This window comes from Oncorhynchus kisutch, linkage group LG18 (assembly GCF_002021735.2).
Source record: "Oncorhynchus kisutch isolate 150728-3 linkage group LG18, Okis_V2, whole genome shotgun sequence".
NCBI classification, from domain to species: Eukaryota; Metazoa; Chordata; class Actinopteri; order Salmoniformes; family Salmonidae; genus Oncorhynchus; species Oncorhynchus kisutch.
Genome location: NC_034191.2, coordinates 27,566,953 through 27,711,131, shown reverse-complemented (window position 1 = coordinate 27,711,131; position 144,179 = coordinate 27,566,953). Strand labels below are relative to the sequence as shown.

Sequence of the window (144,179 nt, the reverse complement as noted above, 5' to 3'; positions counted from 1 at the left end):
TGGAGATGGACCAATGCAGAGAACCCAGATGAGAACACATTTGATGCTTGTCTAAATGTGAGTCTAATTTGTGCACTCAGCCATGGCAAATTCTTCTGATTATCTCAACATAGGTATGCAAAAATATGGAAACCGTCTTCAGACTAAAAAATAAATCTGTATAATTCCTAATTAAAGATAATTTGTTGAATATAATTCCACATTAGGCAAAGTAAGGGTTTTCTTCTACCACAGCAATGTGAAGACAATGTTTTGTCATATTCTACAACATCAGATCAGTAGAGCTTTCAGTGGTATTGCTGTGATGTACATGAGAGTCTGGAGGGATATTGGCACTTGAAATCTTTAACACTCATCATTCTGTCTGCTCAGTCTTTGGTCAGTCTGACTTCCAACAGGCTCCATTGTTTTCTGTTTAACCCATGGCAGTCTAATGGGGCCTTTCTTTTGAACAGAACAGAATTCCTCAACTAAATATTGGGAACACTTTGTGTCGATACTCTAGAACACAACCCTAAACTTTATTTTCTTCCTAGTCACTATTTTTATTATTTTATCTTGACACATTTTATCACATGACCGTCTTCTAGCTCTACATCTACAGTTCAGCCCATCTCCAGAATCTATTAGGACAGTGAGTGGTGCCTAACTCAGGTGTCACCTTCGAGGCTAGATCACGGAATAATGAACTATCCTGAAGGACAGATGTTTTCTGTGAACATGCATTTTTAACTTGTGTGACATGAGCAACAGTGACACGTTGGCATGCTTAAGGGACTTTTTAATATATCCAGCCAGCCCATCCAGTCAGTCAGTCTTCCTACCTCAGTCAGCACACTTTCACTAAGCTGATTTGTGCCTGGCAGAGATGTGTTGGAAACATTGTAAATAAAGTACCCCGCTGCAGCGAGGACCAGAAACTAGCACACCATTCATATATTCACTAGTCATACAGGTAATCTTTTAACAGCAATTGTTTGAACAGGGGATTTAAAAAGCTAAACAACCCAATAAAATACATGTGTTACACTAAACTGTGCTAGAGGGCTCTACTTTCCTCAGAAACGGGTATTGCAGTCATCTGCAAACTGACATTTATGCGGGCCATGCAGCATACTTCACTGAACAAAAATATAAACGCAACATTTAAAGTGTCCCATGTTACATGAGCTGAAATAAAAGATCACAGAAATGTTCCATACGCACAAAAAGTCTATTTCTCTCAAATGTTGTGCACAAATTTGTTTATATGCCTGTTAGCAAGCACTTCTCCTTTACCAAGATAATCCATCAAACTGACAGGTGTGGCATATCAAGAAGCTGATTAAACAACATGATCATTACACAGGTGCACCTTGTGCTTTGGACAATAAAAGGCCACTCTAAAATGTGCAGTTTTGTCACACAACACAATGCCACAGATGTCTCAAGTTTTGAGGGACCATGCAATTGGCATGCTGACTGCAGGAATGTCCACCAGAGCTACTGCCAGAGAATGTAATGTTAATTTCTCTACCATAAGCTGCCTCGAATGTTGTTTTAGAGAATTTGGCAGTACGTCCAACCGGCCTCACAACCGCAGACCATGTGTAACTACACCAGTCCAGGACTTCCACATCCAGCTTCTTCACCTGCAGGATGGTCTGAGACCAGCCACCCGGAGGAGTACTTCTGTCTGTAATAAAGCCTTTTTGTAGGTTACGATTAGCTGGGCCCAAGTGGGTGGGCCTGGCTGCCAAGTGGGTGGGCCTATGCCCTCCCAAGCCCACCCATGGCTGCGCTGCTGCCCAGTCATGTGAAATCCATAGATTAGGGCCTAATTTATTTATTTCAACTGACCAATTTCCTTATATGAACTGTAACTCATGAACTGTATGAACTGTATGAACTGTAATATGAACTGTATGAACTGTAATATGAACTGTATGAACTGTAATATGAACTGTATGAACTGTATGAACTGTAATATGAACTGTATGAACTGTAATATGAACTGTATGAACTGTATGAACTGTAATATGAACTGTATGAACTGTAATATGAACTGTATGAACTGTAATATGAACTGTATGAACTGTATGAACTGTAATATGAACTGTATGAACTGTAATATGAACTGTATGAACTGTAATATGAACTGTATGAACTGTAATATGAACTGTATGAACTGTAATATGAACTGTATGAACTGTAATATGAACTGTATGAACTGTAATATGAACTGTATGAACTGTAATATGAACTGTATGAACTGTATGAACTGTAATATGAACTGTAATATGAACTGTATGAACTGTATGAACTGTAATATGAACTGTATGAACTGTATGAACTGTAATATGAACTGTAATATGAACTGTATGAACTGTAATATGAACTGTAATATGAACTGTATGAACTGTATGAACTGTAATATGAACTGTATGAACTGTAATATGAACTGTAATATGAACTGTATGAACTGTATGAACTGTAATATGAACTGTATGAACTGTATGAACTGTAATATGAACTGTATGAACTGTAATATGAACTGTATGAACTGTATGAACTGTAATATGAACTGTATGAACTGTAATATGAACTGTATGAACTGTAATATTTGACATTGTTGCATGTGGCTTTTATATTTTTCTTCAGTATAGATGTGAAGCGTGATCCAGGAAGTGTGTGAGCTGGAGAGGGTTGAAGCATTTGGTTTGGTTCTCCTTGAGAGTTTACACCTGTTAGCTGGGTGTCGTGGTTGAAGAGGCCTCAGAGAGCAGTTTGGCAAATACCAACTGTAGGAATCCGCCAAAAGCAGGAGCAACACCCAGAACTACGCAAACACACACACATACACACACTTTCACACACACACACACACACACACACACACAGTGCACCTGTAGCCACATCATCCCAGCTGCTCTTCCACACAGCACCAATAGCTATTCCAAACCTGTGGTGTAAAGTACTTAAGAAGAAATACTTTAAAGTACCACTTAAGTCGTTTTTTCATGTCTCTGTACATTACTATTTTTAAAATATATAAATTTTTCCCCTTTTTTTTCCCCAATTTCATGGTATCCAATTTGTAGTTACAGTCTTGTCTCATCGCTGCAACTCCTGTATGGACCCAGGAGAGGAGAAGGTCAAGAGCCATGCATCCTCCGAAACACAACCCAACCTGCTTCTTGACACAATGCCCACTTAACCTGGGATGCCAGCCACACCAATGTGTCACCAGGTGCACAGAAAACAGCATGCAAGGCACCCAGCCCATCACAGGAGTCACTAGTGCACAAGGACATCCCTGCCAGCCAAACCCTCCCATACCCTCCCATAATCAGGACGACACTGGGCCAATTGTGCGCTACCCCATGGGTCTCCCGGTCACGCCCGCCTGCAACAAAGCCTGGACTCGAACCCAGATACTCTAGTGGCACAGTAAGCACTGGGATGCAGTGTCTTAGACCACTGCACCACTCGGGAGGCTACTATTTATATTTTAGACAACATACTTTTACTCCACTAAATTCCTAAAGAAAATAATGTACTTTTTACAACATACATTTTCCCTGACTCCCAAAAGTACTCGCTACATTTTTAATGTCCAATTTACGGACTTATCAAGAGAACATCCCTGGTCATCCCTACTGCCTCTTATTTGATGGACTCATTAAACAGAGAACACCCCTGCTCTTCCCTACTGCCTCTGATACAATGGACTCATTAAACAAAGAACATCCCTGCTCATCCCTTGCCTCTGATCTGATGGACTCACTAAACAGAGAACATCCCTGCTCCTCCATTGCCTCTGATCTGATGGACTCACTAAACAGAGAACATCCCTGCTCATCACTTGCCTCTGATCTGATGGACTCACTAAACAGAGAACATCCCTGCTCCTCCCTTGCCTCTGATCTGATGGACTCACTAAACAGAGAACATCCCTGCTCATCCCTACTGCCTCTTATCTGATGGACTCACTAAACAGAGAACATCCCTGATCATCCCTTGCCTCTGATCTGATGGACTCACTAAACAGAGAACATCCCTGCTCATCCCTTGCCTCTGATCTGATGGATTCACTAAATACAAATGCTTAATTTGTAAATTATGTGTTGGAGTGTGCCAAAAAATAAATACAATTGTGCTGTCTGGTTTGCCTAATATAAGGAATTTGAAATTCTTTAAACTTTTGATACTTAAATATATTTAAAAGGCCACTCTACTTTTAGACATTTACTCAAGAAGTATTTTACTGGGTGACTTTCACTTTTACTTGAGACATTTTCTGTTAAGGTAACTATACATTTACTCAAGTATCACAATTTGGTACATTTTCCACCACTGTTTCAATCAATAGGATGATTGTGCCATCATCACATGGTTTCATGAGCCTTCTCCATAGCCCAGCAATGTGCTGCTGAGTGTCTGGGTAATGTGTGCTCTATGCAGTCACAAATAAACCCACTGTTTTAGTCTGCTGTGATGGAACCAGTCTATAAGTGGGAAAAATGTACAGTACCAGTCACAAGTTTGGACACACCTACTCATTCAAGGGTTTTCCTTCATTTGGACTATTTTCTACATTGTAGAATAATAGTGAAGACATCAAAACTATGAAATAACACATATGCAATCATGTAGTAAGCAAAAAAGTGTTAAACAAAAAATATAATTTATATTTGAGATTCTTCACAGTAGCCACCCTATGCCTTGATGACAGCTTTGCACACAACTGGCATTCTCTAAACCAGCTTCATGATGTTGTCACCTGGAATGCATTTCAATTAACAGGTGTGCTTTGTTAAAAGTTAATTTGTGGAATTTATTTCCTTCTTAATGTGTTTGAGCCAATCAGTTGTCGGGCCGCCCCCAGGTGGTGAGGGTAGGCAACAACATCTCCACCCCGCTGATCCTCAACACTGGGGCCCCACAAGGGTGCGTTCTGAGCCCTCTCCTGTACTCCCTGTTCACCCACGACTGCGTGGCCACGCACGCCTCCAACTCACTCATCAAGTTTGCGGACGACACAACAGTGGTAGGCTTGATTACCAACAACGACGAGACGGCCTACAGGGAGGAGGTGAGGGCCCTCGGAGTGTGGTGTCAGGAAAATATCCTCACACTCAACGTCAACAAAACTAAGGAGATGATTGTGGACTTCAGGAAACAGCAGAGAGAACACCCCCCTATCCACATTGATGGAACAGTAGTGGAGAGGGTAGTAAGTTTTAAGTTCCTAGGCGTACACATCACAGACAAACTGAATTGGTCCACCCACACAGACAGCATCGTGAAGAAGGCGCAGCAGCGCCTCTTCAACCTCAGGAGGCTGAAGACATTCGGCTTGTCACCAAAAGCACTCACAAACTTCTACAGATGCACAACCGAGAGCATCCTGTCGGGCTGTATCACCGCCTGGTACGGCAACTGCTCCGCCCACAACCGTAAGGCTCTCCAGAGGGTAGTGAGGTCTGCACAACGCATCACCGGGGGCAAACTACCTGCCCTCCAGGACACCTATACCACCCGATGTCACAGGAAGGCCATAAAGATCATCAAGGACAACAACCACCCGAGCCACTGCCTGTTCACCCCGCTATCATCCAGAAGGCGAGGCCATCAGACTGTTAAACAGCCACCACTAACATTGAGTGGCTGCTGCCAACACACTGACTCAACTCCAGCCACTTTAATAATGGGAATTGATGGGAAATGATGTAAAATATGTCACTAGCCACTTTAAACAATGCTACCTAATATAATGTTTACATACCCTACATTATTAATCTCATATGTATATGTATATACTGTACTCTATATCATCTACTGCATCTTTATGTAATACATGTATCACTAGCCACTTTAACTATGCCACTTTGTTTACATACTCATCTCATATGTATATACGGCACTCAATACCATCTACTGTATCTTGCCTATGCCGCTCTGTACCATCACTCACTCATATATCTTTATGTACATATTCTTTATCCCCTTACACTTGTGTCTATAAGGTAGTAGTTTTGGAATTGTTAGCTAGATTACTTGTTGGTTATTACTGCATTGTCGGAACTAGAAGCACAAGCATTTCGCTACACTCGCATTAACATCTGCTAACCATGTGTATGTGACAAATAAAATTTGATTTGATTTGTGTTGTGACAAGGTAGTGCTGGTATACAGAAGATAGCTTTATTTGGTAAATGACCAAGTCCGTATTAAGGCAGGAACAGCTCAAATAAGCATAAAGAAATGACAGTCCATCATTACTTTAAGACATGAAGGTCAGTCAATGTGTAACATTTCAAGAACTTTGAACGTTTCTTCAAGTGCCGTTGGAAAACCCATCAAGTGCTATGATGAAACTGGCTCTCAAGAGGACCGCCACAGGAAAGGAAGACCCAGGGTTACCTCTGCTGCAGAGGATAAGTTCATTAGAGTTACCAGCCTCAGATATTGCAGCCCAAATAATTTCTTCACGGAGTTCAAGTAACAGACACATCTCAACATCAATTGTTCAGAGGAGACTGCATGAATCAGGCCTTCATGGTCGATTTGCTGCAAAGAAACCACTACTCAAGGACACGAATAATAAGAAGAGACTTGCTTGGCCCAAGAAACACGAGCAATGGATATTAGACAAGTAGAAATCTGTCCTTTGGTCTGATTTGTCCAAATTTGCGATTTTTGGTTCCAACCGCCGTGTCTTTGTGAGACGCAGAGTAGGTGAACCGATGATCTCTGCATGTGTGCATGTGTGGTTCCCACCATGAAGCTTTTCACAGCATTCTACAGTGATACGCAATCCCATCTGATTTGCATTTAGTGGGACTATCATTTGTTTTTCAACAGGACAATAACCCAACACACCTCCAGGCAGTGTAAGGGCTATTTGACCAAGAAAGAGAGTGATGGAGTGCTACATCAGATGACCTGGTCTCCAAAATCACCCAACCTCAACCCAATTGAGATGGTTTGGGAGGAGTTGGACTGCAAAGTGAAGGAAAAGAGCCATCAAGTGCTCAGCATATATGGGAACTACTTCAATACTGTTGGTAAAGCATTGCCAAGAGTGTGTAAAGCTGTTATCAAGGCAAAGGGTGGCTACTTTGAAGAATCTCAAATATAAAATATATTTTGATTTGTTTTACACTTTGTTGGTTACTACATGAGTCCATCCATATGTGTTATTTCGTAGTTTGAAGTCTTCACTATTAGTCTACAATGTAGAAAATAGTAAAAAATAAATAAAAATCCTTGATTGAGTAGGTATCCAAACTTTTGACTGGTACTGTATATATATATATATCTTATCTTTTGGAGTGGCGGCAACAATTTAGCAATGGCAGCCCGCCGCTGCTAAATACATATAGGGGAAACACTGATCTGCCCCGAAGGGGGTTCATCAAAGTTTCTTTGTTGCTCTCTCTCTCTCTCTCTCTCTCACACACACTGCGATAATGGTCCTATCTGTCTAACTAGAGTGCTTCACTGATGAATGGTAGGTGACGTTCACCAACAATGCTTTCCATTGATTGGAGCTGAAGGTGATGGACTGTGTGTCATCTTTGCTATATGACCAGCTGCTAAGCTGTATCGATCTACAGGCTTTATATATTGACTAAAGCGAGATATCGTACTGGGCTAGTTTCAACTTGATGTCTTGGTATATTGGGACTGTTATAAATGTTGTTGTTTCCATACAAGCGTAGCAGTCAAGTCCTTTTTAAATTCACAAATAAGAATAGCCCACTAGATTATATATTATTTATGTTTTATTTAGGTAGGCAAGTCAGTTGAGAAAAATGTCTTATTTCCTACACCAGCCAAACCCGGACGATGCTGGGCCAATTGTGAACCGCCCTATGGGACTCCCAATCACGGCTGGTTGTTATACAGCCTGGAATCGAAACCAGGGTGTCTGTAGTGACAACTCTAGTTTTGAGATGCAGTGCCTTAGACCGCTGCGCCACTCGGGAGTCCCAAGATATGTACAGCTACAAACTGGATGAATCATTATTGTCTGTTCACAAGCTATTCGCCCAGAACCTTCCGGCAGTGAGCAAGAGAAGAGAAACGTAAATAATGTAGTTATTTGAGATAGAACCTTGGCTTGGAAAGTGATGGGAGAAAAAAACACACACCTTGCAACCAAGTTCTCCTCTGCTGTTACTCATTTTTAACTATGAAACATTCATCCTCTCTCAAGCTGTCCCCATAACGCCACACCTCTACTTCCTCGTCATGCATGACAGAGCTCCGTGTCTGTGTGTCTGCATGACTGTTTCATGTGCATGTGTTTTAAGTGTGTGTCTGTGTCTGTGTGTGTGTTAAAGCCTAAGTGCATTTTGTGTGTCTGGGTGATGGAGCTCTTTCCCAAAGGAAGGCTAGTTTCATTCTCTCTGTGAAATATAGAGTACACCAGCAATCCCAGGGGTCACTGCACTTCCTGTGTCTCTTATCAATGACAACTCCAGTGCACTAAAGCCACTAATCATTGAGTCACCCTCGCTCACTCTCTCTCTCTCCTCATTATCCCCCCTCTTAATCACCCAGTGAACACTACCATCATCACAGCCCCCTCTTCTCTCTCTCTTTATATCTCCCTCTCTCTCCCTCTCTCTCTCTCACTTTGTACTTGCTTTGTTCAAAACTGTCCCTGACAATGTCACTAAATCTATTAACTTTGCCTCCTTCACACCGCAAACACCCTTCTCTGCAAGAGATTGAGGTATCATAGAAAGACATTTGGTTTCAAATGTCATGGTATTGGGAGCCATAAGGAAGCTAAACTAGCATCTTCTAAAGTCAAACATATATACGTATATTCTCCAGGGAGCTTGTGATGTAGGTAGATTTGATTTAACCCTATTTACAGTAAACCATCACCTTCCAAACATCACCAACACACCTTTTCATCTTCAAAGGGTGATACATCAGGCCTAGCCCCTTTCCCACGGTGACAGGTAGCTGGGTTAAGTACAGTCAAACCCCAGGTAAGGAGGTGGTCTCAGGGAAGAGGCAGAGGTTGCGTCCCAAATGGCACCCTCTTTCCTACATAGTGCACTACAATATATAGTGAATAGGGTACCATTTGGGATGCATATATAGCCTTTGGATCCTGTGATTGTGGCGGGTGATATTGGACAGGTCCCGCTAATCCTGCGATTGTGGGTGGTGTGATTGGCTGGCTCCTACTGATCCTGTGATTGTGGCTGGTGTGATTGGCTGGCTCCTACTGATCCTGTGCCACAGTGGGAACATGACTCTGGAGGCTCCATGTGTAGCTAACTCACAGCGACGGTTAACCTCCCGATCCATCAGGCCTTAGTAGCAGGCATGACACAGAGAACCTACTTCTTCCATTAGAGCTCTGACAGAGCCTAATGCCTGTCCTTGCAGTAACTCTCTCCCTCCATCTCTCCCTCTCTCTCTGTTTCACTCCTTCTCTTTGTCTATCTCTCTCTTGCCATTTCTCGATCTTGCTCGCTTGCTCGGGCTCTCTCCCTCTCTCAGCTCTCTCTTTCGCCTGTCTCGTCTCCACTCACCACAATAACAAACCTTTTTTTTCTTCCTCTACACTGACAGCACAGAATGTACACAACAAAAAAAGTTATACAAATCTTTTTTGTTACCATCCTACGAATGTGCTCTTCTTTGTTCATCCCTCGCTCCTCTTCTCTGTGAGATGGAGAGAGAGGGGACTCACAACACACAGGGTGGTAAGAACTAGCACAACACAGGTTCTTATTAAGGCCGTAACGTACGAGCGCTCCCCTGGGAATCTAGATGTGTAAATGAGACGATGCTCCAACACCAAGTGCTGCTGTCTTTTTTGGGCTGTTGTTTTGCTCTTTTAAATAATTGACAAGACTGTGCTAGTGAAGACAGGGACAAATCTGCTGAACTAACATCCAAGCCAGAAGTGCTTGAGCACCAAACTGCTATCAATCCCCCAGCTATATAGAATCATTACGGCTCCACACTTCATAAATCTTATGCAACCCCCACTCGGCTCAGCGATATAACATTCTGTCCACATGTTCTGTTTATTGTTTCTGCGTACAGGCAACAGAAGATTACTTTTGCTGTATTTACCCTCTATATGAAGTTACATTTACAAACTACACTTTAATGTCAGGCCTGTGAATCACGGCTCAGGGCATATTAGCCTGCTTTCTGAGGAAGATGGATCTGTGGCTGTGGCTAACTGCCATGGTGGGAGTTATAATAAAGAGACTTGTATTTTAGTCAGAGTTCAAGCTGTTAACGCTGTCAGGCGTGGCTCTATAGTGACTGTGATCCTATATTGGGGGTGTTGGGGCAGAGCTGTGTAGTTGCAGTGTGTTTTGTCAGACTGTTGACTTCTCTGGGTGCGTCCCAAAAAGAACCCTACTCCATATACAGTGCACTACCTTTGACCAGACACTATGGGCCTTAGTCAAAAGTAGTGCACTATATAGGAAATTGGGTGCCACTTGGGACACAGACTGTGTTCTCCTCTCCTTTCCTCTCCTCCCCTCCCCTCCCCTCCCCCCTCCTCTCTCCTCTCCTCTCCTCCCCTCCCCTCCCCCCTCCTCTCCTCTCCTCTCCTCTCCTCTCCTCTCCTCTCCTCTCCTCTCCTCTCCTCTCCTCTCCTCTCCTCTCCTCTCCTCCCCTCCCCCCTCCTCTCCACTCTCCTCTCCTCTCCTCTCCTCTCCTCTCCTCTCCTCTCCTCTCCTCTCCTCTCCTCTCCTCTCCTCTCCTCTCCTCTCCTCTCCTCTCCTCTCCTCTCCTCTCCTCTCCTCTCCTCTCCTCTCCTCTCCTCTCCTCTCCTCTCCTCTCCTCTCCCCGGGGGAACAGAGGACTGTGTGATTGAGACGTTGACTGGGAGCAGCAGCTAGGAGATGGAGACTGCATGCCACTGACTATCTATTAACCTGACACTTATTTTTTCTCACTTGTCTATACCGTTTTTGAATGGAAGCAAGTCGGGATGCAGCCCTTTTTTTACGGTCCCCTGCTGCCAGCATCCTGGTGCTGTAGATGGGCAGAAGAAATAAGAACAGCTCAGAGCTGCCCCCCCCCCCCATTAAAACGCCAACCAAAACCCTGCTCCGCACTAGATACCCAAAGAAAAAATCTGTCTTTCCCTTTCAGAGATGCCTTTGCCTTCCCTCCCCTCCCCTCCAAGACCACAGTGCTGTGATGTCTGTCTATTCATCACATACACTGTGTACAAGACATTAGGAATACCTGCTCTCTCCATTAAATAGATTGGTGAATCCAGGTGAAAGTTATGATCCCTCATTGATGTCTCTTGTTAAATCCACTTCAATCAGTGTAGATGAAGGGGAGGAGACAGGTTAAATAAGGATTTTTAAGCCATGAGACAATTGAGACATGGATTGTGTATGTGTGTCATTCAGAGGGTGAATGGGCAAGGTCAAAGATTTAAGTGCCTTTGAAGGGGGTATGGTAGTAGGTTCCAGGACCACCGGTTTGTGTCAAGAACTGCAACACTGCTGGTCCACCACCCAAATTACATCTAGCCAACTGTGGGAAGCATTAGAGTCAACATGGGCCAGCATCCCTGTGGAACGCTTTCGACACCTTGTAAAGTCCATGCCCCGACGAATTGAGGCTGTTCTGAGGGCAAAAGGGGGTGCAACTGAATATTAGGAAGGTGTTCCTAATGTTTTGTACACTCAGCGTACAGTATGTTACCTAGCGATGGCCTTGTATCTAACATAACCCCTATAGATGATATAGCTGGGAGGAAATGCTTATCTTATCTTTACAAGGCAGTTTTATCTGCACGGGAAGGTAGCTGTGTCTTTACAAGAGTGTGGACCTGGCCTAGTGCACTGGAAGGCAATTCATTATAATGCACAACGGCTGCCTTAGGACTTAGGTGATCGGAATGTAAAACAGTTAGATTACTACGGTACTCCTCTCTCTCTCCCACACGACAGCAGGGGTAGAGAGAGAGAGAGAGAGAGAGAGAGAGAGAGAGAGAGAGAGAGAGAGAGAGAGAGAGAGAGAGAGAGGGAGACAGAGAGAGAGACAGAGAGAGAGAGAGACAAAGAGAGAGAGAAAGAGAGAAAGAGAAAGAGAAAGACAAAGACAAAGACAAAGAGAGAGAGTGCATCATCAGTACAGTACAGGTGCATGACACATCACTCGTACAGCCACTACCCCATCACAGTCTGACTCTGTGGCAGGCATACCAGCCACATCCCAGCCACATCCCAGTAAGCCCATCCCAGGTAGCCCATCTCAGCCACATCCCAGTAAGCCCATCCCAGGTAGCCCATCTCAGCCACATCACAGCCTATCCCATGTCAGCCACATCCAGCTCAGCCACATCCCAGCCTATCCCATCTCATCCACATCCCAGCCTATCCCATCTCAGCCACATCCCAGCCTATCCCATCTCAGCCACATCCCAGCTTATCCCATCTCAGCCACATCAGAGCCTATCCCATCTCAGCCACATCCCAGCCACATCTCAGCCATATCCCGCTCAGCCACATCCCAGCCACATCCCAGCCTATCCCATCTCAGCCACATCCCAGCCACATCCCAGCCACATCCCAGCCTATCCCATCTCAGCCACATCCCAGCCTATCCCATCTCAGCCACATCAGAGCCTATCCCATCTCAGCCACATCCCAGCCACATCTCAGCCACATCCCAGCCTATCCCATCTCAGCCACATCAGAGCCTATCCCATATCAGCCACATCCCAGCCACATCTCAGCCACATCTCAGCCTATCCCATCTCAGCCACATCCCAGCCTATCCCATCTCAGCCACATCTCAGCCTATCCCATCTCAGCCACATCAGAGCCTATCCCATCTCAGCCACATCCCAGCCACATCTCAGCCACATCTCAGCCATATCCCGCTCAGCCACATCCCAGCCTATCCCATATCAGCCACATCCCAGCCTATCCCATCTCAACCACATCCCAGCCACATCTCAGCCACATCCAGCTCAGCCACATCCCAGCCTATCCCATCTCAGCCACATCCCAGCCTATCCCATCTCAGCCACATCCCAGCCTATCCCATCTCAGCCACATCTCAGCCACATCCCAGCCTATCCCATCTCAGCCACATCCCAGCCTATCCCATCTCAGCCACATCCCGGCCTATCCCATCTCAGCCACATCCCAGACTATCCCATCCCAGCCTATCCCATCTCAGCCACATCCCAGCCTATACCACATCCCAGCCACATCCCAGCCTATACCACATCCCAGCCTATACCACATCCCAGCCACATCTCAGCCACATCCCAGCCACATCCCAGCCACATATCAGCCACATCCCAGCCACATCCCAGCCATGGCTCCTGTGTTCTTTACCAAGTACAGGTCTAATTAACACTTCAGCTGCACAAAACAGCACCTGGCACCTCCATTGTGTGTGTGTGCCACCCAGTGTTGGTGATGCCAAGGTCTTAATCAACCACTCTCAAACAGGCTCCTATTGGACCAATGTTAGTGCCTGCCAGCACTGAAGAGCAAGGCTTGTTGGAAGAGGAAAACATGGGCAAATGTCAAGGACCCAATTCTCATTCAGAGTATACACGCATGCAGAGAGTCTCTGTGCCAGAAATAGATTTAACTCCAATGTTGGATGACTTAAAAGCATATTGAGAGGTGATCGAAACTAGCAACCCACATTCTGTGTGATACCGGCCAGACGTGAGAATATGGGTTGAGGTCAGTAATTCCATGTCATTCTGTCTCCATAGTCTGAGCTTTATTAAGGTTAACAAAGACATTGTACTTGGGTAAATGACTGAACCTAAGACCTGCTCTAAAACAATAGAGGGGTCTTTAAATACAGAAATGCTTGGGTCTAGAGAGAACAGACTGGCCCATATTCTGTAATGACTACTATTCCATCAGCCCCAATGTCCTGTCCTTAACATACGACTGATTCCTCTCCCTAGTTAACGCTCTGATGTACAACTACAAACAATCCACTTGTCCTCCTCAAGCCATTATGCAAGACAGCATCTGGAGCCAGTATCTCATCCTTCCTCTCTTCAAATATTAACCACAAGAAAACACTGTTCTGCTGCAGTCCAAGAACATTCATTCTATTCTGTACCTGAGATCAAACCACACTCTCTTTAAACAAACCTGTCAACTCATTTAGTTTTAGTCATAGAACCGGACAGGATTCAAATTGACATCCCACAATTAATCATCTCTTGTCATTTTGGTGCCCATTCTCCCAGTTGGAGGTTTGAGTGGGAGTGCGTGTTGGGAGAGAGAGTGCTGTATAACAGCAATATCATAAGCTCTGTGAATATATTACAGCACCACTGTTAATCTGCACAGGCTGGGGCCCTTTGTTGAGCTGAACACCCATCGGCCCCTCACAGCCACAGCCGGGGCCCCGGAAGAGGTAAGAGCACATATAACATTCCACCTAACATATCCACTCCGCACTTTACAGCCACGCCTGTCACAGCACCCTGCCTCATTAAGGGAAGGGAAGTACGGGGGAGACGAGAGCTATTTGAGTTATAGAGTAGGAGGTGGGCTTAGTCAGAGAGAGGGATAGGAAAGGAAAGGAGAGGAGAGAGTAGTTCCTGCATTTAGAAGATTGGTTTGTGTTTTTCATGGTTCGAATTCCCTGCGGACTGTTTTTAATTTAGCAGAGAATCCAAGTATAGAAGCTATAATTTTGGAGCAATCGTGAAATTGCATTACTGCATCCAATACGGTAGCCTACAACTGGAGACTTAATTAGCCCATTGTTTTCAAGTCAACCATCTTGGGATATATGAGGTCTGTATGTGACATGGATGGAGTGGGAGATTAAACTGGGGCATAATAAACAAGATTAATAGTTAAAAGGAGTCACAATCAGTACACAGGGAATGTAACACACTATACAAGACTGTATATCTCAGTGAATTTGTGTGTCCTTGCTTGTGTGTGTTTGTGTGCATATCTGCACGTGTGTGGTTTGTAATATGTGTGTATTATATAAGCATTCTACATGTCTGTATCTTGTCACTATAGGCTTCAAACACCGGTGAATCCAAACCCCACACCTCCTCATCTTTCCCTGGTGATGAGCCTTTTCATCTTGTTATGGAAGTGCTAACTCTCAATGCCAAAAGGGCAGACTGGTCGGAGGGGAGTTACTGTGCCTGAATCTCTGTCCTCAGCACACAAAGGTGATGTCGCCTGGGGAATATGGCTCAGGAAGAGCTGTCAGAGTAACAGGAGAACACCTGGGATTACTGTCAACTGGACTGTCTTCTCCTTTTCCTATGTCCCTCCCTTCTCTCTTATCTATCTACCTCCCCTCCTCTCCCCTCCCCTCCTCTCATAAGATCTATGGCATTCCCATTGACATGACCTTTAAACTCCAATTAGCCACTTAATCAGACATTAATTATTCATATTACAAAAACCAACAGGGCTTAGGTTGTTTGTCTCTTTCACCTCATTATCATCCGGTAATGCCTGGCCCTGCATCACATTTCCATTACAAAGGCAGGAAGATGATGTTTACTGAAGACTCAGGTGAATCTAAAGGGTAAACTGAGATAAGGGAGAATTTTGTAGATTTATTTTCCGCTTCTGCGCCCAGTTAAAATGTACTGTGTATTAAATCATTCAAGATAACTCTATAGACTGCATGAATAGGAGAGTGTTTGACCTTATACTGTAGGAAGAGAACATCCACTTTTGGAAGCCATGCAGAGCCGTCTGCCCTAATTTGGTGTGAAATGGTTGACAGGGAAGCGTGAAAATGGCTTCCAGAGTATCAGCAGTTCATGAAATAAGTGACATGCATACCAGTCAGAGCTGCTATCGTCTCACCCACACCCACACCGACACACACACCCACCCACACCCACACCCATACACACACCCACACACACCCACACACACACCCATACACACACCCACAACCACTCACGTTCTCTCTCTGCAATTATTTGTCATCCTCTGTTGAGTATCATGTTGTTGAATAGTGCCAGAGGCTTCCATGGTAACACCATCATGTATCGGCCACTCAGTAACTGGCCCTATGATTGGATGAATCTCCTTCAACTAAATGAGGTGTTTGGCATGCACTGCCCGCGTCAGAGGTATGTAGGATAGCAGTCTAATGATTAAGCCTCAGCTCTCCAATGAGAAGTAGTACTCAGTCAACTACCTGAGATGATGTCTCATATGGACAGGGTCAGAGAGGCTACAAATAGACAAATCAGTCTGCTCAAAAGTTTTGTATTGCCCTACCCTGATTTGTATTAGAGGGTATGCTAAAAATGGGAGATTAGAGAATCGATATGTGTGTGTTTGAGTGTGCATGGGCAAGTGTGTGTGGTTGTGTGTGTGTGTCTGTTCGTGTGTGTGTGTGTGTGTGTGTGTGTGTGTGTGTGTGTGTGTGTGTGTGTGTGTGTGTGTGTGTGTGTGTGTGTGTGTGTGTGTGTGTGTGTGTGTGTGCATGCGTGTGTGTGTGTGTGTTCTTTTTTTGTTATCAAAAGAGACAGGAAGTGAGTCTTAAAATAGACATTTTTAAACAAGCGTCAGATTAGGATTGGCAACACTGTTCTCACCCTGGATTCACTTTCTGTTTTTCAGGGAGCTTAGAAAGATTTAAGGGATCAGGCTGAGGTTTATGTTTTTGCTCCACTCTATATTCTCCTCTTCACATCCCCCCTACACTCCTGTCTACATAGCCCTAAACCCACAGCACCCCTCATACCCAGCCCTAAACCCACAGCACCCCTCATACCCAGCCCTAAACCCACAGCACCCGCAAACCCAGCCCTAAACCCACAGCACCCCTCATACCCAGCCCTAAACCCACAGCACCCCTCATACCCAGCCCTAAACCCACAGCACCCCTCATACCCAACCCTAAACCCACAACACCCCTCATACCCAGCCCTAAACCCACAGCACCCCTCATACCAGCCCTAAACCCACAGCACCCCTCATACCCAACCCTAAACCCACAACACCCCTCATACCTAGCCCTAAACCCACAGCACCCCTCATACCCAGCCCTAAACCCACAGCACACCTCATACCCAACCCTAAACCCACAACACCCCTCATACCCAGCCCTAAACCCACAGCACCCCTCATACCCAACCCTAAACCCACAACACCCCTCATACCCAGCCCTAAACCCACAGCACCCCTCATACCCAGCCCTAAACCCACAGCACCCCTCATACCCAACCCTAAACCCACAACACCCCTCATACCTAGCCCTAAACCCACAACACCCCTCATACTCAGCCCTAAACCCACAGCACCCCTCATACCCAGCCCTAAACCCACAACACCCCTCATACCCAGCCCTAAACCCACAGCACCCCTCATACCCAACCCTAAACCCACAACACCCCTCATACCCAGCCCTAAACCCACAACACCCCTCATACCCAACCCTAAACACCCCTCATACCTAGCCCTAAACCCACAGCACCCCTCATACCCAGCCCTAAACCCACAGCACCCATCATACCCAACCCTAAACCCACAACACCCCTCATACCTAGCCCACAATCTACAACCACAGGAATACTTTGCATCACAATAAGCTGTAGTGCAATCATGACATCATGTTAGGAGATTATTATGTTCTATTCAAATGGCCTCTTTAAATATAAGTCACAGAACAAGTTCCCTCATTTGGTCTGGCTGTCTGAATGTTCTCCACCCATAAAGTGACAGATGGGTATTTAGAGTCAGATACTGTGCTGTGTAAATCCATGGTGATATCAAATCATTGTTCTGAGGAGGCTTTGCCTCAGGGTACTGTCTATGTGATTTCAGCTCTGGCCAGACTGCTGTTTGTCCTTCAGTGACAAAGATAGATGTAAATTCCCCCTGACTGTGAGTCTAGACCTCTGCTGAAGGTATCTAGAATGGTGACTGGTGACGTCTAGGAGATGATATTATCTCTCTAGACAGGGACACGTCTCTGGGTGAAAAACCATCTCTGACAGACAGATAGTCATGGAGGGCCTCTTGATGCCTGAGAGGTTGATAGTTGGTTATTTGATCAGCTTGTCTCCCTGGTGCTGCTGAGAGCTGACTGACTGAGAGCTGACTGAGTGGGAGCTGTGAGGCTGAGCTGAGTTCCCTAGGACCCACTCAGTGAACCCTGGGAGTAGGCAGGGCAGGAGATTGAGAGCTGACTGACTGGGGCCACAGGTGTTTTCCTTAGTCCTTTACATTGTGTTCTACTGGGCTCATTATTGGTAAATCCTCTCTGTTGTCCCCACCACCATGTACTGCCTGTAATGGAAAACAACAGGGCCAACTCAATAGGCAATGTGCTACTACTCTGGCACGTAATTAGAGATGATTTACAGAGCGTGATTACTCTATGCTACTAAATTTGATTGCTCAAACAATTATCTCTGTATATTCTGTGGCGATGGAGCTGAATGATGAAGGAAGCGTTGGGCTTTTGTTCATCTTAGATGCTGTATTAGAGAGGGAGAACTATCCCAATTTTCAAATAATTAGCATTCATTCAACATCAGAGTACAGTTAGGCTGCACAAGCTGACATCTTGCTAGATTTGCAATGTTTTGTTCTCTCAAAGTACATTCATTAGATTATAGGAGTCTGAGCAGTGCTTTATGTTGATCAGACACATTTCCCAATAAGATATTTTGTAAAAACCTTGTCAATCTGAATGTCTGCTTTATGCAGAGGATGAACACAAATGAAAAGCACAAACTAACACTGTGGGTATAGTGCTTACAGAATGTCAATGGACAAGTGTGTATGTGTGTGTGTGTGTTTGTGTGTGTGGGGGGGGGGGGGGGGTGCAGGTGAGTGTGTAAGATCGTGAATGTGTAGAGACAGGAAAGTCTCAAAATGGCCAAGGAAAGCCTGTATCCAGCCCCCCTATAAACCTGAGTGACATGCACCAGCAATTATAGCACATCACAGCAGGGTATATACAGTGAACATCACACCTCCCTCTATCTATCGCAGCACTACTCTGACACATCTCTCCAGTGTCTGTTCCATGGATGACTGGGTATGGAGAGCGAGAGAGAGACAGAGAGAGACAGACCGACAGAAAGAGAGAGAGAGAGAGAGAGAAAGAAAGAGAGAGAGAGAGAGAGAGAGAGAGAGAGAGAGAGAGAGAGAGAGAGATGGTATAACCTGCATAGAATAATAAAACCTTGAGTTGGCACACAACCAGATAAAATTATTTAGTGTAGAGGTGCTGACTAAGGACGAATAAACTGTAAGCTATACAAATAAATAAAGAGTCGCTCTACATACATAAACTCCCAGTAATTTATTGGGTAAAACACCATCGTTTCGGCATCACTGATCACTGGGTCACCCTGAAGAAGGCACAGTGATGCCAAAACGTTGACAGTTTAACCAATAAATTACTGGGAGTTTATATATGTTTACTTTTATAACCTGCATAGTAATCAGATCCCATCAGCTGTGACACTGCAACCCAGGGAAGCAGAGAAGGGTAACAGACCACTAGCACTGAGCAAGAGGGCCACACACACAGGGATTAGTGATAGGGACAGAAACCAAAAAACAGGGACAGCAGACTCAGACACACATGCTGTTCACACACAGATAGGACTGGCATGGCACACCTGCATCACGTTGCATACATAGACAATGTACTGCACGCCTAGACAGAGAACATTTCCACATCATGTCGGCTTATTGACCAGACTTACTTTGGATTCCATACAACATCAACAAAACTCAGATCAGGTTGGTAGGCTTACTACTCTGGTACAGCTACATACAAATCATCCATTGGGTGACAAAACATGTGTAATGCCAATACCCATGATGCCATGTTCAGCTCCAGTCCATTACTTGGTATTCTCACGGCGTCATCCTTTCAAATCTCGTCTTGTTGACTCAACTATTGGAACAGAACGTGAGAAGCCAGGGTTTCCGAGACTAATCACATGGTAATGATTACACAGATAGTCATGACTTCTCTTGTCAACCTGAGTAGTGCTTCTGCTGTCATGCCACACTCTCAGTAACTCAATTTGAAAGGGAAATGTGTCACTCACCAAATGTCAGGCCGGATGCATTAGCCAGTCTCCCCACAACATGTTGTTCAGGGCGTATACTGTACGTCTAACTCACCAAACATCTTCTGACTTGTTCCTGCTAAAACTGGCTGATGCCTTATCAACAGTCTATTCTGATTGGAGGGATTTTTGGCATACTGAGTTTCTTTTTTTTAATGTCTTGTTTAATGTCTTTTTCTCCCCAATTTTGTGGTATCTAATTGGTAGTTACAGTCTTGTCCCATCGCTGCAACTTCCGTACGGACTCGGGAGAGGTGAAGTTCGAGAGCCATGCGTCCTCCGAAACACGACCCTGCCAAGCCACACTGCTTCTTGACACACTGCTCGCTTAACCCGGAAACCAACCTCACCAATGTCTCGGAAGGAAACACCGTCCAGTTGGCAACCGAAGTCAGGCGCCGGACCCTCCACAAGGAGTTGCTACGGGACAACGACATCGCGGCCGGCCAAACCCTCCCCGAACCTGTACGACGCTGGGTCAATTGTGCGCGGTCACGGCCGGCTGACTTCAAAAGCAAGAAAGCACATTCAAGAGTACCAACACAACTTTCAAATTAATCATTTGAATTGTCATGACATTTTATTGCAAATATGTTAGTACATTTGCAATAAAATAATTGTATGTTTCTTGGCCAAACAAACACTTTTTTTATAGCCATCCTGACTATCTTGGTCACGCCATGCATGTGATTTGAAGTGTTCTCATTGTGGGTTAGTATCCTGCACAGCAAATACAACTATAAAGTGTACCACAATAATAGCCATACAATGACCATGACCATGAGCAGCATTTAGCGGCACTAGGTAGCCTAGTGATTAGAGAGTTGAACTTATAACCGAAAGGTTGCAAGATCAAATCCCCAAGCTGACAAGGTAAAAATATGTCATTCTGCCCCTGAGCAAGGCAGTTAACCCACTGTTCCTAGACTGTCATTGAAAAAAATAATTTGTTCTTAACTGACTTGCATAGTTAAATAGAGGTCAAATGAATTAAATTTACATGACCATGAAAACAGCAGCTGACAGACAGTATGCAGAGTGGCCTGGAATTCAGTCATACATTATGCACTAAAACACTCTAACTTCTAACTCACTCAAACAACATATGTAGGATCTTAATTTGATCACCCTGTTGCAGGAGAACTTTCCTGCAATGCAGGAAATGTAAAACGTGTAGTGTATTTGAGGTTTAAAAAGGCTTCTGAAGTTTGTTTTCCAGACTTGATTTTCCCTTACAAAAAATGTATCAACCCCTACAAAAATGAAATTAATTATAATGCACATAATAATTAACATTTTCTTTGCTGCAGGATTATTTTCCTGTAGAAATCTGGCTGAAATTAAGATCCTACATCTGTAACCTCCTGTTTTAAGTGGATGGGGTACTCCATCTCCAGACTCAACAGTGAGTTCCTAGCTAACTTGATTCTAAGTTAGTCTGTTCAGTTGACATAATGATCAGGGTCCTTGAAGCACAGACAGTTAGTTACTGGCTATGTGAGTTCATCATAGAGACGTCACATCTTCAACCCTGGATCAATAATCAATCTGATGATGACTGTCAGGGAGAGCTACACTAGTGCTGCATGCATTAAAGGAGTTGACAGCAGGCAGTGACACATAGTTGAAAGCCAAACAGTGGCCTTCTATTGATGCTGGGCGAAATGAGGGGAACCATTTTGTCAGAAGTAAAATGATGAAAGATTTTAGAAATTGTTTGTCTTCAATGATATAATCTTCATATTGAAACAATCAAAGGAGTCAAATAATCAAGGGAGCAAAATATCAGAAAGATCGCATCAAAACCAGCAGACCAATTACAATGGTATTACTAAGGCATTAAGAATTCTTTGACCATTTCTACTCAGGGTTAAATAATATGACTGTTCTCTTCCGCAACAAATTCAATGAGAACATGGAAATCGTGTGTGCGTGTGGAATGTCATGGGGATAGACGGGGTTAATGTATGTTCATGTGTGGTCAGGAGTGGTTCAGGTCGTGACATTGTCAGCATAAATCAATGTTTGAATTCTATATAAAGTCAGGAGCAACTGTCAATTTAAAAGGAAAATATTTTATTCTGGTTACTGACCACCCAAATATATCCTTCATAAAGCATTATGCCGCGCCTGTCTTGTCCATATCACCTAGCCAGCCCTAGATTAATGCCCAAGAATGCTATAATTACAACGCACATAATGCTTATCCGAGAGACAGAGACTGGACACAACTCATAAACTGCACTGCGGCATAAGCCGTTAATATCAAATATAGTATTCGTGGTAGGCCTATGTCTGAATATTTCATTCCGCCAGGCTCGCGCACACAGGGCTTAATGTTGTGCAAATCTGGAAACCATTTCATCGTCGCAATAATCTGCCACCTTCTCGCCCATTACCTGCAAGAATCATTAGCCTATCGTGCTGGTGTACTGTATCATCATAACATATTTTTCATCACCCATAGCAGCAGACATGATAACATAACACCTTGTAGTCAACTAAGCACTATTCATTGAAGGAAAATACTGAACAACTACAGGGTGTTTTGGGCATAATAATAACTCAGTCGGACTGACGATGATAAAAAGTTAAAGTACACTTACCACCTTTGAACATGGTGGAAGATTTATGTCGTCCTCTGTCTTTTGAGAATCATCTATTCTTGTATTCCAGACTAAACGTGCGCTCTCTATTTTCTAAGTTATCAAAATAAAAGTTGTAAATGTTTCTTTGTTTTTTGATGCGTCTAATGTAGCTCCTCTTGTCGCGGTTGCCGTCCAGCCAACACATTCAGTTGTGATGTATAAAATAGTCAACGAACGTTAGTCTCCTCTCATCCCGTTGAGTAGGCTAGTCTATGGGACAGACCTTTTCAAGCAGGATTTGGAAAACACGCAAGAGTAACGTTACGCATTGCGAACAAATGCATTGAAAATATCATTTCAAAAGCAAAACACCCTACTGTTCGGCTTGTGAGACGTACCGTAGAGCTCGTTTCAATCGCTGATAACCATCATTTTTACACTCACGTCAAATGAATGCAAAACAGCTATTACAATTTTTGGGGCAAAACGACTGCGCTCACAGCCTATCTCCAAATAGAGAGTTAATAATTTTTAAAGTGCAATCTAAATTCCTTCTCGAACGAAGTCGGATGGATCATATCATATTCGTTCCAACTCTTTCCTTATCACAATAAGTTATTTAGATTCAAATTTCGTCTCTGAAGTCGGATAAGGCGCTGGGTCCTCAAATCTTCATTAAAAACGTGGATTTTGATGCGTTTCGATCCGTATAAATAATCCAATAATATATTCCCGCGCTTTCCCGTAGTGTTTGGGAGCTGCAGTAAAATTCCTGCCTTTCTCCGGTCTTATCTGTGAAGACCTTTCAATTTACGCCACTTCCTCAGCGAATGTAGACTTTCGCCATCCTGCCCTTAAGGTAGATTAATGAAAGTAGCGCAGTGGGTCCGCTCTGTCTCATCATTGCACCCTCTCCGTCCGTCTCTGAGTAGGCTTGCTCCGTTTTCTCCGGTGTTTGCTGGCAAAGTCTGAATGTTCAGCCCTCCACTTGAAGGAAAATTGTACACTTATCTTATTATCACCTACATTCCAATTCCGTGTATAGAGGGCAGTATTATTCACACAAATTAAAAGTGCCAAATAAAAGACAACTTATGTAACTCAATGTAATATCTTGTTTTCTTCGCATGTTAGCCTTATCATCAAGATCTTTATTTTTTTCAGGCTCTGGGAGATGCTGGAATTTAGTTTAGAAATGTGGTTGGTACCGTTACATGCATGATTGACACATGACAATGATCACTAGTCAAATCAAATTGTATTAGTCACACACATACAACAACTGTAGACCTTACAGTGAAATGCTTACTTACGAGCCCCTAAATAACAACGCAGTTAAAAAAAAATACGGATAAGACTAAGAAATAAAAGTAACAAGTAATTAAAGAGCAGCAGTAAAATAACAATAGCGAGACTATATACAGGGGGGTACAGGTACAGAGTCAATGTGCGGGTCCACCAGTTAGTTGAGGTAATATGTACATGTAGGTAGAGTTATTAAAGTTACTAAAAATACATGATAAAAACATATAGTAGCAGCGGTGTAAAAGATGGGGGGGGGGGGGGGGGGGACATTGCAAATAGTCGAGAAGTCCCAGTTAGGGGCCGGGATCAATGTGGGCGGAGTCAAACGCGTTTAACCCTTCCCTTCTCCTTCAAGGTCACCCAACTTGAGGCTCACGTCGAAGGTAGCAACGTCAACGAAAGCGAATCTTAAACGAACCTAACCTACATGGATAAAAAATATTGGACAATATGTGTCAGTAAATGTAGTTTTTCCTTTGTTATTGATTGTTTACTGTAAAATGACGTTGCTCGTTTCCTGATCTTATTCTTTGCTAGAATTACAATGCTTTTTCAGTACACACCCTACAACTTTAATGTTATAGGTTTGACAGTTGTATGTCAAAATGTGTCTGTTTGTATTTGAACACTTTTAACAGATACTGAGGCCACAAGCTAGTGAGATTCTCTTTCTAGATCCTGCCATGGCATGGCACTGGCTGAAGAGATGAAAGTCGCACCCGGTTTCATCCCATCTGGATAGTGGTAGTTCAGTTTTAGACCACTTGTCCATTTTATTTTATTTTGATCTGTGGCTCTGTTTTATTTAAAGTAATATGTACTTACATACATGTATGATACATCATTTCCCATTCGGTGCATTAAACAGATGGAAACAGAACCATAGATAACATTATCAGTGGGGCAGTGGGAACCCATTAACCCCCCCCCCCCCCCCCTCTTCCTTTTTCTTCAAGGAAGCAGATGTTCTTCTAAGGGACACCCTAGAGGCAGCAAGGTGATGTGAACTCCAAACATTTAAAGGCACTGTTCCCCTCTCTAGTGTAATTGGGATGGAAGGGGAAGACCACAATACATCCCTTAAAGAACTACAGTTGTATGATGGCCTGGATGAAGAGAGAAATGTTCTCCTCAAGGAACCATTCATGTTACAGAGAGATTATAAGTTGTTCTATTTGGAGGCAGTTGACAACAAGAAAATGACTGTCTTTGTCTCTTTAGAGGAGCAGGAGTGAAGTGGTCAAATCTTATTTTGTCTGCTGTGTTAATTGTTTCAATTGTTAATTGTGTTATGTTTAGTAAAGATGACGTAGAAGTCACCCGAGTCTCTGATCTCTTCACTGGAGCTGGTATAACTTAATGTACAAAGCACATTCAGCTTGTCAGTATGTCTATATGGTATAGTCTGTCTCCATTCTCATGAGGAAAGTAAATAACATTATAAATCAGGATAGGTAGTAACTGTGTATGCTCAATGAAATAATGTAATTACAAAGTTATAACATTTATCAACACAATTTTAACAGTACATGACATACATAACAAGTCACTACAACAATATCAGTAGCTATATCAGTAGCTATCAGTCTCAAATATAGCATGAAGTAAAAAGTGTTACAACACATGTGCTGGTACCACTTTATATAATATTTCTTACGATCTTCAAAAATGAAATAGGTTTGTATTGAACGTGTACCTTACACAAACTTGTGTGTTTGTATTCAGTGTGCGACTGTCAAACCTGACCAAAAAAAAGATGGGTGGGGTCAAGAGTGGGCGGGGTCAAACATTTGACACCGCCCACATCGAGGCCGACAAATAAACTGGTGAGCGGGGTCAAACATAAGACTCCGCCCACACTGAGCACTGCCCCTGCAGTGCAGTAGCAGAGAGAACAGTTTATAACTAGGTTGGCTGGAGTCTTTGATCATTTTTAGGGTCTTCCTCTGACACCGCCTTGTATAGAGGTCCTGGATGGCAGGAAACTTGGCCCTAGTGATGTACTGGGCCGTTCACACTACCCTCTGTAGTGCCTTGTGGTTGGAGGCCAAACAGGTGCCATACCAGGCAGTGATGCAAACGGTCAGGATGCTCTCGATGGTGCAGCTGTAGAACCTTTACGAGTGATGTGTCATGCACCTGTACTGTACTGATGATGCACTCTCTCTTTGTCTTTCTCTCTTTCTCTCTCTCTCTCTCTCTCTCTCTCTCTCTCTCTCTCTCTCAGGGAAAAATATGTAGCTTATGTTTTTATGTTTTGGTAAAAACACAGTGTAGAAATACTTAGCCTTTAATGGTGATGGTTGTTTATCTGCCATCCAATTGGGCCAGAGCACACTAGTCCTAAATCAGATAGGGACTGATTGGTGATTACTGAAAACATGATGAATTGATGGGGATCAAGGTTTTCATCAAGGATCTGTCTGTACTTTGCGCCGTTCATCTTTCCCTTGATCCTGACTAGTCTCCTAGTCCCTGCCACTGAAAAACATCCCCACAGCATGATACTGCCACCACCATGCTTCACTGTAGGGATGGTGCCAAGCTTCTTCCAGACATGATGCTTCATCCAGACATGATGCATTCAGGCCAAGATGTTCCATCTTGGTTTAATCAGACCAGAGAATCTTGTTTCTCATGGTCTGAGAGTCCTTTAGGTGCCTTTTGGCAAAAAGTGACCATCGGGTTCTTGGTCATCTCCTTGACCAAGGCTCTTCTCCCCCAATATCTCAGTTTGGCCGGGAGGCCAGCTCTATGTAGAGTCTTGTTGGTTCCAAACTTCTTCCATTTAAGAATGATGGCCACTGTGTTCTTGGGGACCTTCAATGCTGCAGACATTTTTGGTACCCTTCCCCAGATCTGTGCCTCGACGCAATCCTGTATCGGAGCTTTACGGATAATTCCTTTGACCTCGTGGCTTGGTTCTTGCTTGACAGGTGTGTGCCTTTCCAAATCATGTCCAATCAATCTATTTTACCACAGGTGGACTCCAATCAAGGGTGATCAATGGAAACAGGATGTACCTGAGCTCAATTTCGAGTCTCATAGCAATGGGTCTGAATGCTTATGTAAATAAGGTATTTCTGTTTTTTATTTTTAATACATTTGCAAAAATGTAAAAAAAAGAAATATATGTTTTCGCTTTATTTGATACATTTTTGAATAACGATGTAACGTAACAAGATCTGGAAAAAGTCAAGGGGTCTGAGTACTTTCCGGAGGCACTGTACAATTAGAATGATCCTTTGGTACCAGCTGATAGATCTTGGAGGCTGGAGGCCTGTTACTGTGCTGCTGGTGCCCTGTACCATAGTGTGACTTTGACTGTAGTTTTCCCAGGAGGAGAAACTTTCACAGCCAATTAGTCTCAATGATTATGGTTGAAATGGTAAGAGAACTCATAACAATTGTTGCAGATAGAAGATAACTCTGTTTCCATGATCATGAGCCTTTCCACTGGCCACACACTGGTTGAATGAACATTGTTCAAAGAAATTACGTTGAACCAAGGTGGAATCGACGTTGAATTGACGTCTGTGCCCAGTGGGTTGTGACCCTACTTACAATTACAACTGTGCAACATAATTAATGGAAGACTTCAATAGCAGACACCATCGTCTTAAACATTTTCTTTCAAGAAAGGTAGCTTGCTATAGGCCTATTCTACATACTGTAAGAAAGAAATAAGCAGCAGGGAACCTCAGAAATGTTGTTGCTAAATAAGGCAGTCATTTTCACTTTAGCTATCTCAATTCTTGTAGGCATGACATTTTGTGAGTCATTTCTGTCCCTTCCTTGTCTCATTCATAGCCAGATTCTCACTGAACATCAATGGCACAGACAGGAGGTGAAAATTACTGGGCTCTATTCATACAGATGTAGGATCTTAATTTGATCACCTTTTTGTTGCTATTAAACTAGACAAGTCAGTTAAGAACAAATTCTTATTTACAATGACGGCCTACCCTGGCCAATCCTGGACAACGCAGGGCCAATTGTGCACCACCCTATTGGACTCCCAATCACGGCCAGATGTGATACAGTCTGGATTTGAACCAGGGACTGTTTGTTTTAGTTTTAAATGAGCGTCTGACGTTTGTAATTTCCACTTTGAAATTTCAGTCTCGATTTGCTGGAACTACAAATGAATCAACCCATACACAAATGTCCATTAATTATTATCCACATAATAATTCACATTTCCTGTTGCTGCAAGATTATTTTCCTGCTGCAGTACACTGGCTCAAATTAAGATCATACATCTGTAACTTGTGATGGGGCAAGAGAAGATAACAGTAGGCCTACTAAGTTTGATTTGATAATGTTACTAAAAATAAAGCTTACTGTCAATGAAATAAAAAAGCATATATTTTCTATTCCATTCTGAACAAATGCAACATTTTCTATGATTTCGTGTCAATAGAAATTCACATCGATTGTTCCGCCTGCAACGATGGCTTCCGCATTAGATTACTGCTGCCTTTCTGGTTCCCACATGCACCGGAAATATGGCGGCGCCCACGGTCGAAACGCAAGTCGTACCAGCTAAAAAACCAACCGGTGAATATGAGTCTCCGTTATAAAAATGCTACCACACGAGAAATAACCAAGAACGTGGTGTATGGGACATGCTTGAAAAAACTGTGTAATAAATTGCCACCATGAATAAAGAATTATGACGCAGATAAAGCTAGCGACCAGCTAATGCTAATAACAAGGAAAACTGACTCAAATGGTTTGAAAGAGTGATTAGCTAGCTAACTTACTTGATACTTATCTACAAGAACGAAATATATGAAAATTATAGAACATGTTTTAAAATATTTTTAAGGTCCTGGGTCTAACTTTCGTCATCTGATTAGAAAACATGGGAGACCAGTTGGGGGACCCTGCTAAACAGTAGGCTGCACCAATTTATGCTGTAATAAACTACAACAGCATTGTATTCACGTTTTGTTATGTCTGGATTATAATTGTTTATGGAGTTGTGGTTTTTATAATTAGGCCTGTACAGGAATAGGGACTGTGGAATTTCAAAGCACTTACCAAAACAATATGTAACAACTCATGTAAATGATTACCAATAATCATATGAGACTCTGCTCCTACACCGTATTTAATCTGAAGCCTCCTGTCTTGTCTGTGTTTGACAACTATCTCCTACAGTAAAATGATTTGATTCTTCCCAAAGTACGAGGACCACGGCGGGTGGCCAATCAAATTCCTGATGAAATCCTGCAAGACCCAGAGTTACAGGAGGCTATCCGTGCTTTGCCTTCAAATTACAACTTTGAGATCCACAAGACAGTCTGGCGGGTGAGACAGGCCACGTCTAAGAGAGGTAAGCTCAGAATAGGCCTATTCATGACTTTTCTACTATCTATAGTGCTTGGATAAAGTATTTACCACAGGTGGACTCCTTACTGGAAAAGACTAATAAGGTGTGTCTATCAGTTCCTGGCTAAGGATAACCTTAAACCTGGAGAACCTCAGAATAGCTAGTGTTGCTATATAGAAAGTTTACTTGCTATCTGAATACTTGAATATGCTTTATCATGCTGTTTTAATGTCTATCTATATCAGACACCATTAGTGAATGAGAGATCCAATAACAAAAATAAATAGGTAATGGTATGTTTCTCGAAGGTTATTGTTCTGGTAACTTGTGTTTTTGTGGTATTTACCAGGAAGGCCTAGCTCTTACTATAGAACGTAGGAGTACCATGTTCAATTACTGCCTATCAACGTTATTGTCAGCAGTTATCTCACAGCTAGAGGACGTCAAACTAAACCATGAACCTTAGGACATTCACAAGTTGGAGTCTGCTAGAGCAGCGTTTCCCAAACTCGGTCCCGAGGCCCCCCTGGGTGCACTTTTAGGTTTTTGCCTGAGCACTACACAGCTGATTGAAATAACAAACTTATCATCAAGCTTTTATTATTTGAATCAGCTGTGTAGTGCTCAGGCAAAAACCTAAAAGTGCACCCAGGGGTGGGCCCCAGGACAGAACCTTGTGAAGTGTTATTGGGTTGTGATGGTGATGAGAGGGTGAGGTGTTATTGGGTTGTGATTGTGATGAGAGGGTGAGGTGTTACTAGGTTGTGATGGTGATGAGAGGGTGAGGTGTTACTGGGTTGTGATGGTGATGAGAGGGGTTATTAGGTTGTGATGGTGATGAGAAGGGTTATTTGGTTGTGATGGTGATGAGAGGGGTTATTAGGTTGTGATGGTGATGAGGTGTTACTGGGTTGTGGTGGTGATGAGAGGGAGAGGTGTTATTGGGTTGTGATGGTGATGAGAGGCGTTATTAGGTTGTGATGGTGATGAGAAGGGTTATTTGGTTGTGATGGTGATGAGAGGGGTTATTAGGTTGTGATGGTGATGAGAGGGGTTATTAGGTTGTGATGGTGATGAGGTGTTATTGGTTGAGGTGTAATTGGGTTGTGATGGTGATGAGGTGTTATGGGTTGTGATGATGAGGTGTTATTGGGTTGTGATGGTGATGTGAGGGTTGAGGTGTTATTGGGTTGTGATGGTGATGAGAGGGGTTATTAGGTTGTGATGTTGATGAGAGGGGTTATTGGGTTGTGATGCTAGTGAGGGGTTATTGGTTGGGATGGTGATGAGAGGGGTTATTGGGTTGTGATGGTGGTGAGGGCTGAGGGGTTATTAGGTTGTGATGGTGATGAGGGTTGAGGGGTTATTTGGTTGTGATGGTGATGAGAGGGGTGAGATGTTATTGGGTTGTGATGGTGATGAGAGGGGTTAATAGGTTGTGATGGTGATGAGAGGGTTGAGGTGATATTGGTTGTGATGGTGATGTGAGAGTTGAGGTGTTATTGGGTTGTGATGGTGAAGCGAGGGGTTATTGGGCTGTGATTGTGATGAGAGGGTTTTTTAGGTTGTGATGGTGAAAAGAGAGGGTTACCAGGTTGTGATGGTGATGAGAGAGGGGTTGTGATGGTGATGAGGGATTATTGGGTTGTGATGGTGATGAGGGCTGAGGTGTTATTGGGTTGTGATAGTGATGAGAGGGGTTATTGGGTTGTGATGGTGATGAGAGGGGTTAGTGGGTTGTGATGGTGATGTGAGAGTTGAGGTGTTATTGGGTTGTGATGGTGATGCAAGGGGTTATTGGGCTGTGATTGTGATGAGAGGGTTTTTTAGGTTGTGATGGTGATGAGAGGGTTACCAGGTTGTGATGGTGATGAGAGAGGGGTTGTGATGGTGATGAGGGATTATTGGGTTGTGATGGTGATGAGGGCTGAGGTGTTATTGGGTTGTGATAGTGATGAGAGGGGTTATTGGGTTGTGATGGTGATGAGAGGGATTATTAGGTTGTGATGGTGCTGAGGGGTTATTAGGTTGTGATGGTGATGAGAGGGGTTAATAGGTTGTGATGGTGATGAGAGGGGTTAATAGGTTGTGATGGTGATGAGAGGGTTATCAGGTTGTGATGGTGATGTGAAAGTTGAGGTGTTATTGGGTTGTGGTGGTGATGAGGGCTGAGGGGTTATTAGGTTGTGATTAGAGGTCGACTGATTAATCGGAATGGCCGATTAATTAGGGCCGATTTCAAGTTTTCATAACAATCGGGAATCTGTATTTTTGGACACCGATATTGTTATTATAATATTTTTATTTATCCGTTATTTAACTAGGCAAGTCAGTTAAGAACACATTCTTATTTTCAATGACGGCCTAGGAACTGTGGGTTAACTGCCTCGTTCAGCGGCAGAACGACAGATTTTCACCTTGTCAGCTCGGGGGAGCCAATCTTGCAACCGTACAGTTAACTAGTCCAACGTTATAATCACCTGCCTCTCGTTGCACTCCACAAGGAGACTGACTGCCTGTTACCCGAATTCAGTAAGCCAAGGTAAGTTGCTAGCTAGCATTAAACTTATGTTATAAAAAACAATCAATCAATCAATTATAATCACTAGTTAACTACACATGGTTGATGGTATTACTAGTTTATCTAGCGTGTCCTGCGTTGCATATAATCTGACTGAGCATACAAGCATACAAGTATCTGACTGAGCGGTGATAGGCAGCAGCAGGCTCGTAAGCATTCATTCAAACAGCACTTTCGTGCGTTTTGCCAGCAGCTCTTCGTTGTGCGTCAAGCATGGCTCTGTTTATGACTTCAAGCCTATCAACTCCCAAGATGAGGCTGGTGTAACCGATGTGAAATGGCTAGCTAGTTAGCGGGGTGCGCGCTAATAGAGTTTCAAACGTCACTCGCTCTGAGACTTGGAGTGGTTGTTCCCCTTGCTCTGCACTCACCCATACAGGTGACATTGATGGCACTGATACTCTCATCTAACAATCACACATAGAGAGCTAGAATGGAGGGGGCAAGAGGGAATGGTGAAGAAAATAGCCCTATTCCCTATACATTGTACTACTTTTGACCAGACCTCTTTAGGTACTATTTGGGATAGGGTGGCTTTAAGGATACTGCCCATGTCTCTGTTCTGTATTGGTTTCATTAGAGAGTTTCTTCTCTCTCTGGGCTCGCAAAATCAAAGATCACCTTATCGACTCTGCACTCTACCCCTCTCTCTCCCTCCATCTGTTTCTGCCTGGGCTTTGAACCCCTTCCACTCAGCCTCTCTCACTCATCCTCAGTTGAATTGGCGTCTTTGTTTTGGTCATTTCACTTCCTGTTGGAATGGAATGAAATGAAGCAAGCAAACACCATTGTTTTTACTGCCCAGCCTCAATTGCTGAGTGTAAACAGAAGCAACAGCTAAGTGAGCATACATTTGGTTCTGGAGAGTTACCATAGCTCCTTAGAAACGTCAGAATTTCAGATTTGATTGTGTCGTAGCGTTTGCTGTCATTAAATGTGAAGACTGTATATTAACAAATCAATTCTCTATGTGTAATTATTACGTGATTAAACTAATCACGGAATAGTAATTAGCTAGGAAGTCGGGGCACCACGGGAAAATGTTGTTTATAGAGTTTAAAATTCCCAAATATAACTCGTCAGATATTTTATTATCTTACTGATTACCGTCTTCTATTAATGTATTGTTACCTCATTAGTCTCATTCCTGAATGTCGCAAAACCTTGGAGATCTGCACGAACCCTAACATGGATCATGAATCAGTGATATACAAATTGGCTTAATTATTTATTTACTAACTAACTAATCAATCACAGAATTACATAAACACACAACAATTAGTTATACATTGGGTACTAACATGACAGAAGGAAAAGTCCCTAGTGGACGAAAACCGATATGACGGCTTGGTAGACAAAGCAAAGGGGGCTCAAGAGCAGGAATGTCTGCTGGATAATAGTTCATCAGAGAGACTCTAGTTGCGTTCCCCAGAAGTCCCAAGGTTTTTCGTGGTTGTAGGTTGTTATAATGGATACGTCAGAGTACCATTTGGAAATGTTCTTAGATCGGATGCGTTTAACAGACTAAAGTATTTAAACAGCCGCAGCCTGAATAATTGGTCTTTAGTTTGTAGATTTCTTCACCATTTCAGCGTGTTGATGATCTCCACATTCTCTGGTCTTGTCCTTTTGTAGAGTTGTAGTTTAAACCACTTCACACACCAGCATCACCTGGTATGTTTTGGTCTAATGTAAATTTTGTCAGAAGTGTGTTTTATACTTTTAATAGAAAAGGGGGCGTTCCATTACGCCGGTGTAAATATCTGTGCCCACGGGGGGGGCTCACTGACTTGTTAAAACTTTATATGAAAAGCCATCCTCTCATTTAGAAAGCTAACATCACATTTAATCTTTTGAAAAGTAGTCTTATACTTAATTATTAATTGTATACAACATTCAGGCAGGGTAGCCTAGTGGTTAGAGCGTTGGACTAGTAACCGAAAGGTTGCAAGTTCAAATCCCCAAGCTGACAAAGTACAAAATCTGTCGTTCTGTCCCTGAACAGGCAGTTAACCCACTGTTCCTAGGCCGTCATTGAAAATAAGAATTTGTTCTTAACTGACTTGCCTAGTAAAATAAAATAAAGGTGCAAACCCCATAATTGAGAAGTGTATACAAACAAAGAAACAGTAATGTGTCTCCTGTCCTTCATGATGTCACCAAATGAAACATACTCGACATGACTGTTCCACAGACCACTCCATCTGCTTGGAATACAGAAATACTGTTCAATTATTCAACCTTTTGACGGTACCGTACTGCAAAGTCTTTCTCTGTGGTAACAAAAGGATTCTCAGCCTTCTTTTTGGCCGAGTGGGGTAAAGAGTTTTAGCTATTTATGACCGTCATAAACCTTTGGTGGGAGAGGGAGAGAGAGAGAGGGCTGTGATCCTCACCCAAAAAGGGCACGTCGTAACAACTGTGATAATTTCAGACTTTTCATGGTAAAAAGTAATGGCGCCGATAGAGATAGTCGCCTCGCTTTGCGTTCTTAGGAAACTATCCAGTATTTTGTTTTTTTTAATGTATTATTTCTTACATCCCCAGGAAATCTTAAATCTTATTACATACAGCCTGGAAGAACTGTTGGATATAAGAGCAACGTCAACTTACCAACCTTACGACAAGGAATATGACTTTCCCGAAGCGGACCCTGTGTTTGAACAACAACCCAGGACAATGGATCGGATCCCAGTAGGCGACCCAAAACAATGACGCCGCAGAAGGGGAGGACGGAGCAGTCTTCTGGTCAGGCTCCGTAGACGGGCTCATCACTCACCGCTCCCGAGCATACTACTTGCCAATGTTCAGTCTCTTGACAACAAGGTAGATGAAATTCGAGCAAGGGTTGCCTTCCAGAGAGACATCAGAGATTTAACATTCTCTGTTTCACGGAAACATGGCTCACTCCGGATATGTTATCAGAGTCGGTACAGCCACCCGGTTTGTTCATGCATCGCACGACATCAAGTCCTTTTGTTCACCTGACCTAGAATTCCTTACAATCAAATGCCGACCGCATTATCTACCAAGAGAATTCTCTTCGATTATAATCACAGCCGTGTATATCCCCCCCAAGCAGACACCACGACCGCCCTGAAAGAACTTCATTGGACTCTATGTAAACTGGAAACCATATATCCTGAGGCTGCATTTATTGTAGCTGGGGATTTGAACAAAGCTAATCTCAAAACAAGGCTCCCTAAGTTTTATCAGCATAACGAATGCGCGACACGGACTGGCAACATTCTGGATCATTGCTACTCTAACTTCCACAACGCATACAAATCCCTCCCCCGCCCTCCTTTCGGCAAATCTGACCACGACTCCATTTTGTTGCTCCCAGCCTATAGACAGAAACTTAAACAGGAAACGCCCATGCTCAGGTCTGTTCAATGCTGGTCTGACCAATTGGATCCCACGCTTCAAGATTGGTTCGATCAAGTAGACTGGGATATGTTCCAGATAGCCTCAGACAATGACATTGATGTATACGCTGATTCGGTGAGCTAGTTTATTAGCAAGTGCATCGGTGATGTTGTACCCACGGTGACTATTAAAACCTTTCCCAACCAGAAACTGTGGATTGATGGCAGCATTCGCGCAAAACTGAAAGTGCGAACCACTGCTTTTAATCATGGCAAGGCGACCGGAAACATGACCTAATACAAACAGTGTAGCTATTCCCTTCACAAGGCAATCAAACAAGCTAAGCTTCAGTATAGAGACAAAGTAAACTGCTCAGTCACGAGACGTATGTGGAAGGGTCTACAGTCAATCACGGATTACAAAAAGAAACCAGCCCCGTCATGGACACTGACGTCTTGCTCCCAGACAAATTAAACAACTTCTTTGCTCGACAATACAGTGCCAATGACACGGCCTGCTACCAAAACCAGCGGGCTCTCCTTCACCACGGCCAATGTGAGTAAAACATTTAAACGTGTTAACCCTCGCAAGGCTGCCGGTCCAGATGGCATCCCTAGCCGCGTCCTCAGAGCATGCGCAGACCAGCTGGCTGGTGTGTTGACGGACATATTCAATCAATCACTATCCCAGGCTGCTGTTCCTACATGCTTCAAGAGGGCCACCATTGTTCCTGTTCCCAAGAAAGCTAAGGCAACTGAGCTAAACGACTATTGCCCCGTAGCACTCAATTCAGTCATCATGAAGTGCTTTGAGAGACTAGTCAAGGATCATATCACATCCACCCTACCGGACACCCTAGACCCACTCCAATTTGCTTACCGCCCCAATAAGTCCACAGTAGAGGTCGACCGATTAATCGGAATGGCCGATTAATTAGGGCCGATTTCAAGTTCTCAAAACAATTGGAAATTGGTATTTTTGGATGCTGATTTTGCAGATAAAAATATATATATTTTAATTTAAAAATAAATATTTTCTTTTTTACACCTTTATTTAACTAGGCAAATCAGTTAAGAACACATTCTTATTTTCAATGACGGCCTAGGAATGGTGGGTTAACTGCCTTATTCAGGGGCAGAACGACAGATTTTCACCTCGTCAGCTCTGGGATTCAATCTTGCAACCTTACGGTTAACTAGTCCAACGCTCTAACCACCTGCCTCTCATTGCACTCCAAGAGGGGCCTGCCTGTTACGCGAATGCAGTAGAAGCCAAGGTAGTTGCTAGCTAGCATTAAACTTATCTTACAAAAAACAATCAATCATAATCACTAGTTAACTACACATTTTTGATGATATTACTAGTTTATCTAGCGTGTCCTGCGTTGCATATAATCGATGCAACGCTGGGAGTTGATTTAACAAAAGCACATTTGCGAAAAAAGCACAATCATTGCACCCGTTAGATAAAATACGAAACGGTTCCGTATTTCACTGAAATAATAAACGTTTTGTTTTCGAAATGAAAGTTTCCGGATTTGACCATATTAATGACCTAAGGCTCGTGTTTCTGTGTGTTATCATGTTATAATTAAGTCTATGATTTGATAGAGCAGTCTGACTGAGCGATGGTAGGCAGCAGCGGGCTCGTAAGCATTCATTCGTTTTGCCAGCAGCTCTTCGCAAGCACAGCGCTGTTTATGACTTCAAGCCTATCAGCCTAATGACTAATGACTGGTGTAACTGATGTGAAATGGCTAGCTAGTTAGTGGGGTGCGCGCTAATAGCGTTTCAAACGTCACTCGCTCTGAGACTTGGAGTAGTTATTCCCCTTGCTCTGCAAGGGCTGCGGCTTTTGTGGAGCGATGGGTAACGCTGCTTTGAGTGTGGCTGTTGTCGATGTGTTCCTGGTTCGAGCCCAGGTAGGGGCGAGGAGAGGGACGGAAGCAAAACTTTTACACTGGCAATACTAAAGTGCCTATAAGAACATCCAATAATCAAAGGTATATGAAATACAAATGGTAAAGAGAGAAATAGTCCTATATTAACTATATTAACTACAACCTAAACCCTCTACCTTGGAATATTGAAGTCTCATGTTAAAAGGAACCATTACATGGCACATATTGAACTTTTACTTCTCCAACACTTTGTTTTTGCATTATTTAAACCAAATTGAACGTTTCATTATTTATTTGAGGCTAAATGGATTTTTATTGATGTATTATATTAAGTTAAAATAAGTGTTCATTCAGTATTGTTGTAATTGTCATTATTACAAATAAATAAATAAAAATTGTCCGATTAATCGGTATCGGCTTTTTTTGGTCCTCCAAGTGTCGGTATCAGTGTTGAAAAAAATCATAATCGGTCGACCTTTAGTCCAGAGACGACGCAATCGCAATCCCATTGCCCTAACCCATCTGGACAAGAGGAATAACTATGTATGATTGCTGTTCATCAATTATAGCTCAGCATTTAACACCATAGTACCCTCCAAACTTGTCATTAAGCTCGAGACCCTGGGTCTCGACTCCGCCCTGTGCAACTGGGTCCTGGACTTTCTGAAGGGCCGCCCCCAGGTGGTGAAGGTAGGAAACAACATCTCCGCCCCGCTGATCCTCAACACTGGGGCACCTCAAGGGTGCGTTCTCAGCCCCCTCCTGTACTCCCTGTTCACCCATGACTGCGTGGCCGGGTTAGGGAAGGTTTGGCCGGTAGGGATATCCTTGTCTCATCGTGCACCAGCGACTCCTGTGGCGGGCCGGGCGCAGTGCGCGCTAACCAAGGTTGCTAGGTGCACAGTGTTTCCTCCGACACATTGGTGTGACTGGCTTCCGGGTTGGATGGCGCTGTGTTAAGAAGCAGTGTGGCTTGGTTGGGTTGTGTATCGGAGGACGGATGCCTTTCAACCTTCGTCTCTCCCGAGCCCTTACGGGAGTTGTAGCGATGAGACAAGATAGTAGCTACTAAACAATTGGATACCACGAAATTGGGGAGAAAAGGGGGTAAAATAAAAATAACATTTAAAAAAAAAAATACTACACCCATAGCTTAACTGATCACATACTTTATCATACCTCAATTCCTCTCTATGTTGTCCTTGTATTTTTTAAATCTAGTTTTCCCTGTGTGCTGAGTTGTCCGTGCCTGCAATGGTCTCTTTCTCACGATAGTTGTTCAGCCTTGCATACTGAATTGTACCTGTGAAAGTGGAAGGCAGGAAACAGAGGCAGGGCAAAGTGAACAGAGAGACAAAACAACCTTGTGTGTTTGGAGGAACCATGAACATGTTTCCCTCAGGGCTGCGAAACAAACCCAGAGAACTGTTTCTCTCCGAGGAGACAGAGCAGCATCGCAAATAATCAAAAAGTTTAGCAGTAGCAGTCAGAGACACGTATGATTTCCCTCTGGTCTTCTCCTTTAACACCTCTGAATTCTTTATGTTACATCTACACAAGTCTACAGATGTTTTTTGGAATCTGGGAGAAGTCCTATTAGAGCAGCCAGCCACTAATTGCAGACTTTTACTTTCTGCAGCAGCACAAATCTGAGTGCAGATGAAATGTGCCCCACAGTATAGTGTAACTGACGATTACGGTGAAGAAGTACAGACTGAACTGAACACAAGCCCCCTGAGCACCTTCCACACTGTTATAGAATGCTAATACTAGACAGAAGTGAAATCTGAAACGGTACAAATCTCAGTGCTGGGGCCCGGCTAGACAGGATTGGGGACTTGGAAGTGAACTTGTATTTTTCAGCTCCTCAGCTGACCTTTTTCTCCATTCACTCACTAAAACTGGTTGCTGCACTCTCTGTTGACACCTCCCAGACAGAAATCCCCCTTTCTGACAGGCCGACACTCAAACCAATCACAGACTATCATATGTGCATGTTGGTACGTGTGTCCGTGGGAGGATGAATGACAAACACACAAGCATTCTTGACATTTTGTTTGTGTTAATGCTCCTGTGACATTCATGACATTTTAGCTCACATGGAAACACACACACACACACACACACACACACACACACACACACACACACACACACACACACACACACACACACACACACACACACACACACACACACATACGCGCACACTAAACCTCTAAACCCTTGTGCAGAGCCTGTACACTGAGATCAGATGGAAAGAGAGCTCTTGGCTTCTGTCAGCCAGGGCTGTTGTGAGGCTTAGAAACCTTTCTCGGTTAATAAACTCGCCCTTTCCCAGGTAATGACCTGTCTCTGTCTGTCTACATGGTGCACAGTGATACCTTAACCTTTCATCAGAAAGACACACTCCTCTCCTCCTTCCCTCTCTCCTCCATCCATCACACTTCAGGGCCATTCTTTCTTCTTGTCAGCGCCCTTTTACTTTTCCTGGGCCATTTTTTATTGTTCAGTTTTGTCTACAGTCCTGTTTTTGTTGTTTTCTCTTTGCTGTAGGAACCCACTGCAGTATGTGAACATAGGCCTGAAATATTTATCGACACTGCAGTCTAAGTGTCCATTCACTGTAGTCACATGGTTTATCAAGGTGATGTGTGACAGGGTCAGTCTGACAGTGAAACATTGTCAACACTCTTCCCGATGTATCTAAAGTTGATTTAAACAGAGCCTCCGCGAGTCCCAGTGTCTGCTAGAGCCAGCCCACCGATCTCAGCATGCACAGGAAATGCAGACTGGGTTACACTACCTTTGATGCAGGGAAACATTTCAAGTGTTCCTTCAATTACTGAAAATGACATCAAATTCAAGGGGATTTGCGAAACAGAGGACAGTGGACGAACGGCTTGTACATAAATATCACACTATGGTATAATCCCATTTGAGTAAAGAAAGGCTAAATATTCAATCATGCTGAGCACTTTACATAAGTATGCATAGCACAATATGTAACCACACCAACATAAGGACATCAGTCTGTTACCAAGACAACAGCTCTGGATAACCAATTTGCGCAAGGAGGACGCAATGGCTTGATGTGAGGGGAAAAAGCCTCTTTGTTATTCAAAATGGATCTGTTCCAATGTGAAATTAATGTGATATCAATTGAAGACTAAAAGGATTAGACCTACTGGGATGTGTTGTACATTTGCCAACATTGCAGAACCTGCAATACCTGTCTGCATTTAGCCAGGGATGGATGAACTAGCCTTCTAGCCTAGTTTTGAGTGAATCTATGTTGTACATGATAACCCCAGTTTTGTAAGTTTTGCCTTCCTGTTGACTGTGGCTACAGTATTTGTAATTTATGACAAAAAATAACCATGTTTGTTAGAAATGTAGGTCATTCAGGGCCTCCCGAGTGGTGCAGTGGTCTAAGGCACTACATCGCAGTGATGCGGCGTCACTACAGCCTGGGGTTCAATCCCTTGTGGCGGACCGGGCGCCTGCAGGCTGACCCCGCCGTCAGTTGAACGGTGTTTCCTCCGACACATTGGTGCAGCTGGCTTCCAGGGTAAGCGACCAGGTGTTAAGAAGCGTGGTTTGGCAGGTCATGTTTTGGAGGACGTATGACTCGACCTTCGCCTCTCCTGAGCCCACTGGGGAGTTACAGCGATGAGACAAGATCGTAATCACTAAATTGGGAGCAAAGGTGGTAAAAATGACAAAAAAGGATATATGCTGGTCAGTGTGACGCGCTGTCTGTGTTTGAAATATGGGTTTAATTGTGGTCCGCCACAGAAGTTGTTTGTCTGACCAGTTTTCTGTACGTTTTCCCAAAGGGTTTATGTCATTTCTCAGTTGTAGATATTACCCCGCCCCTTGTCCTCTTCCTCTGACTTTAAGTGTAGCTGTTTCTCCATGTCCTATAGCCTAGATCTCTATATCAGCAACATTTGTGTTATGTCTGATACATCATGTTTATTTCATGTTTACAACCGACATCTTGCACATTCTCAACAATAGAAGGAAATTGGGTGAGAAACTGCACTAGGCTACATGTTGAGAGAGCATGCCTTTCTTTATAGCATTTTGTCTCTGTAAAGTTGTTGGCATCATTTTAAAGAGGTGTGATATTTTGTGTCTCAACCCTGGCAATGAGCCAACCCCCTGATGAAAGCATTTCTCATTGATTCGTCTTAGCTGGTGTCACACTCAAATAAGGTCCTATTGGAAACACATGCTGCTCTCAGCCCTTCACATCAGCAGCAGGACCAATCCTTCCTTTGTGTGATTGCTTGATTCCCATTTCACAGCGATTTGATCCATTTCTCCATGATATCTTAATGCTGCATGAGAAGAAGCACAACGTTTCCTGATTCTTAGCGGTCTGCATTGTGAGAGGGATATTTGTGTGTGTGACTGGGTTTGTGACTGTGACTCATGAAGCTGTTGGCTGTCATTGACAGAGACAGGTGGAGAAAAGGTGACTAATGGATTGCTAGGAGAAAAGGGAAGTGTGAAGACAGAGCAGAGCTGATACACTTCCATTTCCTGTTGTGCATCTCTCAGTAAGATAAGACAACAGTAATGCAATGGATTGGAGAGAATTACCTTGAAATGTCAGCTTCCTTCTGTCTCAGTGAAGCACTCTAAAGTAATAACATAAGCTACAATATACATGTAAATACTGTCTAGGATGTATTAAATAACGTGGTTGTCACTCAAGCTGCAGTTCTGTGTGTAGGCTGGCTAGTTTGTCCTCTGAACCTTACCTCTGACTGTCTGTCTGTCTGGCTGTCTCTGTTCACAGTGGCCCTGCAGCTACCGGAGGGACTGCAGATGTTTGCCTGTGTCATCGCTGACATCATCGAGAGGTAGGTACAGCATACAAACACTCACCACTCACTAATGTTTTCAATAGGTGGCAAGTGTGACTCGTGCTCTTTTTAAAATTAAACAGATTCTATCTATTTGTTGTTAGCTAAAAACATTGATGTTTCTCCCTGAAACGGATCCCCTTGACTTTGTGTTAAAGTTTTGGTGGCTTTAGAAGGTGCTTGAGTGAGGGAGCAGTCGTCGTCCTTGCTTAAGTTGAAGTTGAGCCGGCATGGCCATTCTAGTCATTAAGCCAGCCAGTGTTATCATAATTCCCTGCCTGCCGCAGCCAGCTCATATCTGGTCTTCAGCAGAAAATTAGACAAGATTGCGTCCAGGGCTCGAGCGGCTATCAACGCTTCACTCGATCACGGTTGGAGGAGGGACAGCCATTATTCCTGTTAATTACATCTTGTTACAGTCTGCATAGACCTTTTGCACACAGACACTCCATCACACAGACACACTCACACAAACTGATGCAGGAGTCCAAACCTTCCCGCGGGTTGGAGTGCCTCGGCATCAGTCTTTTCAGTCATTTGTCTTGTATACACTGAGCTTTGGCCTACGCTGTGCCAAAACAAGTTTGTGCAACATTGATAAATTGGTTGAAAAAAGGTAGTAACCCCAAAGAAAAACACTTCAGTTTAGACCTAAAATATGCATTTGAAGTGTTGAAAGAGGAGCTCTGTGTGTTTAAGGACTTTCTTGACTTCTGTGGTTGTTTCCTTCATCTTCTCATTTCACCCCTTTCTGCCTCTCTCTCTCTGCTGTGGCAACTGTAAGGGTTATCTAAAAGAAGATGGCTGCATCACTCCTCATCCAAAGTAGATTACTTTCCTATGTGTGTGTTCGATACTAATGAGGTTAGTTGATGGACGTAAAGGATAGTGAGCTTGGGAAGGGAAGCTTCCACATGGTTATCAATCAGAGCCCGTATTTGATTTCAGACAGGAAACGTGGTTCATGGTGTCCTCGTATGAAGCCATGCCTGTCATACCACAGTTATGGACCGTTGAGAAACAGGAACCGCAGTGGGCTGAAAGCTTTGACTTTCCCCTCTCCTCCTCGACACAGCCCTCCGCTTTCCTTTTAACCCCTCTCCTCCTCCTCCTCGACCCAGCCCTCCTCTTTCCTTTTAACCCCTCTCCTCCTCAACCCAGCCCTCCTCTTTCCTTTTAAACCCCTCTCCTCCTCCTCGACCCAGCCCTCCTCTTTCCTTTTAACCCCTCTCCTCCTCGACCCAGCCCTCCGCTTTCCTTTTAACCCCTCTCCTCCTCCTCGACCCAGCCCTCCTCTTTCCTTTTAACCCCTCTCCTCCTCAACCCAGCCCTCCTCTTTCCTTTTAACCCCTCTCCTCCTCCTCGACCCAGCCCTCCTCTTTCCTTTTAACCCCTCTCCTCCTCCCCCTCGACCCAGCCCTCCTCTTTCCTTTTAACCCCTCTCCTCCTCCTCCTCGACCCAGCCCTCCTCTTTCCTTTTAACCTCTCTCCTCCTCCTCGACCCAGCCCTCCTCTTTCCTTTTAACTCCTCTCCTCCTCCTCCTCGACCCAGCCCTCCTCTTTCCTTTCAACCCCTCTCCTCCTCCTCCTCGACCCAGCCCTCCTCTTTCCTTTTAACCCCTCTCCTCCTCGACCCAGCCCTCCTCTTTCCTTTTAACTCCTCTCCTCCTCCTCCTCGACCTAGCCCTCCTCTTTCCTTTTAACCCCTCTCCTCCTCGACCCAGCCCTCCTCTTTCCTTTTAACCCCTCTCCTCCTCCTCCTCCTCGACCCAGCCCTCCTCTTTCCTTTTAACCCCTCTCCTCCTCCTCCTCGACCCAGCCCTCCTCTTTCCTTTTAACCCCTCTCCTCCTCCTCCTCGACCCAGCCCTCCTCTTTCCTTTTAACCCCTCTCCTCCTCCTCCTCGACCCAGCCCTCCTCTTTCCTTTTAACCCCTCTCCTCCTCCTCCTCGACCCAGCCCTCCGCTTTCCTTTTAACCCCTCTCCATCGCTCCACTAGTGCCACGCCTCCCTCATTCCCTCTAATTTCTTCATCCCTCCCTGTATGGCCACCCCTCAGAGAGAGAGAGGAGGAGATAGTGGCCCTGTCTTATCAGCAACACTGCTATCAGCAGGAGAGTTGTCTCTCATATCTGGGCTTAAACCAACACTGTATACGCTGTGTTCATCCCAGAGTCCTCTAAACTAAAACCACCTCATCACCTCAGCCCATCTCACCCCATTTCAGCTAATGAGAGTAATTAACGGCAAATGATTGCTTTCCTCACGTCCTCACCTCCCTCAAACCTCTCCTCCCACTTCTCTCCTGCATGTCTCACCCTCGCACCCCAACCAGATCCTACAGATTATATAAAGAGCAGAATCCTCTGTCATCAGTTGCTGTTGTTTGTGTTTCTTCTCTTCTCTGTATAAATAATTACATCGGCAACCTCATTTGACTCCCAGGTCACAATAGTTCACTGTCAGGGCTTGGCCCTTGAATAGGGGATCTAGCTACAGAGGCATTGTTGGATAGTTGGTTTCCCTGGTCACCATACTGTATCTGACCTCTACTCCCCCTTCCCGTTCTGTGGGGTCAGCAGAGGTTTCTGTCAGATGTGGATGTTCAGTGACTAGTAAGGGCCTGGCTCCATCTCACCCACTGGTGGGTGAGCTGATCGTGGATTTCAGGAAACAGCAGAGGGAGCACCTCCCCATCCACATCGAAGGGACAGCAGTGGAGAAGGTGGAAAGTTCCTCGGCGTACACATCACAGACAAACTGAATTGGTCCACCCACACAGACAGCATCGTGAAGAAGGTGCAGCAGCACCTCTTCAACCTCAGGAGGCTGAAGAAATTTGGTTTGTCACCCAAAACCCTGACAAAACTTTTACAGATGCACAATCGAGAGTATCCTGTCGGGCTGTATCACCGCCTGGTACGGCAACTGCACCGCCCTCAACCGCAAGGCTCTCCAGAGGGTAGTGAGGTCTTGCACAACGCATCACCTTGGGCAAACCACCTGCCCTCCATGACACCTACAGCACCCAATGTCACTGGAAGGCCAAAAAGATCATCAAGGACAAGAACCACCCGAGCCACTGCCTGTTCACCCCACTACCATCCAGAAGGCGAGGCCAGTACAGGCACATCAAAGCTGGGACCGAGAGACTGAAAAGTAGTTGCTATCTCGAGGCCAGCAGACTCTTAAACAGCCATTGCTAACTCAGAGAGGGTGCTGCCAACATTGAGACCCAATCACTGGCCACTTTAATAAATGGATCACTAGTCGCTTTAAACAATGCCCCTTTAAACAACGCCCCTTTAAACAATGCCCCTTTAAACAACGCCCCTTTAAACAATGCCCCTTTAAACAATGCCCCTTTAAACAATGCCCCTTTAAACAATGCCACTTTAAACAATGCCCCTTTAAACAATGCCCCTTTAAACAATGCCCCTTTAAACAATGCCCCTTTAAACAATGCCCCTTTAAACAATGCCACTTTAAACAATGCCACTTTAAACAATGCCACTTTAAACAATGCCCCTTTAAACAACGCCCCTTTAAACAATGCCACTTTAAACAACGCCACTCTAAACAATGCCACTTTAAACAACGCCACTCTAAACAATGCCACTTTAAACAACGCCACTCTAAACAATGCCACTTTAAACAACGCCACTCTAAACAATGCCACTTTAAACAACGCCACTCTAAACAATGCCACTTTAAACAACGCCACTCTAAACAATGCCACTTTAAACAACGCCACTCTAAACAATGCCACTTTAAACAACGCCACTCTAAACAATGCCACTTTAAACAATGCCACTTTAAACAACGCCACTCTAAACAATGCCACTTTAAACAAAGCCACTTTAAACAATGCCACTTTAAACAAAGCCACTTTAAACAACGCCACTCTAAACAATGCCACTCTAAACAATGCCACTCTAAACAATGCCCCTTTAAACAATGCCCCTTTAAACAATGCCCCTTTAACTGTTTACATATCTTACATTACTCATATCACATGGACATACTGTATTTTATACCATTTATTGCACCTTGCCTGTGCCTCTCGGCCATCACTCATCCATATACTTAAATGTACATATTCCCATTCACTCCTCTAGATTTGTGTGTATTAGGTAATTGTTGGGCAATTGTTAGAATACTTGTTGGATATTACTGCACTGTTGGAACTAGAAGCACAAGCATTTCGCTACACTCGCATTAACATCTGCTAAACACGTGTATGTGACGATACGATTTGATTTGATATGGTCTGTCGTCAGTTGGTGTGGGTTGGACTGGGGCGTGGCCATGGCTTTATAGCTGGCCATATCAGTGTAGAGATGAAGGGGCTAAGCTGCCCCGTGGGTACGGAGGGTGGGATGGACAGTTATAAAGCCTAATGAGAGGACAGAGGTGCTCATGGAAGAAGCAATGTACATGCATGGACACACACTGAAACAAAGACAGTATAAGTATAAGGCTTGAATAAGCTGATCTCATTTTCAACAGTACATTATATGTCTGTACAGCCACACTATGGAGGATTGGCTCATACTAAGAATATGTGGCTATCTGTTCCACACAGGCACCTGTAAGCATACTCTCTCCCACAGAGAAGTAGAGAGACTGCACCACGCTTCCACTGACCATTTAGAATGTCTCCCACAAGCAGGCCTGCTTCTGTTCTTTAAAGAGGCTTTGATAGGCCCACAAAGAACTTAGTAAACCTTGTAAAGGTCTGCTGTAATGGCTCCAGTTGAAGAGACTTCACACTGTATCCTCTGCTTGCTTGTAATACAGCTACACACGGGCTGCATCCCAAATGGCACCCTATTCCCTAAATAGTGCACTATTGACCAGGGCCCTAAATAGGGCACTACTTTTGACCAGGGCCCATAGGGCTCTATGTAGGGAATAGGGTGCCATTTGGTGCAGCGTCTCTGTTGATAACTGCCAAAGCCATTCAAAGAAACTTAAGGCATAACTCAACTTGCATAACAAGTAAACAGACAGATAAGAACACAAGCGAGGGAAACGTGATCAGAACAACAGAATGAATCCCTGACTCAGACAGGCGGGCGGCGGGCGATGGTGTGTGTTGTCATCCCGCCATATGTTTCATTGCCTTTGATGCCAGGCCATCTGTCTTCACCGCAGCCTTGAATGATACTTTGATGAACTTCCTTTAATATTTACTGTGCTGCTCCGGGAGTGGAGAGCCAGGGCTTGTTGTCATCATCCATGGCCTAATCCTGGAGACTGGGAAGGAGAGAGAAGTAGAGAGGGAGAGGGGGCGGCAGTAACATTTAATGTCCTCTGTCACCTGCTCTCTGGCACGGAAGAGATGGGCCTCCTCCAAACAGAGAGATATTGACTTGTGGCATAACTAGGATCTTGTACTTGGGGGTGAAGGTACATGACATGAGAGCATTATGTAACAGAGGGCTCTATTCAATGACTCATACACTCACACAGTTCACAGTATGAAACAAAGAGGAAGTCATTTGTATATTTCGGCTTTTCAAACATAGATTTGTCACTGTGCCGGCCCAGGAGAATGTTATTTATGATTGACTGGCCCTTTGTTATAAATGTAGTGGTTAGATATTCTGGCTATTTTCATGTCAGCACGCCACTTAGATCAACAGCCTCACCAGTTGAATGCCATGTCAGATGAAACACAGGCAGTGATTGACCTGCCACTGTGTCCATGACAGCAGAGTGAATGAAATGGGAGTTTAAAGCCTCATTTCTCTTTCTCTCACATTCACACTCACACAGAGAGCGCGAGCCCCTGCTGTCTCAGACCTTTCTGGTCACTCCATCATCCCTCTGGACCCCATCCTGGGGCTTCATCAGCCAGAACCTGATCAATTTCAGACACTTTTATTCATTTTAGTCTGCTGTAGCGTATGTGTGAGCAGCAGAAGCAGACTCAGCCCACAGCCTTCAATGGTAAATGTCAGCCCTGCCTCTAGAGAGGAAGACTGGCAGGAGCCTCCCTGCCCTCGTCTCATCACTCGCCCCCCAGCCTCTCCGTTCCTCCCACAGCACAGCTGAGCAGTAGGTAGCGGGAGCCTGGGTGTTACAGTGTGTGTCCCGGCCTTCTGTCCCCACCAATTACATAAGAAGCTCCTACTGGGTGTAGAGAGCAGCAGGGCCCCCATTGTGCGCGCGCGCGCACACACACACACACAGACACAGGGCATCTCTCTGACTAATGAGCTCTCCTGCTTGGCAGCCCCCTCACTACCTTCCCAAACGCCCAATCACATCGGTCTAAGGGCCCTGAGCAGAGACAGTCAGACACAAACTGGACCAGGCAGCTATAGTATGCCCGGCCCACTCCCATCCCCACGACCAGATAAGTTTTCAGTGCTATTTCAGGTTTAGTGAGAAGTCTCTGAGTGCAGCCTGCTGCAGGAAGTCACAGGTGGAAAAAGATCCTCCCACACCTGTATCCCATATCCCAGCCATCACAACCCTGGAGGACCACAAACTATAGACCACTCTGTTATATTGGCCAACCTAAATCACCACTCTGACTGGAGAATGGCGGATAGCTGCTGGTGATATACTGGCTCTCATATAATGCCTTGGCAGATAACACCTGGGAAATTGCTTGACCTGTCTTGAAAATACAATCGATGCACTCCAGAGATAAAGCATCATATAGACTTTGTTGCCGTCCCTCCTGGCTGTCTGTATGTCCAGGGGTACAACTCCATGGGGAGTTGATGGGCTTTATAGAGAGACTGAAAGGCTGACGGTCTGCCCTTTCTCTCCATCACACTGTCTGGGTACATCCCAAATGGTAACCTATACCCTATAGTGCACGACTTGTTTTCAGAGCCCTATGGAACTTGGTCATATGTAGTGCACTGTAATGGGAATAGGGTGTCATTTGGGATCGGCACCTAAATGAAATATGAGCGAGTGAGCAGATGACGACAGAACTCCACAGTAGCTAATTACACTGGGAGACGGAGGGAGCGGAGCATTACACTGGGAGACGGAGGGAGCGGAGCAGGGAACTCATCAGCGTGCTGTTTTTGAGGGAATCTTGGTTATTTATGAAGTAATGAAATAAACATATTCCCTTGTCCTTCCGTCTGTCTGCCCAGCGTTGTGTGTGTGAGATACTCTGCTCGGGAAACTCAAGGTTCCAGCCTACTCTCCACTCTCTCCTATTTCACTCCTGTATCACTAAGTCAGACCATTTAGGTCCAACGGTACATTCCAGCCCCACCACATGCAGACATAATTGAACACAGAGCGATGCGTAATATTACCTGTAATTTCAAAGGGGAACATGAATATGTGTGGACATATGCTCATGCACATTTAAAATGAGTTTTGGGCTTTTAAGATGTTATTTTGGAGTGATTGCAGGCAGTTGACAGCCAGTTCAATGTGAGCAAAATGGAAATGGACCAATGGCTAATTCTGTATTTGAATAATAGAAAACTAGAGTTCCATGTATGTACATGTTCTAATACCGTTGGTTAAACATGGACACACTGTAACAATGTTAATATCTCTGAATGTTAATACTGTACACAGACTGACCTGGTGAATCCAGGTGAAAGCTGTGATCCCTTATTGATGTCACTTGTTAAATCCACTTCAATCAGTGTAGATGAAGGGGAGGAGATTTTTAAGGATAAGGATTTTTAAGCCATGTGACATTTGAGTCATGGATTGTGTATGTGTGCCATTCAGAGGGTGAATGGGCAAGACAAAATATTTAAGTGCCTTTGAACGGGGTATGTTTTGTACACAGTGTGTATCTGAACTGAATGTGAAAATACAGATTCTTGTGAACAGAGATCAGTAGTATCCACATATAAAGCAGAGAGGCTATTGTAGGACCTAATGAGCCGTTTGTAACAAGGCTTCCTGCTTTGTAAAGGTTAGCTACACATCTGCCCTGTGCTCCCTCTGAAGGAGAGAGTGTGAAGGAGGAGGGGAGGGCAAAGATGAAGGGATGACCTTATGGAATGAGGGAGCAAAATAATGTCATGTCTAACAGGGGAGGATAGAGAAGAGTAGAATACTGTAGTAGAATGTCAGTAGGTCTAGAAAGCAGCACGGCGGTGGACTATGCCAAGGATTGAGAAAATGAGAAATGTTGAGAGGGGGAGGGAAGAGAGGAGGAGGGAAGAGAGGGGGAGGGAAGAGAGGAGGTGGAGAGAAGCCAAAACAAGTTTTTGAAATTAAGAGCAGTTGTGGAAAAGGAGGAGAGAAATTGTCATATGACTGGAGGGAACAGTGACAGATAGATAGTAGAGGGAGGTTGTAGGAAGAGAGAGAGACAGAATATTACTATCAATTACTACAGTGATAGCTCTTTGTAACCATTTTGTCTCACTTGTACATAGCCCTTTTGGGCATGGGGATTTGGATTGCAGTGTGTTGTTGCTGCAGACAGTGTATTTGCACATCCCAGTGAGAAAAGCACCATGCATTTTTATATCATCCGAACTGATGATTTTAAAATAGCTGCGCTGTAAAAGGTTTATCCATACCAATGTATCATGTAAAGAAACCTGAGGGACATGAGTTATCCTATCTCTGGCTGAGCAGAGGGGTTAAAGCCTAGTGACTGACCTCAGATCAGATTCCATCAAACTGTATTCCCTCTGCAACACCACTAAAAGCCTTTAATGTCCCCTCAGCACTCCAAGGTCCCACTGTGCTGTCCACTGGTTCCTCCTTTTACGCCTTGTTCTGAGATCTGATAACCCAATTATATAATAGATGTCTGCGTTTTTTTAAAGCTCTCTATAGATGAGATTGAAGCTTACTAGGGTTCTCCACTCCCAGCTCTGAACAACAATATTGGATTCCCATAACAGTTGCCATATCATTTTGTTTCATTTTTTAAAATTGGATTCAAGCGCCTTTCAGAATGCAGTGCTATGGAGTTTAGAGGGTCTGTATGTTGATAAAGCTGTGGTCTTTTGCATAATGACCCGGTCCCAGGCTGTTTGAGAACCTGCCAGAACAAATAGATGAGATACGCTCACCGAACTAGACCCAGCAGTAATGATCTTGTTTTTGGTGGAGTTAAAGGATTATCTAATGGTGTTACTGAAAACATCTGTCTAAGCTTCATCCCATCTTCCATGCCTGCCTCCCTCCCTGCCTGCCTGCCTCCCTGCCTGCCTGCCTGCCTGCCTGCCTGCCTGCCTGCCTGCCTCCCTCCCCGCCCGCCTCCATCCCTGCCTGCCTCCCTGCCCGCCCGCCCGCCTCCCTCCCTGCCTGCCTCCCACCCCGCCTGCCTGCCCGCCTCCCCCTCCGCCCGCCTCCCTGCCTCCCCGCCCGCCTCCCTCCCTGCCTGCCTCCCACCCCGCCTGCCTGCCCGCCTCCCTCTCCGCCCGCCTCCCTGCCTCCCCGCCCGCCTCCCTCCCTGCCTGCCTCCCACCCCGCCTGCCTGCCCGCCTCCCTCTCCGCCCACCTCCCTGCCTCCCCGCCCGCCTCCCTCCCTGCCTGCCTCCCTGCCTGCCCGCCTCCCTCCCGCCCGCCTCCCTCCCCGCCTGCCTGCCTGCCTGCCTCCCTCCCTGCCTGCCTGCCTGCCCGCCTCCCTTCCCGCCTGCCTGCCCGCCTGCCTGCCCGCCTCCCTTCCCGCCTGCCTGCCCGCCTCCCTCCCCGCCTGCCTCCCTCCCTCCTGTCGTGGAAATTTCCTCTATTTACCAAATCATGAGCGCAAACGACACACAAGTCAGAGTTAGTTATCAAAGTCCATCTTTAATTATATCAGCTCTATCACAATCCTGTGACTCTCAGATAAATTCAGTGTCTCCCCCTGAATTCTCTGAGAGCCCCCTTACAATGCAACTGAGTTCTTTAATAGCAAAGACACACATAGTCAGACAGCATAGACATAATTCATCGTTCAGCTTTGTCTCCTTTCCCAAACCCCAGAACCATAAACCAAATCCTCCATATCAACAGGCATATATCAAATTGTCATTTAGATACAACCCACTCTAAATACAACCTCCTGGACAAACTCACGGAGAGGAGGGTGAGGCTATAGGTTAAGATAGAAACAACATAAGAGGGAGCATAGAATGATTCCAGACACTGCAACCCTCCTTTCTCCACTGGGAAAAAGGTAGGGAGTGAAAGATATGTTTACACATGATGACACTTTGACCTCTCCCCTCTCAGCGGCCCATGCAACTTAGTTTTGACATAGAACTGCCTCGCTCCCCGCCTGCCTGCCTCCCTCCCCGCCTGCCTGCCCGCATGCCTCCCTCCCCGCCTGCCTGTCCGCCTGCCTCCCTGCCTGCCTCCCTTCCTTCCTCCCCGCCTCCCTCCCCGCCTGCCTGCCTCCCTCCCCACCTGCCTCCCTGTCCGCCTGCCTGCCTCCCCGCCCGCCTGCCTCCCTGCCCGCCTGCCTCCCTGCCTGCCCGCCTGCCTCCCTCCCCGCCTGCCTCCCTGCCCGCCTGCCTGCCTCCCTCCCCGCCTGCCTCCCTGCCTGCCTCCCTGTCCGCCTGCCTCCCTCCCTCCCTGCCTGCCTCCCTCCCCGCCTGCCCCCCTGCCCGCCTCCCTCCCCGCCTGCCTCCCTGCCCGCCTGCCTCCCTCCCCGCCTGCATCCCTCCCTCCCCGCCTGCCTCCCTGCCTGCCCGCCTGCCTCGCTCCCTGCCTGCCTGCCCACCTCCCTGCCTGCCCGCCTCCCTCCCCGCCTGCCTCCCTCCCCGCCTGCCTGCCCGCGTCCCTCCCCGCCTGCCGGCCTGCCTCACTCCCCGCCTGCCTCCCTCCCTCCCCGTCTATCTCCCTGGCCGCCTGCCTCCCTCCCCGCCTGCCTGCCTGCCTGCCTCGCTCCCCGCCTGCCTCCCTCCCCGCCTGCTTCGCTCCCTGCCCGCCTGCCTCCCTCCCCGCCTGCCTGCCCGCCTCCCTGCCCGCCTCCCTCCCCGCCTGCCTGCCTGCCTCCCCGCCTGCCTGCCCGCCTGCCTCCCTGCCCGCCTGCCTCCCTGCCTGCCCGCCTGCCTCCCTCCCCGCCTGCCTCCCTGCCCGCCTGCCTGCCTCCCTGTCCGCCTGCCTCCCTGTCCGCCTGCCTCCCTGTCCGCCTGCCTCCCTGTCCGCCTGCCTCCCTCCCTCCCTGCCTGCCTGCCTCCCTCCCCGCCTGCCCCCCTGCCCGCCTGCCTCCCTCCCTCCCTCCCCGCCTGCCTCCCTCCCCGCCTGCCTCCCTCCCCACCTGCCTCCCTGCCTGCCCGCCTGCCTCGCTCCCCGCCTGCCTCGCTCCCCGCCTGCCTGCCTCCCTCCCTGCCCGCCTGCCTCCCTGCCTGCCTCCCTTCCTTCCTCCCCGCCTCCCTCCCCGCCTGCCTGCCTCCCTCCCCACCTGCCTCCCTGTCCGCCTGCCTGCCTCCCCGCCTGCCTGCCCGCCTGCCTCCCTGCCCGCCTGCCTCCCTCCCTCCCCGCCTGCCTCCCTCCCCGCCTGCCTCCCTGCCTGCCCGCCTGCCTCGCTCCCCGCCTGCCTCGCTCCCCGCCTGCCTGCCTCCCTCCCCGCCTGCCTGCCCGCCTGCCTCCCTGCCTGCCTCCCTTCCTTCCTCCCCGCCTCCCTCCCCGCCTGCCTGCCTCCCTCCCCACCTGCCTCCCTGTCCGCCTGCCTGCCTCCCCGCCTGCCTGCCCGCCTGCCTCCCTGCCCGCCTGCCTGCCCGCCTGCCTGCCTCCCTCCCCGCCTGCCTCCCTGCCCGCCTGCCTGCCTCCCTCCCCGCCTGCCTCCCTGCCTGCCTCCCTGTCCGCCTGCCTCCCTCCCTGCCTGCCTCCCTCCCCGCCTGCCCCCCTGCCCGCCTGCCTCCCTCCCCACCTGCCTGCCTGCCCGCCTGCCTCCCTGCCCGCCTGCCTGCCCGCCTGCCTGCCCGCCTGCCTCCCTCCCCGCCTGCCTCCCTGCCCGCCTGCCTCCCTGCCTGTCTCCCTCCCCGCCTGCCTCCCTGCCCGCCCGCCTGCCTCCCTCCCCGCCTGCCTCCCTCCCGCCTGCCTCCCTCCCCGCCTACCTCCCTCCCCGCCTGCCTCCCTCCCCGCCTGCCTGCCGCCCATGTTACCACGCTACTAGTATATCTAATGTACCCATTCACTCTCTCTGACTACAATTAGTCTGTCATTTTCACCCGTGTTTTGTCTTCCAATTTTCCTGGTGTAAGACGTGGGAGTCATAATGTTTGTACTACAATGCTAAATGGAAGAAATCTTGGTCGAGCAAAACACTCAGAGAGAGAAAGAACTAGAGAAACATTTAATCATCATCATCCAACATGGTGGCCCTGCCAGATTTCTTTTTGGAGGGGAGTTTTTTGTCAGGGTATTTCCTGTGTTCTGTGTGTGCAAAGCAGATTACTGATATCAGATTTGTTAATATTACAAACCCCAGAGCAAACAGCTCATCTGCCTTATGCACTCAGCCAGCAGAGGCCTTCTCCTCTCTCTCCATCTCTCCATCATCTGCCTTATGCACTCAGCCAGCAGAGGCCTTCTCCTCTCTCTCCATCTCTCCATCATCTGCCTTATGCACTCAGCCAGCAGAGGCCTTCTCCTCTCTCTCCATCTCTCCATCATCTGCCTTATGCACTCAGCCAGCAGAGGCCTTCTCTCTCTATCTCTTCTCTCCTCTTCTCTCTCCACCACCTCATTTACACCCCCTTCATCACACAACCTCCTTATCTGTGTTTCAACTCACTCCATTGCTCTTATATTGTTCTCCTCTATCTCCCTCTCTCTATCAATTCAATTCAAGAGGCTTTATTGGCATGGGAAACACATGTTAACATTTCCAAGGCAAGTGAGGTAGATAATATACAAAAGTGAAATAAACATTAAAAATGAGCAGTTAACATTACACTCAGAAGTTTCAAAAGAATAAAGACATTACAAATGTCTTATTATTATACAGTGTTGTAATGATGTGCAAATGGTTAAAGTACAAAAGTGAAAATAAATACGCATAAATATGGGTTGTATTTACAATGGTGTTCTTCACTGGTTGACCTTGTGGCAACAGGTCACAAATCTTGCTATAGTGATGGCACAATGTGGTATTTCACCCAGTAGATATGGGAGTTGATCAAAATCGTGTTTGTTTTCGAATTCTTTGTGGATCTGTGTAATCTGAGGGAAATATGTGTCTCTAATATGGTCATACATTGGGCAGGAGGTTAGGAAGTACAGCTCAGTTTCAACCTTTTGTGGGCAGTGAGCACATAGCCTGTCTTCTCTTGAGAGCCATGTCTGCCTACGGCGGCCTTTCTCAATAGCAAGGCTATGCTCACTGAGTCTGTATCATCTCCCACTCTAATCTCCCTCTATCATCTCTCTCTAGCATCTCCCTCTAGCATCTCGCTCTCTCTATCATCTCCCTCTCTCTATCATCTCCCTCTCTCTATCATCTCCCTCTCTCTATCATCTCCCTCTCTCTATCATCTCCCTCTCTCTATCATCTCCCTCTCTCTATCATCTCCCTCTCTCTATTCATCTCCCTCCCTCCCTCTATCATCTCGCTCCCTCTATCATCTCGCTCTCTCTATCATCTCCCTCCCTCTCTCTATCATCTCGCTCTCTCTATCATCTCCCTCTCTCTATCATCTCCCTCTCTCTATCATCTCCCTCCCTCTATCATCTCCCTCTCTTTATCATCTCCCTCTCTCTATCATCTCCCTCTCTCTATCATCTCCCTCCCTCTATCATCTCCCTCCCTCTATCATCTCCCTCTCTCTATCATCTCCCTCTCTCTATCATCTCCCTCCCTCTATCATCTCCCTCTCTCTATCATCTCCCTCTCTCTATCATCTCCCTCTCTCTATCATCTCCCTCCCTCTATCATCTCCCTCCTCTCTATCATCTCCCTCCTCTCTATCATCTCCCTCCCTCTATCATCTCCCTCTCTCTATCATCTCCCTCCCTCTATCATCTCCCTCCCTCTATCATCTCCCTCTCCTCTAGTCATCTCCCTCTCTCTATCATCTCCCTCTCTCTATCATCTCCCTCCCTCTATCATCTCCCTCTCTCTATCATCTCCCTCTCTCTATCATCTCCCTCTCTCTATCATCTCCCTCTCTCTATCATCTCCCTCTCTCTATCATCTCCCTCTCTCTATCATCTCCCTCCCTCTATCATCTCCCTCTCTCTATCATCTCCCTCTCTCTATCATCTCCCTCCCTCTATCATCTCCCTCTCTCTATCATCTCCCTCTCTCTATCATCTCCCTCTCTCTATCATCTCCCTCTCTCTATCATCTCCCTCTCTCTATCATCTCCCTCTCTCTATCATCTCCCTCTCTCTATCATCTCCCTCTCTCTATCATCTCCCTCTCTCTATCATCTCCCTCTCTCTATCACTCCCTCTCTCTATCATCTCCCTCTCTCTATCATCTCCCTCTCTCTATCATCTCCCTCTCTCTATCATCTCCCTCTCTCTATCATCTCCCTCTCTCTATCATCTCCTCTCTCTATCATCTCCTCTCTATCATCTCCCTCCCTCTATCATCTCCCTCTCTCTATCATCTCTCGTCCCTCTCTATCATCTCCCTCTATCATCTATCTCTAGCATCTCCCTCTAGCATCTCTCTATCATCTCTCTTGTCTTCCTCTATCATCTCTCTCTAGCATCTCCCTCTAGTATCTCTCTATCATCTCTCGTCTCTCTCTATCATCTCCCTCTATCAATCTATCTCTAGCATTTCCCTCTAGCATCTCTCTATCATCTCTCTCTTGCTTCCCTTTATCATATATCTCTTGTCTCCCTCTATCATCTCTCTCTTGTCTCCCTCTATTATCTTCATCTCCCTCTATCATCTCTCTCTAACATCTCCCTCTGGCATCTCTCTATCATCTCTCTTGTTTCCCTCTATCATCTCTCTCTTGTCTCCCTCTAGCATCTCGTCTCCCTCTCTCATCTCCCTATATCATCTCTCTAGCATCTCCCTCTATCATCTCTCTCTAGCATCTCCCTCTGGCATCTCTCTATCATCTATCTTGTCTCCCTCTATCATCTCTCTCTCTTGTCTCCTTCTATCATCTCTCTCTTGTCTCCCTCTAGCATCTCGTCTCCCTCTCTCATCTCCCTCTATCATCTCTCTAGCATCTCCCTCTATCATCTCTCTAGCATCTCCCTCTATCATCTCTCTCTAGCATCTCCCTCTGGCATCTCTCTATCATCTATCTTGTCTCCCTCTATCATCTCTCTCTCTCTTGTCTCCTTCTATCATCTCTCTATTGTCTCCCTCTATCATCTCTCTCTAGCATCTCTCTATCACTGCTCTCGCTCTATCATCTCCCTCTGGCATCTCTCTATCATCTCTCTTGTCTCCCTCTATCATCTCTCTCTCGTCTCCCTCTCTCATTTCCCTCTAGCATCCCTCTATCATCTCCCTCTGGCATCTCTCTATCATCTCTCTTGTCTCCCTCTATCATCTCTCTCTTGTCTCCCTCTATCATCTCTCTCTCGTCTCCCTCTCTCATCTCCCTCTAGCATCTCTCTCTTGTCTCCCTCTATCATCTCTCTCTTGTCTCCCTCTATCATCTCTCTCTTGTATCCATCTATCATTTCTCTCTTGTCTCCCTCTATCATCTCTCTCGAGCATCTCTCTATCATCTCCCTCTATCATCTCTCTCTAGCATCTCCCTCTGGCATATCTCTATCATCTCTATTGTCTCCCTCTATCATCTCTCTTGTCTCCCTCTATCATCTCTCTATCTTCTCTCTCTATCATCTCTCTCTAACATCTCTCTCTAGCATCTCTCTTGTCTCCCTCTATCATCTCTCTATCTTCTCTCTCTATCATCTCTCTTGTCTCCATCATCTCTCTCTATCATCTCTCTTGTCTCCCTCTATCATCTCTCTATCTTCTCTCTCTATCATCTCTCTTGTCTCCCTCTATCATCTCTCTATCTTCTCTCTCTATCATCTCTCTTGTCTCCCTCTATCATCTCTCTCTAACATCTCTCTCTAGCATCTCTCTATCATCTCCTTCTATCATCTCTCTCTTGTCTCCCTCTATCATCTCTCTCTTGTCTCCCTCTATCATCTCTCTCTAACATCTCTCTCTAGCATCTCTCTATCATCTCTCTCTTGTCTCCCTCTATCATCTCTCTCTTGTCTCCCTCTATCATCTCTCTCTCGTCTCCCTCTCTCATTTCCCTCTAGCATCCCTCTATCATATCCCTCTGGCATCTCTCTATAATCTCTCTCTTGTCTCCCTCTATCATCTCTCTCTTGTCTCCCTCTCTCATCTCCCTCTAGCATCTCTCTATCATCTCTCTCTTGTCTCCCTCTATCATCTCTCTCTTGTCTCCCTCTATCATCTCTCTCTTGTCTCCCTCTATCATCTCTCTCTTGTCTCTCTCTATCATTTCTCTCTTGTCTCCCTCTATCATCTCTCTCGAGCATCTCTCTATCATCTCCCTCTGTCATCTCTCTAGCATCTCCCTCTGGCATATCTCTCATCTCTATTGTCTCCCTCCATCATCTCTGTCTATCATCTCTCTTGTCTCCCTCTATTATCTCTCTCTATCATCTCTCTTGTCTCCCTCTATCATCTCTCTATCTTCTCTCTCTATCATCTCTCTTGTCTCCCTCTATCATCTCTCTCTAACATCTCTCTCTAGCATCTCTCTATCATCTCCTTCTATCATCTCTCTATCATCTCCTTCTATCATCTCTCTCTTGTCTCCATCTATCATCTCTCTCTTGTCTCCCTCTATCATCTCTCTCTTGTCTCCCTCTATCATCTCTCTCTTGTCTCCCTCTATCATCTCCCTCTATCATCTCTCTATCATCTCCCTCTATCATCTCTCTCTTGTCTCCCTCTATCATCTCTCTCTTGTCTCCCTCTATCATCTCCCTCTATCATCTCCCTCTATCATCTCTCTCTTGTCTCCCTCTATCATCTCTCTCTTGTCTCCCTCTATCATCTCCCTCTATCATCTCTCTATCATCTCCCTCTATCATCTCTCTTTAGCATCTCCCTCTATCATCTCTCTTGTTTCCCTCTATCATCTCTCTCTTGTCTCCCTCTCTCATCTCCCTCTATCATCTCTCTCTAGCATCTCCCTCTGGCATCTCTCTATCATCCATCTTGTCTCCCTCTATCATCTCTCTCTTGTCTCCCTCTCTCGTCTCCCTCTAGCATATCGTCTGCCTCTCTCATCTCTCTCTAGCATCTCCCTCTGGCATCCCTCTATAATCTCTCTCTATCATCTCCCTCTATCATCTCTCTCTAGCATCTCCCTATAGCATCTCTCTAGCATCTCTCTCTATCATCTCCTTCTATCATCTCTCTCTAGCATATCCCTCTAGCATCTCTCCCTTGTCTCCCTCTCTCATCTCCCTCTAGCATCTCTCTCTTGTCTCCCTATCTCATCTCCCTCTAGCATCCCTCTATAATCTCTCTCATCTCCCTCTATCATCTCCCTATAGCATCTCTCTATCATCTCTCTCGTCTCCCTCTATCATCTCTCTATCATCTCTTCTTGTCTCCCTCTCTGACACAGACTTTCATTTTTCTCCGTTCTCTCTCCCTCCATATTTTTGCCTTTCCTTTCTCTCTAACTTGATTCTTCTAAAGAGAAAATAATGAGGCTTCCTCTCCGCTGAGTTGCCCTGCTATTACCCAGGGAAGTGCCTCTTCCTCTCCTCCAATATCCTCCCTCCATCCCTGCTCACAGACGCAGGACGAATAGGAGCTCTTGTCTGAAATGTAATGAAATAAAAGATGAGCCATCACCAGGTGCAGGATATAAATATGTCACACCCGTAACCTGATTGTGTGTACGAGGAGAGGCTGAGCGATCTACATGATCGTAGTGTGTGTGTGTGTGGGGGGGGGGTTATTTCTACTGAATGTGACTGTGTTGTATGTTGTCTGGTCAGACGCTGCTGTCACACTTCCTCAGTGAAGTTGTCAGAGGGTGTCAGTTCTTCCTGCGACCACCCTGCTTATCTGGCTGTCTACCTCTCCCCTGAGACCACTCTCCTGTCTCCACTGTTATAACACCTGCCTAGAATGGGCACCATAGACACATGGCTAGCTTCACATATTGCTACGGCTCACTAAAGGACTGAAAGGCCTACTGAGTGACAGATTTTACTTTTACAATTTTGCCTTGACAGATCCTGGTGGCCATTGTCCAACATGGCCCCCAACCAGCGCCACGGGATTGAACTGGGTCACTTTCACAGAAATGATGGCATTGCATTCATCCCCTTGTCTGAAAAGAGTCACCCTGTAAAGCCAGATCTTATTCCACCGGATGTCTGAAAAAGTAGGCTATTGTTCAGGGTTTGAGACATTTATGAATGGAATGACCCTCTCAGTAATTAAAACCCTGAAGGCAAAAAGCCCAAACGCGTTGGTTCTGCTTTTAGCAATAAATATGCTTTTTTATTGAATTCCATTGTCCTCCAAGTGTTGCTGAATCTCCTCTCAGTAAGCTCAGCAGGCCAGGTCACTCCTTCTTCCTCTGTTTCTCCCTCTCTCTTTTTCTCCTCCCTCTTCCTTCCTTCCTTGCACATGCATACACCCCCACCCATACTTACAATCCCTCCCAGTACCCGGGCTGGGGGGTGCACCGCGGCACACAGCTGGGAGTTTCAAATATTTTTGCTGTTCATAAATCACAGCGACAGCAATGAGCCCATATTAAAGACAAGCATAGGGAGCTCACAGCATGCTATGCCTGCTGTGTCTGCTGTCTCAATGGCTCATTTGTTGGTAAATGTTTTGTTTCATATGACTGGACCCTTTTTTGAAGCCTGCTCACTGTGGTCTGTGTACAACTCCATTAGTCCATTCCCCTCGCAAACACTAACAGTCAGACGTATTGTAGAATGTTGGTGGAGTTTGATGTGACTTGAGGTACTCGCCACACACACATACACACACACACACACACACACACACACACACACACACACACACACACACACACACACACGGACAGCTGTTTGTATTGTCTGTCAAGTCAGGTCTGTGTTTTGATGTCTCTCCGTAGTAAATAGTCAGACTTGTGTTTGGTCTGTTGGCTACTAGTGTCTGAAACATCATGATTGAATGCCCAACAAGTATGTCTTGAGGGGAGAAGTACTTAACATATTTCAATGCACATCCGCATCAAAACGCCATCCATCTCGAGCGCAACGTGACAGGAATCATCGTAATAGAGGCTCAGTGACAACCCCAACGCCTGTCAGCACCTAATCAAACAAATTTAAAGCAGCATGTTAGTTAAAGCGCAAACAATTAATTGTCATAAGGGAAGAAGTGTCATTGGTTGACAGGGAGAGGGTTTGTGTGGTGGTGCACTGATTCAGGAAGATGGGGGAAGTTTGTCAATCTGCGTCTGTCTGTCTGTCTGCTGCGGTGCTGTTCCCAACCCGGAGAGAGAGAGAGCCCAAACCGACAGGCGCCTCTTTCTCCCATGCTGGGCTCTGATGAAATTCCTGTCGCAGCCAGGCAAGGATTTCATCTCCCGAGGACAGCGGGAAGTGGATGGATCTACTTTCATGCTACCCTCGTGATTCCCCTTGACAGTGGGAGAGAACGGTATCGATCCGCTATGTAAATAAAGCCCCACGCTGATCTACAATGATACATTGTCACTGGTGATCCCTTAGTCAAGCTGTCCAGTGAGTGTGTTTATGCATGCATACAAGATGCTGGTCTGATTTTGAGTTTATGCATCTGTCTGTGCAGTACATAACCACAACTCTCCAATCACCTAGCTATGACCTCTGTTCTAACTGTCTGCTAACGAGGGCCCCTAATTAACAAGGAGTTCACAGGCTTCTCGTCATCTAAATTACATCTTAATGACATTTCACTTCTGATGTTTCAGCTCAAGAGCCAGAGATGGTAACTACAGCTGATATGCCCAGGAAATGGAGACGAGAGGGTGGGAGAGGGAGAGCTTTGTTATCCCGGCCAATCGTTCATAAGTCCCGTGTGAGATGGGGCTTGAGGGTTGTGTGAGATGGGGCTTGAGGGTTGTGTGAGATGGGGTTTGAGGGTTGTGTGAGATGGGGCTTGAGGGTTGTGTGAGATGGGGTTTGAGGGTTGTGTGAGATGGGGCTTGAGGGTTGGGTTGTTGTGAACACTGATAGCCTTCATTCTCTCTTTCTCTCTACGTTTTCTTCTCTTTCTCGTTCTCTTTCTTTCTCTCTCCCCATCTCTCTCTTTCCTCCTTTCTCTCCCTCGTTCAGCCCTTCTCCGGTGGAACAGGGGAATTGTGCTCCTCTTTGCTCTGTACTTACTCTCCCGGTCCCAGGTAGCATCACTTCTCTCATTGGGGCCTCAGCTCTGTAATCAGATTCCTTGCATTTATTACCCAGGTATTTCAGTCACGCAGTGGAAATAATGAGATGTGTAGCACCAATAAGATGGCATGATAATGTTATTTCTTGCAGATGGATGCTTGATTAGATACAGTAATATTCTGCAGTGCAGTCATTTAAATTGTAGATATTGCAGTATGCTGCTGTGGTGGGTAGACTGCTGCTGTGGTGGGTAGACTGCTGCTGTGGTGGGTAGACTGCTGCTGTGGTGGGTAGACTGCTGCTGTGGTGGGTAGACTGCTGCTGTGGTGGGTAGACTGCTGCTGTGGTGGGTAGACTGCTACTGTGGTGGGTAGACTGCTGCTGTGGTGGGTAGACTGCTACTGTGGTGGGTAGACTGCTACTGTGGTGGGTAGACTGCTGCTGTGGTGGGTAGACTGCTACTGTGGTGGGTAGACTGCTGCTGTGGTGGGTAGACTGCTACTGTGGTGGGTAGACTGCTACTGTGGTGGGTAGACTGCTGCTGTGGTGGGTAGACTTATTGTGGTGGGTAGACTGCTGCGGTGGTGGGTAGACTGCTGCTGTGGTGGGTAGACTATTGCTGTGGTGGGTAGACTGCTGCTGTGGTGGGTAGACTGCTGCTGTGGTGGGTAGACTGTTGCTGTGGTGTTGTAGTGGTGGGTAGACTGTTATTGTGGTGGGTAGACTGCTGCTGTGGTGGGTAGACTACTGCTGTGGTGGGTAGACTGCTACTGTTGTGGGTAGACTGCTGCTGTGCTGCTGTGGTGGGTAGACTGCTGCTGTGGTGGGTAGACTGCTGCTGTGGTGGGTAGACTGCTGCTGTGAATGCTGTGGTGGGTAGACTGCTGCTGTGAATGCTGTGGTGGGTAGACTGCTGCTGTGAATGCTGTGGTGGGTAGACTGCTGCTGTGAATGCTGTGGTGGGTAGACTGCTGCTGTGGTGGGTAGACTGCTGCTGTGGTGGGTAGACTGCTGCTGTGAATGCTGTGGTGGTAGACTGCTGCTGTGAATGCTGTGGTGGGTAGACTGGTGCTGTGGTGGGTAGTCTGTTGCTGTGGTGGGTAGGCTGTTGCTGTGGTGGGTAGACTGTTGCTGTGGTGGGTAGACTGTTGCTGTGGTGGGTAGACTGCTGCTGTGCTGCTGTGGTAGGTAGACTGCTGCTGTGAATGCTGTGGTGGGTAGACTGCTGCTGTGGTGGGTAGACTGCTGCTGTGGTGGATAGACTGTTGCTGTGGTGGGTAGGCTGTTGCTGTGGTGGGTAGACTATTGCTGTGGTGGGTAGACCTTTGCTGTGGTGGGTAGCCTGCTGCTGTGAATGCTGTGGTGGTTAGACTGCTGCTGTGGTGGGTAGACTGCTGCCGTGGTGGGTAGACTGCTGCTGTGGTGGGTAGACTGCTGTCGTGGTGGGTAGACTGCTGCTGTGGTGGGTAGACTGCTGCTGTGGTGGGTAGACTGCTGCCATGGTGGGTAGACTGCTGCTGTGGTGGGTAGACTGTGCTGTGGTGGGTAGACTGCAGGGCATCTCTCTTCAGCAGTCTTGTGGGATAGCCCTATGCCCTATATATTTTTTAGCTGGGAGATATACATTTATGCGGCTCTAACAATGTCATTAGTATGCTTTAAAAGAACATCTGTGATGAGATTTAAGGAAGCCTATTGTTCAGAGAGCGCTACTAACACTTAGTGTCATAGTCTCCCATTATCATGATCCCTCGATTGCACAGCTCTCTCTCTCTGTCACACACACAACACACACTGAATCAAGACCTTGACTAGAGAAAGGATAAGCAAATAATATCTTGGAAGGACAATATTGATTTACTGGATGAGTTCCCTTCATCCGTGTGGCTGTGTTTTACTAGGCTCAGGTGGACTGTAGTGTCCTTCACACCAGAGCAGCCATTAGAGGAAGAGAGAGAGGGGAATGGAGAAGAGAACAAATATAAAGAGAGTCCATACCCCTCTGGAGGGTGAAGGTAGTCCAGCACTGAGAGAGGAGAGGGACAGGGATATAAAAAGAGAGGGGGAATTAGAAAATGAAATGGGTGTAAACAGAGAGATGAGAAAGTTCAAAGTTCATACTCTATCTCGTATTAAACTGAAGGTTGAAGGTACAATGAACACCAGTGAAAGAGAGAAATTAAAACAGGGAGAGAGGGAGGAAATGGCATCTGTAGCCTGTGTCCAGTATCTAATAGTTTGCGGACTGGGCAGCAGTAGACAGCCAGCTGTTGTTAGTCGGACTGGGTTGGTGGGTAGGCTACACTGTCTGTTGCAGTCTCCTGTTTTCATCTTTATTCTCACTTTTAATACTACCTATACTGGCTAGCCTAAATATGTCAAAACACAGTCCCTAAACCACAACACCCCCCTCTCCTCATATCTTCTCTCTTTCCCCACTCTGTGCTTTATCCATTCACACCTCTCTTTCCCAGTTTTCTGCATTCACTCCTTTTATTCAGTGTTTAGGAGTTTTACTTTGCATTTTAATCCCCCGGAAGGGATGATGAGATGCAGAATGAATTAATTTGCTGCTTTTAATATATTCAAGCAGAAGAGAAACAGAAAAAAGCTTTGTGGCTTTCTCCTTAGAACAGACCTTCTGTAGTAGTTGTATGTAATGTTGAGTTGGGGATAGGGAAGTTGAAGGTATGTTTATGCTAAGACCACAGATGGACAGATCATCTGTAATTGACCCTGCCTCTGCAGTTTCCGTCCAGATGTGCTATAAATCCATACTTGGCCCAGTACCCTATTACCGCGTCCCCCTCCCCCTTATTTGTCCTTACTTACCCCAACCCCCACTTAGCATCTTCATACTGACACTCTAATATATCTCATCTGTTGATGCAGACCGACTGACTGATTGCTGCTCTGTTGTTCAATGATGATTGACTCTTGTTTAGGGTAGAGGTTGACCGATTAATCGGAATGGCCGTATTAGTTAGATTTCAAGTTTTCATTACAATCGGAAATCGGTATTTTTGCGTGCCGATTTCCGATTATTAAAAAAATATACATATATATATATATATATACACTGCTCAAAAAAATAAAGGGAACACTTAAACAACACAATGTAACTCCAAGTCAATCACACTTCTGTGAAATCAAACTGTCCACGTAGGAAGCAACACTGATTGACAATAAATGTCATATGCTGTTGTGCAAATGGAATGCTGGTGGTGCTTTCACTCTAGTGGTAGCATGAGACGGAGTCTACAACCCACACAAGTGGCTCAGGTAGAGCAGCTCATCCAGGATGGCACATAGAGCTGTGGCAAGAAGGTTTGCTGTGTCTGTCAGCGTAGTGTCCAGAGCATGGAGGCGCTACCAGGAGACGGGCCAGTACATCAGGAGACGTGGAGGAGGCCGTAGGAGGGCAACAACCCAGCAGCAGGACCGCTACCTCCACCTTTGTGCAAGGAGGAGCAGGAGGAGCACTGCCAGAGCCCTGCAAAATGACATCCAGCAGGCCACAAATGTGCATGTGTCTGCTCAAACGGTCAGAAACAGACTCAATGAGGGTGGTATGAGGGCCCGACATCCACAGGTGGGGGTTGTGCTTACAGCCCAACACCGTGCAGGACGCTTGGCATTTGCCATAGAACACCAAGATTGGCAAATTCGCTACTGGCGCCCTGTGCTCTTCACAGATGAAAGCAGGTTCACACTGAGCATATGTGACAGACGTGACAGAGTCTGGAGACACCGTGGAGAACGTTCTGCTGCCTGCAACATCCTCCAGCATGACCGGTTTGGCGGTGGCTCAGTCATGGTGTGGGGTGGCATTTCTTTGGCCAGAGGTAGCCTGACTGCCATTAGGTACCGAGATGAGATCCTCAGACCCCTTGTGAGCCCATATGCTGGTGCGGTTGGCCCTGGGTTCCTCCTAATGCAAGACAATGCTAGACCTCATGTTGCTGGAGTGTGTCAGCAGTTCCTGCAAGAGGAAGGCATTGATGCTATGGACTGGCCCGCCCGTTCCCCAGACCTGAATCCAATTGAGCACATCTGGGACATCATGTCTCGCTCCATCCACCAACGCCACGTTGCACCACAGACTGTCCAGGAGTTGGCGGATGCTTTAGTCCAGGTCTGGGAGGAGATCCCTCAGGAGACCGTCCGCCACCTCATCAGGAGCATGCCCAGGCGTTGTAGGGAGGTCATACAGGCACGTGGAGGCCACACACACTACTGAGCCTCATTTTGATTGGTTTTAAGGACATTACATCAAAGTTGGATCAGCCTGTAGTGTGGTTTTCCACTTTAATTTTGAGTGTGTCTCCAAATGCAGACTTCCATGGGTTGATAAATTTGATTTCCATTGATAATTTTTGTGTGATTTTTTTAAAGAAATGTAAAGAAAAAAGTATTTAATAAGAATATTTCATTCATTCAGATCTAGGATGTGTTATTTTAGTGTTCTCTTTATTTTTTTTGAGCAGTGTATATATATATATATATATATATATATATATATATATATTTATACCTTTTATTTAACTAGGCAAGTCAGTTAAGAACACATTCTTATTTTCAATGACTGCCTAGGAACTGTGGGTTAACTGCCTTGTTCAGGGGCAGAATGACAGATTTTCACCTTGTCAGCTCAGGGGTTCCAATCTTGCAACCGCACAGTTAACTAGTCCAACGCTCTAACCATTGCACTCCACAAGTAATCTGCCTGTTACGCAAATGCAGTGGAAGCCAAGGTAAATTGCTAGCTAGCATTAAACTTATGTTATAAAAAACAATCAATCATAATCACTAGTTATAACTACTAATCCAGTTTAGCAGGCAATATTAACCAGGTGAAATTGTGTCATTTCTCTTGCATTCATTGCATGCAGAGTCAGGGTATATGCAACAGTATGGGATGTCTGGCTCATTGCGAACTAATTTGCCAGAATTTTACGGAATTATGACATACATTGAAGGTTGTGCAATGTAACAAGAAAATGTAGACTTAGGGATGCCACCCGTTAGATAAAATACCGAACGGTTCCGTATTTCACTGAAATAATAAATGTGTTGTTTTCGAAATGATAGTTTCCGGATTCGATCATATTAATGACCAAAGGTTCGTATTTCTGTGTATTATTATGTTATAATTAAGTCTGATTTGATAGAGCAGTCTGACTGAGCAGCAGCAGGCCCGTAATCATTCATTCAAACAGCACTTTCGTGCGTTTTGCCAGCAACTCTTCGCAAGCACAGCGCTGTTTATGACTTCAAGCCTATCAGCCTAATGGCTGGTGTAACCAATGTGAAATGGCTAGCTAGTTAGCTGGGTGTGCGCTAATACTGTTTCAAACGTCACTCGCTTTTAGATTTGGAGTAGTTATTCCCCTTGCGCTGCAAGGGCCGCGGCTTTTGTGGAGCGATGGGTAACGATGCTTCGAGTGTGGCTGTTGTCGATGTGTTCCTGGTTCGAGCCCAGGTAGGGGCGGGGGGGGGGGGGCAGAAGCTATACTGTTACACTGGCAATACTATAGTGCCTATAAGAACATCCAATAGTCAAAGGTATATGAAATACAAATGGTCTAGAGAGAAATAGTTCTATAAATACTATATTAACTACAACCTAAAACCTCTTACCTTGGAATATTGAAGTCTCATGTTAAAAGGAACCACCAACTTTCATATGTTCTCATGTTCTGAGCAAGGAACTTAAACGGTAGCTTTTTTACATGGCACATATTACTTTCTTCTCCAACACTTTGTTTTTGCATTATTTAAACCAAATTGAACATGTTTCAATTTTTGAGGCTAAATTGATTTTATTGATGTTTTATACTAAGTTAAAATAAGTGTTAATTCAGTATTGTTGTAATTGTCATTATTACAAATTTAAAAAATATTTAAAAATCATCCGATTTAATCGGCGTTGGCTTTTTTTGGTCCTCCAATAATTGGAAAATCATAATCGGTCAACCTCTAGTTCAGGGACCACCAACCTGACTGCTCTATAGGCCCTACTGATGTTTGGCATGTCAATCATAAAGGGATGGAAAAGCAATATCTGAGTGGTATGACTCATATGAGTCACTCCTATTCCCTCTACTTGATTTGTCCCACTCAGAAGCAACCAGTAAGTACATGGTAACATGCTGAGACTGGGGATTGATCTACTTAATGACTTGTCCTAGTCAGAGACAGCCAGTATATGGTAACATTTTTTAGAATTTTATTTCACCTTTATTTAACCAGGTAGGCTAGTTGAGAACAAGTTCTCATTTGCAACTGCGACCTGGCCAAGATAAAGCATAGCAGTGTGAGCAGACAACACAGAGTTACACATGGAGTAAACAATTAACAAGTCAATAATACAGTAGAAAACAAAGGGCAGTCTATATACAATGTGTGCAAAAGGCATGAGGAGGTAGGCGAATAATTACAATTTTGCAGATTAACACTGGAGTGATAAATGATCAGATGGTCATGTACAGGTAGAGCTATTGGTGTGCAATAGAGCAGAAAAGTAAATAAATAAAAACAGTATGGGGATGAGGTAGGTGAAAATGGGTGGGCTATTTACCAATAGACTATGTACAGCTGCAGCGATCGGTTAGCTGCTCAGATAGCTGATGTTTGAAGTTGGTGAGGGAGATAAAAGTCTCCAAGTTCAGCGATTTTTGCAATTCGTTCCAGTCACAGGCAGCAGAGTACTGGAACGAAAGGCGGCCAAATGAGGTGTTGGCTTTAGGGATGATCAGTGAGATACACCTGCTGGAGCGCGTGCTACGGATGGGTGTTGCCATTGTGACCAGTGAACTGAGATAAGGCGGAGCTTTACCTAGCATGGACTTGTAGATGACCTGGAGCCAGTGGGTCTGGCGACGAATATGTAGCGAGGGCCAGCTGACTAGAGCATACAAGTCGCAGTGGTGGGTGGTATAAGGTGCTTTAGTGACAAAACGGATGGCACTGTGATAGACTGCATCCAGTTTGCTGAGTAGAGTGTTGGAAGCCATTTTGTAGATGACATCGCCGAAGTGGAGGATCGGTAGGATAGTCAGTTTTACTAGGGTAAGCTTGGCGGCGTGAGTGAAGGAGGCTTTGTTGCGGAATAGAAAGCCGACTCTTGATTTGATTTTCGATTGGAGATGTTTGATATGAGTCTGGAAGGAGAATTTGCAGTCTAGCCAGACACCTAGGTACTTATAGATGTCCACATATTCTAGGTCGGAACCATCCAGGGTGGTGATGCTAGTCGGGCATGCGGGTGCAGGCAGCGATCGGTTGAAAAGCATGCATTTGGTTTTACTAGCGTTTAAGAGCAGTTGGAGGCCACGGAAGGAGTGTTGTATGGCATTGAAGCTTGTTTGGAGGTTAGATAGCACAGTGTCCAATGACGGGCCGAAAGTATATAGAATGGTGTCGTCTGCGTAGAGGTGGATCAGGGAATCGCCCGCAGCAAGAGCAACATCATTGATATATACAGAGAAAAGAGTCGGCCCGAGAATTGAACATGCTGAGACTGGGGATTGATCTACTTAATAATGACTTGTCCTAGTCAGAGACAACCAGTACATGGTAACATGCTGAGACTGGGGATTGATCTACTTAATGACTTGTCCTAGTCAGAGACAGCCAGTACATGGTAACATGCTGAGACCGGGGATTGATCTACTTAATGACTTGTCCTAGTCAGAGACAGCCAGTGGAAGGTGAGACTGGGGATTGATCTACTTAATGACTTGTCCTAGTCAGAGACAGCCAGTGCATGGTGAGACTGGGGATTGATAAACTTTATGACTTGTCCTAGTCAGAGACAGCCCGTACATGGTAACATGCTGAGACTGGGGATTGAGCCTGCTGACCCTATCAGGATGCTCGGAGCCAGGTGGGGTATCACTCGCCATGGTAACCATCGGGAGAGGGGGAGGTCAGTGGGGCTAATAGACTGAGCTGTGTGTGTTGAATGACGGGGACAGTTCAGTTTGTGCTCATGTACGGTCAGAGGAGTGGTTTTCATCATGGTGTGTGTGTGTGTGTGTCTGTCCCAGGTTCACAGAGGCAGACACCATTGTGATGGGTGATGTGACGTATGGAGCCTGCTGCGTGGACGACTTCACGGCTCGGGCCCTGGGGGCAGACTTCATGGTGCACTACGGCCACAGCTGCCTCAGTGAGTCTCACTCTCTCTCAGACAGACAGACAGACAGACAGACACACAGACAGATAGACAGACAGACAGACAGATAGACAGATAGACAGACAGACAGACAGACAGACAGACAGACTGACAGAAACACACACACAGACAGAAACACACACACACACAGACAGAAACACACACACACACACACAGACAGAAACACAGAAACACACACACAGACAGAAACACACACACACACAGACAGAAACACAGAAACACACACACAGACAGAAACACACACACACAGACAGAAACACAGTAACACACACACAGACAGAAACACACACACACACACAGACAGAAACACAGAAACACACACACAGACAGAAACACACACACACACACACAGACAGAAACACAGAAACACACACACAGACAGAAACACACACACACACACAGACAGAAACACACACACACACACAGACAGAAACACACACACACAGAGAAACAAACACACACACAGAAACAAACACCCACACACACGACTCACAGACACAAGGCATCTACTCATTAGTAATCGAATCCCATCCCTAAAGCATACGCAGACATAAATGCACACTCCAGGGTTTCCGTTAGCCGGCTTTTGCCCCCCCCCCCCAAATGAAAAGCTGTTAAATGACCTGGGGGGAAAAAACACCATTGCTTAATAATGCTTATTATTCATTGATGGAAATACATTTGACTGTCAGGCTTATCAGTCTATAGGTTAATTAGCAGAATTAAATTGGCCTGTGTGTATTTTCATTAGTCATGTATCTTATTTATCCAACACAACTATCACAGCACACAGAGACTATGTTGAGCTGGGTTTCTCCTGCAGATCCTCAGCTGGTTGCTGCCGGAGTAAACATGTTTTTATAAACCCATTCATTACACAACAAATGTTTTATTTGTATTTATTTTTTCTCCCCGATTTCGTGGTATCCAATTGGTAGTTACAGTCTTGTCCCATCGCTGCAACTCCCATACGGACTTGGGAGAGGCGAAAGTCGAGAGCCACGCGTCCTCCAAAACACAACAAAATCCAGCCAAGGTGCACTGCTTCTTGACACAATGCCTGCTTAACCCGGAAGCCAGCTGCACCAATGTGTCGGAGGAAGCACCTGGCCCGCCACAGGAGTCGCTTGAGCGCGATGGGACAAGAACATCCCTGCCGTCCAAACACTCCCCTAACCTGGATGACGCTGGGCCAATTGTGCGCCGCCCCATGGGTCTCCCGGTCGCGGCTGGCTGCGACAGAGCCTGGACTCGAACCAGGATCTCTAGAGGCACAGCTAACACTGCGGTGCAGTGCCTTAGACCACAGCTAACGATGCGGTGCAGTGCCTTAGACCACAGCTAACGATGCGGTGCAGTGCCTTAGACCACAGCTAACACTGCGGTGCAGTGTCTTAGACCACAGCTAACACTGCGGTGCAGTGCCTTAGACCACAGCTAACACTGCGGTGCAGTGCCTTAGACTACAGCTAACACTGCGGTGCAGTGCCTTAGACCATAGCTAACACTGCGGTGCAGTGCCTTAGACCACAGCTAACACTGCGGTGCAGTGCCTTAGACCACAGCTAACACTGCGGTGCAGTGCCTTAGACCACAGCTAACACTGCGGTGCAGTGCCTTAAACCACAGCTAACACTGCGGTGCAGTGCCTTAGACCACAGCTAACACTGCGGTGCAGTGCCTTAGACCACAGCTAACACTGCGGTGCAGTGCCTTAGACCACTGTGCCACTAGGGAGGTGCCCATTGCACAACAATTCTAAATGCAATTGCATGTTAAAAACAGTTTTGTGCACTATTAAAAATATATACTATTTTGATTTCTCAACTGGAAATTGAATCGTGCCTCCCATTCACCAGTCAAGTGCAGGAAACAGGCTATCAACACATCACTCACCACTTTACAATGTGAGCTGGAGGCAGTATGCATTTTGAAAACGTACTTCATTGTTTGAAACCTAAATGTTTATTTCATATTATGGAGGCATGTCTTTTACCCTGTTTCAAAGTAGCCAAAATCCCACCATTGAAACATGGATGCAATTCAAAACGTTTTGGTTTCTCAAAATAATTGTCACGTAGTTAATCCTAAAATTCTGAATTCAAATGATAAAAAATATCAAAGTTAAGTCAACTAATCCAAAATCAACAGCCTCTGCCATATGGACACATTGATACACTGTGATCCATTAGCGCCTAAAGAAATGAGTGCATGAAACTCATAGCCTATAGGCCAATGCAGCAGTAGGCCTATAACTTCAATTGTGCTTTCACATTGAGGATGGGAGGTTATTGGAAAGATTTATCAAGTAGTTTATTGTGAGGATCTATACCTTTAATATATTACATTTGCTATGGATGGGGAAAAAACAACACTTTCTTTCATTTCCATGCAGCAGACCAGGTACTTACTTCTATGAGTGTTCAGGTGCGCTTGCTCCCTCAACAAACCAGACTTTGCTCACATGGAGCACTCCAAACAACGAACAATGAAAAAATGGACAAATCTCGTAAATGATGCTTATGAAATAAACCATAGCTTGTTTCTCAAAAATGTAGCAGGTTGTGAACTCTCCAAATAACATTTCCACTCCAGGAATGAGAGCGGTACATGACTAATTAATACATGCATTAACAGAAATGTATGTAAACAAATGACGCAGATTAACGGTATATATTCTACTGGTGACATACAGTACCAGTCACAGGTTTGGACACACCTAGTCATTAAAGGGTTTTTCTTTATTTGTACTATTTTCTACATAATTAGTGAAGACATGACAACTATGAAATAACACATATGGATTCATACAGTAACCAAAAAAGTGTTAAACAAATAAAAACATATTTTATATTTGAGATTCTTCAAAGTAGCCACCCTTTATCTTGATGACAGCTTTGTACACATGTCACCTGGAATGAATTTCAATTAACGGGTGTGCCTTGTTAAAAGTTAATTTGTGGAATTTCTTTCCTTAATGCATTTGAGCCAATCAGTTGTGTTGTGACAAGGTAGGGTTGGTATATAGAAGATAGGCCTATTTGGCAAAAGAACAGCTCAAATAATCAAAGAGAAACGACAGTCCATCATTATTTGAAGACATGAAGGTCAGTCAATCCGGAAAATGTCAAGATCTTTGAAAGTTTCTTCAAGTGCATACACAAAAACCATCAAGCGCTATGATGAAACTGTCTCTCATGAGGACCGCCACAGGAATGGAAGACCAAAAGTTACCTCAGCTGCAGAGGATCAGTTCATTGGTGTTACCAGCCCAAATAACATCAACTGTTCAGAGGAGACTGCATGGTCAAATTGTTGCAAAGAAACCACTACTAAAGGTCACCAATAAGAAGAAGAGACTTGCTTGGGCCAAGAAACACAAGCAATGGACATTAGACTGGTGGAAATCTGTCCTTTTGGCCTGAAGAGTACAAATGTGATATTTTTGGTTCCAACTGCCATGTCTTTGTGAGACGCAGAGTAGGTGAACGGCTACTTTGAAGAATCTCAAATATATTTAGTTTTTTTGAACACTTTTTTCCTTACAACATGATTCAATATATGTTATTTCGTCATTTTGAAGTCCTCACTATTATTCTACAATCTACAAAATAGTAAAAATAAAGAAAAACCCTTGAAATGAGTAGGTGTGTCAACTTTTGACTGGTACTGTGTATGTGTGTGTGTGTGTATGGTATGGCATAGTATGGCGTGTGCGTGCGTGCACAGTTGAAGTCAGAAGTTTACATACACCTTAGCCAAATACATTTAAACTCAGTTTTTAACAAATTCTTGACAAGTAATCTTAGTACACATTCCCTGTCTTAGGTCAGTTAGGGTCACCACTTATTTTAAGAATGTTAAATGTCAGAATAATAGTAGAGAGAATGATTTATTTCAGCTTTTATTTATTTCATCACATTCCCAGTGGGTCAGAAGTTTACACACACTCAATTAGTATTTGGTAGCATTGCCTTTAAATTGTTTAACTTGGGTCCAACGTTTCGGGTAGCCTTCCACAAGCTTCCCACAATAAGTTGGGTGAATTTTGACCCATTCCTCCTGACAGAGCTGGTGTAACTGAGTCAGGTTTGTAGGCCTCCTTGCTTGCATGCACTTTTTCAGTTCTGCCCACAAATGTTCTATAGGATTGAGGTCAGGGCTTTGTGATGGCCATCCATTACCTTGACTTTGTTGTCCTTAAGCTATATTGCCACAACTTTGGAAGTGTGCTTGGGGTCATTGGCCATTTAGAAGACCCATTTGTGACCAAGCTTTAACTTCCTGACTCTGATGTCTTGAGATGTTGCTTCAATATATCCACATAATTTTCATCCCTCATGATGCCATCTATTTTGTGAGGTGCACCGGTCCCTCCTGCAGCAAAGCACCCCGACGGTGCCACCACCGTGCTTCAAGGGTTGGGATGGTCTTCTTCGGCTTGCCAGCATCCCCCTTTTTCCTCCAAACATAACAATGGTCATTATGGCCAAACAGTTCTATTTTTGTTTCATCAGACCAAAGGACATTTCTCCAAAAGTGCGATCTTTGTCCCCATATGCAGTTGTAAACCGTAGTCTAGCTTTTTTATGGCGGTTTTGGATCAGTGGCTTCTTCCTTGCTGAGTGGCCTTTCAGGTTGTCGATATAGGACTTGTTTTACTGTGGATATAGATACTTTTGTACCGTTTCCTCCAGCATCTTCACATGGTCCTTTGCTGTTGTTCTGGGATTGATTTGCACTTTTCGCACCAAAGTTGGTTCGTGTTTCCTTCCTGAGCTGTGTGGTCCCATGGTGTTTAAACTTGTTGTTTGTACAGATGAACGTGGTACCTTCAGGTGTTTGGAAATTGCTCCCATGGATGAACCAGACTTGTGGAGGTCTACAATTTTTTTTCTGAGGTCTTGGCTGATTTCTTTAGATTTTCCGATGACATCAAGCAAAGAGACACTGAGTTTGAAGGTAGGCCTTGAAATACATCCACAGGAGCACCTCCAATTGACTCAAATTATATAAATGAGCCTATCAGAAGCTTCTAAAGTCATCACATCATTTTCTGGAATTTTCCAAGCTATTTAAAGGCACAGTCAACTTAGTGTACAGTATATAAACTTCTGACCCACTGGAATTGTGATACAATGAATTATAAGTGTAATAATCTGTCTAAACAATTGTTGGTGTAGATGTCCACAGAGTAGATGTCCTAACCGACTTGCCAAAACTATAGTTTGTTAACAAGAAATTTGTGGAGTGGTTGAAAAACGAGTTTTAATGACTCCGACCTAAGTTTATGTTAACTTCCGACTTCAACTGTATGTAAATGAGGTATTTTTGTTATTTAAATATATATATATATTAGCACAAAAAAATCATTTTTTTTTTTTTTAATGTTTGAAAATGCCATTTCTTTGGCTGCTTCGTTACATGAGTTTTGTGTTCTGTTAAGATGCATTATCATCATCTACATGTGACTTCTGTCCTTCTGAGCACTGGAATAGAATCTCTGACACACACACACACACACCACACATACTCAGGGCATAAGTATGATAGACAGACACCATGGCCTCCAGCCATGTTATAAAACAGCAAGATCAATACCAGCAGCACATACAGAATGTAGGTTTTGTACTATAAGTGCCTGACACTGGGTAGTACTCAATAGCTCAGTATGTGTGCTTAGCTGCAGCTTTGTAAGGCCTGTCAGACCTTTAGAGGCTGGACAGCAGCACATTTACTCAGACGATCAATGGAAAACATGCATTAGGGCTGTCCTTTGAAAAGCCTGTTCAGATCTTAAGGACCCTTCATTCCCTGCGCTGCTCTCATCCTGTCTGCAGCACAATATAGCAGGAAATGCTGAATCGATATTTGTGAAATCTCCTTGGCAGAACGAGTTGAACAAGGCTCACTCTCCCAAATACCACACCTGACCACAAGAATATGAATCCAATACACCAGCTGACTGCTTTAACAAACCAACAAGCAAACAATACATACTCTCTAACCAACCAACAGACATACATCACCCACTCTCTGTGTTCTGCACTCACAGTCAAGACAATATGTCTAGAAGGCCAGCATCGCACAATCGCCTCTTCACTGTTGACGTTGAGGGTACTATTTAATGAAGCTGCCAGTTGAGGACTTGTGAGGCGTCTGTTTCGCAAACTAGACACTCTAATGTACTTGTCCTTTTGCTCAGTTGTGCACCGGGGCTTCCCACTCCTCTTTTTATTCTGGTTAGAGACAATTTGCGTGAATGGAGTAGTACACAGCGTTGTATGGGATCTTCAGTTTCTTGGCAATTTCTCACATGGAATAGCCTTCATTTCTCAGAAAAAGAATAGACTGACAAGTTTGAGAAGAAAGATCTTTGTTTCTGGCCATTTTGAGCCTGTAATCGAACCCACAAAGGCTGATGCTCCAGATACTCAACTAGTCTAAACTAGTCCAGTTTTATTGCTTCTTCAATCAGAACAACACTTTTCAGCTGTGCTAACATAATTGCAAAAGGCTTTTCTAATGATCAATTATCCTTTTAAAATGATAAACTTGGATTAACTAACACAACGTGCCATTGGAAAACAGAAGAGATGGTTGCTGATAATGGGCCTCTGTACGCCTATGTAGATATTCCATTAAAAATCTGCCGTTTTTAGCTACAATAGTCATTTACAATTTACAAGTCATTTACAATGTCTACACTGTATTTCTGACAAGAGGTAGCCATGAGAAAACTATATATTTTTTAAAATTGTAACCTTGCTAGTCAGTTAAGAACAAATTCTTATTTTCAATGAACAAGGAACAACTGGAACAACTGCCTTGTTCAGGTGCAGACCAACAGATTTTTACCTTGTCAGCTGGGGGATTCGATTTTGCAACCTTTCAGTTACTAGTCCAACGCTCTAACCACTAGGCTACCTGCTGCTTGATTAGACATGTACATACAAGTGCTCATGTCAAATTCTGACCGACCGGCTCAATTCGTAGCAAAAATTGAAATGGTGTGTTTTACATTGGATAAAAGTAGAGACCCAGGGCTAGAAAATTGTATATCATACACTACAGTTCAGGAACAATGGGAAAGTAATTCTGCTTTGAAAGTTGATAAACTTGTAACCCCACTTTTGAGAAATTGACCTTTGAATGTTTTGGTACCTACTGGAGAGCTCTTCTTTGTCTACACCCATTCAGCATCGTTCACACCCTCTTAAGCTTTATCCCCACCCATCTCTTTAACTTCTTGGTGACGGGGGGCAGTATTTTCACGTCCGGATCAAATGCATGCCCAAATTAGACTGCCTGCTACTCAGCCCCAGAAGATAAGATATGCATATTAGTTGTAGATTTGGATAGAAAACATTCTGAAGTTTCTAAAACTGTTTGAATCATGTTTGTGAGTATAACAGAACCTATTTAGCAGGCGATACCTCGAGGACAAACCATTCAGATTTTTTGTTGTTGTTGAGGTCACTCTCTTTTCAATGAATTTTCATTGGGAATCCAGATTTCTACGGGACCTTCTTGCAGTTCCTACCGCTTCCACTGGATGTCACCAGTCTTTAGAGATTGGTTGAGGTTTTTTATTTGTGTAATGAAGAAGTAGCCCTGTTCAGAACGAGGGTCACTTGTAGTGTACTGTTAGATAGAGGTGCGTGACCAGAAAGCTAGCTACAGTTTGTTTTCCTCCTGTATTGAACACAGATCATCCCGTCTTCAATTTTACCGATTATTTACGTTAAAAAATACCTAAAGTTGTATTACAAAAGTAGTATGAAATGTTTTGGCAAAGTTTACAGGTAACTTTTGAGATATTTTGTAGTCACGTTACACAAGTTGGAACCGGTGTTTTTCTGGATCAAACGCGCCAAATAAATTGACATTTTGGATATATATCGACGGAATTAATCGAACAAAAGGACCATTTGTGATGTTTATGGGACATATTGGAGTGCCAACAAAAGAAGCTCGTCAAAGGTAAGGCATGAGGGTTGAAATATGCTTTTCTCTCTTTGTTTACGGGGGTGCTATACTCAGATAATAGCATCGTTTGCTTTCGCCGAAAAGCCTTTTTGAAATCTGACATGTTGGCTGGTTTCACAACAAGTGTAGCTTTAATTTGGTATCTTACATGTGTGATTTAATGAAAGTTTGATTTTTATAGTAATTTATTTGAATTTGGCACTCTGCATTTTCCCTGGCTTTTGGCCAGGTGGGATGCTAGCATCCCACATATCCCAGAGAGGGATCTGTCCGAACAACCGCAATCAAGTACATAAGCTAACTGGCTAACGTTGGCTAGCTACTTCCAGACACAAATGAAAGAACAGCTCACTCTTACCATTTTACTCGCCTTAGCAGAGCTGGTTAGGCTTTTTTAAAATTATTATATATTTTTTACGCCCTTTTCTCCTCAATTTTTGTGATATCCAATTGGTAGTTACGGTCTTGTCCCATCGCTGCACCAGCCGTACGGTCTCGGGAGAGGCAAAGGTCAAGAGCCGTGCATCCTCCAAAACACGACCCCGCCAAGCCTCACTGCTTCTTGAAACAATGCTCGCTTAACCTGGAAGCCAGCCGCACCAATGTATCGGAGGAAACGCCATACACCTGGCGACCGTGTCAGCATGCATTGCGCCCGGCCCTCCACAGGAGTCGCTAGAGCGCGATGGGACAAGGACAGCCCAGCCGGCCAAACCCTCCCCTACTCCAGGACGACTCTTGGCCAATTGTACGCCGCCTCATGGGTTGGTCGGTCGCAGCCGGCTGCAACACAGCCTCGGATCGAACCAACGTCTGTAGTGGTTAGGCTGTTTTTATGTTATCCAAAGCCTTGGTGACTGCAACTGTGCTGCTGGCAACAATTTTTGCCAACAGCTATATTCAACAGGTGTTGAGCATTTGTAAATTTGTCAGTTATTCTGCGCTCTTTACCAGCTATGAACAGCTGTCATGTCGCAGTGACATCATGAACATTCCATTGAAATGGATACGTGCATATTGGAGTCGTTTTATTCTGCCCTCGCAAAAGAGTCCCCTTCTTAAGCTTAGCAGACAGATAAACTCAGTACAACTACTGTGTTGAAGGAGGATTTATTGCCACCGCTTCGTAGGTACGGTAATAGTGACTGAAATTAGTAAAACTAAAATATAGAAAGAAAAGAACAATGAGTATAACTTATTGTATGCTAGCTGATTACTAGGCTTAATTCTCAATATAGTATTTGTATACATGTTCATAAACAGAAATATGCATCATTATGCACTCAGACGAGAGTCAGACTAGATTGCCAGAGCGAATTTCCCAGCTACGTCTATCAACAGCGGTGGTGTCGCAATGAATTCATGAACATTCTATTGAAATGGATACTTGCATAGTGGAGTATTTAGGTAAGGCATGTAGCTAGCTAGCATAATCCCAATTTTATTTGTATTTACAGATGGCATACACATTTGTTATTAAGGCACATTTAAGTCCACATGTTCCAGAAGGCATTTCTGCAACAACATCAAAAATCATTTTGATACAAAAAAAACGAGTCACAATTGAAACGAGTCACAATTGGCTCCCTATTTAATAAGATGGAGAACAAGCTATGAAGGAAGCATACTGAAGTTTTGGTGCATGTACAGTCAACTTGCGCAAAAATAATATGGCGATATTGTCAAAACGATACTGTATATCGTCAAAAGTAATATCCCGATATGTAACTGTATTGAATTTTTTCCCCCTCATCACTATAGTCCAAATGCTGTATTAAAACAATGAAATTCTCTATGAAGTTGGTGGGCATCAGGACTTGGGTCAATACCATATCACGTCATTAGAATGATGAACAGTTCCTTTAGAAAATATTCTCACCCCTTGACTTATTCCACATTTTGTTGTGTTACAGCCTGAATTCAAATGTATTAAATTGAGATTGTGTGTCACTGGCCTACACACAACACCCCATAATGTCAAAGTGGAATTATGTTTTACATTTTTTATATCTAATTAATTAAAAATGAAAGCTGAAATGTCATGAGTCTAAGTACTCAACCCCTCTGTTAAGGCAAGCCTAAATAAGTTCAGTGGTAATAATGTGCTTAACAAGTTACATAATAAGTTGCATGGACTCACTCTGTGTGCAATAATAGTGTTTAACATGATTTTTGAATGACTACCTCATCTCTAAATTCCACACGTACAATTATCTGTAAGTTCCCCCAATCGAGCAGTGAATTTCAAACACAGATTCAAACACAAAGATCAGGGATGTTTTCCAATGCCTCGCAATGAAGGGCACCTATAGTTAAATGGTTAATAAAGCAGACATTGAATACTAATTTTATGGTGAAGTTATTCATTACACTTTGGAGGATATATCAATACATCCAGTCACTACAAAGATACAGGCGTCCTTCCTAACTCAGTTGCTGGAGAAGGAAGAAACCGCTCAGGGATTTCACCATGAGGCCAATGGTGACATTAAAACAGTTACAGAGTTTAATGGCTGTGATTGGAGAAAACTGAGGATGGATCAACAACATTGTAGTTACTCCACAATACTGACCTAAATGACAGAGTGAAAAGAAGGTCTGTACAGAATACAAATGTTCCAAAACATGAATCCGGTTTGCGATAAGGCACTAAAGTAAAACTGCAAAAAATGTGGCAATGAAATGAACTTAATGACCTGAATGCAAAGCATAATGTTTGGGGTGAACACAACACATCACTGAGTACCACACTTCATATTTTCAATATGGTGGTGGCTGCATCCTGTTATGGGTATGCTTATAAATGTCAAGAACTTGGGAGTTTTGGGGGGATTAAAATACACGGAATAGCGCTAAGCACAGGCAAATTCCTGGAGGAAAACTGGGTTCAGTCTGCTTTCTCCCAGATACCGGTAGATGAATTCACCTTTCAGCAGGACAATAACATAAAACACAAGGCCAAATATACACTGGAGTTGCTTACCAAGACGACATTGAATGTTCCTGAGTTGCCTAGTTACAGTTTTGACTTAAATTGGCTTGAAAATGTATGGCAAGGCTTAAAAATGACTTTCTAGCAATGATCAACAACCAACTTGACAGAGCTTGAAGAATAAAAAATACTAAACAGATGAATGTGCCAATATTGTACAATGCAAAGCTCTTCGAGACTTACCCAGAAAGACTTCCGGCTGGTATCGGGTGTGATAAGCTATGTCAATGAATTAGTAATGTTTTTCATTTTCAATACATTTGCAAACATTAATTTTTTTAAACGCATCAAAAAGAAAAGAAAGGAGGACCAAAGCACTCTTCATATAATTAATTACAATACCTTTATTAGTATGGCATGTTCAATAGAAACAGTTCTAAAAATCCGACGAGTTTTGGCTGCATGGCCTTCGTCAGGGAGTAGAAAAAAATAATACAATGTCCTCTTTTGAACAGCTTTTCCAATTAGCCCTAATTTAAAGAGGGAGTGGTTACAAAATTGATTGGACACATCTAGTAAGCAATACTATACACATTAAAGGGTGAAATACTGTAGCTAAGTTATCATAAAAATACAACTCCAAGCTAGAAGTATCAGAACACTTAGAAAGGTAGTTCTAACCTTTAATATGCCTGGGAGAAGTGTCAAGAATAAGAAAGCAATATATTCCATAGTACACTAGAACACAGCAAAACATGAACAACAACAGTCTAAACATAGCTGAGGGCAATTAAGCAACATGTCCACTGGATGACAGCAAATGGACTTATCACGACCCTACAGGAAGGGTGAGAAATCCATATCTTAATTTAAAACAGGGTATTTAGAGGATTTTTTTTACTGTTTTCCCTTTGTCATTATGGTTTATTGTGTGTAGATGGGTGAGAAAATGTGAAATAAGTCAAGGGATATGAATACTTTCTGAAGGCACTGTATGTATTATTATAATCATATAATTCACATGTCATGTGAAGGGAACAAATTAACCTGTACTTGAAACACTATGGTCGAAATTCAAATTCAAGAATCTAAACGGCCAATCATTATCAATTAGTATTTTGCAGTCCTCCCTGAAATGACTGAATTGAAATGGAATTGACCCAACCTTGGCGGACGGTCTGCGTTCTCTCTGCTCTGTGAGGAGTGGAGGAGGTCTCTATAGCTGTGGTTGACTGACAGCAGTCAGCATCACATGAAGTGGAAGTGTTGAGGCTTCATCAGCAACACAACTAAAGGTGTCAGTCACCTGCAGGAGATGAAAGACACTCTGCCCTCATTGACTGACACATGAAAATGCTGTCTCCCTCCCTTCTATCTCTCTCTCTCTCCATCTATTTTTCATTTTTTTCCTATTGTTACCGGTCATCTTTCATTCAGACTTTTTTCTCTCTGTCCCACCTGCTGTGGCTTTGTGTGTGTCTGCGTGTGCATGTATTGGTGTGTGTGTATATGTGTGGCATGTTCTCATGTCTTATTGAGTGTTTGTATGAGTGAGAAAATAAGTGAGTGAGTGATTTGAAGGAGTGTATGGGGGTGAGTAATAGAAATGGAGAATGTGTTAAAGAGAAAGGAGGAGGAAATGAGTGAGTTGGGGCTGTCTCATTGGCAGTGGCTTTAATTGCAGTGACTAGGTGCTCTCAGAAAGCCGTGCTAATGTGATCAGAGAATGGATCGATCCCACTGCTGTGCCCTTTGTTGTTGGGAGCACCTGTAAACATGCTGCAGCTGTATGCCTATGTCTCTCTATGTCTGTCTGCTTTGCTTGGAGATGTGGGGACTTCATTCAGTGTTCCCTTAGTCACTTATCACCGCCACAGCCCATCTCCTCACCCCAGCCGCCTGGTATTCCCTCTCTCTCTTGTCTGTCTGTCTTGTCTGCCCGCTGTCTCCCTTTCTGCTCTCTGTCTACATGCCTGGATGCTGTCTGTCTGTCTCCTCCCTGCCTGCTGTCTGTCTGTCTGTCTCCCTGCCTGTCTGTCTGCCTACATGTTTGTCTGTCTGCCTGCCTAGCTGGGCAAGTGGAGTCTTTACTCCTTGTCTGTCCCCAGTTCCACAACATCTCCCCATTCCAACGACCTGGTCTTTGTAACTTCTCTCTGTCTCCCACCTAGACCTGTTTCTTACTATCCATCTCTCTCTGTCCTTCCTTCCTGATACTGCTACCCATTTATCACTCCTGGTGCCTGGTAATTGACAATTCCAAATCCTCTCGTTCTCGTTCTCCCGTTACCCCTGTATTTTAATATATACAGTACATTACCTCTCCCTATCCCACCCAAAATTGAATGACAATGTGTTTTCTTCCAGCCCACTTCTATAGCTAGTAGGACTGGAAATAACCAGGGACCTCACGATACGTTATTATCACGATACTTAGGTGCCGATATGTATTGTGATTCTCACGATTAGATTAATTGCGGTTAGATTTTATTACGATGTGATGTTCCAAACATATTGCTCACTCTACACTGAGTGTACAAAACATTAAGAACACCTGCTCTTTCCATGACAGACTGACCAGGTGAATCCAGGTGAAAGTTATGATCCCTTATTGGTGTCACTTGTTAAATCCCCTGCAATCAATGTAGATGAAGGGGAGGAGACAGGTTAAATAAGGATTTTTAAGCCATGAGACAATTGAGACATGGATTGTGTATGTGTGTCATTCAGAGGGTGAATAGGCAAGACAAAAAATGTAAGTGCCTTTGAAGGGGGTATGGTAGTAGGTTCCAGGAGCACTGGTTTGTGTCAAGAACTGCAACGCTGCTGGGGTTTTCACGCTCAACAGTTTCCCATGTGCATCAAGAATGGTCCACCACCCAAAGGACATCCAGCCAACTTAACACAATTGTAGGAAACATTGGAGTCGACATGGGCCTGCATCCATGTGGAATGCTTTCGACACCTTGTTGAGTCCATGCCCCGATGAATTGAGGCTGCTGTTCTGAGGGCAAAGGGGGGTGTAACTAACTGTCCTAATGTTTGGTATACTCAGTGTATGTCTGCTGCAGAGAGGTGAGAGACCATGAGAAAATGTGTTTTTATCACCCATGGAAATCCAAGTGCTAAAAACATGTTGGCTCACTATTTCAAATAAGATGGAGGACAAGCTATAGGATGAATTATACCAGCGTTTTGGCACAGGTCCAGACAATTAGCACAACCTAGCAAACGTATTATTATTATTCTTTTTTTAGAATTGTTTTATTTATTTTTCTATTTTTTTTTTTTTTTTACATTTCAGTATTTGGAGTCAAAGTATCGATATAATATCGTCCAAAATAATATTGTGATATGTAGCTGTTTTGGTGTTGTCCACCACCTCCTCTTCATTTCTGCTTCTATCTATCAAACCACAAACTATCTACTAGTAAAGGGTTGTGATCTTCCATCCCTCTCTCCCTGTCACGCCTTCTCCGCTTTTATCTCTTATTCATACGTCTGCGGCATCAAATGAGCTACATTACAAATGTTTCAACGTTTAAATGACAATGGCCCATTTACTTAATCACAGCATAAATGTCCTTTGCTCAAGATTTATAAATGTAAATTGCATGTAACACGAAGAACTGTAATTACCATGATCAAAACCAAAGATGGTGCTACTCCGTGCCCTTTGCCCCCCATCTCCCTCGGCCCTCTCTCCCACCTCCTCCAACCCGCTCCCCCCTGTCCCTAAGTCTCTGGCTTTCCTAAGCCCAGGCGGGCCCAGCGTAAATGGCCTGTGAAATTCATAGTAATTGCATGTGTCCCTCTCCTTCCTAAAATAACTGAGGTATTTGCATCAGCGCCCAACATCGTGTGTGTGTGCCGGCTCATTCACATGGAAAGGGTTTCAGCTCTATTGCAAAAGTGGGTGTGTGCAGTGTGTGACTGTAGTTTAATGCTAGCTATATGACGAGTACTCCATGTCCATGGTATAAAACTAACATAACATATTCAATAATTAATCCTAACCCTGTCTGTCTCCCTGCAGTCCCTATAGACTCCACAGCAGGCATTAAGATGCTGTACGTGTTTGTTGATATCCAGATGGACAACGCACACTTTCTGGACACGGTCAAGTTCAACTTCCCCCCTGGACACTCTCTGGCACTTGTCAGCACTATCCAGTTTGTGGCTGCACTGCAGGTGTGTGTGTGTGTGTGTGTGTGTGTGTGTGTGTGTGTGTGTGTGTGTGTGTGTGTGTGTGTGTGTGTGTGTGTGTGTGTGTGTGTGTGTGTGTGTGTGTGTGTGTGTGTGTGTGTGTGCACGTGCATTTGTACGTGCCTCTTTGTGTGTGGGGTCTGTTTGTGTCTCTATGTGTACATGTATATAAGCCTACATGAGTTCTGTCAACAGTTTAAGCCTAGAGTTTACATCCACCTTAGCCAAATACATTTAAACTCAGTTTTTCACAATTCCTGACATTTAATCCTCGTAAAAATTCCCTGTCTTAGGTCAGTTAGGATCACCAATTTATTTTAAGAATGTGAAATGTCAGAATAATAGTAGAGAGAGTGATTTATTTCAGCTTTTATTTCTTTCATCACATTCCCAGTGGGTCAGAAGTTTACATACACTCAATTAGTATTTGGTAGCATTGCCTTTCAATTGTTTAACTTGTGTCAAACATTTGAATTTTGGCGTATTCCTCCTGACAGAGCTGGTGTAACTGAGTCAGGTTTGTAGGCCTCTTTGCTCACACATGCTTTTTCAGTTCTGCCCACAAATTTTCTAAAGGATTGAGGTCAGGATTTTGTGATGGCCACTCCAATACCTTGACTTTGTTGTCCTTAAGCCATTTTGCCACAACTTTGGAAGTATGCTTGGGGTCATTGTCCATTAGAAGACCCATTTGCGACCAAACTTTAACTTCCTGACTGAAGTCTTGAGATATTGCTTCACTATCCCATAATTTCCCCACCTCATGATGCCATCTATTTTGTGAAGTGCACCAGTCCCTCCTGCAGCAAAGCACCCCCACAACATGATGCTGACACCCCCATCCATGCTTCATGGGATGGTGTGGGATGGTGTTCTTCGGCTTGCAAGCCTCCCCCTTTTTCCTCCAAACATAACAATGGTCATTATGGGCAAACAGTTGTACTTTCGTTTCATCAGACCAGAGGACATTTCTCCAAACAGTACCATATTTGTCCCCATGTGCAGTTGCAAACCTTAGTCAGGCTTTTTTATGGCAGTTTTGGAGCAGTGGCTTCCACCTTGCTGAGCGGTCTTTCAGGTAATGTCGATATAGGTCTCGTTTTACTGTGGATATAGATACTTTTGTACCTGTTTCCTCCAGCATCTTCACAAGGTCCTTTGCTGTTGTTCTGGGATTGATTTGCACTTTTCGCACCAAAGTAGATTAATCTCTAGGAGACAGAACGCGTCTCCTTCCTGAGTGGTATGACGGCTGCGTGGTCCCATGGTGTTTATACTTGCGTACTATTGTTTTTACAGATGAACATGGTTCAGGCGTTTGGAAATTGCTCCCAAGGATGAACCAGACTTGTGGAGGTCTACAAAAAAATATTCTCAGGTCTTGACTGATTTATTTAGATTTTCACATGATGTCAAGCAAAGAGGCACTGAGTTTGAAAGTAGGCCTTGAAATACATCCACAGGTACACCTCCAATTGACTCAAATGATGTCAATTAGCCTATATGAAGCTTCTAAAACCAAGCTGTTTAAAGGCACAGTCAACTTAGTTTATGTAAACTTCTGACCCACTTGAATTGTGATACAGTGAATTATAAGTGAAATAATCTGTCTGTAAACTATTGTTGGTAAAATGACTTGTGTCATCCACAAAGTAGATGTCCTAACCGACTTGCCAAAACTATAGTTTGTTAACAAGACATTTGTGGAGTGGTTAAAAAAAATAGTTTTAATGACTCCAACCTAAGTGTATGTAAACTTCCGACTTCAACTGTCACATTCTGTCAGACTTCAACTGTATATAGAGAAGCTCTGCACCTGCGTGAGCCAGCCTCCTGCCTGTCTCTTAAAGTTCAGTTCAAGTGTGGGTTTGAACACCCAGCTGCAGTTATTTTGGACTTAAAAGGAGGAGTGAGTGAACTCTACTGCTCATCTCAGGCTTTTACATAAGCAGTTATAGATCACAGTAGAGCTAGCTTCCGCCTCCGTCTCCTCTCTGCTGCTTCCCTCTGTCAGTGCATGACCAACGCTAGTTCAGGCCCCTGCTAATGTAACCAGTGTTATTTATACACGTTGACGTGCTGATGTGTGTGTCATGTTTTTGTTGTGTGTTGGGGGCGGTTTGGGTGTGTGTGAGTGTGTGCGCCTCTTGCTCACGGTGTGTGTAGTTCATACAAGATGGAGTGGGGGGTCGTCAGGTCTGCCTCTATATTCCCTGTTTACCTCCAACTTAAAAGAACACAGATTATCCCTCCGCCTCCAAGCATGCTGCTTCTTCTTTCTTGCCTAAATTGTTGGCACTCGCTCTCAGCCTCTCACTTTGTGTGAACAGAGAAGATGTAGGTGTTATTTTACATCTATCATTGGTTTTTTGTCCCCCCACCCCCCAGGCGGTGAGTGCAGCTCTGAGGCCAGAGTATGAGGTGGTGGTTCCTCAGTGTCGACCCCTGTCCCCTGGAGAGATCCTGGGATGCACCTCCCCCCGCCTCGACCGAAACCTCAACGCCATCATGTGAGTGACTCAGACATTATTATTATAAACCCATCCCACTCTCAGCCACTGTCAGACCTGTATTACACACAGTCACAGTCTGTCAGACCTGTATTACACAGTCACAGTCTGTCAGACCTACATTACGCAGTCACAGTCTGTCTGACCTGTATTACACAGTCAGTCTGTCAGACCTACATTACGCAGTCACATTCTGTCAGACCTATATTACACAGTCACAGTCTGTCAGACCTACATTACGCAGTCACAGTCTGTCTGACCTGTATTACACAGTCACAGTCTGTCAGACCTACATTACGCAGTCACATTCTGTCAGACCTATATTACACAGTCACAGTCTGTCAGACCTACATTACGCAGTCACAGTCTGTCTGACCTGTATTACACAGTCAGTCTGTCAGACCTACATTACGCAGTCACATTCTGTCAGACCTATATTACACAGTCACAGTCTGTCAGACCTACATTACGCAGTCACAGTCTGTCTGACCTGTATTACACAGTCACAGTCTGTCAGACCTACATTACGCAGTCACAGTCTGTCTGACCTGTATTACACAGTCACAGTCTGTCAGACCTGTATTACACAGTCACAGTCTGTCAGACCTATATTACACAGTCACAGTCTGTCAGACCTACATTACGCAGTCACAGTCTGTCTGACCTGTATTACACAGTCACAGTCTGTCTGACCTGTATTACACAGTCACATTCTGTCAGACCTATATTACACAGTCACAGTCTGTCAGACCTACATTACGCAGTCACAGTCTGTCTGACCTGTATTACACAGTCACAGTCTGTCAGACCTGTATTACACAGTCACAGTCTGTCAGACCTGTATTACACACAGTCACAGTCTGTCAGACCTGTATTACACAGTCACAGTCTGTCAGACCTGTATTACACACAGTCACAGCCTGTCAGACCTGTATTACACAGTCACAGTCTGTCAGACCTGTATTACACACAGTCACAGCCTGTCAGACCTGTATTACACAGTCACAGTCTGTCAGACCTGTATTACACACAGTCACAGCCTGTCAGACCTGTATTACACAGTCACAGTCTGTCAGACCTGTATTACACACAGTCACAGTCTGTCAGACCTGTATTACACAGTCACAGTCTGTCTGACCTGTATTACACAGTCACAGTCTGTCAGACCTACATTACGCAGTCACAGTCTGTCTGACCTGTATTACACAGTCAGTCTGTCAGACCTACATTACGCAGTCACATTCTGTCAGACCTATATTACACAGTCACAGTCTGTCAGACCTACATTACGCAGTCACAGTCTGTCTGACCTGTATTACACAGTCACAGTCTGTCAGACCTACATTACGCAGTCACAGTCTGTCAGACCTATATTACACAGTCAGTCTGTCAGACCTACATTACGCAGTCACAGTCTGTCTGACCTGTATTACACAGTCACAGTCTGTCTGACCTGTATTACACAGTCACAGTCTGTCTGACCTGTATTACACAGTCACATTCTGTTAGACCTATATTACACAGTCAGTCTGTCAGACCTGTATTACGCAGTCACAGTCTGTCTGACCTGTATTACACAGTCACAGTCTGTCAGACCTGTATTACACAGTCACAGTCTGTCAGACCTATATTTCACAGTCACAGTCTGTCAGACTTGTATTACACAGTCACAGTCTGTCAGACCTGTATTACACACAGTCACAGCCTGTCAGACCTGTATTACACAGTCACAGTCTGTCAGACCTGTATTACACACAGTCACAGCCTGTCAGACCTGTATTACACAGTCACAGTCTGTCAGACCTGTATTACACACAGTCACAGTCTGTCAGACCTGTATTACACACAGTCACAGTCTGTCTGACCTGTATTACACACAGTCACAGCCTGTCAGACCTGTATTACACAGTCACAGTCTGTCAGACCTGTATTACACACAGTCACAGCCTGTCAGACCTGTATTACACAGTCACAGTCTGTCAGGCCATTTACCATTGCAAAACTTTTTTTTTTTTATTACTGAAGTGACTGAATAACCGCTGGGCTTTATTATTTTTAAACATTGAACAATGTGTTGATAACTGGTCGAACAAATAAAATAACACAAAGAATATCTTCTGTTCTATATTCAATGTCTTTCAAAAATACAACACCATATTAAATAACAGAAAAATACCTCTCAATTTTCCTTATGCGAAACATATCGGTGACTCGGAGCAGCCAAAATTACATCTAAACTGTTTTACAATGTAATTTGATACATACAATATCAGGGTAATTTGCTCATCTATGGACATAATATCAGGGTACATGACATTCATTACCTATGATTCATTATTCATTACAGCTAAATAATTTAATGTATTAAATAGTTTAGTTCCAAAATTACACAAAAAGACTTTAAAGCTAATTTCTGAAGCTTCTACATTAGTCTAAACACCATTGAAATACAATGGATTTTACACAGCATGGATCTTTACTACAATTTCCAGAATGCATTTCCCTTCCCAGAGTGAAATGCTCCGCCCAGGGCTGCTGGCTGGCTAGTGGCGACTACTAGTAGCAAGCCCAGACAATCGCGAAGTAGTCTAAATATATTATTGCTGTCAAGCTATGAGCACACTTCACGACTTTTAGTTTGTGTATACTATTATAATGCTCACATGATTGTCATGCTGAATATATGTTCTTTTAATTGTCACTCAAAAATATTCAAATTTAGTAGAATAACGACAATGTTACAATGCAAATGTCATCTGTAAAATAGTTTTTTTTTTTTTTTTTTTACATATTTTGGTGCGAAAAGTGCAAATCAATCCCAGAACAACAGCAAAGGACCTTGTGAAGATGCTGGAGGAAACGGGTACAAAGTATCGATATCCACAGTTAAATGAGTCCTATATCGACGTAACCTGAAAGGCCGCTCAGCAAGGAAGAAGCCACTGCTCCAAAACCGCCATAAAAAAGCCAGACTACAGTTTGTAACTGCACATGGGGATAAAGATCATACTATTTGGAGAAATGTCCTCTGGTCTGATGAAACATAAATATAACTATTTGGCCATCGTTATGTTTGGAGGAAAAAGGGGGAGGCTTGCAAGCCGAAGAACACCATCCCAACCATGAAACACAGGGGTGGCAGCATCATGTTGTGGGGGTGCTTTGCTGCAGGAGGGACTGGTGCACTTCACAAAATAGATGGCATCATGAGGGATGAAAATTATGTGGATATTGAAGCAACATCTCAAGACTTCAGTCAGGAAGTTGAGCTTGGTCGCAAATGGGTCTTCCAAATGGACAAGGACCCCAAGCATATTTCCAAAGTTATGGCTTAAGGACAACAAAGTCAAGGTATTGAAGTGGCCATCACAAAGCCCTGACTTCAATCCCATAGGAAATGTGTTGGCAGAACTGAAAAAGTGTGTGCGAGCAAGGAGGCCTACAAACCTGACTCAGTTACACCAGCTCTGTCAGGAGGAATATGCCAAAATTCACCCAACTTATTGTGGGAAGCCTGTGGAAGGCTTTTGACCCAAGTTAAATAATTGAAAGGCAATGCTACCGAATGCTAATTGAGTGTATGTAAACTTCTGACCCACTGGGAATGTGATGAAATAAATAAAAGCTGAAATAAATCATTCTCTCTACTATTATTCTGACATTTCAGAATAATTTCAGAATTAAAATAAATTGGTGATCCTAACTGACCTAAAACAGGGCATTTTTACTAGGATTATATGTCAGGAATTGTGAAAAACTGAGTTGAAATGTATTTGGCTAAGGTGTATGTAAACTTTCAACTGTAGCTGGCCATAAATGGATGTTGCATTTTACTTTACAGGTGGTTATGTAGGCTTCTTCTAACCCTTTGCTTTCCACTACAGATAATAATACAATTCGGCTATGTCTTTATATTCATTACCAAAGTCTTTCAGAATTCCAGTCATTAACATTCATTTAATACCCCTTGGTCTTCAAGAATAGGACTTGGAAGTATATATTAGTCAAATTGTTTTACATGAGCATAACCCAGAAATATTAGCTTTCTCTGTTGTTTATGATTTTGTTGTCATGGAGGACTGATTGGGCTCATTGCTTCGACTTGAAAAATAAATGCAGCTCTCATGAATGGCATGCTTTGAGCTCCACCGAAAAGTGCTATTTGCATGTGAAAAATGCATGCCATATTCTGCATTTAGTATAGGCCTATAGTTTGTTTTTGTTTGTGACACTTTGATATCTAGATAATTTGCAGCTGTTTAAGTCTATCACAAAAGTGTGTGAGTTTAAGCATGTGTCCATTAAGCCTATGGATTTGTTGTTGTTGTTAATCAGCGTGAATTAGATTGAGCAACAAAAGCCCCACCCATGGTCTTCTTAATATTAACCCGTTTATGACAGTATGGAGCACAATACGACAGAGAAGTTTAAAGGGGGAGGAACTCCCTCAAACATTTATTCCAAAGGCTGGGATCTGCACTATGCAGCTGTTGCAAGAGCACGTTTTTCACTGGCTGCCCACTGGTTGCAAAAACAATGATTAACAGGCATTTTAAACTTGTTAAATTACACATACATCCATAACCACCACAATCCTTAAGGCGCAAATAGCTAAATGAAAGAGCAGCAGTGTGATTCACATCAATGCTTTATGTAGATAGCCTATCAACAATAAGTGATATCTGCATCGCCTGTAGGCTACACCACTGCTGTCGTCCTTACTGCCAAGCGTTTATTGAAGATGGATCATCTTTGGATGCCGACAGAAGTCGCACCATTGGAAGACACCGCTTGGACTGAAACCTACAGAAGCTTATTCCTGCTCTTTCTCCGTGATCCATCAAACACATTAAGGTGTGTCATCATAGTTGTCTCTGACTTGCGGTCAGACTCGCTCAGGCGGAACAAAATTAAACTTGACACATTTCAAATGCTGATTGATTATAATTGAGAAAACAAAGGTGTCAATTTTTTTCCTGCAAACAGCCTTTCTGAATTTAAAAGTAGTCCTAGAATAAATCAGTAACTTTTTCAAAAGTATCTGTAATCAGATTACAATATGTTTGTTGGTCACGTAACAGATTACCGTTTTTTGTAATTGGTTACATGTAATAATCCGTTACTTCCCAGCCCTGCTCATACACGCTAACAGGCTCAGGCGACAGTGAGTACACATAGAAAATGACCCCGGTGTATTATCATAGACACACAATCCTATGCATTTTAAGACATAGTGGGTTCCTAATAATAGCCATGCTGTACTTATGTTATGATACCCACACACCCTTCCCAGTGTATGTGATTAGATTGGCCAGATAAGTAGAGGAGAGACAGCCATTATAGGAAACAGCCTGGTCGCACGGGAGAGCAAAGCCGTGTGTGCGTGCGTGTGTCAAGGGTGTGTTTGCACTTTGTCCATTAATCTAAAGTGGAGTGTCTTTGATGTGTGTGTAGGGGCGGGTGGGGGTGAGATGGGAGAAATAATTGATTATCTTGACTGAGAATTAGCTCCCGGAGTCTCTCACCCTTTCTCTCTCCTTCTCCCTCCCCGCTTTTCTCCCCCTCTCCCCTTCTCTAGTGCCCCCTCTCCATCTCACTCTCTCCTCATGTCAGTGCTCTGAGGGGCAGCATACAACCAGCTCATACCTGAGTACAGAACCGTACAGACCCTGGAAACGGGAAACCAGCAGGAGGCGTCAACAAAATATAATAGTCAGTAATAATGCATAGAAATAAGGGCTGTTGAAGTATCATGCTCCATGGATTACATTTCACTTCATTTTAGTTTGCATATACCAGATTTGACATTTATGAATAGTTTGAAATATCTCTCAGCCTCCAATACTGTCTCTCATAAGTCACCTAAATGCTTGTCTCTTATTGTGTTCAAACATTTATTTGTAAAAGTGCGTCGGAAGGGACCTATTGCTGTGATATCTATTATGTAGCAGTTGAAATGACTTCAGTTGAGTGTAGCTGGGACATTGTGGGATGGTATATTAGTCTCTGAGATGCCCTATGTCTTTAATACATTATAGAATCTATATGATTTCAGTAATTAAGAGAAGTATGTTAAAATGGCTGAATGATTTAGAACAGAGCAGCTGTAAGAATAGCTTTAGTAGCAGATGCCCTCAGATCTAATCCTGACTCATAGCTCTCCTTTCTCAGACCCTGCTGCTAATGTCTGCAGACATATTAAGAGCAGAATCAGAGTGTGTTGATGCATAATGCAGGACATACAGCACAGTGTTCACTATTATAGCACAGCAACACTCAGTTCTCCTACAAAGGACAATGCATTATGAATGATAGGATAACAAAGGCCCTCATAGGAGTGCTATAGATCGCTATCCTCTTAAAGCATAGAAACACATACAGGGTGTGATGTTGAAAAGCAGGAGGCTCATTGTAGCCAGTGTGATTATAGAGGGACCTAGTATATTATTGAAAAGCAAGCACTCGGCACAATAGTCATCACTCGTCTTTCATTTTCTTCTTAGCTCACAATTACCCTGCTTTTACCCTGCTATACACACAGACACAGATGCACACGCGCTCACACACACACATCCCCACGCACACAATCTATTCTCAGTGACTGAGTGTGTGCGTGTTAGTGGTGCGCGGGTCAGCTGTTTTTTCACCCAACCGCAATTGCTAATAAACCATCCGCAACCGCCCGACTATGTGATAAATTGAAAAACTTAGGCCTGTGTTTTTTTTAAACCTAAGCTATGTTTTTGTTTATAATTGCCAACATTTTGGTAGGCTATTTTTAGTAAATGTTAGTCTGTTGATTTTAGTCTGTAATTAGATACATGCAGATTATCTTGGCCTGGAAGACTAAATAAACCCTTGCTCACCAGAAAATGTCATGAATCTATAGAATGAATGCTTCAATCTAGATGAAATCTATGAAGTTTAGATTTTATCCGTGCTTCTCTTGTGCAGCCAAACGTTTAGAGACCAGGGAGAAAATGCAATAACACAACAAAAATAAAATGGCTAAGATTTTCTGTGCAAAATGTCCAAATGACATCAGTTGATAGATTTGAAGGGAATTAAATGCTGTGAAAACGACCCTTCATGTTTCTGACAAGATTTCAGATCGCCTTGGATGCATGTCTTTTTGTGGTTGAAATACATGCAGCTTTTATGATACTGATAAAGATAGCACCTTTACAGACGGTAAATAAATCATATTTCACCACTCCTGTTCCCAAGTAAAAATGTACATTTTCTGCAGGAGTTAATATTATATTAGGCTATGTGAGAGAGAAAAAATCTTGCCCCATGGCAAAATTTGTAGAATTTCAGCAAACTTAGTTTAAACTGCAACATTTTCTCTATAGCCCATGGTAAAATGTGTGGAAAAGGCTAGGACCGGCTCTGACTGATATGTGGGTATGGATGAACGTGAGCCACTGCGGCCTCTCATGATGATTACAGAACAGTATAGGTCCTTTGACATTCCGTATTTGATGTCCCCATCTTGTGACTGTTGAATTTGTAGTCAGCGCGCAGCATGTTTCCCAAACATTAGACTACTGTTCTGGCCCTCCCTTTATTTTCAAATCTCCATTTTACAGCTTTTCTCTTATTTAGTTCAACTCTGACAATGTCTTTTTTGCCTCTGTGGATCGACGTTAACTTTTTCTGCCCAAATTCCCAAAAGCATTTGGTGATTGCCGTATATTTGGTGATTGCCTTGTATTTGGTGATTGCCGTGTATTTGGGGATTGCCGTGTATTTGGTGATTGCCATGTATTTGGTGCATGCCGTGTATTTGGGGATTGCCATGTATGCATGCCGTGTATTTGGGGATTGCCGTGTATTTGGTGATTGCCATGTATTTGGGGATTGCCGTGTATTTGGGGATTGCCGTGTATTTGGGGATTGCCGTGTATTTGGGGATTGCCGTGTATTTGGGGATTGCTGTGTATTTGGTGCATGCTGTGTATTTGGTGCATGTACAGTTAGGCCCTAAAGATTAGGCTTATACACTAATGGCAGTTACAAATAATGAAAGAAAAACCTCAATGTAGCCTATAAATGTGAATCGCACAATAATTTTTTTATGCATCGCTTTCTCTTTATTCAACCCAACCGCTCTTCATCCACACAATATTTCATGACCCTAAACCCAGATATAACCATGGGGACTGCAGGTTATGAGTTAACCCGCGCACCACTAGTGCGTGGGTGTGTGTTATTTTGTGTGTGTGTCTATGTGTGCCTGTCTGTGTGGAGGTTAGTTGTGGCTCCTGGGGGTCCCTGTGGATGCTCACCCACAGCCCGTTCCACACACACTTACCTAAACGCTGGCTAATTAACTCCTCTAATTGTCTCCACCTCCCCTTGGGCCTCTGCGAACTCGCCACGGTTACAGAGGCCTGGACCCCTCACTCAGCCAATAGCAGGCCTTCTCCCAGAACACCCCCTGGGATGATAATCGTGTGTGTGTGTGTGCGCGCCCCTTGAACCCTGCCCCATCACTGGTCTCGGTGGGCTGACTAATAACACCCCTGGGTTAATTGAAAAGCCTAGTAGTGGATTAACAACATGGGGTCATCACAGGGGTGGTGTGCGGCAGTGTTCCTATACATCAGCAGCCCCTGGTCACACCTTGAACCCCTGAACCCCAGGCATAGGTCCTCTGAGACCACTTTGTTTCACCAGGAGAGAGGGGTGGGGGGGTGTAGAGGAAGGACAGAGAGGGAGGGAGGGAGAGAATTGTTGTTCCACCACAGGTATGCAGGGAGTGTGTCTGTCTTACTGTGTTTGTATTTATAGCTACCTGGGAGATGGCAGGTTCCACCTGGAGTCCATCATGATTGCCAACCCAGAGATACATGCCTACAGGTAAATAATAGCATACACATAATGACCCTTTACCTCCTTACAGTGGTTCCAGTTGGCCTATAGGGCTAAATTGAAATTAGTTTTACAGAAGTAATATGGAAAGCATATGCATAAGTTTGGAGATTAATGGGAAAATGATTAGATTAAAGGTGAGGACAAAACAATGAATCTGGAACAAGACTGAATCCAAACATTACACTGTTGATTTTATTAGCATTTACATTTACTGTACTTTTCGCCACATTTGTTGATAACGAAATTAGAAAATACTCTGGATACATTCAGTAACATGATAAGAATATTAATGGAACATTGGGGGCAGGTGCAACATAAGACAAAATAATGACAAGGGTTTGAATGAGAGGACTAACTGGTGTCTCCAGGTGGCCACACACTTCTCCAGTGTACACAAGTCATTTTAATGTACTTTTATGACTCAAAGAAGAGTCTTCAACTATAAGGTACTATTTTAAGCTCTCCTTGCTGTGCTGTTGAGAAACGAGAGCGAGCAGACTGGTCATTTTATTTGGAGCACAGCCCTGCATCCCTGCCTTTACACAATTACTGTTTACGCATTCCAAAAATGGTCCATTATAAATTGCAATCTGGTCAGTTGGGCATGATTTGAAAGCGTGTTTTATTGCCAACATGGCTAGCTAAGTTACAAAATATGATCTAACAGTGTTAGGCTTTCACAAGGCAATTCAGAGAAGCAGATCATTTTGGTGTGCATAGAATAGAGTCGCGAGTGCATTCAGGTGCGTGTTCCCCGTCAAATGTCTTTACAATACCACAAACAGGCTCATTCTGTTCAGGACAACCCAGGGTATGACGCCATGTCATCTTGTATCTGTACACCAAACATTGTGAATATGAACGATGACACTGTATATTACATGAGTTCTATGATGTGGAAATGTGAAGTGCACATCTGGACTAACAGGTGTTTGGCTTGCTTGTGTAACAGTATAACTTTAGACCGTCCCCTCGCCCATACCCAGGCACGACCCAGGGACCCTCTGCACACATCAACAACAGTCACCCACGAAGCATCGTTACCCATCGCTCCACAAAAGCCGCGGCCCTTGCAGAGCAAGGGGAACTACTACTTCAAGGTCTCAGAGCAAGTGACGTCACCGATTGAAACCGTTACATTTGTATGACATCAAAGCGGCATTTGTTATAATCCTCAATGTCTCATCTTTCAAAATACATAGAGTCCTCTTTATTTACAGCATTTCCCTCTCTGACAACCAAAATGTGCAAAAGTTGCCTAATTGGGGGGGGGGGACTTCTTGTCGTGCGCAGTGCTCAAGTTCAGAACGGCTGTCAGTCAAAACCAATACTGTGCTGTGAAGCGGAGACCTTGAGCTTTGGCATTATGTATTGTATGTTACTGTGCACTGCGTTCCAATTTAGACGCTTATCAGCACTGTTCCCTCTAAGCTGCGTGCGTGCTCGGGCGAGCGGTAGCCCAAAGACTGACGCGAAGCTCTCCTGGACTGCCGCGCTGCTCCCCTGAACTGCCGCGCTGCTCCCCTGAACTGCCGCGCCGCTCTCCTGGACTGCCGCGCCGCTCTCCTGGTCTGCCACGCCGCTCTCCTGGACTGCCGCGCCGCTCTCCTGGACTGCCGCGCCGCTCCCCTGGACAGCCACGCCGCTCTCCTGGGCTGCCGCGCCGCTCTCCTAGACTGCCGCGCCGCTCCCCTGGACTGCCGCGCCGCTCTCCTGGACTGCCGCGCCGCTCTCTTCGACTGCCGCGCTGCTCCCCTGGACTGCCACGCCGCTCTCCTGGACTGCCACGCCGTTCCCCTGGACTGCCGCGCCGCTCTCCTGGACTGCCGTGCCGCTCCCCTGGACTGCCACGCCGCTCTCCTGGACTGCCGTGCTGCTCCCCTGGACTGCCGCGCTGCTCCCCTGGACTGCTGCACTGCTCTCTTCGACTGCCGCGCCGCTCCCCTGGACTGCCGCGCCGCTCTCCTGGACTGCCGCGCCGCTCCCCTGGACTGCCGCGCCGCTCCCCTGGACTGCCCCGCCGCTCTCCTGGACTGCCGCGCCGCTCTCCTGGACTGCCGCGCTGCTCTCTTCGACTGCCGCGCAGCTCCCCTGGACTGCCGCACTGCTCTCTTCGACTGCCGTGCAGAGCACAGAAGAATGTCAGCCCACGGAGAGCACGAGATTGACCTTCAGTCAACTTTCTAGAGCTTTCCCTATTAGTTAACACTGTCAATATTTCCCTTCAATGTGGCATTTGTGATCGAATCAACACAATATTAGCCACTTTCAATGCAACATACCGAAACAAAACTAACTATGCAAGAGATTATGTTGTTGGCAGAACACATCGGCGTAGGATTTCTATTGCGCAGGACTCAGTCCGTACTCTACACAGACAGGTGCGGCATAACCAATCAGAACTGCAGTCTCCTGGACTGCCGCGCTGCTCCCCTATATGCAAATACACCATTGCTATATATGTATCTGTGCCATTTACGTTGAACTGAACTGTGTTCAGCAGACCTGTTACGGTTTTCTTCTATCTCCTCCTCTGACGAGGAGGTGTAGCAAGGATCGGACCAAAATGCACCCCGGTAGGGGTGTAAACTCTGCTGTAAAGGAGGAAGGCTCCGGCAGCGCTGGACAGGTAGGAGACTCCGGCAGCGCTGTAGAGGAGGAAGGCTCTGGTAGCGCTGGACAGGCGAGGCGCACTGTAGGCCTGATGCGTGGTGCTGGCACTGGTGGTACTGGGCCGAGGACACGCACAGGAAGCCTGGTGCGGGGAGCTGCCACTGGAGGGCTGGTACGTGGAGGTAGTACTGGATAGACCGGACCGTGCAGGCGCACTGGAGCTCGTGAGCACAGAGCCTGCCCAACCTTACCTGGCTCGATGCCCACTCTAGCCCGGCCGATACGAGGAGCTGGTATGTACCGCACCGGGCTATGCACCCGCACTGGAGACACCGTGCGCTCCACAGCATAACACGGTGCCTGCCCGGTCTCTCTAGCCCCCCGGTAAGCACAGGAAGTTTGCGCAGGTCTCCTACCTGGCATAGCCATACTCCCTGTGAGCCCCCCCCCAATAAATATTTGGGGTTGACTCTTGGGCTTCCATCCGCGTCGCCGTGCTGCCTCCTCATACCAGCCCCTCGCCGCTTTCGCCGCCTCCAGCTCTTCTTTGGGGTGGCGATATTCTCCAGGCTGTGCCCAGGGTCCTTTTCCGTCCAATATTTCCTCCCAAGTCCAGAAGTCCTGTGATCGCTGCTCCTCCTGCCGCTGCCTGTCACCACGCCGCTTGGTCCTGTTGTGGTGGGTGATTCTGTTACGGTTTTCTTCTATCTCTGAAGAGGAGGTGTAGCAAGGATCGGACCAAAATGCAGCGTGGTAATTTTGATACATGTTTAATAGACGAATAAACACGAACAATACAAAACAAGAAACGTAACGCGAAAACCTAAACAGCCTATCTGGTGCAAACAAACACAGAGACAGGAACAATCACACACGAAACACTCAAAGAATATGGCTGCCTAAATATGGTTCCCAATCAGAGACAACGATAAACACCTGCCTCTGATTGAGAACCACTTTAGGTAACCATAGACTTTTCTAGAAAACCCCACTATACCACAATCCCAATACCTACAAAAAAAACAAGACTAAACACACCCTGGCCTGACCAAAATAATAAAGAAAACACAAAATACTAAGACCAGGGCGTGACAAGACCTGAAATTTGCTTCGTTCCTGGTGGGAACATTGCGTTTCAGTGTCCAAATTTGCTATTTTGAACCCGTATCCTGGTACAAGTGTAAAGAGCTAATCAGGCACTGTGTGTTCCATTTACAGTAGATTGCAGAATGTCATTATTGTCAGTAATACAGTGCATTTGGAAAGCATTCAGACACATACCCTTTTTCCAAATTTTGTTACGTTACAGTCTTGTTCTAAAATTGATCAAATGATATGTTTTCCTCATCAATCTACACACAATACCCCATAACAACAAAGCGAAAACATTTTGCAAATGTATAAAAATTTAAAAAAAGCATGCATACCTTATTTACATACAGTACCCGTCAAAAGTTTGGACATACCTACTCATTCCAGTGTTTTTCTAAATGTTTTACTATTTTCTATGAAATAACATATGGAATCACGTAATTACCCAAAACGTGTTAAACAAATCTAAATATATTTTATATTTTAAGTTTTTCAAAGTAGCCGCCCTTTGCCTTGATGACAGCTTTGCAAACTCTTGGTATTCTCTTAACCAGCTTCACGGGTAATGCTTTTCCAACCATCTTGATTTTCCTTCACTCAGCGGTCCAACTCATCCCAAACCATCTCAATTGGGTTGAGGTCGGGTGATTGTGGAGGCCAGGTCATCTGATGCAGCACTCCATTAATCTCCTTCTTGGTCAGATTGCCCTTACACAGCATGGAGGTGTGTTGGGTCATTGTCCTGTTGAAAAACAAATGATAGTCCCACTAAGCGCAAACCAGATGGGATGGCGTATCACTGCAGAACGCTGTGGTAGCCATGCTGGTTAAGTGTGCCTTGAATTCTAAATAAATCATGACAGTGTCACCATCACACCTCCTCCTCCATGCTTCATGGTGGGAACCACACATGCGGAGATCATCCGCTTACTTACTCAGCGTCTCACAAAGACATGGCGGTTGCAACTCATCAGACCAAATGACAGATTTCCACCAGTCTAATGTCCATTGCTCGTGTTTCTTGGCCCAAGCAAATCTCTTCTCATTATTCATGTGCTTTAGTAGTGGTTTCTTTGCAGCAATTTGACCATGAAGGCCTGATTCAAGCAGTCTCCTCTGAACAGTTGATGTTGAGATGTGTCTGTTACCTGAACTCTGTGAACAATTTATTTGGGCTGCATTCTGAGGTGCAGTTAACTCTAATGAACTTATCCTCTGCAGCAGAGGTAAGTCTCTGTCTTTCCTGTGGCGGTCCTCATGAGAGCCAATTTCATCATAGCGCTTGATGGTTTTTGCGACTGCACTTGAAGAAACTTTAAAAGTGCTTTAAATTTTCCGGATTGACTGACCTTCATGTCTTAAAGTAATGATGGACGTTTCTCTTTGCATATTTGAGCTGTTCTTGCAATAATATGGACTTGGTCTTTTACCAAATAGGGCTATCTTCTCTATACCACACCTGCCTTGTCACAATTGATTGGCTAAAACACATTAAGAAGGAAAGAAGTTCAACAAATTAACTTTTAACCTGTTATGGTTGCAATCCCGATATCGGGATCAATATGACAACTACCAGTGAAAATAGAGGGCTCCAAATTCATACCACAGAAATCTCATAATTACAATTCCTAAAACATACATGTGTCTTATATAATTTTAAAGCTATTCTCGTTGTTAATCCCACCAAAGTGTCCGATTTCAAATAGGCTTTTCAGCGAAAGCACTACAAACGATTATGTTAGGTCTCCACCAAACCACAATAAGCACAGCCATTTTCCAGCAAAATATAGCATTCACAAAAAGCATAAATAAAGATAAAATTAATCACTAACCTTGAATTATCTTCATCAGATGACACTCATATGTCTTCATGTTACACAATACTTGCATGTTTTGTTTGATAAAGTTCATATTTATATAAAAACATCTGAGTTTACATTGGCACGTTAGATTCACTAGTTCCAAAAACATCAAGTGATTTTGCATAGCCACATCGTTTCAACAGAAATACTCATCATAAATGTAGATGATAATATAGTTATACACATGGAATTATAGATATACATCTCCTCGATGCAACCGCTGTGTCAGATTTTTTAAAAAGTTTATGGAAAAAGCAACGCATGCAATAATCTGAGTCGGCGCTCAGAACAGTAGTAAATTAGCCTCCATGTTGGAGTCAACAGAAACCAGAAAATACATGATAAATGTTTCCTTACCTTTGATGAACTTCATCAGAATGCAGTCCTAGAAATCCCAGGTCCACAATAAATGCTTGATTTGTTTGAAAATGTCCATTATTTATGTCCAATTAGCTACTTTGGTTAGCGCGTTTGGTAAACAATTCCAAAGTCACAAAGCGCGTCCACTATAACGTGACGAAATGTCCAAAAGTTCTGTAACAGTCAGTAGAAACATGTCAAACGATGTACTGACTCAATCTTTAGAATGTTGTTTAGATATATCTTGAATAACGTTCCAACCGGAGAATTAGAATGACTTCAGATGAGTGGTGGACCGCAAGTCCTTCCCCTGTGAACGCGCCTGGTGAAAGCATGGTCCACACAAGGCTGTGGTGACTATTTCCTGTGTCAATCGACCCCCCTTCACATTAGTCATCAGACAAAGTTCTATTGACTGCTGACATCTAGTGGAAGGAAGTAGGAAGTGAAAACTCATCCATATCAAGCTGTAATTTAAATGAGACCTGGGTTGAAAATCTGCCACCTCCAGAAAAAAAAACAGGAAGTGGAATTTCTCAGGTTTTTGCCTGCTATATGAGTTCTGTTATACTCACAGACATAATTCAAACAGTTTTGGAAACTTCAGAGTGTTCTATTCAATACTAATAGTAATATGCAAATATTAGCAACTATGACCGAGGAGCAGTCCGTTTCATATGGGCACCTTTCATCCAAGCTACTCAATACTGCCCCTGCAGCCATAAAAAGTTAACAAGGCACACCTGTTAATTTAAACACATTACAGGTGACTACCTCGTGAAGCTGGTTTAGAGAGAAAGCTGTCATCAAGACAACGGGTGGCTACTTGGAAGAATCTAAAATATATTTTGATTTATTTAACACTTTTTTGGTAACTACATGATTCCATATGTGTATATATAGTTTTGATGTCTTCGCTATTCTACAATGTCCAAACTAGTCAAATTAAAGAAAAACCCTTTAATGAGTAGGTGTCCAAACTTTTGACTGGTACTGTAAGTATTCCAACTCTTTGCTACGAGACTCAACTCGCCCGGCCAAACTGAACAATCGAGGGTGAAGGGCCTTGGTGAGAGGGGACCAATAACCTGATGATCACTCTGACAGAGCTCTATAGTTCCTCTGGAGATTGGAGAACCTTCCAGAAGGACAACCATCTCTGCAGCACTCCACAAATCAGGCCTTTGCCAGACGGAAGCCACTCCTCAGCCACCTAAAGGACTCTGACCATGAGAAACAAGATTCTCTTGTCTGATGAATCCAAGATTGAACTATTTAGCCTAAATGCCAAGTCTAGAGGAAAGCTGGCACCATCCCTATGGTGAAGCATGGTGGTGGCAGCATCATGCTGTGGGGATGTTTTTCAGCGGCCGGGACTGGGAGACTCAAAACTAAAATAAGCTATCATTTTATTTGTCACGTGCCGAATACAACGGGTGTAGTAGACCTTACTGTGAAAAGCTTACTTACAAGCCCTTAACCAACAATGCAGTTTTAAGATAAATAAGTGTTCAAGTATTTACAAAAATAAACTGAAGTAAAAATTTATTAAATGATAATTAAGAAAAATAGAATAAGTAGAATAGTAGAAAAATAACAAATAATTAAGGTGCAATAATATAATATAACAGTAGCGAGGCTATATACAGGGGGTACCGGTACAGAGTCAATGGGCGGGGGCACAGGTTATTCGAGGTAATTGAGTTAATATGTAAATGTAGGTAGAGGTACAGGGACTATGCATGGATAATAAACAGAGTAGCAGCAGCGTAAAAATGGGGGTGGGGGGATGCGTGTGGTAGCAGAGAGAACAGTCTATGACTAGGGAGTCTGGAGTCTTTGGCAATTTTTAGGGCCTTCCTTTGACACTGCCTGGTATAGAGGTCATGGATGGCAGGGAGCTTGACCCCGGTGATGATCTTGGCCATACGCGCTACCCTCTGTAGTGACTTGCGGTCGGAGGACGAGCAGTTGCCATACCAGGCGGTGATGCAACCAGTCAGGATGCTCTGGTTGCATCTCGATGGTGCAGCTGTAGAGCTTTCTGAGTATCTGAGGACCCATGCCAAATCTTTTCAGTCTCCTGAGGGGGAATAGCTTTTGTCGTGCCCTCTTCATGACTGCCTTGGTGTGCTTGGACCATGAGAGTTTGTTGGTGATGTGGACACCAAGGAACTTGAAGCTCTCAACCTGCCTTGTAACAGCCCCGTCGATGAGAATGGGGGTGTGCTTGGCCCTCCTTTTCCTGTAGTCCACATCATCTCCTTTGTCTTGATCCTGTTGAGGAAGAGGTTGTTGTCCAGGCACTATTGTTTCATTGTTCTTGGTGATCAGGCCTACCACTTGTGTCGTTGACTAGTCAGGATCAAGGGAAAGATTAACGGAGCAAAGTACAGAGAGAGACTTTAGAAAAACCTGCTCCAGAGAGCTCAGGATGTCAGACTGGGGCGACAACCCTAAGCACACAGCCAATACAACGCAGGAGTGGCTTTGGGACAAGTCTCTGAATGTCCTTGAGTGGCCCAGCCAGAGCCCAGACTTGAATCCGATCTAACATCTCTGGAGAGACCTTAAAATAGCTGTGCAGCGACGCTCCCCATCCAACCTGACCGAGCTTGAGAGTATCTGCAGAGAAGAATGGGAGAAACTCCCCAAATACAGGTGTTCTAAGCTTGTAGTGTCATAACCAAGAAGACAGAAGGTTGTTATCGCTGCCAAAGGTGCTTCAACAAAGTACTGAGTAAAGGGTCTGAATACCTATGTATATGTGATATTTCAGTTTGTTATTTTTAATACATTTGCAAAAATGTCTAAAAACCTGTTTTTGCTTTGTAAATATGGGGTATTGTGTGTCGGTTGATGAAGAAAAAAACATTTCATTAATTTTAGAATAAGGCTTTAACAAAATGTGGAAAGAAATCAAGGGGTCTGAATACTTTCTGAATGGACTGTATACAGGATAAATGTGATGTGCTTCACCTTGTAGGAGGTTGTCATTATGGTGTCATTGCCACTCAGCTGTATTGGTGGGAAACTATTTATATGAGATGGTGTTTGTTGTATGCACTACTGCCCTCCTCTCGGTCTCTAATAAAGAAGAAGATCATCTCAAGATGTGCTGAGCTGAGCTCTCCTGGTAGAGAGAGAAAGATTTGTTTCTCTAAAATGCCTATTTTTCTCTCATATAACTGCCTTAATACTTGATGGATTTTCATGATTGGATTTTCTCTTCTTGCGCTTCTATCCTCGAGGTAGATACCAGTTGTGAACAATACACACTAATGTGCATGTTTTGTGTGTTTGTGTATGATTGCAAATGCCTGTGCTTTTGTGTGTATGTCTGTGCACTTGTGTGCTGTGTGTATGTGTGTGTTTAGGTATGACCCGTACAGTAAGATATTCTCCAGGGAGTACTATGACCATGAAGCCATGCGGTCCATCCGGCTCCAGGCCATCGACAAGGCTCGCTCTGCCCAGAGATGGGGCCTGATCCTGGGCACGCTGGGCCGGCAGGGCAACCCTAAGGTCATGGAGGTATGAGCCTGCATCCCGGAGATCTCACACTAATCCTGATTCTACCCCTCCCTCACACCCTGAGACCTTCACTTATGCAATAATGTGTAATACAATTGGTGGGGCACAGCTTCTCTTAGTTACTCAGACAAGCAGCTAAATGCACCTGTGGAGACTATAGTGTAAAGCCAAACCTCACCCCTCCAACAGTTGGCATTTGGATGTTCTGTGCGAGTGTGCCTGGGGTTCTTAATCGGTCCTACATGGGGGGGTTATTGGATCCCATTCTAGCCTGCTCTCAAGCCCTCTTCTTCCCTCCTCCTTCCTCCTCTCCGCACTCTTCTCTTCTTCCCTCCTCCTTCCTCCTCTCCGCACTCTTCTCTTCTTCCCTCCTCCTTCCTCCTCTCCGCACTCTTCTCTTCTTCCCTCCTCCTTCCTCCTCTCCGCACTCTTCTCTTCTTCCCTCCTCCTTCCTCCTCTCCGCACTCTTCTCTTCTTCCCTCCTCCTTCCTCCTCTCCGCACTCTTCTCTTTGTTCTCTCCTCTGTTTGATCTGCCCGGTTCTTGTTTTCCTCTCATGCGTTGTGTTTGACTTTGTTTGGGATTCTTCCTCCACGTCCTCGCCTCATCCTTTTCTCTAATTGGTATTCTGGAAGGAAGAGACCGAGAGGGGGGGGTGAGACTGAGAGAATCATAGCGTTCTCTGGCATCTCTCCTCTCCTCTTGCTGTCAGATTATATTTTAAAACCAAACCTTTCCCCCACAATTTTCAAACCTGTATGAAAACCTCTCCTCTTATCCACATACAGCAATCTATTACCACAGAGAGTCGAGACACACACACAGTGCATTAAAAGGTGAGTGGGTGTTTTTCCCCTCAGAACGTCGACTTCAAAAAGATCCCCTAATGGTTAGTATAGAGAGAGGTAAACCTCTGCAGCCAGCCACACTGTGATTCTCCGTTCCCTAGTTGGACAGATACAAATCCAGATACTGTTTAAAAAAAAAGAAACGTTATTAAGTTATTCCAAAAGATTAAGATTAAGTTATTCCAAAAGATTAAGATTAAGTTATTCCAAAAGATTAAGATTAAGTTATTCCAAAATAACGTTTTTTTTTAACAGTAGCTGGATTTGTATCTGTCCCACTGGTTCTACCCCTCATTGGGCCAATGTGTAGATTAAGTGGTTGAGTTGTGTGATAGGCCTTTGTCTGGACAGGACTGGATAATCTTAGATAACAACCCAGGCTGTCATAGTAAAGGGTGAGAACTAACCCACTAGGGAACAGAGAATCACAGTGTGGCTGGCTGCAGAGGTTTACCTCTCTCTATACTAACCATTAGGGGATCTTTTTGAAGTCGACGTTCTGAGGGGAAAAACACCCACTCACCTTTTAATGCACTGTGTGTGTGTCTTGACTCTCTGTGGTAACACTCTTGGTCCAGCGGGCCCTCTTCAAAGACGTTCACCAACACAGAAGGAAGTTCTGTCCCAGAACTGGCTCAACACTTTTATCTAGTGATGTTATTGGGTGGTGATGTGTTTTATCTAGTGATGTTATTGGGTGGTGATGTGTTTTATCTAGTGATGTTATTGGGTGGTGATGTGTTTTATCTAGTGATGTTATTGGGTGGTGATGTGTTTAATCTAGTGATGTTATTGGGTGGTTTTCTCCAGTGTTGCTGGGCTCCATCATTGAGAGCCAGTTGGGTTAATTAGCCATATTCTAATTATTAGCTGTTTAACTAACTAAGAAACACTAGACTTTAGAGCTCTAAAGGACCCGTGAAGGACCCTCCACTGGAACAGCAGAACATCTATTGAATGGGAGGAGTGGGGGTGTGTGTCGTTGTGTGTCTGTGTTTGTAGTAGTATAGGCAGGCAACACAGCCTGGTCCCTTGTGAGTCCAAGACCTGCACAAACACATACTTGTTCTTCGTGTGGACTCGGCACAAAGCTAATGTGACCATCCTCTCCCTCTCTATGTCCTCCTACTCTCATTACTCCCTCACTCCCTTTGTATTTCTCTCTCTCTGTCTCTCTCTCTCTCTCTCTCTCTCTCTCTCTCTCTCTCTCTCTCTCTCACTTTCTCTCTCCATTATAGCACCTGGAATCCAAGCTTGAGTCTCTTGGCAAGTCCTACACTCGAGTGCTGCTGTCTGAGATTTTCCCCAGCAAGCTGGACCTGATGGCAGAAGTGGATGCGTGAGTCTACAGCACACACACACACACGCTCACACATGCATGCACACACACAAACACACACACACAGGGAAAGGCTCTCTGTTATCCAGCGAGGCACAGTCATAAATGTCTTTAATAGAAAACTCCAAAAGCTTCTTAAGTGAAATGTCAACCGCTCGTGCTTCAAGCTCCAGTTGCTTTGTTTTCTATGACTGTCTGACAGAAAGAAGGAAAGGAGGATTGTGTATTTGTATATTTGAGACACAAATACACACATTCTCCACAGTCCACACACTCAACAGATTGGCCTCTCACTGTGGAGTAATGAGTACTGCGATGTGTGAGGGAGGAGTGGGTGAAGGAGGGACAGAAGGTCTGAAAGAGAGAGATCGGGGGACGCAGAGGTAGTTGAGGAGGTTGTGTTGAAACTGGAGAGAGCATGATAAAATGAGGTGGTTGCTGCTCTTGTTTTTTGGCTCTGATCTGATCTCACCACTCTCCAAGGCAGTTACACACAACAGTGAATTCATAAGCCCGGCACGACTCAAACCGGCAAAATATTCACACCCCTCACCCGAGGCGATTCACAGGCACCTGTTTAGACAGATCAGTGGCCGCAGATTAAGTACTCAGGGAGGGAAGGAAAATAAGTGCTTTTGAAATGCAGAGAGCTGGCAGAGTGGGGTCGCTCAGTCGTTAGTAGAGTGGTGTGACAAGGCTGGCGTCATGGCTCTGAAACACGTCACAGGACAGACACAAAGTTCATGATATCACAGGGTTGATGTAGCAGGGATGACTCAAAAGGGCTTGCAGTCAGTACATAGTCATCATCCCTTTCGTTTCAGCCATATGACTCCAAAGGGCGGACTGGCATCGCAGTGAAGGCGTAATAGGAATTCTGTTACAGGGAAGGCGTAATAAGAATTCTGTTACAGGGAAGGCGTGATAGGAATTCTGTTACAGGGAAGGCGTGAAAGGAATTCTGTTACAGGGAAGGCGTGATAGGAATTCTGTTACAGGGAAGGCGTGATAGGAATTCTGTTACAGGGAAGGCGTGATAGGAATTCTGTTACAGTGATGACGTGATAGGAATTATGTTACAGTGAAGACGTGATAGGAATTATGTTACAGTGGACGTGATAGGAATTCTGTTACAGGGATGACGTGATAGGAATTCTGTTACAGCGATGACGTGATAGGAGTTCTGTTACAGTGATGACGTGATAGGAATTCTGTTACAGTGAAGGCGTGATAGGAATTCTGTTACAGTGATGACGTGATAGGAATTCTGTTACAGTGATGACGTGATAGGAATTCTGTTACAGTGATGACGTGATGGGAATTATGTTACAGTGAAGGCGTGATAGGAATTCTGTTACAGGGAAGGCGTGATAGGAATTCTGTTACAGGGAAGGCGTGATAGGAATTCTGTTACAGTGAAGGCGTGATAGGAATTCTGTTACAGTGATGACGTGATAGGAATTATGTTACAGTGAAGACGTGATAGGAATTCTGTTACAGGGATGACGTGATAGGAATTCTGTTACAGCGATGACGTGATAGGAGTTCTGTTACAGTGATGACGTGATAGGAATTCTGTTACAGTGAAGGCGTGATAGGAATTCTGTTACAGTGATGACGTGATAGGAATTCTGTTACAGTGATGACGTGATAGGAATTCTGTTACAGTGATGACGTGATGGGAATTATGTTACAGTGAAGGCGTGATAGGAATTCTGTTACAGTGAAGACGTGATAGGAGTTCTGTTACAGTGATGACGTGATAGGAATTCTGTTACAGTGAAGGCGTGATAGGAATTCTGTTACAGTGATGACGTGATAGGAATTCTGTTACAGTGATGACGTGATAGGAATTCTGTTACAGTGATGACGTGATGGGAATTATGTTACAGTGAAGGCGTGATAGGAATTCTGTTACAGTGAAGACGTGATAGGAATTCTGTTACAGTGATGACGTGATAGGAATTCTGTTACAGGGAAGGTGTGATAGGAATTCTGTTACAGTGATGACGTGATAGGAATTATGTTACAGGGAAGGCGTGAAAGGAAAGGAATTCTGCTACAAGGAAGGCGTGATAGGAATTCTGTTACAGGGAAGGCGTGATAGGAATTCTGTTACAGGGAAGGCGTGAAAGGGATTCTGTTACAGGGAAGGCGTGATAGGAATTCTGCTACAGGGAAGGCGTGATAGGAATTCTGTTACAGGGAAGGCGTGATAGGAATGCTGTTACAGGGAAGGCGTGATAGGAATTCTGTTACAGGGAAGGCGTGATAGGAATTCTGTTACAGGGAAGGCGTGATAGGAATTCTGTTACAGGGAAGGCGTGATAGGAATGACGTGACGGCTGACATTACAGGGCTTATCTCAGTGCTACACGGCTCTCAGCAGTACCCCAGGTAATGAGACTGGTCCTGAGGTGGCTCTGCAGAGGTGTTAGAGGGCCAGTAATGGCCTGATCAGAAATACCCAATTCAGACAGAAGATGTGGTATATTACATGTACAAAATAAATATAAGGCAATGTTTATATGACCCCCTTTCAAACAACCCCTTATTCACCACTTTCTTGCAAGTATACCCCTTTCCTACAACTGGCAAATTGGGAGGGGCGTGTTCATAACCTAGAGGCTGTTTACATTGCAAATTAGAGAGGTGTTAAACAATGGGATGTGTTAAGGCATTTACACAGACCAGACACCTGTGTTTTGATTATAGGGTCTGTGAAAATGCAGGAATCATGACTAAGTCTTTAGGTGGCAGGATAAAAGAAGCAGGTGTGGCACATTAGTGGGGTCTTTGTCTGTGTATGAAAGGGCTAGAAGTGACTAGGGGGGTGTTAGTTAGGTGTACGAGATTTGACTTTTTTCGGGAGGCAATCTGAAATGGTCAGCAAGATGAGTGAGATTGGCCCACAGCAGGAGATGACGAGCCTAGACAGATACTTTAACCACTAGACTAACTCAGTGTTGGCTGGGATACTTTAACCACTAGACTAACTCAGTGTTGGCTGTGATACTTTAACCACTAGACTAACTCAGTGTTGGCTGTGATACTTTAACCACTAGACTAACTCAGTGTTGGCTGGGATACTTTAACCACTAGACTAACTCAGTGTTGGCTGTGATTCTTTAACCACTAGACTAACTCAGTGTTGGCTGGGATTCTTTAACCACTAGACTAACTCAGTGTTGGCTGGGATTCTTTAACCACTAGACTAACTCAGTGTTGGCTGGGATTCTTTAACCACTAGACTAACTCAGTGTTGGCTGGGATTCTTTAACCACTAGACTAACTCAGTGTTGGCTGGGATACTTTAACCACTAGACTAACTCAGTGTTGGCTGGGATTCTTTAACCACTAGACTAACTCAGTGTTGGCTGGGATTCTTTAACCACTAGACTAACTCAGTGTTGGCTGGGATACTTTAACCACTAGACTAACTCAGTGTTGGCTGGGATTCTTTAACCACTAGACTAACTCAGTGTTGGCTGGGATTCTTTAACCACTAGACTAACTCAGTGTTGGCTGGGATTCTTTAACCACTAGACTAACTCAGTGTTGGCTGGGATTCTTTAACCACTAGACTAACTCAGTGTTGGCTGTGATACTTTAACCACTAGACTAACTCAGTGTTGGCTGGGATTCTTTAACCACTAGACTAACTCAGTGTTGGCTGGGATTCTTTAACCACTAGACTAACTCAGTGTTGGCTGGGATACTTTAACCACTAGACTAACTCAGTGTTGGCTGGGATACTTTAACCACTAGACTAACTCAGTGTTGGCTGGGATACTTTAACCACTAGACTAACTCAGTGTTGGCTGGGATACTTTAACCACTAGACTAACTCAGTGTTGGCTGGGATACTTTAACCACTAGACTAACTCAGTGTTGGCTGTGATACTTTAACCACTAGACTAACTCAGTGTTGGCTGGGATTCTTTAACCACTAGACTAACTCAGTGTTGGCTGGGATACTTTAACCACTAGACTAACTCAGTGTTGGCTCGGATACTTTAACCACTAGACTAACTCAGTGTTGGCTGGGATACTTTAACCACTAGACTAACTCAGTGTTGGCTGGGATTCTTTAACCACTAGACTAACTCAGTGTTGGCTGGGATTCTCTGAACTTTCCTTTATTTAGCCTACCAGTATTTGGAATGAGTTTTGCCAGAGAGTTTCTACCTCCATTGATTCCTGAGTTAGACAAAAACACAAACACCCTGAAGGAGACAGAAATAGGAAGTTTTGAAAGGAAGTTTGGTTTGTGTTCTGATCCCACATTGGGGACAGTGCTTACCTGTGGGCACAGAATCAAAGGCAGCACAGTCTGGCTGTGGAGAGGAGTGCAGAAAGAGAAGGGAGGGAGAGAGGGAAGGTGTACTGGCCCACACAGTGCAGCAGAGAGGGCCCACCCCCAGCCTTTCTCTCCCATTAGTGACACACCACACACACTTTGAGAAGTGAAACCATTAGCAAACACTTTAAAGTGTGTAATTAGACTGTCCCCAGGCTGGTTTAGAACCGTTGTGTAGATATATGGCATACACACACACACACTTATATCAACTGGATCGTAAATACCTCGCAATGTCTAATGCCAATTTACCGCAAATCATCTGCATTTCCTTTTCATCCATATGCCAATCAACATTCCTGATTTAATCTTTTTTATTTTATTCAAGTGACTCACTCTAGTCCATTGTCCTGAGATATTGAGAGAAGAGGATAATTGTTTTTGCCGGTCTTGGTTCAGGCTGCTAGAATAATTGAAAGGCAGCAGCCTTATAGGTGAAGGGAGGTCTGCGTAAGGGCGCATAACAAATTTCACCCTATTCCCTATATTGTGCACTACTTTTGACCAGAGCCGTTTGCTGTAGAGGCAATAGGGTGTCATTTGGGATGCATGCTAACTTTTACTGGGGCTAATGGAGCAGAGAAGCTAATGTAGCAGGGTGTGGACAGTGCCTTAGTTCACACTGGGAACACTGGGGAACCCTTCGGGTCCTGTGGTCACCTCAACCCTGCTCGTCCCTGACTGCCTCCCAAATGGCTCCCTGTTTGGTGCACTACTTTTGACCAGGGCTTCTAGGGCACTATATATGGAAAAGGTGCCATTTGGGATGCAAGCTCTGTGTGGCACCCCCCTTCCCTCTAATTAGGTCTGCTTATCAGGCTATCCTCCCTCTACCTCAGCTCACTGCAGGGTCCCCCATTCACAGAGAGTCATCAGAATTCTATTCACTTACTGATGGTCTTCTTCACAGGGCATCACTCGAGGCATCAGCATGGCTCCCTACTCTCCGTCCTGTTCCCCTACACCCAGAGGGCTGCTAGGAAATGGACAGGGGAAATGGGGACACGTTCAGAGGCAGCGGCTGTAGTAGATAGACGTAAAATGGTGCTGACAGAGGGCTGCCTCGCTTCTAGTTCTTAGGAAAATCTGCAGTATTTTGTTCATTCTTACATTGTTAGCCCAGAAAATCTTAAGTGTTAATACATACAGCCGGGAAGAACTATTAGATATCAGAGTGGCATCAACTTACCAGCACTACACTACTGACTCAAAACAATGTCGCCGGAGAAGAGGTAGACGGAGCGGTCTTCTGGTCAGACTACGGAGGCACGCACACCACCCACCGCTTCCGAGTATATTACTCACTAATGTCCAGTCTCTAGATAACAAGGTAGATGAAATTAGGGCAAGAGTTGCTTTCCAGAGAGACATCAGAGATTGTAACATACTTTGTTTCATGGAAACATGGCTCTCTTGGGATAAGCTCTCAAAGTCAATACAGCCACCTGGATTCTTTGTACGTCGTGCCAACAGAAATAAATATCTTTCCGGGAAGAAGAAGGGCGGGGGTGTATGTTTCATGATTAACGACTCATGGTGTAATTGTAACAACATACAGGAACTCAAGTCCTTTCGTTCACCTGACCTAGAATTCCTCACAATCAAATGCCGTCCATATTATCTCCCAAGATAATTATCCGCTGTTATTGTCACAGCCGTGTATATGAAATGGTCCACCCACACATACAGCGTGGTGACGAAGGTGCAGCAGTGCCTCTTCAACCTCAGGAGGCTGAAGAAATGTGGCTTGTCACCTAAAACCCTCACAAACCTTTACGGATGCACAATTGAGAACATCCTGTCGGGCTGTATCACCGCCTGGTACGGCAACTGCTCCGCCCACAAACGCAAGGCTCTCCAGAGGGTGGTGCGGTCTGCACACCGCATCACCGGGGGAAAACTACCTGCCCTTCAGGACAACTACAGCACCCGATGTCACAGGAAGGCCAAAAAGATCATCAAGACAACAATCACCCGAGCCACTGCCTGTTCAACCCACTACCATACAGAAGGCGAGGCCAGTACAGGTGCATCAAAGCTGGGACCAAGAGACTCAAAAACAGTTTATATCTCAAGGCCATCAGACTGTTAAACAGCCACCACTAACATTGAGTGGCTGCTGCCAACATACAGACTTGAAATCATTGGTCACTTTGATATATTGATCACTGGTCACATTAACAATGCCACTTTAATAATGTTTACATATCTTGCATTACTCATCTCATATGTATATACTGTGTTTTATACCTTCTGTTGCATCTTGCCTATGCTGCTCTGTCATTGCTCATCCATATATTTATATGTATATATTCTTATTCCATTCCATTACTTAGATTTGTGTGTATTAGGTAGTTGTTGAGGAATTGTTAGATCGCATGTAAGATATTGCTACACTGTCGGAACTAGAAGCACAAGCATTTCGCTACACTCGCAATAACATCTGCTAACCATGTGTATGTGACCAATAAAATTTGATTTGACTGTGACTGGAGTTAGCTTTACCTCCCTGTAGCAACCCCTCTGTTTCCCTCTTCTGTCTCATTCCCCCTTTCTCTTCTTCTCCTCTCTCATTCTCTCACCCTCCCTCACTCTCTCAATTTAATCCATCTCTCTCTGTCTATGATACGTGGTGAGTGATCTGCGGTGCGCTAGGCAGATCTTAGCTCCGATATTGGCTGTAAATTGAATTGTGTGGCGTGCTGGGGACCTAGCCAGCGTGGCACAGCGCATGTTCCCAGGCCAATCCGTTAAGATACTGCTCCTAAAGAGGGAGGTAAGGATTGTCCAGTCTTTCTTCCCTCGTCTTCTATCCTTCGCTTCTCTCTCCTGCACTCCCAATTACTCATTGCTTGTCTTAAAGACATGCTCCGGTACTTTTGCTACTAAGAAAGTATGTTTTAAACCTCCTGCTTTGGGCTGGATGTGTGAATGTGTAGTTCATACATCCATATTCTATAAGCAGAATTACTGTCTTACCTCAGTTAGCCACGAAATCCCTAGTTTGAAAGTGACAGTTTTCTTAAAGCTGGGCCATTTTCCCTACATTTCCCCCCTAGCAATTCAGGTTCTAGCCAATGAGCTTCACCCCCCACATTTGAGTACACAGCTTGCAAGAGGCCTGCCCAGCGTTATCCAATGAGTTTGCAGGGCGGGTCCACTGGCTCGGTGGACACAGCAGAGAGAGGGGGAGGGAGAGAGAGCAGTGACATGGTCACATATCTGCACACGTGCCATTTTCAGGGACCACTTTTGGCTTGTGAGCGCTACTTTCAGAACTATTGGCTAAAAAGTATACAAAATATCAGAAGATCTCTTCAAGTATTCTGTGCAGATTTTGTGCTTTACTTAGCTAGTACTAGGTCACCCCTCTTTCCTGAGGCTACTAGTCATGTTTTAAAATAAACACACTCAGCTACACTATCCCCCATAATGAGTGGGGGATAGTACTCAGGCCGTTCAGTCTGATGCATTTGCTGTGTTTGCTTGGCTAAAGGGCCCCCTACATAGTGCACTATCTTTGACTAGGGCCAATAGAGTGCCATTTTGGACACAGCCTAAGAGTCTGAAAATACCTAAAGGTCATATCAGAACTACAGTTCTGTTCCAATCAGAACTCGGCGTCAGCATCCCAACTTCCTCCTCTGAGACTAAAGGGGAAACATCTGACTCAGCTGCCTTCCAAATTAGGCTTGTGAATACTAATTCGTCATGTTTTTGTGGAAATATTTTCCCCCTAAAAAGGTATTATGATTTAAAAATTTGAAAATGTAATGCGTTTTGCCTGAGGGGGTGGAATATTTGAGTTAATCGTGACAGAGACGAGGAGTGCAGTGAGGCCTCCAGTGGTTCAGGTGAAGCCCCAATCAATTGTACTGTTCAAGGAAGCGACTATGATATAAGACACAGTACAGTACTGCTACAAGGATACAAACTGAGTGGGAGAGCGAGAGAGGATGCAGAGATACATGTTAAACTTGTGAAAGTATCCCTGAAGATGAAGCACGATGCAGTGTTTTAGCGCTAGCTTCTTTCTCCCTCCACGACTTTCTGTACACCTGTGCACAGATTCTGAATCCATATATTTGTCTTGAAATCTACCTAGATATGTGCACTCTCATTCCTCACCATGTCCATGTGAATACAGCTGAATCCATAAATGTGTCTGGTGTATTCCTGGTGGCTGTCTGTGTTTGGAGACAGTACAGGGAGGGGCTGTCACCGTGGCGATGGAGCTGTGGATAGCATTGATTTGTGGAAGCTAACCCCTTTAACCCCGCACTGCCTCTCCATCCTCCCATCATCCATTCTCCTCATCCTTCACTCTCACAATCACTAAGATAAACACATCTCACTGCCAACCCCCCACCTTTCTCTCTATCTTTCTTAATGTCTCTCCCTCTCTAACACACTCCCGGCCCCCCTCCCCTCTGTCTGTCTTGCTATGTAGGCTAGCTCCGTGGAGACTGGGCTAGTGCAGCTTTTTTATTCAAGCTCACCTAACCTCTCCCTCTTCTTTGTCTTACCTCTTATTCATCCTCCTCTCACACCTTCGCACCTCTCCCTGTTTCCCTGTTTGTGTTCCCCCTCTCCCCTCCTCTCTCCCCCTGTCTCCTCTCAGCATTCTTTCTTTCTCTCCCTGGTATGATGAATGAATGTAGAGTATGTTTTGTGTTCAGAGTGAATCAGGACAGATCCTCTAACATATGCAGGAGATCAGGTGGAGGCAGAGCTGCCTGCAGCCCAATGCAGCAGCACAGATTCACATCATGGACCTACCCACCCTGCTATCTGAGATGTGCACTGCCTCTTTAATGCAATCTCCCTCTTTCTCTGCTGTCTCTCTCCTTGCAGGTGGGTCCAGATCGCTTGCCCGCGTCTCTCCATTGATTGGGGCACAGCCTTCTCCAAACCCCTGCTGTCTCCCTATGAGGTAAACAGGCGTCTTACAACAGCTCGCCTCGATCCATACTGTCTGCTGCTGTCTTTCACTATCAAAGCACGACAAGAGCGTGCACGCATACACAAACTTCTGATGACTTTTCTTCCTCAGAGCAGGCGGTGTTGTGTACCCTGTGGTAAATGTGGGAGAATGTCTGGTTCTGGTGTTAACATTGCAGGGGCTCATCAGTACTGCTTGTCTCTGAGCAGGCAGGTAACAGCCAGGCTGGTAGGGTTTATGGGACTGAGGACAGGGCTCAGGAGAGAGGCAGGCAGGCTGACTGGATGGGGCTAGGGGGAGAGGCAGGCTGGCTGGATGGGGCTGGGGGAAGAGGCAGGCAGGCTGGGGAAAGAGGCAGACAGGCTAGATGGGGCTAGGGAGAAAGGCAGGTACTGTAGGCTAGATGGGGCTGGGAAGGGCGAGAGGCAGGCAGGTTTGATGGGGCTATGGAGAGGGAGAGGCAGGCTGGCTGGATGGGGGTGGGTGGGTAGAGAGGCAGGCTGGCTGGGGCTGGGGATAGAGGCAGGCTCGATGGAGCTGGGGATAGAGGCAGGCTGGATGGGGCAGGGGAGAGAGGCAGGCTGGCTTGATGGGGCTAGTGAGGGAGAGAGGCAGGCTGGCTGGATTGGGCTAGGGAGGTTGGAGAGGCAGGCTGGCTGGATGTGGCTGGGGAGAGAGGCAGGCAGGCTGGGGCTGGGGAGAGGCAGGCTGGCCGGATGGTTACTGGGGAGAGACAGGCTGGCTTGATGGGGCTGGGGAGAGACTGGGGCTGGGGAGAGGCAGGCTGGCTTGATGGGGCTGGGGAGAGAGGCAGGCTGGCTTGATGGGGCTGGGGAGAGAGGAAGGCTGGCTTGATGGGGCTGGGGTGAGACTGGGGCGGGGGAGAGAGGCAGGCTGGCCGGATGGTTACTGGGGAGAGACAGGCTGGCTTGATGGGGCTGGGGAGAGAGGCAGGCAGCCTGGGGCTGGGGAGAGGCAGGCTGGCTTGGTGGGGCTGGAGAGAGGCAGGCAGGCTGGGGCTGGGGAGAGGCAGGCTGGCTTGATGGGGTTGGGGAGAGAGTCAGGCTGGCTTGATGGGGCTGGGGTGAGAGGCAGGCTGGGGCTGGGGAGAGAGGCAGGCGGGCTGGGGAGAGGCAGGCTGGCTGGCTTGATGGAGCTGAGGAGAGAGGCAGGCAGGCTGGGGCTGGGGAGAGAGGCAGGCAGGCTGGGGCTGGGGAGAGGCAGGCAGGCTGGCTTGATGGGGCTGGGGAGAGGCAGGCAGGCTGGCTTGATGGGGCTGGGGAGAGGCAGGCTGGCTTGATGGGGCTGGGGAGAGGCAGGCAGGCTGGGGCTGGGGAGAGGCAGGCAGGCTGGCTTGATGGGGCTGGGGAGAGGCAGGCTGGCTTGATGGGGTTGGGGAGAGAGTCAGACTGGCTTGATGGGGCTGGGGTGAGAGGCAGGCGGGCTGGGGAGAGGCAGGCTGGCTGGCTTGATGGAGCTGAGGAGAGAGGCAGGCAGGCTGGGGCTGGGGAGAGAGGCAGGCAGGCTGGGGCTGGGGAGAGGCAGGCAGGCTGGCTTGATGGGGCTGGGGAGAGGCAGGCAGGCTGGCTTGATGGGGCTGGGGAGAGGCAGGCAGGCCTGCTTGATGGGGCTGGGGAGAGGCAGGCAGGCTGGGGCTGGGGAGAGGCAGGCAGGCTGGCTTGATGGGGCTGGGGAGAGGCAGGCTGGCTTGATGGGGCTGGGGAGAGAGGCAGGCAGGCTGGATGGGGCTGAGGAGAGAGGCTGGATGGGGCTGAGGAGAGAGGCTGGATGGGGCTGGGGAGAGGCAGGCAGGCTGGATTGATGGGGCTGGGGAGAGGCAGGCTGGCTGGCTTGATGGGGCTGGGGAGAGAGGCAGGCTGGCTGGATGGGGCTGGGGAGAGAGGCAGCCTGAATGGGGCTAGGGAAAGAGGCAGGCTGGCTGAATGGGCCTGGGGGAGAGAGGCAGGCTGGCTGTATGGGGCTGGCGAGAAAGGCAGGCTGGCTGGATGGTGCTGGGGATAGAGGCAGGCAGGCTGGATGAGGCTGGCGAGAGAGGCAGGCTGGCTTGATGGGGCTGGGGAAAGGAAGGCTGGCTGGATGAGGCTGGCGAGAGGCAGGCTGGCTGGTTGGGGCTGGCGAGAGAGGCAGGCAGGCTGGATGGGGCTGGACAGAGAGGCTGGCTGGATGGGGCTGGGGAGAGAGAGGCAGGCTGGTTGGTTGGGGCTGGCGAGAGAGGCAGGCTGGCTGGATTGGGCTGGAGAGAGGCAAGCTGGCTGGCTGGCTGGCTGGATGTGTCTAGGGGAAAGAGGCAGACTGGCTGGATGAGGCTGGCGAGAGAGACAGGCTGGATGGGGCTGGGGAGAGAGGCAGGCTGGCTGAATGGGGCTGGGGAGAGAGGCAGGCTGGCTGAATGGGGTTGGGGAGAGAGGCAGGCTGGCTGAATGGGGCTGGGGGGAGAGAGGCAGGCTGGATGGGGCTGGGGGGAGAGAGGCAGGCTGGATGGATGAGGCTGGCGAGAGAGGCAGGCAGGCTGGCTTGATGGGGCTCGGGAGAGGCAGGCTGGCTTGATGGGGCTGGGGAGAGAGGCTGGATGGGGCTGGGGAGAGGCAGGCAGGCTGGCTTGATGGGGCTGGGGAGAGGCAGGCTGGCTGGATGGGGCTGAGGAGAGAGGCTGGCTGGATGTGGCTGGAGAGAGAGGCTGGCTGGATGGGGCTGGAGAGAGAGGCTGGCTGGATGGGGCTGGGGGGAGAGAGGCAGGCTGGCTGGTTGGGGCTGGCGAGAGAGGCAGGCTGGCTGGATGGGGCTGGAGAGAGGCAGGCTGGCTGGCTGGATGGGGCTAGGGGAAAGAGGCAGACTGGCTGGATGAGGCTGGCGAGAGAGGCAGGCTGGCTGAATGGAGCTGGGGAGAGAGGCAGCCTGAATGGGGCTGGGGACAGAGAGGCTGGCTGGATGGGGCTGGGGGGAGAGAGGCAGGCTTGTTGGTTGGGGCTGGCGAGAGGCAAGCTGGCTGGCTGGCTGGATGTGTCTAGGGGAAGAGGCAGACTGGCTGGATGAGGCTGGCGAGAGAGTCAGGCTGGATGGGGCTGGGGAGAGAGGCAGGCTGGCTGAATGGGGCTGGGGAGAGAGGCAGGCTGGCTGAATGGGGCTGGGGGGAGAGAGGCAGGCTGGATGGGGCTGGGGGGAGAGAGGCAGGCTGGATGGATGAGGCTGGCATGAGAGGCAGGCTGGCTGGGGCTGGCGAGAGAGGCAGGCTAGCTGGATTGCGCTGGGGAGAGAGACAGGCAGGCTGGATGAGGCTGGAGAGAGAGGCAGGCAGGCTGGCTGGCTGGATGGGGCTGGGGATCGGCAGGCTGGCTGGCTTGGGCTGGGGAGAGAGGCAGCCTGAATGGGGCTAGGGAAAGAGGCAGGCTGACTGAATGGGGCTGTGGGGAGAGAGGTAGGCTGGATGGGGCTGGGGGAGAGATGCAGGCTGGCTGAATGGGCCTGGGGGAGAGAGTCAGGCTGGCTTGGGCTGGGGAGAGAGGCAGCCTGAATGGGGCTAGGGAAAGAGGCAGGCTGGCTGAATGGGGCTGTGAGGAGAGAGGTAGGCTGGATGGGGCTGGGGGAGAGATGCAGGCTGGCTGAATGGGCCTGGGGAAGAGAGGCAGGCTGGATGGGGCTGGGGGAGAGAGGCAGGCTGGATGGGGCTGGGGGAGAGAGGCAGGCTGGCTGGATGGGGCTTGGGGGAGAGAGGCAGGCTGGCTGGATTGGGCTGGGGACAGCGGCAGGCCGGCTGGGGCTGGGGAGAGAGGCAGGCTGGCTGAATGGGGCTAGGAAGAGAGGCAGGCTGGCTGAATGGGCTGAGGAGAGAGGCTGGCTGGCTGATTTCGGGCTGGGGAAAGAGGCAGGCTGGATGGGGCTGGGGGAGAGAGGCAGGCTGGCTGGATGGGTCTTGAGGGAGAGAGGCAGGCTGGCTGGATTGGGCTGGGGAGAGAGGCAGGCAGGCTGAATGGGGCTGGGGAGAGAGGCAGGCAGGCTGAATGGGGCTGGGGAGAGAGGCAGGCTGGCTAGATGGGGCTGGGGGGAGAGAGGTGGGCTGGATGGGTCTGGGGAGAGAGGCGGGTATGGACCAAGCTCTTCAGTAGAAGCCCCTATGTTCTATCTTTCAGCTCTGTTGCTCTCAATTCGATTTAAATTTAAGGTGCTTATTGGCATGGGAAACATATGTTTACATTGCCAAAGCAAGTGAAATAGATAATAAAACGTAAAGGAAATAAACAATAAAACATTTACGGTAAACATTAGTTCCAAAATAATAAATACATTTCAAATGTCATATTATGTCTATATACCGTGTTGTAATGATGTGCAAATAGTTAAAGTACAAAAGGGAAAATAAATAAACATATAAATATTGGTTGTATTTAAAATGGTGTTTTGTTCTTCAATGGTTGTACTTTTCTCTCTCTCTCTCTCTCTCTCTCTGACTGACTGACTGGTGTTCTCTCACACCACAGCACAGCAGACCAGCTCCCCTCGCTGGGGGCCTCGCCACACTGCACCCCAGCTGCAGCTTGTTTTTCTAACCAGGAAGAGATGGATCTGATAAGCAAATGTTTGTTTTTGTACTCCTATGGAGGTAGTGCGTCCCTTAAGACAGGCTTTGGTTTCACAGTGATATCAAGCCCAGGAGTATAAATATGAGGTGGGCTGCATTTTAGAGACACGAAGAGGTGTTAATGTATGCACTATCAGTCATTACTGTTTAAAAATGAGTCATACGCTTAAAATGTACAGTTTACATTGTGACTAAGACACTAATTGTCTTAGATATTAGGTTAGTTTCCTAATGGGAAAGGTGCCCGTTATATGGGCATTAGCATCATCATGGTCTTATTTTAAGCTATGGTCCAAGGTCAGTACATTCCATATCTGTGATCATGCACGGTTTATGCTGCTGCTATGATATTGACTAATACTACAGACGCTGTGTGACTGTGATTCGCCCAGTAGTAATATCCCTCCCTGACGTTCATTTGTGTTCAGAAGCCTTCTAGTAAGATGTTCCCGGGCTTCCTTGACGGCCCTTTTCAGATACTATCAATACATATGAATTATTTGCTCTGTCTGCGTTTGTGTGTGTACGTTTGATAAGTTAATTCACCTCTTCTCTAATAGACTATCTGCGTCTGTTTTCCCTGCTTTCCTCTGTGGCGCATTAGAAACTGGGGAGATGAGGGAGATATGAGGGAGGAGAGAGATATAGGGGGATGAGGGAGGAGAGGGAAGAGATAGCTATGAGGAAGAGAGGTATGGGAAGGAGAGGGAAGAGATAGATATGAGGAAGAGAGGTATGGGAAGGAGAGGGAAGAGAGATATGAGGAAGAGAGGTATGGGGGGATTAGGGAAGAGAGGGAAGAGAGATATGGGGGATTAGGGAGGAGAGGGAAGAGAGATATGGGGGATTAGGGAGGAGAGGGAAAAGAGATATTGGGGGATGAGGGAGGAGCGGGCAGAGAGATATGGGGGGATGGAGGAGGAGAGGGAAGAGAGATATGGACGGATGAGGGAGGAGAGAGATGGGGAGGAGAGAGATATGAGGGAGGAGAGGGAAGAGAGAGATATGAGGGAGGAGAGGGAAGAGAGATATTGGTGGATGGGGGAGGAGAGGGAAGAGAGAGATATGAGTGGAGAGGGAGCAGTGGTTATTTTCAGAGCGTCTCATGTTATATTTATAGTCAATAAGACACACTTGCCTCCTGTCAGTGAAGGGATTAGCAGGAGCAGCTAGTTTACACAGGGAGAGGGAGAGGGAGGGAGGAGATAGATTGGAGCTGAAGAGAGTAGAGATGAGAGGAAAGGAAAGGGGAAACTAGATGAAAGAGAAATGAGTGATTGATAAGAATACATTACATTATTGACTAGAGCTGTGATGATACCAGTATTGCAATATTCTTTCCATGGCAAAAAATGAAAACATGAAGCAGACAACTCTTTGGTCCTTTAAAAACCAGCTGAATGTAAAATACTGTGTGATATAGCTTGGTAAATAAATACATGTGACTCTGGATGACAACAAAATGACGTTTATTTCCAGCATTAGGGCTGTTTTCCTGAAAGTTAAATAAGGTTTGTGATTTGTTTCCTTGCCACAATACTGGTATCGTCCAGGCTCTAGTATTGACATGGTTTAACATGATAACAAAGGGGAAATGATTGAAATTGTAGGCAGAACATGTACAATACAAGAGTTGTTTATCATTTACATAATTGTTTATCAAATTAAATCTCTCCATGACCCGTGTCTTTTTAATAGAGATAATTAGAAAATCTTCTGTATTATAAATTGAATTATCTTTTTATCTCTATCTTAATGTTCACTAATGCCATTCATAGCCAGTATTGGCTCAAAGTAATTCTCGCACATGGTAAAGTGTGTTAGTTCCTCTCCAACACCTGTTTTGCTCCGCACTACAGCGTGTGTCCTAAATGGCACCCTATTCCTTATATAGTGCACTATAAAGGCTATTCCCTATATAATGCACTATAACGACTATTCCCTATATAGTGCACTATAACGACTATTCCCTATATAGTGCACTATAAAGGGAATAGGTTGCCATTTAGGAAGCAGACAATTAGGTAGGTAGAAATAAAGTGACACCCACTCAATATTTTGACACCTGTCTGGCATGTGTGAAGTCAGACATTGTCCCATGGTTCTCTGAATAAAGCTGTGCCCCATACAGTGCTCTTCTCCCTCACTGTTCCTTCTCGGCCAACACTAACACTTCTGCCTTTTCCATCAGCCCACTCCCTACCTCAATGACATGCCAATGCCAGTCATTTGTGGAAATGAGTAGGAATTGAAATCATGAATTGAAAAGAACAACTACAGACAGCTCAGTAATTAAATCGAATACATGTTCTCAATGGAAAATGACTGGAATGGAACTGGCCCCAAGCCTTGATTATGAACTTTGTACAGTATGATGGGCTGTATGATACAGTGTGGTGGGCTGTATGGTACAGTATGATGGGCTGTATGGTACAGTGTGATGGGCTGTATGTACAGTGTGATGGGCTGTATGTACAGTGTGATGGGCTGTATGGTCCAGTGTGATGGGCTGTATGTACAGTGTGATGGGCTGTATGGTCCAGTGTGATGGGCTGTATGGTACAGTGTGATGGGCTGTATGGTACAGTGTGATGGGCTGTATGGTACAGTGTGATGGGCTGTATGGTACAGTGTGATGGGCTGTATGGTCCAGTGTGATGGGCTGTATGGTACAGTGTAATGGGCTGTATGTACAGTGTGATGGGCTGTATGGTACAGTGTGATGGGCTGTATGGTACAGTGTGATGGGCTGTATGGTACAGTGTGGTGGGCTGTATGGTACAGTATGATGGGCTGTATGGTACAGTAAGGTGGGCTGTATGGTACAGTATGATGGGCTGTATGGTACAGTGTGATGGGCTGTATGGTACAGTGTGATGGGCTGAATGGTACAGTATGATGGGCTGTATGGTACAGTGTGATGGGCTGTATGGTACAGTGTAATGGGCTGTATGGTACAGTGTGATGGGCTGTATCTACAGTATGATGGGCTGTATGTACAGTATGATGGGCTGTATCTACAGTATGATGGGCTGTATGTACAGTATGATGGGCTGTATCTACAGTATGATGGGCAGTATGATGGGCTGTATCTACAGTATGATGGGCTGTATGTACAGTATGATGAGCTGTATGTACAGTATGATGGGCTGTATGTACAGTATGATGGGCTGTATGTACAGTATGATGACATGTATGTACAGTATGATGGGCTCTATGATGTACATTACGATGGGCAGTATGATGGGCTGTATGTACTGAATGATGGGCTGTATGTACGGTATGATGGGCTGTATGTACGGTATGATGGGCAGTATGATGGGCTGTATAGTACAGTGTGATGGGCTGTATGTACAGTGTGATGGGCAGTATGATGGGCTGTACGTACAGTATGATGGGCTGTATGTACGGTATGATGGGCTGTATGTACAGTATGATGGGCAGTATGATGGGCTGTATAGTACAGTGTGATGGGCTGTATGTACAGTGTGATGGGCAGTATGATGGGCTGTACGTACAGTATGATGGGCTGTAAGTACAGTAAGATGGGCAGTTTAATGTGCAGAATGATGGGCAGTATGATGGTCTGTATGTACAGTATGATGGGCTGTATGTACAGTGTGATGGGCTGTATGTACAGTATGGTGGGCTGTATGTACAGTGTGATGGGCTGTATGTACAGTATGGTGGGCTGTATGTACAGTATGATTGGCAGTTTAATGTGCAGAATGATGGGCAGTATGATGGGCTGTATGTACAGTTTAATGTGCAGAATGATGGGCAGTATGATGGGCTGTACATACAGTATGATTGGCAGTTTAATGTGCAGAATGATGGGCAGTATGTACAGTTTGATGGGCTGTATGTACAGTATGATGGGCAGTATGTACTGGATGATGTGCTATATGTACTGAGTTATGGGCTGTATGATGGGCAGTATGTTTGGCAGTATGATGTACAGTTTGATGGGCTGTATGATGTACAGTATGATGGGCTGTTTGATGGGCAGTATGTGCAGTATGATGGGCTGTATGTACAGTATGGTGGTCTGTATGTTCAGTATGATGGGCTGTATGTACAGTATGATGGGCAGTATGATGGTCTGTATGTTCAGTATGATGGGCTGTATCTACAGTATGATGGGCAGTATGAGGGGCTGTAGGTACTGAATGATGGGCTGTATAATGGGCAGTATGTTGGGCAGTATGATGGGTAGTATGATGGGCAGTATGTACTGAATGATGGGCAGTATGTTGGGCAGTATGTACTGAATGATGGGAAGTATGATGGGTAGTATGTTGGGCAGTATGATGGGCGGTATGTACTGAATGATGGGCAACATGATGGGCAGTATGATGGGCAGTATGTTGGGCAGTATGATGGGCAGTATGTTTGGCAGTATAATGGGCAGTATGTTGGGCAGTAGTAAAAGGACAGGACTAATGAATGGATTGCTGGAAGCCCTCTCTCTTGGTTGTGTTGTTTATGTGTGCAGATGATCTATGTTTATCCTCTGTCTTCTCTCCTGTCTTCCCCTCTGCTGTCCTGTCCTCTCTGCTCTGATCTCCCTCCCCTCTTCTCCTCTACCAGGCAGCTGTGGCTCTGCAGCAGGTGGGCTGGCAGGAGGTGTACCCCATGGACTTCTACTCCAATCAGAGCCTGGGGCCATGGGCGCCCAACCACCCCGACAACCAACCAGCTCGGCCCACACGCAAACAGACACAGGTGAGTAGGGCAGAAGACGAATTACTTGGGGGGTGGGGGTGAAACCAAATGTGTACAAAATGCTTGAAGCCTCTCGTGTGTGTGTGTGTGTGTGTGTGTGTGTCATGTGCCTTAAATGGAAGCGCTTACTAAGAGCGAGCGCGTCACCATGGTGACACCCAGCGGTACACTGACAACAGAACACATTTCATGATTTTACATTTCTTCTTTGATTTGTGTTGATTCAAAGTTGCATATCTGACCCTGTTTGAAATGATGTTCAATGACTTGTAAATGTCAACAATCAAATGTATGCATTCTCCTTGGAGGAATATTTCCTTGCTATGAACATTCCTTGTGAGTTTTCCTGTCATTGTATCAGGAGTAGGTACTATTAGGGGTAGGCACTGTCACAGTTCCAAATGTTAACTCTCTCCCACTGTTTCCCTACAGAAGACTGGCTCACAGCCAGCCCCTACCTCCACTCCCTCACAGCAGTCTAAACTGTGTGGACAGAACCAGTGCGCCCCTTTTGGCTGTCAGGGAGAATGACATGTACACCTCCGCTGCTGTTGGAGCTCAGGAGGGCTTTCACTCTGAGCCCTGCTCAACACCTCACCTCCCCCAGGAGACAGAGAGCAGTACAGAGAACCAGAGACACTTCACCTCAGATACCCCTCCATTATATTTACTGTCCTGATGGAATGGACATTCCTGCATCAAAGTTTGAGAGAGAGAGAGAGAGAGAAGGATATTTAATATTTTAACCAACATGTCTACCAATCAGTAGCAGTTAGAAGCGTGTGTCAGACAGGAGCTCCTGGTTAGGGCTGTGTATTAGTCAGTCACGACTTGCTCTCCACTCATTATTTATTAATGACAGGAGTCTTTCAGTGTGTGTGTGTGAGATGTGGCCTAGGCTGGTTCCCTGAGTACATCTCCCTAGGTTATCTACCACAGTCTCTTTGATGTCACACGTACGGCACCCCTCTGATGTCACAATCCCCCCCCCCCCCGACAAGGCCTGCTGTGCTGCAGCTTCTACTCAGATCAGTCACAGCCGCATCTCATTCGAATCACAAGCACAGGTGCTAGATACTGCTGGTCCCACCAGATGCCCAGGTCCTCGATGTTGTATTGGGTAATGAGCTACGTCACTGTATATAATATCACATTACACCATGCTCGACACCTCAGCGTTTCCCTCACAAGGCTAGCTAGTGAGTTATAAAGGTGTTTGTTTACTGACTGTTGTCTTGCTGGTTTGAATAGAAGCATTGGAAAACAGAGTTCTTTCAGTTGAGGTATAATTGACATATTGGGAGGTGGGGATTTGGAGGGAGATTGCATTCAACAGATAAATAAAGAATCTTCACTCCCTAATGCTTGTAGGATCTGCAGAGAAAATATCAAACTTAATTAAGCTGAGTAAACTTTTGTGGATTGCAAAGCCAAACTGAATATCCTCTCTAGTATCTCTCTTCGCTGTTTACTTCTTTATTGTCCAGTGTCTGGATCCTTACCCACAGAGAATCCCTACCTACATCTTTTAAAACATAAACACTATAGCACTGTACCTGTCCACAGCCCTGGGATATGTTTATTAAGCACAGGCACGGAATAATGTTTTTAAATGGAGACAGAAATGAGCATGCTAAACCAATATGTCTAGGTAGTACTTCCTCTGTTTCAAACCATTTGCTTCTTTTCTTGGTAACTGAAGTAACCCAAGTATTTGCACCACCTCTGCTCTCACACTTGCCTTCCACAGAGACTCTGATCCAATGCACATATATGGCCAAATGCAGAAAAACATGTTATGTGAGAAAATTCTCCCCGTATGATCTGTGGTGTATTGTGTCAGACATATTGCACCACAGGTTCATTGGACCAGAGATGAAGTGGGAGGCAGTGGCCACTAGATGGAGAAATCTGCATAGCCAGTGTGTTTTAGCCCCACTCTGATAGTGCTGCTAAATCACCAGAGCTCATGGGGGATTGATTTATCACTGTTTTGTATGGCAGTGTAGTGGGTGAGTGTGCTTGGGGGTGTCCTTCCAAGAACCCTGTGTGCTTTTTGTATTCAGTGTGTGTAATTGTTTCCAGATGTTTGGGGAATGTGACTCCACTCTCTTCCATCTCCCTTGGCATCCCTCCCCCTCTCCCTCTTCTCTCCAAATGTTTTTGCCATCATGTTTCTTCTGCCAGCAGCTCCCCGTTTCCTGTCCCTAGGGCAGGATTGGCCAGGGTGGGGTTATGGAGGGGTTATGACTGCTTTTGACTGCTTATGAGCTTCCTGTGCACATGTGTCACGTGACTAAGTCATTTCAGTTGAATGCAGTCAGTTGTACAACTGACTAGGTATTTCCCTTTCCTTTCTCAAAGGCAACAGGTGTCATGGATTACGTAGGCGTTTGACTGCTATCAGTTTGCGCTGTACGGTCAGCTGGTGTTTATTGTAACCCAGTTCCTATGTTGGTCACCCAAAACCATTATATTGATATCCCCCAAATACAATAAAACATTTAAGATATGTGTTAATATATAGGTCATAGTGTATCGCAGGAGGTTGGTGGGACCTTAATTGGGGAGGACGGGCTCAGTGTAACAGCTGGAGCGGCATCAGTGGAATGGTATCAAATATATCAAACGCATGGTTTCTATGTGTTTGATGCCATTCCACTCGTTCCATTCCAGCCATTATTATGAGCCGTCCTCCCCTCAGCAGCCTCCACTGTAGTATATCTTAAATAGCACTTTTGTAAAACCCAAAGATGTATTGCACCAACTGATTGCTTACTTTCAGACTCCTAGTATGTGCTTGTTTGTTTGTTTGTTTTTCTGGTCCAGAGAAGGCTCCTCAGAGGAGGAAGGGGAGGACCATTCTCCTCAGTGAATTTCATGCAAATAAAATTGGAAAACATTTCAAAAGTGATCCTTTTCAGATAAAACGGTATTAAATATATTCACGTCACCAAATAATTGATTAAAACACACTGTTTTGCAATGAAGGTCTACAATAGCCTCAGCAGCACTCTGTAGGGTAGCACTATGGTGTAGCCAGAGGACAGCTAGCTTCTGTCCTCCTCTGGGTACATTGACTTCGATACAAAACCTAGGAGGCTCATGGTTCTCACCACCTTCCATAGACTTACACAGTAATTATGACAACGTCCAGAGGATGTCCTCCAACCTATCAGAGCTCTTGCAGCATGAACTGACAAGTTGTCCACCCAATCAAAGGATCAGATAATGAATTAACTGCTTACTGACTGTACACTAACTTTACTGCATAATTGTAGCAGGTTTACTAACACGTTAGTTCTATTAGCTATGTTGACTATGACGTTACTTTAACTAATATGGTGACCACAATGTAGGCTGTGTGTAGTGGTTATGATATGGTTTGGCTCGTATAGGTTTTTTCACCTGGTCACATACAGCTGATGTGTTGTGCATTGAAGTCCAAAAGTGAAGGGAAAAGGTGAGAGGAGGGGAGCACATAGATGCGAGAAGGGATACAATGTGGCTGCTATGAAAGTGAACCATGTTTACTCGTGATCAGGTGTGTATTCATTCCGCTGATTCTGTGGGAAAACGTTTCTTAAACAGAAGCAAACGGAGCGTAACTGGAATAAACAACTGAATTTGTCCAATAGAAACTTGTTTGCAACTGTTGGACTAATGATTCTACCCTAGATCAGCTAGATGCAGGGAATAGTGTGCAAAGGGGTATTGAATGTGTCACCTCAACATTTTCCCTGGACCTGTATGCACCTACATTGTAAACATTCATTCATAGGCTAGGTTGTAGCAACCTCATGATGGGTATAGGGAAAATTCAAGAATCATGTAGTAGCCTAAACTTATCACTGTTACATTGAGCTGGGTGTATGGAATATGAATGACAGTCATCCAATATGCTGTAATAGAAATAAGAAATAGAAATAAGAAATACAAAAAACGTGTCCTCCCTTCTTATCATAAATTACACGGACCGCAACTGGTCTGGTCGTGTGTGTTTGTCACCTGTTAGGGAAGAGGCAACACTCCATGTGATGTATTCATCTACTCATTTATTTTCATGACATCGGAGAAGCTGAGTCACAGTAGCCTCCTTCCCCTCCGCTCTCCCTTCATCTCCAATGACCCCATCAGTCCCTGTTGCCCTCCTGTGTACAGAACATTCACTCAGAGGTCTGACATCTTTAGAGGGACTGGTCGTCATTTGCGCCATCCTCCCTCCACCTCTTTCATTTTGTCATCCTTCTCTTTCCGGGGTTGTTAAAGTTATTTTCTTTCACACAGACATGTGAACAGATCTACAAACATCAGACACACTTTTGCTATTTTGACAAGTTGCACAACAACAAAGGGAGAACTCTGTTTCTGTTGTTTTTCTGCAAAAGTGACTTGGAGGCTATGTGTGTGGACTCCAGACGATGTGACTGGGCCAGCCACGGCTGGAGGAGGGCAGTGGGCCAGCCACGGCTGGAGGAGCGCAGTGGGCCAGCCACGGCTGGAGGAGCGCAGTGGGCCAGCCACGGCTGGAGGAGCGCAGTGGGCCAGCCACGGCTGGAGGAGCGCAGTGGGCCAGCCACCGGAGGAGCGCAGTGGGCCAGCCACGGCTGGAGGAGCGCAGTGGGCCAGCCACGGCTGGAGGAGCGCAGGCGTGGCCGGAGACGGTATATTCCATTTAGAATATTATATCACTACAAAGAAGAGGATCTGGTTCATTTGACTGCTGAATTTTGGAAACCTGGTTGTTCGTTATGTCGGTAAGACTGTGACTACGGGTAGTAATTATGTTGTATGCTGTGAAACCCATCTCTTTGTGCTGCATTGGTATGTCAACATGGCATTTGTGGCAAAAATTTCCAATGTTGAATCTACAGTGGAAAAATATGATTATAAGCATACAAACAGTCTCAATTTAACAGTATTGCTGTCAAATTAGATTGCTACTGTATGATGTGTAATACTATCCAGTATCGTCTACTTTCCCCAACGTTAATGGGAGCTTGGGGGTGGGAGGGAGGGGGGGGTTGAGGGCTGGGTGAGGCCTTTGCCACATTGGCAGGAAAACAAACAGCTGAATGTGGGCATTCCTGAGGGGAGGAACGATGGAATTAGACGAGTTCAGTGGTAAGATATGTCAGATGACATTGATCAAGGAAGAATACAATGTAAAAGGACCATCTTGGCCTAACTTATTTGCAGTTCCAAATAATTAGTACACGTATCATCAGCATACAATCAGATGGAAGTTAACTGAGGGGGAATTGTCATAAATGTTAATGATTATTCAGTGTTTTCAGCTCCACCGGGATCTGTAAGTGTTAATGTGAGAAAAAGCTGGTGGGTGTGGGCAGAATGTGTGTGGGCACGGACAGAATAGATAGGAATATGAAGGAAGGTTGCTAGGAGGTTGGATAAAATACTTTGATGGAGGAAAAATGAAGTGTTGTAAAGATATGAGTAATTCTGTGTGGGAGGTCAGTCTGTCTCTTATCAGCCTGCCAAATTCCAGCCCCGGACAATGCTGCCATGGATTATCTCTCTAGTGCTTTTAAATACCTGTAGAAAAAGACTGGTCATTGTCTGTGTTCTTCTTCTCTCATAGTTTCTCTTTAATTCAATAATTTCCTCACACTCTTTCACACTTAATCTCCTTAGTGACAAACTGTGTCTTTAGGGCATTATTGAAGTGCTGACATGACATAGTGTAAACAGATACAGTGCATTAGTAATAATAATAATTGGAGAAGGATTTTTCCTGCATTTATGCAAATGCACACACACACAACCCCTAGGTGAAGTATGTAGAGTCCACACAGGGAATCCCTAGTCGACAGCATTACTGCCATGTGGTTGTCGTGCCCCTCAGTCAATTGAAAGGTCAGCCTATCTCAGGACTGGTAAGAAGACACTACTGGCATTCAGGCTACTGCCATTCACTTTGTTATAGGCTGCATCCCAAATGGCACCATATTCCTATAGTGCACTCCTTTTGACCAGGGGCAGGGCCCATAGATGGCCTTTTGGGATGCACCCACAGTGTCCTAAGTTGTCATGTATTGAAGATGCACTAAATGACCAAAGGTAAGTGGACACCTGCTCATTGAACATCTCATTCCAAAATCACTGTCATTCATATGGAGTTGGTCCCCCCTTTGCTACTATAACAGCCTCTACTCTTCAGGGAAGGCTTTCAACTAGATGTTGGAACATTGCTTCAGGGACTTGCTTCCATTCAGCCACGAGCATTAGTGAGGTCGGGCTCTGATGTTGGGCAATTAGGCCTGGCTCGCAGTCGGCATTCCAATTCATCCCAAAGGTGTTCAATGGGGTTGAGGTCAGGGCTCTGTGCAGGCCAGTGAAGTTCTTCCATACAGATCTCAACAAACCATTTCTGTATGGATCTCACTTTTCTGCACGGGGGCATTGTCATGCTGAAACAGGAAAGGAAGGTTGTTAGGAGGTTGCCCAAACACAAAGTTGGAAGCATAGAATCGTCTAGAATGTCATTGTTCGCTGTAGCTTTAAGATGTTCCTTCACTGGAACTAAGAGGCCTACCCCGAACCATGGAAAAACAGACTATTATTCCTCCTGCAAACTTTACAGTCAGCACTATGCATTCGGACAGGTAGCTTTCTCCTGGCAGATTAGTTGGTCGGACTGCCAGGTGGTGAAGCGTGATTCAGCACTCCAGAGAAGGCATTTCCACTGCTCCAGAGTCCAATGGCGGTGAGCTTTACACCACTCCTGCCGACTCTTGGCATTGTGCATGGTGTTCTAAGGCTTGTGTGCAGCTGCTTGTCCATGTAAACCCGTTCTTGTGCTATATTGCAACTGAGGACAAATGATTTTTACATGCTTCAGCAGTCCTGTTCTGTGAGCTTGTGTGGCCTACCACTTCGCGGCTGAGCTGTTGTTGCTCCTAGACGTTTCCACTTCACAATAACAGCACTTACAGTTGACCGGGGAAGCTCTAGCAGGGCAGAATTTTATGAGCTGACATGTTAGAAAGGTGGCATCCTATGACGGTGCCACGTTGAAAGTCACTGAGCTCTTCAGTAAGGGCCATTCTACTGCCAATATTTGTCTATGGAGATTGCATGGCTGTTTTCTTGATTTTATACACTTGTCAGCCATGTGTGTGGCTGAAATAGCCAAATCCACTAATTTGAAGGGGTGTCCACATACTTTTGTATATATAGTCTGTGTAGAAGGAATTGGTGCTCATCAATCCCCTGTCTGTCTGTTCTACCATCAGTCTGATCGCTCCTCTTTGAACAGTAAGACTTTATGTGCTGTCAAAGTGGAGCATCAGCATGTAGCCTCTTACAGTACAGGGAGTAGGGCCACTCTTAATCATGAGGACTGCACTCAGCCTAGCAGCCTTGGGAGGACGTTCACACCACATCTACAGGCGTACGTAATGCAGATCCTATCAAGGGCCCTGTGTATCAAGCGTCTCAGAGTAGTATTGCTGATTTTAGGATCGGTTTTGCCTTTTAGATGACAATGAATAAATCCTAGATCACCACTCCTACTCTGAGATGCTTCATATACAGGTCCCAAACTAAAGGAAACGCCAACATAAAGTGTCTTAATAGGGTATTGGGCCACCATAACCTGCCAGAACAGCTTCAATGCACCTCGGCATTGTCCGGAACTCTATTGGAAGGATGCGACAACTTTCTTCCATGAGAAATTCTATCATTTGGTGTTTTGTTAGTGGTGGTGGAAAACGCTGTCTCAGGTGTGGCTCCAGAATCTCCCATGCATGTTAAATTGGGTTGAGATCTGGTGACTGAGACGACCATGGCATATGGTTTACATCTCATCAAACCATTCAGTTACCAATCATGCCCTGTGGATGGGGGCATTGTCACCCTATGGGGGCATATACTTTGTACCCCTCATTTACTCGTGTTTCCATTATTTTGACCTGTATATGCCGTTACTCCAAAGCAGAAAGGTCAACAGGAGTAAAAAATTATTCAAACATTTCAAAAATGACAGACAAAATGCATGTTCATCATTTTATAAAATGCTAATTGAATACATAACATTTCTTTATATTAAACGGTGTTGCTTTTAGGTAAAGAAAAAGCAGGACAACCAGAGAAAGTAGGAAATAGAAGATCAGAACCACCTGTATAAAGAAGGAAGTCAGAAAAAGATCTAGAGACATAATGGAGATAAAAACATACTTCAATATCCTCATGAAGAAATGATTGTAGCTCTTGAAGTGATCTGTATTCCACAGAACTGCTCTGTCTGTTCCTATCAGGGCTTATGTGGGCTGGTGAAAAATAGATGCCATGTTAGAGTTCAGTGTACTCCCTGTGCTTCACACTGTCTTTCATTTTCAGCTTATAAGTGTGTACCTAACCCAGGGCTGTGCTCTGATGATACACACTCACTAACTACAGGAATCTCCTTATTTCCTCTCCCCTCAAGGATATGTGTTTAATATATATTTGTGACGGATCCTTGAATGATTAAGGGTAATATCTCAATAGGCAGAATACATCAGAATCCAGATAACACCACTGTTTTCATGCACAAGTCATCAAGTTCACGTTGTTCTCTTTCACAGGCCTGGGGAATCAATGTCCTGTATTATGCTACTGCTAATAGGCTGGGCTGTTTCTGCACTGTCTAACTGCTGAAATGTCAGGCTTGTCCTGAACAGAGCCATCTATTTGTCTAAGTGTAGATCTCTGCATTTCTTGGTTGCTTCATTAGCAAATCACAGTATTCTAAACAGACTTGTTACACTAGTCAGCACATGCACCAAAGTGCTGGTAACAAACACTGTGCCCTCATCACAACCTCGTAATCTCAAACAATATACCCATTTTCTAAGGTCAAAGGTCACAGCATCACTGCAGCTGTTTTGACGTTTCCAGTCTTTCTCTGAGGAACTCATCACACAGCCTTCCTTACACACCCCTGTCAATGTGATGCAGGTTTGCCCCCTAGCGACCATGGCTGTAGACTGTTACCAGTGGTGCTGTTGCTACAGTAACAATCTAATGCCACGGTCACCATGGAGACAGTGGGAGAACAGGATTTACTGTGGAAACGCATAGTGAATGAGGATTGGCTTGTTGGTGTGTTGAGGGACCCCACAGACTGCAGAGTAGGGCTTTGCAGTAGAACCTTCACACTTGATCTAACTACACATGTTAGCTCTCTGTCTTTGACACGCAATCCACCAGGGATACACATGAAGACAGCTGCATGGGCCTGGTGGGCAGACGGGGTAGAGATTTGCCAGACGTCAGTAGCCATGACTGTAGACTGTTACAATGAGTTTTAAGCAGTAAGCAGTCTAGAGCCAAGGTATTGATGCACTGACTGTAATAGCAATCACATTGCATTTCTACATCTGAAATATCACAACATATAGGAACAAAAACATAAACCCATGCAACATTATCAATTACTCAATACTTTTGGTATTTTAGAAATAAGCTTGAAACCATTCTTAAAAAGCTGTGTAAGTGTACTGGCTCTTAGTGGTGCTGATGTAGTTGTCTTGTCCTACTCTGGCCATAGCTCCTGTTGTGTCTGACCTAGAGAATATGTTATGTGACAACATAGTAGTGAACAAATAATGACCAAGATACCCACATTATCAGACTCAATGGTTTGAAAGTTCATTGGTATTTATTGTATTTGTTTTTCACTGAATATATAATATGGGTTTATCTAAGAAGATAAGAGAGAACTCGAAGTTATAACCTTACATTTCCCACACCAAAAATATAACAAAAGTCTGTCATTTTAGAGCTTTTTGTGTCGCTGTCCAACGCCTGGCCAGTGCCTACGCAAGGAGCATGCAGTCGCACTGGGAGAATCTCAATTGCATACCCATTGGGTCCTCTCTCCTCGCCTCCTTCTCAAACCCCATTAGATGAGAAAGCCAGAGATTCCGGCCCTCTGACCTTCTCCAATAGGTTTTGAGAAGGAGGCAAAGAGAGAGGACCCAAGGAATATGCAATTGAGATTATCCCAAATGACAGAGACCCATTGGCCAAATTTCTGTCACAGAACCGTAAACACCTCCATAAATGCTCACTTTCTTTTCGATAGCTTTGCACGTGTGCTCTGAATTGGGCATGTTGACGGGCACTGCTGGTCAAATCAATTTTCTAACCAAAAGCTAAAACTCAACAATCGGACGGAAGTGATACTTGGCCAAATCAGAACGGGAACAGTAGGACACCAGCATGCATCGGTTGTCTGAGTCTGTGTCTAATTGTTATTTTTGAAGAATTAAGTACCTATTTGATGGTCTTATTAGCCTATATTTCCTAAGACTATCAATATTCAGGAGTCAGGTACACCTCTTGTTTCAAGACACTAGCAAGAGAGTACCGGTCTTTCAGCTCCCCTCCAGTAGGCTACCTCAGTCCGAGTAGCCTGTTTTGTTTTCCCACAGGACAGACTCCTTTCTTTTCTTTGAGCATACAGAGGCACTTGCTGCTCAGGGTTTACTTATATCTTGTTTCGAAGACATTGAATGTTTTAGTAGCAAGAGGCTAGGTAACTTTTCAGCACCATGGACAGCTACGATCAAATGGAAGTCTACCTCAGAGTATCCTGTCTATTCGGTTTTCCATAGAGATACTGTAGCTAGTGATCAATTTTCACTGGAGCATAGACAGGGACTTTATTCTTCTGAGTAGCCTACAATGTCATATCACTTGTACCGGTGTGGATATAAGCCAGCAACAGGAAGAAGACTGTAATCAGCAGAGAGAATAGTTTTTCGACCCAAAGTCGTCATCATTCCGTGCAGTTCTACAGTTGTTACCTTGGGGAGATTTCAAAGGACCCGCAGGCGCTGGCGCTCCTTCCCACCCCCCCTCTTCTCCCGCGCTCTACTCAGAGCAGGGTGAGCTCGCACTGCAGCATGCGGACCTAGTCACGCCTCGCGCTGTCTCTTTAAAGACTTCTGATCGGTGATTGGAAGTTGTCTCCGTGTGCGCAGGAATGACGCAGAATTGAGAACGCGTCACGATGTCATGTCAACGTGAGAGAAAAAAAACCTGGCGAAGAGATGGAGAGTCCCTTAATGCCTAAGCGATAGATAGGCTGCTGGAATATCACATGTAGAATGACATAGGATGATGCACTCAATGACATTCTGATGTGATTCTGTCGTGTCAACATGTAAAATAGCCTGGTATCCTACAATCTAATGTATAGGCTACAGGTTATAATGATTGGCCTGTTGATGAAAAGCAATTTTGAATATTTCTCTCATTCTCCTGTTTAGTCTACTTTACCTTTTTAACAAGACCGAAGTGGTAGCCTACTCTGAATATTGGGAATGAATAACAGGGTGTTACACAGATAGCCTTAACTCGGTGGTACCCAAACAACAGAAACGCATCAACTGGGGATTGATTTGCTATCTGCGGTCGGTCTGGGATGCTGGCTGGCTGGTTAATAACGTGCAGTCAGCGCACACGCAGGAAATTCGTCTCTCTTTATCAACTGTCACTGCACATGTGCGCCAAAGTGACTCACACTGCAGTAACTTTGAGCCTCTATATCTAACGCAGTTTTAGGAAAAGGCTCGCACGAAGAGATAAAGTACTTTTTGCTTGCAAATTAGTCTTGATTTAAACCGTCGTGAATTATTTACATTTGTTGTTGTTTAAAACGTGGTTGACAAACTATTTCAATTGTGACAATCAATATAAAATATTATGCAAACAACCACTGACAAAAATAAGCCACTTACCCATCTTGTGTAGAACCCGACCCAATTCTACTGAAAACTATGCTTCTATTTATGATCGTAGCTCACCAATTGAAATGTAACTGCATTAGATAAAAACCATAGGCATGGCATCATCATTATGAATATCAGAAATTCAGATCATCTGTAATAGGTGAAAGCTTCTCTGTTTGATCCACATGCATTGCCCCCTTGCATCGTGGATAGCCTACCGGTGAAAATAAGTGGGCTCTCCCCGCGTTCTGTTTTTATAGACAAGCCATAGTACTAGTGATGGGGATGGGAGGGGGCACTCATTCATCGAAAAGCATCACCTACATGGATTATGTACGTAGACTCCTACGTCACTGAGGAAATGTAGTCAACAGGAGGACGCTTTAGGGTTCCGTTAGGAGAAAGGAAGGAAGGGAGAGAGGTATGAATGGAGGATGGGGTGTAGTAAGGACCTTCATTTGCACTTTTAGAAAGGCAGTGATGAGCACTATGAGGCAAGGGCGAAATTGTGGTGAAGATATTGGGGGGGACAAACAGTAGACTGTGTCCGGATGTCCTCCCTTGGATACATTTTGGACAAAACGCATTTCCTGACATTCTACACAGTTTGATATGACTTATTATGCCTCTCTGGGGGTGGGTGTATATGGAGGGGTATTTTAAAATCACAGTATAAGTGGAAGGATAAGTTTGGGACAGGGATTTTGTTTGTTTGTTGGGAAAACAGCTAACTTCCTGCATTTCAGCAATTTTGCCATGGGGCAGAGAGAAATATTTGCAGTTTTATAATACTATTCTACACATTTTGTCACGAGTCTGAGATACATTTTTGCAGTGTTAAAGCTAATTTCATGCAATTCTACACATTTTGCCATAGGACAGAGATAAAAATGTGTTGTTTTATAGCTCATCTCATGCTATTCTTCTCATGTTGCCATGAGGCTGAGAATTTATTTAGCAGTTTTAAAATAAATGTCCAGTGAACACATTCTGTTAACTCATACACAAATAATGTTAACTCATCCTATACTCATATTTGTAGCCAAAGCATCAATTGGAGAACGAACACTTAAACATTTTTAAAAATGTGTATCTCAAAAATGCTTGCTATTTCCTCATAGAGGATGATGTCATCATTCTGAGGAGGATGAGCTGGCCAGTCAGTGGTCTACTCGCATTAATACTTTGAATGACCGGTATATACCCACACCATTCTGTTGTTGGGGTACGCCCACACCATTCTGTTGTTGGGGTACGCCCACACCATTCTGTTGTTGGGGTACGCCCACACCATTCTGTTGTTGGGGTACGCCCACACCATTCTGTTGTTGGGGTACGCCCACACCATTCTGTTGTTGGGGTACGCCCACACCATTTCAACATAGAAAAGCTGCTTTCTAACATACTTATTTAAAAAACTCAGAAGGAAAACTGTTTAACTTACTACTTCACAGGAGAGGCATTTGAATGTAATTTTTTTACATTTTATTTATCAAAACGTGTTTTGTGGTAGAAATGCCATCTAGAACATGTGAACTTTGTGCCTTAATGACAAACTTTTTATTCCATCTGTAAATATGAATACAATTGTTCAATTACGAGCCTAGTTGGTTTAGCCACGGAAAAAGCCAGGAACCTTCCCGTTAGTCGTGATTGGCTGAGATAATTGGTGGGCTGGGCATGTCAGGAGATGACTTTGGATTGGTCTGCCATGTAGCATGCTTCTGTCTGCAACGTGAGCTGCTCAGTATGTGTTGATAATCCTTTCTACCACGCCATTTTGAAATATATAACGTTAGCCATTGAGAACTACTAAAGTTTTGCTACTTTTCTCAACAACATGGATGCCCTGAATTTAGCAGGCGCTATCAACAGATCAGTTGGAAAAAGTGATGGGCTACTTTCTGCATATGCCACAGTCAGTGTGAAACGGATATAACTACAAACAAAGCAGAGTTAAACGGTTCCAGTCTGCCGTGAAGTAGTCATCCATACGGGTAAGAATCTAGCTACATCTTCAGATATTATACATTTCTAATTTTGTCAGAAAGTTGTTTTCATTGCAAGTTAAAGTGTACTGTTAGCTTGCTAGCGAACATTATCTTGCTGACTTGCTAACTAACATTACATGTATGATCTGTGTAGTAATATTATTAGATTCAGAAATCCATTTGCATTGCAAGTTATAGCCTAATGTTAGCTAGCCAACATTGAACCTAGTAGGTTAGCTTTAGCTACCTGGAGATTCATACTACAGCTATGACAATGTTTGTATTGGTAGTAGTTTGAGTTGGAATTATGCCTGTTCATTGTTTTGCTGGACACTTTCTGTTGTTGATATTGCTACTATGCGAGTAACCATTTCACTGTACCATTTACACCTTCCGTATCCTGTGCATGTGACAAATAATATTGGATTTGATTTGATATAGTGTGTGTTTAGCAGAGACGGTAATGTGAAGAACAACATTACCTGCACCAAAGTCAGATTAGGATATAGGCCAAGGACTAGATAATGTGTATTTTTACCTGGAGTTTTTCCTTATCGTAGGCTACTACTTTTATCACTTTTAGTCTTGAAATCTTTGGTTGTTTACTAAACTACTCACTCTGTTAAGCACATAGCCTCACATGTGAATCCTTAAAGAGATGGGTGGGGCTAAGGCTTAAAAGGGTGTAAACGATGCTGAATGGACGTAGACAAAGGAGCTCTCCGGTACACTGTACCAAAACATTCAAGGTCCATTTTCTCAAAAGTGGGGATCAAAGTTGATCAATTTTCAAAGCAGAATTACTTCCCCATTGTTCCTCAACTGTTTGATATACCATTTTCTACTTTTATCCAATGTAAAAAACACAATTTTAAATTATTTTGCAACATAAGACTGAATCAAGGCGGTTTTGTTCATCTGCCTTGTCTTATTATTAAACTCTCTTTTCAGCACCTGCTTCCTGACTCACTGCATATACATTACAGAATACTGCTTCAGTGTTATGGAAGCAGCAGAAGAAAAAGTCCTCTCTCAGACGATTGGTGATCAGGGATACCTACTCCGCCAACACCACGATCAGCTGGTGCAACTGGGTGTGGCTATGGAAGAGGTTCACCGCCACAACCACCGCGGTGAACCTCCACCGCCTCAACCACCTGAGAGGTTTCACTTTCAACTAGCGGAGTGCCTTCTGCATGAGCCGTCTCAGCGAGCCAGTCACCCAGCCTACCCAGCAGTCTGGCCAGGAAGGCGATGCCTGATTGTCCTTCCCGTACAAGTATGACAACACCCCATCCAAATGCCTTGACTTCCTACTCCAGTGCTCCCTCTATTTTGCCCATCAGATGGAAGCCCCCACCACGAGAGGTCCAAAGTTGCCATGGTCATTTCCCTGCTCACCGGGTGGGCATTGGAGTGGGCTTCAGCCATCTGGGAGAGAGGAGAGGAAGAGCTGGGTTCCTACCAGAGGTTCATGGCTATGTTCAGGGCTGTTTTCGACCATCCACCGGAGGGCAGAGAGGGATGTGTGCGACTATTCCAACTCCGGCAGGGTGCCCAGACCGCTGCTGAGTACACCCTCACCTTCCGGACCATGGCAGCCTCAAGCGGATAGAATGTGCCGGCGCTCTTCACCCTATTACAAGATGGCGCCGAAGAACATGGCTGACGTTTTACATTCTCTCAACCAATTGTGCAATTTTATGTTTTGTTTTCTGTCTAATTTTAAATAACTATTATTCGTAGCCGTCCATTTACCACCACAAAGCGAAGCTGGCATTAAGACCGCTCTCAACCAACTCTATAAGGCCATAAGGAAAGAAGAAAATTCTCACCCAGAAGCGGCTTACCAAATTTTTACCAGCATCTCACATGTGCAACCAGGGAAAAAAAATCCTAGACCATTTTTACTACACACACAGAGATGCATACAAAGCTCTCCCCCGCCCTCCATTTGTCAAATCTTACCACAATTCTATCCTTCTGATTCCTGCTTACGTGCAGGAAGTACTAACTCAATATGGAAGTGGTCAGATGACGCGGATGCTACACTACAGGACTGTTTTGCTAGCACAGACTGGAATATGTTTCGGGATTCATCCAATGGCATTAAGGAATACACCACGCCAGTCATCGGCTTCATCATTAAGTGCATCGATGGCGTCGTCCCCACAGTGACATATCCCAACCAGAAGTCATGGATTACAGGCAACCTCCACATCGAGCTAAAGGCTAGAGCTCCCGCTTTCAAGGAGCAGGAGACTAATCCAGACGCTTATAAGAAATCCCGCTTTGCCCTAAGACAAATCATCAAACAAGCAAAGCGTCAATACAGGATTAAGACTGAATCCTACTACACCGGCTCTGATGCTCGTCGGATGTGGCAGAGCTTGAAAACTATTACATACTACAAAGGGAAACCCAGACGCGAGCTGCCCAGTGATGCGAGCCTACCAGACGAGCTACATGCCTTTTACGCTCGCTTCGAGGCAAGCAATGCTGTTCTGGATGACTGTGTGATAACGCTCTCGGTAGCCGATGTGAACAAAACCTTTAAACAGGTCAACATTCACAAAGCCGCTGGGCCAGACGGATTAAGAGGACGTGTACTCAAAGCATGTGCGGACCAACTGTCAAGTGTCTTCACTGACATTTTCAACCTCTCCCTGACTGAGTCTGTAATACCTACATGTTTAAAGCAGACCACCACAGTCCCTGTGCCCAAGGAAGCAAAGGTAACCTGCCGAAATGATTACCGCCCCGTAGCACTCACGTCGGTAGCCATGAAGTGCTTTGAAAGGCTGGTCATGGCTCACATCAACAGCATTCCCTGTTCGCCCACGACTGCATGGCCAAACACAACTCCAAAACCATCATTCATTTTGCTGACGACACAACAGCGGTAGGCTTGATCACCGACATCGATGAGACGGCCTATAGGGAGGAGGTCAGAGAACTGGCAGTGTGGTGCCAGGACAGCAACCTCTCCCTCAATGTGAGTAAGACAGAGGAGCTGATCAGGGACAACAGCAAAAGGCGAGCCAAACAGGTCCCCATTAACATCGACGGGGTTGTAGTGGAGCGGGTTGAGAGTTTCAAGTTCCTTGAAACTTCCTTGTTCCGCGTCCACATCACTCTACAAACTATCATGCCAAGACAGTCGTGAATAAGG

General features: G+C 45.2%; 2 protein-coding genes across 6 annotated transcripts in view; one reads left to right on the top strand and one right to left on the bottom strand.

The window, feature by feature from the left end:
* LOC109886929 (reticulon-4 receptor-like 1) overlaps positions 1-23,638 on the bottom strand; it is a 236,259-nt gene extending 212,621 nt beyond the window's left edge. The window contains exon 1 of the mRNA XM_031795781.1: positions 22,684-23,638. Within this exon, the coding sequence (XP_031651641.1) occupies positions 22,684-22,696 (13 nt within the window). The 5' untranslated portion in view covers positions 22,697-23,638. The remainder of the gene's footprint in view (positions 1-22,683) is intronic.
* Positions 23,639-28,456: 4,818 nt separating this feature from the next.
* On the top strand, positions 28,457-128,637 carry LOC109909136 (2-(3-amino-3-carboxypropyl)histidine synthase subunit 1-like). 5 transcript variants are annotated; one of them, XM_031795706.1, is made up of 12 exons: positions 28,457-28,530; positions 29,162-29,311; positions 41,969-42,032; positions 70,339-70,460; positions 85,445-85,599; positions 88,003-88,124; positions 96,921-96,989; positions 106,309-106,465; positions 108,551-108,651; positions 117,866-117,944; positions 127,141-127,275; positions 127,708-128,637. In XM_031795706.1, exons 1-12 carry the CDS (start codon positions 28,479-28,481, stop codon positions 127,804-127,806), a joined length of 1,305 nt encoding a protein of 434 aa, XP_031651566.1. In that variant the 5' UTR covers positions 28,457-28,478; the 3' UTR covers positions 127,807-128,637. The 5 variants fall into 5 exon arrangements, with proteins under 5 accessions (XP_031651566.1, XP_031651567.1, XP_020363675.2 ...); XM_031795708.1 differs by having other exon boundaries at positions 28,464-28,530; positions 29,137-29,311; XM_031795707.1 differs by lacking the exon at positions 96,921-96,989.
* Positions 128,638-144,179: the final 15,542 nt, after the last annotated feature.

What these genes read in the sequence shown, in the direction of transcription:
- LOC109909136 (XM_031795706.1), top strand. Translation starts at nt 28,479, where the DNA reads ATGGCGGCGCCCACGGTCGAAACGCAAGTCGTACCAGCTAAAAAACCA. An exon ending in CTACGGCCACAGCTGCCTCA is followed by an intron (nt 70,461 to 85,444) that starts GTGAGTCTCACT and finishes GTCTCCCTGCAG; the next exon opens with TCCCTATAGACTCCACAGCA. An exon ending in GCAACCCTAAGGTCATGGAG is followed by an intron (nt 106,466 to 108,550) that starts GTATGAGCCTGC and finishes TCTCCATTATAG; the next exon opens with CACCTGGAATCCAAGCTTGA.